This window comes from Camellia sinensis, chromosome 14, assembly GCF_055761805.1.
Source record: "Camellia sinensis isolate YWXY chromosome 14, ASM5576180v1, whole genome shotgun sequence".
Lineage (NCBI taxonomy): Eukaryota > Viridiplantae > Streptophyta > Magnoliopsida > Ericales > Theaceae > Camellia > Camellia sinensis.
The window spans coordinates 12,296,586-12,440,764 of NC_138974.1; the positions used below are offsets into that span (position 1 = coordinate 12,296,586).

General features: G+C 38.7%; 2 protein-coding genes and 1 pseudogene across 11 annotated transcripts; 2 read left to right on the top strand and 1 right to left on the bottom strand.

The window, feature by feature from the left end:
• Nucleotides 1-20,813: 20,813 nt before the first annotated feature.
• On the top strand, nt 20,814-24,777 carry LOC114316861 (uncharacterized; annotated as a pseudogene). Its single transcript, XR_014350258.1, has 6 exons — nt 20,814-20,962; nt 21,174-21,575; nt 21,654-22,210; nt 23,270-23,862; nt 23,972-24,236; nt 24,315-24,777. The product of XR_014350258.1 is annotated as an uncharacterized LOC114316861 (transcript).
• Nucleotides 24,778-25,334: 557 nt separating this feature from the next.
• Nucleotides 25,335-50,066, top strand: LOC114316857 (gamma-tocopherol methyltransferase, chloroplastic). Its single transcript, XM_028263536.2, has 6 exons — nt 25,335-25,780; nt 46,887-47,056; nt 48,680-48,784; nt 48,928-49,131; nt 49,529-49,631; nt 49,722-50,066. The coding sequence occupies exons 1-5, from the start codon at nt 25,369-25,371 to the stop codon at nt 49,625-49,627; spliced, it is 990 nt and encodes a 329-aa protein (XP_028119337.1). The 5' UTR covers nt 25,335-25,368; the 3' UTR covers nt 49,628-49,631; nt 49,722-50,066.
• A 33,027-nt stretch (nt 50,067-83,093) lies between these two features.
• LOC114316858 (RNA cytidine acetyltransferase 1) lies at nt 83,094-113,397 on the bottom strand. Of its 9 annotated transcripts, none has more exons than XR_014351391.1 (28): nt 113,250-113,386; nt 109,742-109,853; nt 109,550-109,641; nt 106,216-106,387; nt 105,990-106,112; nt 104,987-105,160; nt 104,119-104,229; nt 103,872-104,005; nt 103,031-103,124; nt 102,567-102,632; nt 100,988-101,086; nt 100,404-100,540; nt 100,072-100,169; nt 99,335-99,458; nt 99,168-99,255; nt 98,929-99,028; nt 98,796-98,848; nt 98,227-98,403; nt 98,103-98,140; nt 96,918-97,014; nt 96,531-96,710; nt 96,333-96,441; nt 96,161-96,230; nt 95,939-96,086; nt 84,931-85,059; nt 83,947-84,097; nt 83,665-83,730; nt 83,094-83,587 (listed from the first exon to the last, which is right to left on the bottom strand). XR_014351391.1 is itself a non-coding variant. In XM_082907041.1 (28 exons), exons 2-28 carry the CDS (start codon nt 109,844-109,846, stop codon nt 83,363-83,365), a joined length of 3,030 nt encoding a protein of 1,009 aa, XP_082763167.1. In that variant the 5' UTR covers nt 109,847-109,853; nt 113,250-113,386; the 3' UTR covers nt 83,094-83,362. The 9 variants fall into 9 exon arrangements, 7 of the variants coding, with proteins under 7 accessions (XP_082763167.1, XP_082763164.1, XP_082763170.1 ...); XM_082907041.1 differs by having other exon boundaries at nt 83,947-84,072; nt 106,321-106,387; XM_082907038.1 differs by having other exon boundaries at nt 83,947-84,072.
• Between the last annotated feature and the right edge of the window lie 30,782 nt (nt 113,398-144,179).

A 144,179-nucleotide genomic window follows, 5' to 3' on the forward strand; every position in this document is an offset into this window, starting at 1 on the left:
GACGTCAACTTCCCATTCACTCATAAATAGTTTTGACGTTCCGTCTTCACCGTGTGACTTGCCACGCGGCAAGGAACACGTCACCTCTTCGGACCCACCCCAAAAGACGTTTGGGGTCTACTCAATTTTGGGCTAAAAAATATGCCTATATTAAACCATTTTTCCAACAATCCCTCACATGAATGGAATTTGACGGAGAGAAAATGCAACAACATGATCTAATTACAAAGAGTACCGAAATTGGAAATATTCTGCAAAGGATAGGTAACTTTTGGCTTTGAACCTTCCCTTGTGAGACACTATCGGATTTACTAGCTAACCAGTGAACATGATGTCTTGAACTGTTCAGTCGTTTGTGTAAACCTAGATAATAGAACTCACACAGTATATCCCTAGACACAGTTTAGTTCTCACTATTGTGTTCATTTTGGCCCTGAACAACCTAGTCTTCCATGAGTGCTCTAAAGACTTGTAGCCCTTCATAAATCTTATAGAATCGGCCCAGTTCACACTCACATATGTGATTCTCATGAAGAGTATCCTGCCATACTCCACTAGGTTTACCTAGATATAAGAATCATTAAAATTTTACTTAACCTCAAACGCTGCAGACATCACTATTTCATCAAAGAAATTGGTAGGAGTTAGACTCCCTAGTGATCCTTCAGAGTCAATCACAACTCGGTTGTCCCTTTGAACCTAGATCTTGGGATCTCCAGTCAACTAGGTTGGGTTACCGTTGTGGTAACTCTTATTTAATAGGCTTAAGTCCCATTCCCCTCGATGAATTCTCAACTAACTCTCTTGCTAACCCTTTGGTTAGTGGATCCGCTATGTTGTCTTTAGACTTAACATATTCTATGGACATAATTCTATTAGAGAGTAGTTGTCTTACGGTATTATGTCAACGACGAATGTGTCGAGACTTACCGTTATACATATGACTCTGTGCTCTACCAATTACTGATTGACTATCACAATGTATGCATATAGCAGGCACCGGTTTTGGCCATATTGGAATATCTTCAAGGAAGTGGCGAAGCCATTCTGCCTCTTTCCCTGCTTTGTCTAAAGCTATGAATTCAGATTCCATAGTAGACCTAGCAATACAAGTCTGTTTGGAAGATTTCCAAGATACAGCCGCCCCACCAAGAGTAAAGACATACCCACTAGTGGACTTTGAGTCTCTTGTATCCGATATCCAATTTGCATCACAGTATCCTTCAAGTACTGCTGGATATCTAGTATAATTAAGCCCAATGTTACAAGTAAATCGGAGATATCTATGAACCCTTATAATTGCTTTCCAGTGTTCTACTCCCAGATTACTCGTATATCTACTTAATTTACTTACTGCATAAGTTATATTTGGGCGAGTGCAGTTCATCAAGTACATTAAGCTTCCAATAATTTGGGCATACTCTAATTGAAAAATACTTTCTTGTACATTCTTAGAAAGATACAAATTAACATCTACAGGTGTTCTAGCAAGATGATCATCATCTTTGCTAAATTTATCAAGTATTTTCTCAATGTAATGAGATTGTGACAAAGCATATCCTTCTGATGTTTTGGCAATTTTCATACCAAGAATTATATCAGCAATGCTCATGTCCTTCATGTCAAACTGTTTATTCAACATTTTCTTAGTAGTTTTAATCATGTCATTATTACTACCTATGATGAGCATATCATCTACATAAAGACATACAATGACATAACCTTTGTCAGTGTTTTTAATATAAACACATTTGTCGCACTCATTAATTTTAAATCCATTTGACATCATTGCCTTGTCAAATTTCTCATGCCATTGCTTTGGCGCTTGTTTTAAACCATATAATGATTTAACCAATTTACACACTTTCTTTTCTTTTCCTGGAACAGAAAACCCTTCTGGTTGTTCCATATAAATTTTTTCATTTAACTCACCATTTAAGAAAACGGTTTTCACATCTATTTGATGAATTTCTGGATTGTATAGAGATGCAATGGCAATTAACATTCTAATGGATGTTATTCTAGTAACCGGTGAGTATGTGTCAAAGTAATCAAGACCTTCTTTTTGTCTAAATCCTTTGACCAGAAGTCTTGCCTTGTATTTGTCAATTGATCCATCCGCTTCCAATTTTCTTTTGAAAATCCACTTGTACTCAAGAGGTTTACAACCTGGTGGCAAGTCCACTAATTCCCAATTGTGATTTTGCAAGATGGATTCAACTTTACTGTTGACAGCTTCTTTCCATAAAGGAGCTTCAAGACTGGACATAGCCTCTTTAAAAGTTAAAGGCTCATTTTCTAACAAAAATGTTAAGAAATCTGGACCAAAAGATTTTGAGGTTCTAGCACGTTTACTACGCCTAGGTTCCTCTTCCTCATTTTGATCTAACTCTTGTTCTTAATCATGTTCTTGATCCTTACTAGTAATAGCATCATGAGATCTTTTATTGTTACTAGTCTCTTGTCCAGTCTTATTTGGAAATACATGTTCAAAGAAAGATGCATTCCTTGATTCAATAATAGTATTTACATGCATTTCGGAATGTTCTGATTTATAAATCAAAAACTGATATGCACTACTATTCTTGGCATAACCAATGAAAATGCAATCAATGGTCTTAGGACCTATCTTAGTCTTTTTAGGACTAGGAATAGCCACTTTAGCCAAACACCCCCACACTTTTAAGTATTTGTAGGATGATACTCTTTCATGCCACAATTCATAAGGTGTTTGATTCACTTTCTTCTGGGGTACTTTATTTAAAATGTAATTAGCAGAAAGTATTGCTTCCCCCCACAAGTTCTGAGGTAATCCAGAACTTATTAACATGGCATTCATCATTTCTTTTAAAGTCCTATTTCAATTCCATTTTGCTGAGGTGAGTAAGGAGCAGTAGTTTGATGAATTATTCCATGTTCTTTACAAAACTCACCAAAAGGTGATTCATATTCACCACCTCTATCACTTCTAATTTTCTTGATTTTCTTACCAAGTTGATTTTCAACTTCATTCTTATATTGAATGAAAATTTTCAAAGATTCATCCTTGGTTCGAATTAAATAAACATAACTATATCTAGTATATTCATCTATAAAAGTGATAAAGTACTTTTTCCCACCTCTAGTTTGAATTGATTTAAAATCACAAATGTCACTATGAATTAATTCAAGTGGTTCCGTACTTCTTTCAATTGAATGAAAAGGAGTTTCAGATAATTTTTCCTCAACACAAATTTCACATTTATGATTTGAATCAATATCAAATTTAGGTAAACATTCCATATTAATTAGTCTACATATAGATCCATAATTAACATGTCCTAGTCCACCATGCCATAAATTTGAAGACTCAAGCAAGTAAGAAGAAGATGTATTATTATTAATAATTGAAGGTACAACGGTCATTGCATTTAACTTGAAAAGGCCATCAGACATGTAACCTTTTCCTACATACATCCCGTTTTTGGTAAGTACAAACTTGTCACTTTCAAAAACTAGCCTAAACCCATTCTTACTCAACAAAGATCCAGAAATTAAATTCTTGCGAATGTCCGGTACATGCAGTACATTGTTGAGAGTGAGTTCCTTTCCAGATGTCATCTTAAGTACAATCTTTCCTTGTCCTTCAACTTTGAAAGTTGAGGAGTTGCCCATAAAAAGTTGTTCACCATTGTCCACTGTAGAATAAGATGTGAACATCTTTTTGTCGGCACAGATATGGCGAGTAGTACCAGTGTCCACCCACCATTCTTTAGGATTGCCGACAAGATTTGCCTCGGAAACAACTGCAGAAAGATTTATGACATCTACACCATTGGAAATTTTATCCATTTCGGTCATTTTGGCTTTAGCAGCATTCTTACTTGTTCTTTCTTTGCCTTTACGTTTGTAACGGCGATCTTTGGTCCGATGTCCCTCTTTGTTACAAATGTAACACATGCCATTAAACTTGTACTTCTTAGTTTTCCCTCCTTTAGATAGCATTTTCTTCTGCCATCTTTTAAAAACAGTTCCTAAGAACTTTTTGGGTTTTTCACCATGATTCACTGGCATAGTCCCAACATAAGAAGAGGTTGGCATAATGGCAATCACCATACCAGTACTGGTTTGAACATTAGTTTGACCAGTTTTAGTAGCCATAAATTCTAAATTATAAAATAAAATTCTAATTAGAATTTTATACTACATAGAAAATTTAAACAAAAAAACACAGAATTTTAAATTCTGTAAAAATAAAAGAAACAAGAATTGTAACTTTTATTTTCAATTAATTAGAAAATAAAATAAAATTTTATTTAAACAAATTAAACCAAACTACAGAAATAAATTCTGTTAAAATAAAAGAAACAAAACAAAATGTAACTTTTATTTTCAATTAATTTGGAAATAAAATAAAATAAAATTTTATTTAACCAAATTAATTTCACACAGAAAACTAATCCAAATTCACAGAATTAAATTCTGTAAAAATAAAAGAAACAAGAATGTAACTTTTATTTTTCAATTACTTTAGAAAATAAAATAAAATTTTATTTAACCAAATTAATCCCACACAGAAAATTAAATTTTGTAAAATAAAAGAAATAAAAACTATAACTTTTATTTTTCAATTAATTTGGAAATAAAATAAAATTTTATTGAACCAAATTAATTCCACACAAGAAATTAAATTCTGTAAAATAAAAGAAATAAGAATATAACTTTTATTTTTCAATTAATTTAGAAATAAAATAAAATTTTATTTAACCAAATTGATTCCACACAAGAAATTAAATTTCTATAACACTTCAATAATTAAAATACTAAAATAGAATTTTAAGTAATGAAAACTCAGAAAATAATTTCTAAAACCTAAAATTAATTTCTGAAAAATTTTCACAAAAATATATTTTGAATTGTTAATGACACCAGTATCGTACTACTAGTTGTCAAAGAAAAGAGACAGTATATTACTACTATCTGTCAAATAGCATATAATCACTATTTATTTTTCCAACCAGAATATTATTTTGAAAATCCACAGAAAATAATTTTCCTTAAAAGAAGAAAGAGAAAAGGAAACAAACGAAAAATTCTGTAAACAGAATAATTCGAATCTGTCTTAAGATTGTTGGAACAATCTTCTGTGTAAATAAAATAAATTGAAATAAAGCCAAACAAATAAATAAATAATGTGCCGTATTTATTTATCGAACTGAATTAAAAATTCAAAGATCAAGTCGAGTGTGTGACACTCTGTCCTTAAAACAAATTCGCCCCGCTACGGTACTTACGGTTGAGTGGCGTCTATCTCTCAGGATACAATGATCTTCACAAACTGTAGTAGTACTCCAAACAATTTGTTCGGCGAACCAAACCTGTGTTCTATACTCTCTTTAATTTATTCTAAAACTAAATATGAAGAATAAATGCACTAGAGAAAAATTGGACAGCAATTTAGACAATCTGTAGACTGATTTTCGGAACTCTCAAAAAGTATGAAGATTGCTGGAATATAATCTCAATTTATAGGCAACATACTGCGATCCGAACAGGTTCAAAATTGAATGAACAGATGTAACTGTTAAATTCAAACAAATCTGACCGTGTACTTATAACTAATATTCAAACAAAAGAAAAAGTGCCGTTTGGAGACAAAGTTTGAACACTATTTCAATTTATTTGAAAAAGTACCGTTGATTTGTGGAATAGTTTTACTAAACTATTGGAATACTTTTATTAAACTATTTTGAATAGTTTAATCATTTTTAGGAAAGCACTTTAGGAAACCAAAAATAAATTTATATTAAAATTTAAATTCCCACAATAATTTTTATTGAAAAAATTCAAAAGAACTTAGTCTAAAAAATTAATGTTAAACCCGAAAACGACGTCAACTTCCCATTCACTCATAAATGGTTTTGACGTTCCGTCTTCACCGTGTGACTTGCCACCCGGCAAGGAACACGTCACCTCTTCGGACCCACTCCAAAAGATGTTTGGGGTCTACTCAATTTTGGGCTAAAAAATATACCTATATTAAACCATTTTTCCAACAGGGGTTTAGTCTGAAAAACAAAGAATCTGGATCTACAATCAGAGTGCAAAGCAAACAGCAGATCAACCTGTCAATTTCTAGCACATGTAAAGACCTCCTCATTTACCCTAGTGATAATGGGCACTTCCCACTCCAATGGAGAAGGAGATAGCTGATGGAATCAATAGGATAAGAGATGAATGTCTATTATGCAGTTCTAAAATCCAAAATATACATATAAATTGAAATTGTAGCTCATTGTGCTTCGTTGATTTTTAACGAGTCAATCTCGAATGAATTTTTAACGAGTTAAATACGAGTCGAGTTTCAATAACTTAATTTTTTTATAGTACATATATAAATTTATTGATTTGATCTCCAACAAAGTAGTTTGGTTTGTTTAAGAGTCATATCTCTGATGGAATGTTAAATGTGTATTACTAATGGAAAATAAATGATAAAAAATAAGATTTAATTTTATTTGTTACAAGTTTTGTTAATTTATTAAGTGACTAAGTGTTCCAATTAAAATATTAAATTGTTTACAAGTAAGAGTGGGCTGTACTTAGAGTAGGGGTGGGTGAGCATGATCTAACAAACTTTTTAGGAAGCTAGGATTGATAGGTAATATAAATTCGTATGGCTAAGCTAAACTAAACTTAACTTTTAGGTCTCCGTATTAAATGGATTGAGATTGAAAATATTAGTCTTTGAGCCCGGCTAGGCTCGGCGTAATAATTAATATATTTTATATAGTTTATATATTATTAAATCATAAAATTAAACACAAAACACTCACAATGCTATGGGTAACCACTTTTATGATCAGATTAATGTGTTTGTAGAATTAACCTAGATTTATTATTACTTTCACTTAGCTTTGTTATTTGTATTCACTTCATGATTGTTGTGGACTCACCAGATTCTTTTTTTGTGTGTGTTTAAACAGAACTTTAAAAATTATATTGTTTGCCAAAAAAACAAAACAGAACAGAACTTTAGCTCCTGGCCTTAACAAAAATAAAATATAAATATATGATTACCCACTTTTGAAAGAAGATAATAATCAAACATATGTAAATATACATGTAAAAAAAAAAAAGAAGATATTATTCATTGGATGGCAATAGAAGAAAAAAAGGATATAAGGAAATAAATAAATTAAGGAAAGTCAATTCACAAGAGAAATTTAAAAAAATAAAAATAAAAAATCAAAGAAGTATAAACCTAGAAATCAATTGAATGAAAATAGAAAAAAAGAATGATCAAATTGAAGAGGGATACAAATTCATATGACAGCCCAATTTAACTTTAGAAATGTATATACATAAGAATTTCAATTAATGTATATAGGAGTATTTAAATTTAGCATAGTGTGAATCACACGTAATGAATCAAATCTACCCATTTTAAAATTTGAATTTTTTTTTTAAATATTAAGTTTAATTGATAGAGGAAGCTCCCAACAAAAAAACAAACTTCAATACAATTAACATCTAAATCCACTTTGCTAACTAAAAAACTAAATAATTCATGTATAACCACAAGAATAGATCAAAGAATTTCAATCACTACTTAAAAAAAAAAAGATAAAAAAAAAGAAGAAGAAAAGTGAAGAGAACTCGCATATCATCCATGAACTTGACAGAAACCAAGACACTGGTAATGAGCAACCGATGCACATTGAAGGAATTGATCGGCAAAAGTGGTTGGCTGTGCACGAACCAATCAAGATAAATGTAGGCGACAACGAAGCATGATGGGCTACAATTGGCGAACTTGAAGATAAGAGATGAATGTCTTGCCTCGTCACTCGTCGTTCACCCTCGTCACGCGTCGCTGCTGCTCGTCACTCCGGCGAAGGCCGTCGTTCACCCTCGTCACTCTGCGAAGGCTGTCGCGGTCGGAGATTGGGGATTTGGGGGATTTTGGGGTCAATGGATTTTGATTTGGGATTTTAGGGATTTTGGGACACATGACCGCGAATGGGATACTGAAATGAGCGGGATATGAAAAAAAACTTTTTTTGCGACGACAAATTTTAACCGTCGCAAATGGTACATCATTAACAAATGAAACGACGTCATTTTTACCCATAGTATTTGCGATGGGCTTCTGCCGTCACAGATGGTCCACTATTTGCGACGGTAACTTTTTACTGTCGCTAAAGAATACTTTTTGCGACGGTATACCGTGCGTCGCAGCTGTTCCTACATTTTTCTTTTACAATCATTAGTGACGGAAGTCATACCCGTCGCAGAAGTCCCTTTTTATCGACGGTAAATAAACCCCACCACAAAAGAATGGGGACGAAAACTACACTGCGTCGCAAAAAAACCACTTTTTGCGACAGCAGTTACCCCGTCGCAAAAACCTCCGTTTTATTTGCCAGGTTTTCTTGTAGTGAATGTAGTGCCGCACGATGCTCCATATACATTGTGATTGATGAAGGGGGTGAGGTCTACGATTTTGTATTGGGTGATTGGAGAACATGAAAGGATATGGTGATTTGTGATTGCCCAGGGATATAGCCATGTGGTGCTCTTGGACCAACTAATAATTTTTCAAAAGGATGACATAGGAGAGAGGATAGAGAAAAAGTGATTGATTAATTGTATTGGGTGATTGAGGAACATGAAAGGACATGGTGATTTGTGATTGGCTAGGGGTATAGCCATGTGGTGTCCTTGGATCAACTAATAATTTTTCAAAATGATGACATAGGAGAGAGGATAGAGAAAAAATGATAGATTGATTTCTTTAAAAAAAAAAGAGAGAGAGAGAGAATGAGAGATGAAAGAGAAAAAAAAATTTAAATTTTTTTAAAAATTTGTTACCCAAACATATTTTTAATTGTTTGATCTAAATATTAATTTAAAAACTAAACCAAACACTACCTTAATTTTGCCAATTTTCTATAATCAATTAATCAAACTCAATGAGTTAAATACAATCTCGTTTGAGTATGTGAGAAGTATCAGGCTTTCCTCCGATTTATTATGGATTAAATGATGGATAAACCAGCAAGTAGGGTCTTTCCTGTAAATAAGCTTCGTTTGGCCATTCTAATTGGAACTAAAAAAATAAAAAAAAATAAAATAGACTAAATAAATTAATAAGATAAAAAAATATCACATTTAAATTATAATCATTTCAGTCAAAAAAAATTTGTCAAACGAACTTTTTAATTTCAAGTTAAAAAAAATCTCAGTTTCAAAAAGCCAACTATAAAATTTTTGCCAAACGATAACTCATTTACAAGAAAGACCCTATTTGCTGGTTTATCCATCATTAAGGGGATTGACTCATAGATTCTAATAGGTGGATTTATTATTTAATATGTCTTATGATAATTAATGATACTTAATATGTCTTATTTATTTTTTAGCAGTAGTTTGAAAATTTTGTCACATAAAATGTTACTAATTTTAAGTTTTAACGGTAGTTTTAAAAAGTCACAAAGAACATCACAAATTTTTAATTTTTAGTGACAGTTTAAAATTTTCATCATAAAAACATCACTAATTAGTATAAGTTTTTAGCAATAATTTATAAAAATCGTGATAAAAAGTCATTAATTATCAATTTTTAGAGATTAGAGATATATGTAAAAAAAATTGTCATAAAAAAATATTTTTAATGATAATTTTATTAAGACTTATTTTTAATAAGATTTTATTAGATTTAAATCTAAACAGACTTATTGATAGTTTACTCAAAAAATTATTTGATGGAGACAAACATTGCCAGCCACTGGTGGTGTGTTGTAACCCTTTTGGATTTTATTATATGGGCGAGATGGCTCACATTCTTTGAGGCAGACCGACTTGACTGGCGGTATCAAGGCAAGGCAAGGCAAGGCATAGGGGTGTACAAATGGCCCGAGGCTCGTAGGCGGCTTGAAGCTCGCTCGCTGCCCGAGGTAGACCCTGCCTATTTCGACTCGGGCCCCGAGCTCGGACATTGGGCCTAGGCCTTGGCCTTCTATTTGAAGCCGAGTCCGTTAGCTTGGCCCAAAAAAAAAAAATCGAGCCCTTGCTTGACCTGGCCCACCAAATAAAAAAAATAGAAGGCAAATTACAACGGTTAAATAATTAAAATAAATAAATAAATAAGACGGTCATTTCCTTGCAGGGAGGTAGAGCTGACTGCCTCCTGCCAGTGTCGCCTACCCCCTACCCGCTTGTCATGCATCACTCACATCATCATTGCAATTTGCAATGAATTAAAAAAATCAATATATATATATATATATATATATCTGCACCTCTACAGACTTAAAAAAAATTAATAATAAAAATAATTGAATGGTCATATTACTGTTTAAAACAACAGTCATTTTTTTTTTTATTTATAAATTTACTTCAATCTTTTAAAGTTCTATAAATATCCCCTCTTTTCTAAAATAAATCTCACAGACAATTCTCTCTCTTAAACTCTCAATTTCTTTCAACTCTCAATTAATTTTGAAGTGTCATCCCTAAGTAGCAATTGCAATTGTGCAACAAGAAACTTTTATCAGAATAAGCTAATTTTTTAATCGCATTCGCTAGTCGATAACATAAATTAGTTTAACTGAATTTATTAGCTACTCATTTGTTTTCTTAATTATTTCTGAACATATATTAATTATTATTTGTTACTCATTATTTAAATTAATTGTTAGTTCTTATATATTATTTTACTTACATTACTATGGATCATAATATTAATTTTATCTCGATGCTGATACATATACTACACAATATGAATCTGTTGATTCTCCTTCTAATATCCATCTTCCAATAATTAGATCATCATTTAGGGGCACAACTAGTAATGTTTGGGAACATTTTGAAAAAATATCTATAAATAATTCTGATGGTTCAATTATATTTAAAGCAAAATGTAAATATTGTACACATTTACTTAGTGTTGCATAGGCGGAGGGTACTAGTATAGCGATTTCAGTTTTTGACCCATCACTTACTGTATTCCGAACTCGGGTTAGTGTGGTTTAGAACGGTTATTCACATCTTATTTCACTTATTCCCTTTCTATTTTGGTGACCGGGTTGTAATTGTGCGTTAAAGACAGGTTGGTTGCTTGTTTTTCCAAACATGTGATGTCTAGATTTTGGCTCTTCCGCTCGAACGGGCTTCACAAATTTTGTTCCTCTGCTCGAGCGGCCATTCTTGCGCTCGAGCGGAATTTGTCAATTCGCAGCATTTTTACAGATCTGCAAATACTGGGAGAATACATTGGACGCTCGAGCGTCCAGTCTCACGCTTGAGCAGGGTCTTTCATCTGTAAAACTTCTAAAAGAGCGTATCCCACGCTTGGGCGGAACTTTGTGTCAGACGCTCGAGCGTCACTTTCTTCGCTCAAGCGAACAGCGTGTATAACAGTCCGTGAAGATGAACAGTCCGTGAATATGACATTTTGAATCACTTTTTCTTCTCTCTCTCTCTCTCTCTAAAACTTTCCAAACACCTAAATCTACACATTCTCTCTCTAAAACTCACATTCTCTCTAAGATTTCATCTAGATCTATTGGGATTTCCACCCTAGTGCCTTTGGGAAAAATGTAAAGTGCTTCAAGATCTTCATTTTGATCCGAATAAAAGTGGGTTTCGGTATTCTTGATGTTTCACTCTTGCTTGATTCGTCTTCACTCTTTGAGGTAGGGATTTTTCTACACTCTCATATGATTTTTAGCTTAGTTATTTGTTTTTGTGTAATAATTGTGGGATTTGGGAGTAGTTTGATCAAACCTACGGTTTGGGGGTGAAATAAAAAGAGGGGTTTTTGGTGAATATGAAATAAATGAGTTTGGAGGCTAAAAATATGTTCACGCTGTGTCAAAATAGTAGATTTTGGTACTTGGGTTGATATTTAGAAAAAATGGATTTTTGCCTTAATTGCATCAAATTATTATTTTGTATAAATAATTGAAATTGTCATTGAAAATGTGAAATTGGATGATCTTTGATATAAATGGTGGAATTGAATATGTATTATTTCACATCTTTGAAAGTTTTGAATAAATTATCTGTTTGAGATTGGATATCTGTTTAGAGATAACTGTATTGGGCTATCAGTGGAGGATAGCTTTGACTGTTGTAGAAATTGTATGTGGATTAGGTGAATTGAAACTAATCTTTTGATAGTTGTCATTGAATATGGCCGTGTTTAAATACATTGTATATGTATGTTTGTTTAGGAGGAGAAAGGGAATGCACTCCACGTGTGATCGTTTAAATACATTGTATATGCATGTTTGTTTGGAAGGTGAAAGGGGATGTACTCCATGTGTGATTATGCGTTTAAATACATTGTATATGAATGTTTGTTTGGGAGGAGAAAGGGGATGGACTCCATTATAATTAAGTTGGCCAAAGTGTCCTAGTGAAAGTCCTGAAATTATACATTGGTGCCTAGCCCGCGGACGAAATATCCGTAAAATAGCAATTGTAGTGCTTGTGTAGCCTACGTTTACATGGGTCTCGTTTGATGGCTATCTGCGGACGAAATATCCGTGAAATGGAAGTTTGAAGTGTTTATGCATATGTGTTGTATGATTTGAAAATTATTGAGTTATAGCCTCAATTCGGTTGTTGATAAATAACAAAATTGACTCATGAATTGAGACAAATAAGTGAACGGAATATTATTGAAAGTAAATGGATTAAGACTTAAAATTGATATCATATGAGTATATAAAGTTGCGAAAAGTTTTACCACAAGCATTGTTTATGAATTTTGTACTTATATCTCTGCTAAACTTCATATATTGTGTTAGATGATTCCTACTGGGCTGTGACTCACTCTATTTGGGAAAAACATTTTTCAGGTAATGATGGAATGCCTCTACCAAGGCAATAGCGTTAGAGAAATTTTCGGGAGCAAGAGCTTCTTATTTTGATTGTATATTTTTGGTAAAGCTAAGGCCTTAAGATGTAATAAGCGAAGCTCACTTTTATTGTAACCAAGTCAAGACTTAGAAAAGTGTAAGCCAATAGGGCATTTATTTTTGTCAAACTCTTTTGTATCATTAACTTCATGTAATGAAAATGACTATTTACTCTGACTTATGCGCTTATTAATATATGTTTTGGGTTGTATCTATTGTGTATTTTGGGGGCGTGACAACTAGTCATCCAAAAAAGTTTGTTAACAAACATTTACAAAATTAACAACCTGATATTAGAAGTCAAATGCAATTAAGGGTTTTATCAACTGGTAATTTACAAACATTTTCATATGATCCTATACGTGCACAAAATTCTGTAATTGATTATATTATTAAAAAAAAATAACCTTTTACTATTAGTGAATGTCTCGTTCGTTTGGGAAGTGGGTTGTCTTTTTGGCTATTTTAGCCTGGGACTAAAAAGCCTCGTTTGAGATGAGCTTTTTAGTTTTTTTGACTTTTGTGAGAGAAAGAATGTAATGATTATGGGTTGGTTGTGATATTTTGTCGTATTGGACTAAAAAACTTATTTTGTCTTTTTGTGGCTAAAATAGTCTTAAACCCAACCCAACCCAACCCAACCCAACCCAACCCAAGTTGCCAAACGAAGGCGAAATGATTTACGAAAGTTTTGCACCGCAATATCAAAGTTTTCAAGAAATCCTACTAGAAACAAGATTTTGAAGAAATTTGAGGATGTTAAAAGTGAATTATTTGACATCTTTAAAAAATTAAATGAAAGAGTTTGTTTAATATCTGATCTGTGGTCAAATAATAGTTTAAATAATCAATGTATCACTGCACATTTTATTGATAATGATTGAAAATTAAATAAAATAATTATTTCATTTAAATTAGTTAAACTTCCATATACTGGTCATTCGTTTGGTGTATAAACAAGAAATGTATTGTATGAGTGTGCTTTACAAAATAAAATATTTACAATTAGTTTAGATAATGCAGTATATTGTAATCAAATTGTAACTCATTTAAAATCAACTTTACAATTACTTGTTGATGGAAATTTATTTCATGTTCGTTATTGTACTCATATTTTACACTTGATTGTTAAATAAGCTATGTATGTATACGAGACTTTTGTACTTGTAATAAAAAATGTAGTTGTTACTATTATGTATTCTGCTAATCGAATTTCAAAATATAGGAAAATTTGTCAACGAGAAAGTATGCCATTTAAAAAATTAATTTTTGATATAAATTGTAGGTATAATTCAGCGTATAATATGTTAAAAAGAGTTTGTAAACTAAGAAGAGCAATAGGCTTATTTTTTGCAACAATATCAATAAGAGGAGTACTGACTCCCATAGAACTTAACTAGCGTTAAGTAGCTTTGTATAAAGATTTTTTAAAAAGTTTTGATATTTTAACAAAATTATTTTCTTATATATATATATATATATATTCGTACTTCACCATTTGTTTTACATAGGTTAACAGAAATAATTAAAGCTTTCGTAAAATATATAGGTAATGTATATTATGTAACAATTATTACTTCAATGAAAGTAAAATTTGATAAATATTTTGTTCATTTGCCTTAACTTTTAGGTTTAGCCATAATAATTGATCCTAGGTGTAAAGAAATTGGTTTACAAGAATTTTTAGAACATATTTTCGTTGATCAAACATAGTTTGCCCTTATTATGTAAACATGCAACAAATTATTTGAAGAATAAAGGACAACTGCATCTATAAATACATCTATACACACTACACTAGTAGTCACATCTCGAGGCGGGAGATTAAGTGTTTTTTCAGCAATAAAAGTAGAAGAATATCTCAACATACAAGCGTAAGAAGTTCTGAACTACAGTATTATTTGGACAACCCGTCAATGGATGATTTCAATGATTTTGACATTTTGGATTGGTGGAAACAAAATGAAACTATGTGGGCTGTGTTTTCATAGATGGCTCGTGATGTACTAATCATTCCTATTTCTATAGTTACTTTGGAAATTCCTTTTAATGCAGGTGGACGGGTGCTGAGCGATTACCACAGCAGGCTTTTATCCCAAATGGTTGAGGTACTGATGATATCCAGAGATCATATGCATGAGCTTACGAGAAAACAAAGTGGGTGTTTGGAAAGTGGGTTTTTATGTAGGTTTTTTTAGTTGTAGGATATTATTGGATAAAAAATTTTTAGTGTTTGGGAAGATAATTGGGTTTTTTTGTGGTTGGATGTGATGTTTGTGAGAGAAAAAGTGAAATGATTATGGGGTTAGATGTGATATTTTGTTTGTATTTGTTTTTTTTGGTTTTGCAAAACTTTTGTCTTTTAGTGGAAAAAATGAGAAAAAAATTTGGGAACCAAGTTCCCAAACACCACCAAAATTATAGTGAAAATGAGAGAATTCAAAATGATTTGGATGAAATATCATCGAACAACGCAACTGAAATGTCTGTCTCTTCCGATGATTGATAAACAATTTTTCTTTACTATTTCATTTTGTTATTTTTTTTGTATTAGATTATTGAGGTGGAGTATAATGCAAATGATTGGTAGGCCAGTAAGTGCCAACGTAGTTGGATGTAGTTGACCTATAGTGATGCAATTGCTCTACCATCATCAATAATCTATACCTATTTTATTTAATGATATAAATTTTTGTAATATTTTATTTTATTTTAAAATAAAAATTATTTATTCAATAAATGTTATATATTTAATTAAATATTATAATATTAAAAATTTCATTTTTATATATATAAAATTATTCATTTCAAAAGAAAAAAATTATATACTTTTTTTAGTTGTAAGTTCATAATTAAAAAAATATAAGTCATACACAATTAAATTTAAATACCACAATAAAATATAACTAAACAAAACATCTCATTAATTTTAACTAAAATATTTTAATATAATTTTGCTTTTATTTTTTATCTGTAATAAATAATTTACATAAATAATGTATTTATCGTTAATTTTTTCAAAAAAAAAGCCTGCCTAAGCTCGGCCGTGATCCAAGCTTAGATCCTATTCTAAGCCTCCGTTTGGGAAATGGGTTAGCTTTTTGACTTTTTAGTTTTTTTGGCTATTTTAACCTAGGCTAAAAAACTTGGTTTGAGAAGGACTTTTTGGTTTTTTTGAATTTTTTTGTGAGAGAAGAGTGTAATGATTATGGATTTGATGTGATGTTTTATTTTTTATAGCTAAAATAGCCTATTTTATTTTTTGTGACTAAGGGTTGGTTTGGGATGTTCTAAAAAAATGCACTTTTTGACTTATTGGCTTATATGGGTTGGGTTTGATGTGATGTGTTAGAGAGGTGATGTGATTTAAATAAAATGATGTGACTTAAATAGGATAGTGACTTTTTGTATTATTTAGTAGATGCCAAACTTGACCTAAAATAACAAAAAAAAACCTAGAATAGCTCTTCCCAAACAGTGCCTTAGGTAGGCCTGGACTTGGACCTATACCTCACTTTTCGACTCATAAATCAGCCCAAACCGACCCACTAAAAATAAGAATCTGCGAAGCCCACTTAAGTCGGCCTGAGGCTAGGCCTGATAAACCGGGCCGGACATTATTACGCCCCTATCCCTAGCCAGGGCCATTTCCCTAAATAAGCTAAAATAATAAATCAATTCCCAAACTAAGCCTAGTTTTGAAAGAATTCCCAAAATAAGCTAACTCGCGATTCACAATCGCGATTTCAACATATTTGCACCTATCTCACGTGAGGCTTGGTAAATCTTAAATTCGTGGTTACAAAAAGCGCTTTTCATTAAGAAATCGCGGTTACAAAACGCGATTTTAATTATTTTTTTTTCTTATGAACTCGCTATTCTGAACCACGATTTTATGAAAATAAAATTTCTTCTGAACTCGCTATTTCGAATCACGCTTTTAGACCAAAAAATTTTTCTGCTGAAATCGTGGTTGTGAACCACGATTTCAATACTGATTTCCCAACCACGCTTGGACCAACTGATGCCTAAAGTAAAGTAAACACAGTTGGTCTAATAAAGTTATTTCATAAAAAAAAAAAATCTAACAAATAAATTTCTAAAAATAAAAATAAAAATAAAATTCTAAAAATTTATGCTACCTTAGTGTTTAGGGATAAAATTTATTTTTTTTATTTTACTAAAATAAAAATAAATAAATTTTAAGAATTAAACCCTAAACCCTAAAATAAAAAAATAAAATTTATCCGTAAATACTAAGGTAGCGTTTGGTAACGTTTACGTTTTTTATTTATATTTATAAAAATTTTATAAATTAGTTTTTATTTATTTTTAGAAAAACATAAATCACAAACGAGTTTGGTTTAAACAAAATGTTTAAAAAAATTTATAAAATTTAAATGCGTTTAGTTTTAAAATGTTTAAAAAAATTTAAAAACGTAAAATAAAAAATATGTTTGTTCAAGCTTAAAATATTGAAAAAATAATTATTTGAAAAAAAATTAATTGGGAAAAAAAATATTTCAAAAAAATTTAATTGAAAAAAAATATTAATTGAAAAAAAAAACTAAAAGAAACAAAAATTAATTGAAAAAAAATATTTGGTCTTAATTTCAATTATTTGGTCTTATTTTTTTTCAATTATTTGAAATTAAGACCAAATAATCTTTTTTCAATTATTTTTTTCAATTAATTATTTTTTCTATTAATTTTTTTTTCAAATATTTTTTTTCCCAATTAATTTTTTTTTCAAATAATTATTTTTTTCAATTAAATTTTATAAAAAAATTTTAAACAATAATTATTTTATAAAATTTTCTTTCAATTATTTGTTTAGGGATAAATAATTGTTTAGGGATAAAATTTTCAAATAATTATTTTCTTTCAATAATTATTTTATAAATTTTTTTAAACATTTTGTTCAAACCAAACTCGTTTGTAATTTATGTTTTTCTAAAAATAAATAAAAACTAGTTTATAAAATTTTCATAAATATAAACAAAAACCTTAAACGTTACCAAACGCTACCTTAGTGTTTACGGATAAATTTTATTTTTTTATTTTAGGGTTTAGGGTTTAATTCTTAAAATTTATTTATTTTTATTTTAGTAAAATAAAAAAAATAAATTTTATCCCTAAACACTAAGGTAGCATAAATTTTTAGAATTTTATTTTTATTTTTATTTTTAGAAATTTATTTGTTAGATTTTTTTTTTTTTATGAAATAACTTTATTAGACTAGCTGTGTTTACTTTACTTCAGGCATCAGTTGGTCCAAGCGTGGTTGGGAAATCAGTATTGAAATCGTGGTTGTAAGAAGAAATTTTTTTTTCATAAAATCGTGGTTAATAACAGCGAGTTCAGAAAAAAAAATTTTTGGATAAAATCGTGGTTCAGAATAGCGAGCTCATAAGAAAAAAAATTAATTAAAATTGCGTTTTATAACCGCGATTTCTTAATGAAAAGCGCTTTTTGTAACCACGAATTTAAGATTTACTAAGTCTCAAGTGAGATAGGTGCAAATATGTTGAAATCACGATTGTGAATCGCGAGTTAACTTATTTTGGGAGAGGCCAAGTTTGGCATGATTGAAAAAAGACAAAAAGTCAAAAAGTCACTATCCTATTTAAGTCACATCATCTTATTTAAGTCACATCACCTCTCTAACACATCACTTCAAAGCCAATCCAAACCCAACCTATATTTCATAAAAAGTTAAAAAGTATACTTAGTGCCTGTTTGGTAAAAATTAACTTCAGCTTATTTCAACTTATGGCTTAAATTAAGCCATTCTGATCTGTTTGGTAAAAATTAAAGGTGCAAATTATAGCTTAAAAAAATTCATTTTAAGCCATTTTGGCGAAGTTGCTCCGGAGATGCTTCTGATTTCAGATTAAGCGCGCAGCTGTTTGGAGGGGCATGAAATGACTTAAATGCCCCTCCAAAACTTCAACAATTACAGTTATGCCACGATATAAGCCCTCTTTCGTCGTGCCCTAGCCCACTCCTCTCCTTACACTCATCTTCTCAGTTCCTCTTGGCGACGAAGACGTGCCTTCATATCTCTCGAAGATCAGCCGATCGAAGTCGAAATTTCTCGAAGATTTCTCCAAGATCTGCACTACGAAAGGTAAGATCGCATCTTCTTGGCTTTTGTTTGTGATATATATATATATACACACACACACATTTCAGCTAGGGTTTACAGACAGATTGCATCTTCTTCCTTCGATCCAGCCTCTCCGTCTGAAATTTTCTCTTCCATCTTGCCCTTGGCTTGCTTTCTCCCTTATCTGTCATCTCTCTCTCTCTCTCGAAGCACAGTCTGCTCTGTTTATTAATATGTATGCTCTGATTATTAATGAAGATAATATGTATACTTGATCTGAAGATAAACAGAAATTTATGCTCTGTTGTGTTGATTTTATATGTATATATTGATTTTATTTTTCTGTCATTCATCAAAATGCAACTAACTTAGCAAATCAATAAGTTGTGTTGACACAAATTTGGAATCTCTCAGATATGTTTTATTTTTTAACTTTTGAGAAGAAGGGAAAAAAAAAGAAAAAAAGATAGTAGTACAGAAATACTATTATTACTACTATCTTAGTAAATTTGCAAATCTTATTTTCAAAGGATCTTATGGACTTGCAGAATCATATACACAGTTTGGTTCGTATTATGAATAACATTTTGTTTTTACATTGTTCCTTTATACGAATTAGTGATAAATGTATAAATCTGAATATGTTTAATTAACAATTATTAGTTTTTTTTTTTATACATTGTATTAATATGGTTGTTTCCTTACAGGATTTCTATTATTTCATAAGTATTTTGGTAATTTCAAAACACGGGCTGTAAAGGTCACCAATGACTGTTTTCAGAACAATACATCAAGCAGATTGTGGAAACAATTAGGAAGGTAGAAACCAGAATTATACCCTCAATTACAAGTAAAATATCATATAAAATATACACCAAACTCTGGCATCTACCTCATAGGCACCCAATACTACTGATCATACATTAATATCGTCAAATAGGAGATTAAAAATCTATGATGTTCCACATGAAAAATAGAACGAAAATTAAATATTAAAAAAAAATATCTTTGTCCACAAAATTAGACTTAGAATTGAAAAACTGCTGCTGCAAATAATCATTTACAATCTAAATTACAATAATCATTTGCAACTAATGAGCAGTGATAAATTCCCCTTATTGGAAGTTAGTACTAAGTATCTGTAAATAAATCCATCATTTTACGAACACAGAGCCAAAATAAACTTCAACTACACTGTGTTTGGTTGTGAGAAAAAAAACCAGAAACAAACAAAAGATTGAAATTTTAAATTCCTGTGCTTCCGGTTGCATTTTCCCCGGAACATGAACAGCTCAATTACACAAAATTAGATAGTTTACACAAAATTAGGCCAAGGAGTTCTGTAAAGCCTAAAACCATGTAATGACTCTCATTCAATACAGTTCAGTTTTAGAGAATAACCAGAGCTTTTGAAGCTTCTTTCAGATTGCGTGATGCATTCCTAACCCTAAGTGCGATGCCTAGACTTTTTGTCTTCTTTCTTTTACCACTCTTTTCCCCCTTCACTTTTAAATTTACTAGCATAATCATGTATAACATCTTTAAGTTCCCAATCAATTTTAGAGGATGTGGATTCAATTCTTCCTAATTACTGCAGAGGCATGTCATCATCTAGTAACTATGCTTGCAATGCTGAGACCTTGGATTTGAGGTACGAGGCTTTGAAATGTGAGTGTGGTGTAAGAGCTGCCATAAGGGTAACCGAATCCGAGAAGCCATCAAAAGGAAGACTGTATGTAAATTGTGAGAAAAGGAATTGTCAATTTTGGAGGTGGTGTACCCCAAAATCTATGACGATGGTAGAGAGGCTGAGGAACGAGACAAATCTTTATGAAGATCAAAACATCGAGACTGTAGGACTAAAAGTAAAGAACCAAATGCTTGAGCAATCTGTAACATTTATGAAGCAGCTTGTTGTGGGTTTGCTCACAATTTGTATTGTTCTGTCAGTTGCATTACTCTTCAAATGATTGAAGGTGGCTTTTAGATATGTGTGTTTTTGCTCAGTTGTGTACCCAACGATGAGATGTCGATTGTAGTAATCTTATGTTTTATGCTAATCATGCCATGTATGGTTATTTTGTACTAGTCTTATGTTTTAATGCAACCAATGATTAATGAGTATGTGTTAAACAATTTTTTTTTTTGTTTCATAGAATGAGTACCCAACAGGAAACACAATCTCAAAATAGGCAGAATAAGGGAAAATCCTCTCAAGTACCATCTACTAAGGCTCATTGGGATGCAAAATCAAATGAAATCTTTATTAAGCTTTGTGTTGACCAAGTGAAGGTCGGACACAGACCTGGTACACACTTAGATAGGGTCGGGTGGGAAAATGTCATAACTTCGTTTAAAACTATGACTGGAAAAACATACCAACGACTACAAATGAAAAACCATTGGGATGTGTTGAAAAAAGATTGGCTGTTATGGAACAATCTTTTAAGGGGTGAGACCGGCTTAGGCCGTGACACATTGACTGGAGCTATATCTGCATCTGATGAGTGGTGGACCAACAAATTGGAGGTATTTAAATTGCTTAATGTACATATTATGTTTGTTTTTGTTGTTTAAACGCACCAAATTTTGATAATTGTAAATGTTTATTTTTTTTCTTTGTAATTGTTGCAAAGGTATCCTGATGCTGCTAAATTTCGGCGTATGCCGTTGCAATTTAGTGAAGACTTAGACATACTATTCTCAGATGCAGCTGCTACAGGAGAATGGGCATACACTCCTAGCTCAGGGGTTATGCCTGACGTTGATGACAATGTAGAGGAATTTCATACCCCACATGATGCTGAATATGATGATGATGCTTTGGAGGTGATTCATCCCTCTGAGTTAAACAAAAAGCGTTCATCAAACACACCTGCTTCATCAACCAAGAGCAAGAAGACGAAATTTACTGGTGCAGCTCTACTTAACAAGACACTTGCTCGCATAGTAAATGTGGTTGAGTCATCTTCAGGAACTTCAACACAGACCTCATCAAGATATCCTTCAATTGCAGATTGTTTGGCGATGTTGGAAAACATCCCTGGTGTGTCCCCGGATGATGACCTGTATGTATGGGCCGCCCGATTATTCTTACGAGACAAGCGTCGGGAGTGTTTCATGAGTCTTCCTACGGATGAAGTTCGCCTTAAGTTTCTGAAGTTGGAGATTGAGATGGAGAAGGCCACCACAGGTTATCGCGGCTAATTGTGGACTGTCCCGTTGTTATTAATTGTGGAGTGTTCTGTTGGACTTCTTATTTTAGTAATTGTGGACTATTGCAATATTTCCCTAATATTTCCTTTTATGAATATTGACTAGTTGGACTTTTAATTGTGGACTTATTATTTCAAATTTTATTAAATTATGTTGGACTAAATTGTTGAATGGTTGGTGAATGGTTGACATGTTGACTTGTTGACTTGTTGAATGGTTGGGGAATGCAATTAGTTGTTGAATGTTAGTTGAATATGCCTGGTAGGTCAATGGTGAAGGTTATATATATGTATATGTAGTTGAATGGTTTACTCAATTCATTTTTGTGCTTTACATTGTTTTTCCTTTACATTTCAGTCTGTCCAGGTAATAATTTTGTTGAAGTTGAAGGTATAATTTTCTTACTTTACATTTTAATGTTTAACCTATGTCATTTTTGTATGGCCATTATTTGTTCATATAACAGGTTGAAATGTAAAGCATGAAATGTATGACAGGTTGCATGAAATGGATAAATGGATGACATTATTTGTTATTTTTTTTATTTGTTCATATGGCCATTATTTCTTTATTTGGGATAAATGGAAGACAGGTTGCATGAAATGTAGCTATGGAATTTTTGTGATGGAATACTACTTTCTTAGTCCCATAGTCATAACAGTGCTTCTTTCCCAGGGAATTGCTTCTTAAACTGTCATCACAGTGCTGCTTGCTTGAATTGCATTCATGTCCATAGGCTTAATTGACATTTGACTTCTGGGCATAACTTTTAATTCTGAATTTTAAACTACCACATGTAAGGACTTTCTAATAAGCCATGATGTTGGGTAAAACAAGTTTTGGTCTTTTTCCTCAGGCACTTTGTCCGTCCCCTTATTTATTTTTTATTTTTATTTATTTATTTATTTTTTCATCCTCTATCAGAAAAAATAAAAAATAAAAAATAAAAATTCAACATATGAGGAATGCTTCAGGATTTTAGTATATCTGGACAAGTTATGATATTTTATTATCATTTATTGGTTTTTGTTTAAAGTTTTAAATTGCAACATGGTTTATCCAGCACAGTTGACAGTTTTAAAGATGAGTAGCAACGATGAAGACCAATGGAATGATGACCATGATGATGAAGATACTGATGATGAAGGCAGCACATCACAAACCCAACAAAATAATAATATGCTCTTAGTTACGGCGGCTACAGTTGCAGCGACATATGCAACAAATTATTTGATAAAAGAACCATGCAGGACATCTTGTTTAACAGGAGGGATGTGGATGGTGGAATTACAAGAAGGGAATCGGACAAGAATATTTGAAAATTTTCGAATGGAAAGAGAGGTCTTTTACCAATTATGTAATTTGTTACAAACAAATTATGGCCTTCAAACTGGACGACAAGTCTCGGTTGAAGAGCAAGTTGCAATATTTTTGTTTATTGTTGGCGGTGACATTCGAAACAGAAATGTCCAAGAAAGATTTCAACATTCTGGCGAGACTATTTCAAAATATTTTAAGAAGGTGTTAAAGGCTGTTACAAAGATGTCCATTGACTGGGTAAGGCCTCAACCGACTAATGGTGTGCATCCATATATTCGACGTAACCGCAAATATTATCCTCATTTCAAGGTAAATAATTAACTACAAGCGCAACTTGGGTGTTACATATAATTAATGTTGGTAGGATATTTATACTAATCTGTGGCTAAAATGTTTTTTATTCATTATCATGTCATAGGATTGTATTGGAGCAATTGACGGGACACACATCAAAGCATATATATCTCCAGATAAGCAAGCTCGTCTAATAGGTAGAAAGGGATATGCGACTCAAAACATAATGGCTGCATGTGACTTTGATATGTGTTTCACATTTTGCTTACCAGGATGGGAAGGAAGTGCACACGATACTCGGATCTTCTTAGATGCAATTAGGAATCCTAGTTTTAATTTTCCAAAACCACAAGGAGGTAACTGTTTTATATTCGATTGCTACAATAGATGCACCACACTCACATCTTCATATTTCTTTTTACATTTATAATTTCTTACTTATATTTTATTTTGAAATTTTAAAATAGATGAGTTTTACTTGGTGGATGCTGGTTATCCAAACATGAAGGATATCTTGCACCTTACAAAGGAGAGCGATACCATCTAGCTCAATTTGAACATGGTCAACCCCCCCAAAATGCACAAGAAAAATTCAACCAAGCACATTCCTCACTTAGAAGTGTAATAGAAAGAACGTTCGGGGTTTGGAAAGCAAGATGGCCGATGATAAAGGATATCCCACCAAACTACAAGTGGCCGACCCAAGTCAAACTTGTTTGTGCAACAATGGCAATTCATAATTTCATCCGACGAAGTAAGCTCCGCGATATTGCATTTGACTCTTATGATAGATACACGGATTATATGCCTAATGAAGAGGAAGGATCTTCGTCTCAACAAGCACGCCATGGGAATGATGTTGCATGTGATGACACCGAAATGGAAGTGAGAAGACATAACATTTGTATGTCAATTTGCAGACGAAATTAGGAGCTCTATAAATATCTATGAAGAGCCCTTTTTCTTGCCTTAATAGTAATTTATTATATTTTTATTGCAATTAAATTTTTTGTTTTCTTGTCAACTCAATATTTATTACAAAAAAAATAAATACAAAAATAAAAAAAATAGAGGTAAATAAAATGTACCAAATTAGGTACTAATTAATCAATTTCCATTAATGAAATAACTTTTTCAATATTTAAACAGAAGAAAATGACAAAAATTACAAATTTCCTCTTCATAAGGGCAAAATTGACAATTACACAACAAAAAGCTATTTTACAGCTTATTTACCAAACACTACTCTACTGCTTAAATCTATAATCCCACAGCTACACCAAACAGGTTAGCAGCTTATACTCACAGCTATAAGCTATAATCTGTTAAGCTATAATCTATAATCACTTTCCCACAGCTCTACCAAACAGGCCCTTATTTAGTCTTTCCAAACTAGACTTTAGTTTGAGAATTGATTTATTATTTTAGCTTATTTAGGGAAATGGCCCCCTAGCCAGGCAGTACAAACCGTTAAGTTCAGTATTCATTCCATCCTGGAGTACGAAGGAAGTTTTGTTAAACATGATAAGTGGCTCCTACAACTGCACCACATCTCACCTCCCAACTGCCCCCGCAGTGGTCGGTGTGGGTCCTACTCCGCCGCTGTCTCAGGGACCACCGGCGCCATCAATAGGACTCTGGAAGAAGAAGAGGATGAAGCTTTCAGTTTCAAGAGCGAGTGCGTCGACGAAAGGTGCGGTGTACACAGAGGCTGAGGCTGAGGAGGAAGGTAAGCTCCAGCTCCAGAAAGGGATTGCTGAGTTCTACGACGAATCATCGGGGTTGTGGGAGAACATATGGGGAGACCACATGCACCACGGCTTCTACGACCCTAACGCCGCCTCTACCACCACCACCGATTCCCTACTTTCCGATCATCGCTCCGCTCAGATCCGTATGATCGAAGAGGCTCTCCGATTCGCCGGTGTTCCAGGTAATTTATTTCTTATTTGATTTTTTTTTTAAATAAACAGAAATTCTAATCTTTTCAGTGATTGTTTTGTTCAAACCTGGTGTGCCTCTAACTGGACCATTTTACTGCGTTCTAATCACTGATTTTTATCATTAAAGATAAGAGTAATAGTAAAGAGAAATTGACAGCACAAGGATTAGGTGATTTGGGAAGAACCATGTTTTGGATTAGTAACTCAAAATTTCCATGTAAAAATTTGATGGAAAGTTTGATATGATGTGATATGATATGATGCACTCCAATTGGTTTCATCAATTTGGCCAGTCGGTCCGGTAAGAGTAAATTTTTATCCTAATTCGTTCCAAACCCAGTACAAGTAAAAATTTGATGAAAAGCTTGATATGATACGATATGATATGATGCATTCCAACAACAGGTTTCATCAATTTGGCCAGTCATCCGGTAAGAGTAAATTTTTATCCTAATTCGTTCCGAACAAAGTACAAATTTGATAAAAAGATAAGGCACTCCTTGATTTGATGAAAAAAAAGTAACTCTCCCTCATTTCATATGGATTTGATGCTAAGGTTAGAGTAGAAAAGTGGGCATGTTTCATCAAATTTAAATTTGAAGTAAAGTCTGAGTAAGGGTTGGATACCCTCTAAAGAGGGGGAATATGTGATAAAATGGGAAGAAATGTAGAGAATTTTATTATCTTCAAAATGAATCTCTCCATGGAGAGAGATTGAAAAAGACAAAAAAAAAACATTAAATTATTTTTTGTAATACCAAAAGTACCCTTTAAATATGGAAGAAATAAAAATAAAAATAAAATTGTCTTCTATAAAAGTTTTTTTTTTTTTTTTTTTTTTCAAGGTGGGTGAGAAATAATTATGTCTTCTCTTATTTTCTCTCCTATTTATTTATCCAAGCAGAAGGAAGAGAAAATATAATTGTACGGGAAGCAAATATTCAGGCAAGTCCGTATTCCTTTCTTCCAAGCTCCTGTTTGTCCGATCGACCTGCGAGCACAACGGTGGTGAGCTACTCGGCGGTGTGTGGCCGGAATATCCCTCCGACGATCAAGTTAGGCACACATAGGGATAGAGAGACAGAGAGAGGATTGAGTGTTTTGTGTAAGTCTCACCAAATGTTGATCTGCCTCAGCATGGGGGCGCAGACTTGCTTAAATACCTTCTGCGCCCTAAATCTACTCCCATTAGTCTCTTAACACGTGGTGCTGCTATCCCATCTGTCAACACAAATCTTGTTGAACAACACCTAACCATACTGCCAGCCCACTCTACTGGGAGCTCGGCAGCCGGGCTGCAGCTTCTCGGCTATTAACGGCTATACTGCACTTCACACCCAAATGCTCTAATAACCAAGCTCCGTAAAAGCCGAGCTCGGGTGCATTCCGGCAAAGCCGAGCTTGAAGCAGGGCATGCCGGTTAACCAAAGGCCTTCATGCCGAGCCACGGGTGCGTGTCTTCTGACCGAGCAATGCATGAACCGTGGAACCCTGTAAGGCTGTGCACATCTCAGCCGAACCCTCACTTGACCGGCTTTCGTACCAAGTTCGAGTAGCTCGGTTCCACACGCCGTTTGCCATTACCGAGCAAAAATCCCTTCTGGATAGGCCCAGGCCACCGCGGCCCAAATGTGTTCGGCCCACAATTTGTCCGGTCATTACCACGGCCCAATCCAGATCATAAATATCTCTCTCAATTGCCCCTTAATTCCGTCCGCGCAAGCGTGACCGGGATTACCTGTTCTGATCGGGGTAACACTTCCTCGGTTCTCAGTTTGCAAGACGGTGACCGGGTTAGTTGACATACCTATCTTCAAAACTTGCCCGGTCGACGCCTCGATTCACCATCCTGTCTCTTCAATACTGACGCCGCCGTCAATAGGGACACGTGTTGTGCGTTGATTGGCCTCAAGCAACCAACCTTGACGTCCCCTCGTATTCAAAATTTTTGGCGGTTCCTTGGGCCTATAGACATGCCCAATCTGTCTTCATTTCATTCTTACTGACTCTCTTCCATTCTAAGCGTCTTGAAGCTGCAGTGCCCACGCCAAGCCTTCATTCTCGCCCTTCCTCTGTGTTTGTGCTTGAAGGAACTGCATCTGCCTCTACTCTGGTAAGTCCTTCGAGCTCTTTGTTGCTATTTCATTTGTTATTCCACGCTTTAGGGAACATAATCCATAGATTTTAGGGTATAGGCCCCCAAAACCCTCCCATGCCCCTTGCACTCGTTGTTGTTCTTCATCTTCCCTGATGAACACCTGAAGATCTGGGGTGTACTGGGCTCCAGGTCTTCTTTTGATCCCAAAAAATATTAAGACCGAGCAACTTACAAGTTTGCCCAAAACCTTAGTAAAAATCGAGGTAAACAGAGGACTTGGCCGCTCGACTGGGCTAACAACTGGTTCGCTTGAGTGACCGAGCTCCTTGGTTTGCCTTTGCGACCGAGGTGGTCTGGCACTCTTCATGACCGAGCTAAAGTTAAGCTCCTTTTGCGCGACCGCGCTTCCGCTTACACTTACCCTCATTTTCCTGCAGAGTCCAAGGGGACCACAGACCAATATTGAGGCTCTCAAAGACCGAGCAGCCATTAAACACCAGTCTGTGCCAAACCACCTCAGCCGAACTAAATCAGCCGGTTACACTTGGGGCGCTTCCGCTTCCTTGTTGATACTCCGGCTTCCCTGGCCGTATTCCGGGAAGAGTATGGTATCCCGACCGACGTCCACCTAGAGCTCAGCGAGATTGAGACAACCCCTTGTGGTAGATTAGACTAGTGCCCCTTCACCGTGCTATCCATCATTGAAGGAGGCCTCTGCTTCCCGGTCAACCCACTACTGACCGAATTCTTGCGCCGCACCGGGCTAGCACCCACTCAAGTCTCAACAAACACTTACCGAATAATCAACGGGGTCCACGAGTTGAACAACTGGCTAGGAACCAACTTAGGTTTAGCCAAGATACTCCGTCAGTACACCCTTGGGCACACGGGCGATGGCTTCACCTATTACTTAAAAATTTGACCGGGCAAAGAAAAAAATAGTGACCGGCACCCCAGACAAGGACTTACACGATGACGATTTCTTTTGGGTGTCTGGTAACTATGAAACAGCCGACGTACCGGGCTGGTTCATTAGCAAGAACTTCGGCGAGACATGTAAGCCGTGCCAACTGCTCGGTCAATTTATCTTTCTTTAATGTTCTGTACTTAGACACTTTTCTTTTCTTTGCAGCGATCCAAGCCTTGCAAGCCAACTACCACTACCCCAACGAAGCAGCCATAAGGACCGTGCTTCGTTACCGCAACCGGGATTGTAACGAGCTCCTCGGCTACACTCCAACATACCGGTACTCAGCTCCACGCTGGAGTAAGGTCGCAGACTTTCTTCGTGCTCCATCACCTCCTCCAGATCCCACACTGCCAGACGTCCCCTTCATCCGTTTAACCGAGGCAGAAGTAATGGCGAAGAGAAGCCGTATCAAGAACCTACTCACAGCAACCTCCACCGAGATCCCGAGCATCCAAACCTGCTCACCTGCTGCCGGCCAATCCAGTGGGACCGTGGTTGCCTTGGCTTCTCCTGCTGCCGGTCAAGCCAGCAGAGACACACGCCGGGTTGGCAAAAGGCCTCGTGCAGACCCTTCTGTCGAGCTAGTGACCGTGCTCAGCACCGAGCAACCTGCCATCACCGTCGACCCAACACCGGCATGGAGGCCCCAACTCAAACACCGGGGCAAGGATATCCCGGCAACGGCTTCAATCAAAGGCGACAAAGAGCATCTGCTCGCTTTTGACCTCTTCAAGGCCCTTCTCCTACCGAGCGACGTGGTTGGAGCGACCACGTGCCTGACACCCGGTTGGTGAAGTCAGCGGTCAAGTCCATGACTAGGGTAAGAATCTCAAACTTCTGAATCAAATCTTCTACTCAAATTTTCACAAGTGTTTGCACGGTTTCTTCTCTGATCAAGCTTTCTTCTTGCAGGCCATCCAGAAGCAACACTTGGTCATGGAGCGAATTCACCGACTGTGGCAGAAGGCCAATGACTCTGCCAGTCAGGTTACCAGCCTCCAAACCGAGCTCGGGCGGGCCAAGTCTTCTCTTCAAATCGCAAATGCGGACAACGACAAATTGCTCGGCCAGCTCGGTGCCGCCAAGCAGGAAAGAGATACAATAAAGGCCAAGCTGGAGGCATTGAAACAATCAAGGGAGAAGGATTTGGAGGACGCCAATAATGCCAGCTTCAAGGAGGCCGAGGAGAGCTACACAAAGCAGGTTCATGCCACCCAAGATATCTACTTCAAGGCGGGTTGGAAGACTGCTTATGAACAACTCGGCCAAGGACTTGGGACCGACATATTTGCCTCTCCCCCAGCTGTCTTCTTGCTGACTTACCTTGTGCCATATGCCAACGATATCTTCGCTGCATTGCAGGCTGAGGCCAAGGAAGAAGGAGAAAAAGAGGCCGAGGGTAATGCCCAACAAGAGAACCATCCGGAACAGCCCGGTGCCCAAGATCAAACAGCAACAATCAACCTGGAGGTAACCGAGGACGAATTCTCTAACCTTTCCCCCCTAGCTTAGTTTTCTTGGTCTTCTTTTTTGGCTTGCACATGTAACCGGGCTATCCGCCCCTCCTCTTGTAATTACTTTTCACATCAATGAAAAAACTCAATTTCCTTCAAGTGTTTGTACGGTCTTTAAGCGAAATAGGTTCAACCGAACAAAATACCTTGGCAAGACTAACCAACTTGAGTAACCGGAATAAAACATCGCGGTTAAAGTATTACGAAGTTAAATAAATCATCAATTCCTTCGACCGGAATAAAACATCTCGGTTTTAAACTAAAAGTTGAGCAAATCATCAACGCATTCAACCGGAATAAACATCTCGGTTGAGAGTCTCAGAGTTGAGCAGAACTTCAACTCATTCAACCGGAGTAAACATCTCGGTTCAGAGTCTAAGAGTTGAGCAAAACATCAACTCATTCAACCGGAGTAAACATCTCGGTTGAGAGTCTAAGAGTTGAGCAAAACATCAACTCATTCAACCGGAGTAAACATCTCGGTTGAGAGTCTAAGAGTTGAGCAAAACATCAACTCATTCAACCGAAATAAACATCTCGGTTGAGCATCTAAAAGCTGAGCAAAACATCAACTCATTCAACCGGAATAAACATCTCGGTTGAGCATCTAAAAGTTGAGCAAAACATCAACTCATTCAATCGAAATAAACATCACGGTTGAGAATCTGAAAGTTGAGCAAACCATCAACTCATTCAACCGGAGTAAGACATCACGGTTGAGAATCTGAAAGTTGAGCAAAACATCAACTCAATGAACCAGAGTAAATCATCTCGGTTTTAAAATCAAAGTCAACTGGAATAAAACATCTCGGTTGAGAATATCAATCGATAATGAACAATCAGAATGCTAAGACAAAGATGAGACACTTCTATATATTGACAAAAAGAATATTACATTCTGAAGTGTAAGGCAAAAAATTCCTTTGCACAAAAAGAAAACAAAAGCTAAAAATAGTACAGTTTGAGGTTGGCCGCATTCCATGGCCGGGGTATTCCTCTGCCTTCCAGGTCCTCCAAGTGGTATGCCCCCTTGCCTGCCAGACCGATTATCTTGTAGGGTCCTTCCCAGTTTGCCCCTAGTTTGCCTTCACCTGGCACCAGGGTATTGTCCATGACCTTCCTCAAGACCCAGTCACCTACTTTGAACGGTCTGGGGTGCACCGTTTTGTTGTATTTCCTTGAGAGCTCTTGTTGGTAGGCGGCCATATGGATGAGAGCCTTTTCTCGGTGTTCTTCCACGAGGTCCAATTCCAGGGCAATGGCTTCAGCGTTCAGCTCTGGCTCAAAACTTTCACTTTTAAGGGTAGGCATTCCAACTTCCAAAGGTATGACCGCCTCCATGCCATATGCCAAAGCAAAAGGTGTTTCCCCGGTAGATCACCGCGGGATTGTTCGGTATGTCCAAAGGACGTTGGGGAGTTCCTCGGCCCATTTTCCCTTGGCTTTCTCAAGCCTCTTCTTCAACCCATCAAGGATGGTCTTGTTTGATGCTTCGGCTTGACCATTGGACTGTGGGTAAGCCAGGGTAGAGTTGTAGAATTCAATTTTCAAATCTTCACAAAATCCTCTGAATAGGCGACCGTCAAATTGCGTGCCGTTATCGGAGATCAGAATTTTTGGGACGCCAAACCGCGTTACCACGTTCTGCCAGACAAACCGCTTGATGTCTTTCTCTTTGATTGTTGCCAAAGGCTCTGCTTCAACCCATTTGGTGAAGTAGTCTGTGGCAGCGATGAAGAACTTCCGGTTGCCTGGTGCAGTTGGGAGTGGTCCCACTATATCGAGCCCCCATATCGCAAAGGGCCAAGGGCTAGTGAGGGGAAGAAGTTCTCTGGCTGGTTGGTGAATTTGGTGGGCAAACTTCTGGCACTTCTCACACTTGCGAACATACTTCTGTGCGTCGGCTTGCATGCACGGCCACCAGTAGCCTTGCGAAATAGCTCGGTAGGCCAAAGATCTGCCCCCTATGTGACTGCCACAGATGCCTTCGTGAATTTCGTACAGGAAGGCGTCCACGTTGCTTGGGTGCACACACTTTAGATAAGGACCGGTAAAAGACTTCTTGTATAAAGCGCCTGACGGAGAGAGCCAAAATAGCTCTGATTTCACCCGGACTTTATGTGATTCCTTCTTCTCGGCTGGAAGGGTCCGGTCTCTAAGAAAGAGGATAATAGGGTCCATCCATGACGGACCTAGCTCAGCGCAGAGTATGTTTGTCTGCCCGGTCTCCTCAATGCTGGGCCGCGGAAGGAATTCAATCAGGAGACAGTTGGGAGATGTGCTATCGACCATGGAAGCAAGGCCGGCCAATTCATCTGCTCGGCCGTTTTCTTCTCGGCCGATTTGTTGGACCCTTATTGCCTGGAATCGCTTGATGTGGTCTCTGACCAGAGCCTGATACTTCATCATTCTATCATCCTTTGCTTCGTAAACCCTTGAAACTTGGTTAACCATAAGCTGGGAATCACTGTAAACCATCAGCTTGGATGCGTGAATCTGAAGCGCGCTCTTGAGTCCGGCCAAAAGCGTTTCATACTCAGCCTTGTTGTTTGAGGCAGGGAATCCGAAGGTGATGGAATGTTCGATAGTCAGCCCGTCAGGCGAAATCAGAACTATACCTAGCCCGGTACCGTGACGGTTCGAGGCTCCATCAACAAAAAGTTTTCACATTTCGCCAACAAAGAGCTTCCAACAGTCTGAAGGGTCCCGAGAGGCTTGGAGGTTGATGGGATTACGGTTGTTCGGCTGTTCGGCGTCAAGTTCTGTGCTGGGCGGTTCCATTTCAGCCCCCTTCGGCGATTCGGCGCCGGACTCAGCAAGTTGATCCGTAATGCCTAAGTCCGTAGGCGAATCGCCGGGTTGCAGTATTATGCCGGCTACAGGTTCCGTGCTGTATGGTTCCATTTCTTCCCCCTTTGGTGATACGACATCGGTCGGAGCAGGTTGGTCGGTGATACCCGACTCCGTCATCGCATCGCCGGGCTGTGGTACTGTACTAAATGAAGGTTCTTCAGTGGGGCGCGCAAGTTCCGCGTCGCCGTCATCACCTAGCTGTGTTATTGCGGTCTGGCCTGCATTCACCTCCTCATCTGCCGCGGCAATATCCGCCGGGCATACCGGATGAGTTACATGTGAGAATTCGGCAACGAAGTCTGCCAATGTCTGGGCTTTTATGGCAGTGCATGGCTGAAACTTGACGTCAAACTGTCCCAGTTCGACTGCCCACTTGAGAATTCGACCGGAGAAATCCGCCCGTTCGAACAAAGTTTTGAGGGGGAACTCGGTCAAAATGATGATGGTATGAGCATGGAAATAGTACGCCAACTTCCTAGAGGCCATCATCAATGCCAGTGCAAGTTTTTCCAGCGGTAAGTACCTCGACTCTGCCGGTAGCAAGGTTTTGCTGACGTAAAAGATGGGGAGGTGCTTGATTCTTTTTGACCGGACAAGCACCGCACTGACCGCGTGCTGAGAAACGGCCAGATAAAGGTAGAGTTCTTCGCCAGGCTTCGGTGTGACCAACAGGGGCGCTGAAGACAAATACTGCTTGAGTTCGGCCAAAGCCCGGTCACATTCTTCATCCAATGAGAACTTGGATTTCAGAGCTTGAGAGAAAGGACGGCAGCGATCTGATGACCGGCTTATAAATCGGTTAAGCGCGGCCATTCCGGCCAAATGCTGCACGTCCTTAGCCGAGCTAGGCTGCTTTAATTCTTGGATGGCTCTGATTTGTGTGGGGTCTGCCTCGATGCCTCGGTTCGTGACTAGGAAGCCTAAGAATTTTTCGGATCCCACGCCAAAGGCACACTTGGACGCATTCAGGCGTAGCTTGTGTTGTTTGAGAATGGCAAACATCTCGGCCAAGTCGGACAAGCGGTCTGCTTGATGCTGGCTCTTAACCACCATATCATCTATATAAGCCTCCATTGTCCGGCCTAGCAGAGGAGCGAACATCTTGGTCACCATCCTTTGAAAAGTTGCCCCGGGGTTCTTCAAACCAAAAGGCATGACTCGGTAGCAGAAGAGTCCCCTTGGTGTAGTGAAGGAGGTGATCTCGCGGTCGAGGCCATGCATGGCAATCTGATGATAACCGCGGTAGGCATCCAAGAAACTGAGCTTATTATATCCAGCCGTTAAGTCCACGAGTTGGTCTATTCTGGGCAATGGAAAACTGTCTTTAGGGCAAGCTCGGTTGACGGTCTTATAGTCGACACAAACTCGCCACTTCCCATTCTTCTTTGGTACAACAACCGTGTTTGAAATCCACCGAGGGTAGTGCACTTCCTGAATAGCTCGTGCCTCAAGCAAGTTCTTCATTTCCTCTGCAACGACCTCAGCGTGATGCAACGCTGATCTCCTTGTTCGCTGAATGACCGGCTTGGCTCCAGGGAAAACGTTTGGGTGATGGCAAATAAAACTCGGATCGAGGCCAAGCATGTCATAAGGCGACCATGCGAAGACTTCGATATTGGCCATCAAAAACTTAACCATCTCGGTCCTTTCTTGTGCGGTAAGGCTTGAGCCGAGCAAGAAGAACCTGTCCGGACTCTCTGTATCAATTCAAACTTCTACCAATTCTTCAACGGCCTTGTCCTCCGCCTTGGTGCCCACATCGTCAAGGACTCCCCGGTCTTCCGGTCCCTCAATCATTTGGACGAAGCCTTTGGCAGCCCGGCTCCCGTTGACTGCCACGAAGCATTGCTTCGACATGACTTGATCGCCCCAAACTTCCTCGATTGCCCCCATAGCTGAAGAGAATCTCATCACCTAGTGGTAGGTCGACGTTACGGCCTGCATAGCGTGAAGTCATCCTCTTTCAAGGATTAGGTTGTATGTGGACGACACTTGCAATACCCAGAACTCCACTTGCTTGACCACGGATCCCGCTTTGACCGGCAGAATAATCTTTCCCAAAGGCCACTCAGGTTGTGAGTTGAAACCAACTAGTGGCAACGTTGCCGGAGCCAAGTCTGAATCCTGGAGCTTGAGCTGTTTGAACGCGTCGTAATACGTGATCTCGACCGAGCTTCCCTGATCGATCAAGATTCGCTTGACATCGAATTCTTTGACGCGGAGTGTGACCACTAGGGCATCGTTGTGCGGCACCTGAATGCGCTCTAGGTCCCTTATGGAGAAACTGATCACGTCTTTTTCTTCGGTTTTGCCCCTTTTGATTGCGGGCTGGACCGACAGAACTTCCCTCATGTGCTCCGCTTTCTTGATCATACCTCGGAGTTCACATACACGCGTCGGTTCCACAATGCCGTGGATAACATTAACAATGCCCTGTGGGGGTGCCTCCAAGTCATCCGGTCCGCGCGGATCAACCGGGGCTTGATTTGCCTTCACACCCCCGTCAATGTAAAGGTCCAGGTGTTCGGCTGCGACTAACTCTTCCAAGTGTTGCCTCAAAGGCAAACAGTCCTCTGTCCGGTGGCCGCGCTCTCGGTGAAATGTGCAGCGGTACCGTGGATTGAAACCCTTCTGCGCATCGCCTAGCTTAGTAGGAAACTGGACATAATCCTCGTCCCGGATTTCACTAAGTATGCGATAAATTGGAATCTTAAAGACCGTGGTGATGCCTGTCCTGGCTTTCAACCTTCTGTTCGCATCAGCTACGTCGTCGCGAGGGTATTCATCGCGGTCATTTCGTCGACCCCTACCCCGGTTCCGACGATTTGAACCCCGGTCAGATTCCTCAGCGCGATCATTTGAACGGTTGATCTCGTGTCCGACCGCGTGCACCTTGCCAGCCGACCTCTTGTCTATTCCTACCGGAGTTGCCTTCGCGGTAGATGCTGCCGCATCATCTTCTACTCAGATGTGCTCGTTGATGCGTTGCATTAATTGGCCCATGGATGTCAGCTGGTGCATAGTAAGCGAGTCCCGCAGTCTATGTCCGACCGGGAGACCACGCTTATACTGCGTGATTGCAAGGTTGACCAGGCAATCCAAGATCTCGTTGAAGGTTTCCCAGTATCTGGAGTTGTATGCCTTGAGCGTGTTGCTCGACTCCATCTTGACACTGAGAAGGTGGTCAACTTCTTTCGGCGTTTTGGTGTTGGTTTTGAAGCGCGTTACAAAGGCTTCCGCCAACTGATGCCACCTTTCTATGCTCCCCTCCGGCAGCCTCTCAAACCATTTCAAGCCCAGCTCGCCAAAGCTTGACGGGAAGATAAGGCACATAAGGGCATCATTTCGCCAATGTCCGGCCATGACCTGTCGGAAGTGGCTTACATGCATATAAGGATCGGTTTTCCCGTCGTAGAGCGTGAATTTTGGCTGGTGGAACCCTGTCGGAAGCGGTGTTGTTTCTATTTCTAAGGAGAAAGGAGTAGCGCTCAGCCTCGCCAAGTCTGTGTCTAAAAGGAGGGGCGCAGCGAGGCGGGGTGGAGGCATTCCGACCTTTTCACTGGCGTGAACCCCATAGGATAGCCGCTGGAACGCTGGCACCCTCTGAGCCTCCTGCCGGCGAGCCCGTTCCTTCAAGACTACCCGTAAATCCTCTGAATGAGCGGAATAAGAATACCTCGACGTCGTCGGCGGACGTGAGGGTTGATAGGTGCTATCTTGCGCGCTAGACTTCTCTACGTGCGCGTCAAAATCTCCAACCTTGTAACTTCTGGTGATTGAGATGGACGGAGTACGCCGCTGGCTCTGACTGCCTGAACGACATGGTTGGGTGTGCTCACTGTGGTCCTCCACTCTAGCTACACCCTTCCCTTTGAGATTCCGCTTAAGATCCTCCATCTCCGCCGCCATTTGCCGGATGATGGCGTCTTGGTCCCTTAGTTTGTGTTCCAATCGTCTGACGTGCGATTCTCTTCGCCGCCGGTGACCGTCTGGACTCCGTGAATGACCAAAGCTTCTTCCGCGCTTATCCCGCACATCTCTTGAATGTCCTCCTGGGGAAGTCTCCAGGTCCGCCATCGGAGGAATGATGGTGGGATGCCCTTCTCTCCGTCTGCCTGACTCCGGGGTAACTCCGTCGATGGCAGACAACGGAATCTCGTTGTCATTCGCCATGGACGGCGATCAGATGAGCCTGGAAGACAAGGTTTTGTCTGTCAAGTTTCCCACAGACGGCGCCAATTGTACGGGGAGCAAATATTTAGGCAAGCCCGTATTCCTTTCTTCCAAGCTCCTGTCTGTCCGATCGACCTGCAAGCACAACGGCGGTGAGCTACCCGGCGGTGTGTAGCCGGAATACCCCTCCGACGATCAAGTTAGGCACACATAGGGATAGAGAGAGAGAGAGAGGATTGAGTGTTTTGTGTAAGTCTCACCAAATGTTGATCTGCCTCAGCATGGGGGCGCAGACTTGCTTAAATACCTTCTCCGCCCTAAATCTACTCCCATTAGTCTCTCAACACGTAGTGTTGCTATCCCATCTGTCAGCACAAATCTTCATGAACAACACCTAACCATACTGCCAGCCCACTCTACTGGGAGCTCGGCAGCCGGGCTGCAGCTTCTCGGCTATCAACGGCTATACTGCACTTCACACCCAAATGCTCTAATAACCGAGATCCGTAAAAGCCGAGCTTGGGTGCATTCCGGCAAAGCCGAGCTTGAAGTAGGGCATGCCGGTTAACCAAAGGCCTTCATGCCGAGCCACGGGTGCGCGTCTTGCGACCGAGCAACGCACGAACCGTGGAACCCTGTGAGGTTGCGGACATTTCAGCCGAACCCTCACTTGACCGGCTTCCGTACCAAGTCCGAGTAGCTCGGTTCCACACGCCCTTTGCCATTACCGAGCGAAAATCCCTTCTAGATAGGCCCAGGCCACCGCGGCCCAAAATGTGTTCGGCCCACAATTTGTCCGGTCATTACCACGGCCCAATCCAGATCATAAATCTCCCTCTCAATAATCTTTTGTCTTCTTTTCTTTTTCTCTCCAGATTTATATGCTCATTTCATTTCTTTTCCCTCCTTGTTCCTAAACAGAGTGAGTGAAATTATTTCTCTTAAAATTAATATTTCCAAAGTCGATAATTTGGGAGAGAAAAGAAATGGGTAATTGTTAACGTATTATAATTATTGGGTTAGACTTTGAACCTGAGAAAAATTGAGGGGTTCGTGGGCTCACCATTGGTCCATTTTGATAATTTAAATCGTTTATTTTGTAGGCCTCGAGTGTATATCATTTATGAAAAAAATTAAATCGATTTGATAATCGTAATCCATTCATTTTATCACATTTATCTTTGAAAAAATTGACGACGACAAATATGTTTTTCAAATTAAACCATCCAAAAAAACATGGTAAAATAAAAAAAAAGTTATGATGGATTCACTTAATTTTTTTTATGGATGATATTGTCAGTATATATTAGTATATATATTAGCTGTCAAACCTTTAATAATGTACCTTTAATAATGTTGTTTGGTTTGTACTTCTACTTTCAGTTGTAATTGTTCTCCCTCTCCTCTATAAAGGAGAGAGCCCAACATAACATTCAATACAAATTTAATATATCAATTCAATATACAATGCTCTCTATTTGTCTATACAATATTTAACATGGTATCAGAGCTACGTTAAGAACCTAGTAATTTCGCTTCACCGGAGGGCGGCAGCCTCGCCTTAGCCGCCCGCCGGACCTCTGCACATACCTTCACTCCGTTGCCACAAATTCCATAACTGAACTAAACTCTTGTCTCTCTGAAGGAATAATCAACACCTTCACACCAGTGAGGCCGTGGATATGGATCACAGGTCCGTCTATGTTGTAGCTTTTATCTACATTGTCGTCGCCCGCGTTGGAGGTCAATCTCCGGCCACACCTCCTGTGGTGTCCGCTTCGCCGGTTTCAGCTCTACCACCGGCCACTCCCCCTCCGGCTACTCCACCACCAGCTACTCCACCGCCGTGCTCTCCATGCTAGTCTCCGCCACAACATCCGGCTCGTGGCTAACGTGGAATCGGCGGCCCTCGACGATGTTCTGGCGCACGCCGTAGCCGTCTTGAAAGCAGTGACCAAGCTCGCGCAACCCGTCGATGTGGCCGAGAAAGGCGGCGCATGCGCATAGAGCAACTCCAGTGCGAAGGTCCTTGTTGGTCTTAGAACCACCACTGCCGTTCAACTTGTGTTAACCTTTTTCTCTCAAATAATACTTAGCCACTCTATTACCCACTTGTGTTAACTTTTTGTTTAATACTCAGCCACTTTATTTTCCACTTGTGTTCACCTTTTTCTCTCAAATATATCTTTATTACCCATTGCCCCACTTTCTTTATTTTCTTTTACATCCTTGTTTGCACCACAACCCACTCTCTCGCTCAAACAGCTTTTTCTCTCTCCCTTTACTCATCCACCCACCCACTACCCATTCTCATCATCATTCTTTTATTTTATTTTTGTGTGTGCCTCCCTTAGCTCAAAAACCAACACATGCTGTCTCTTCTTTGTCCTCCACCCCGAGGGCCAATACATAAAATATTCATCCAGCTTGTGCCACCCACCTCTCATCATATCTTCATATTTGTTTACCACTTTATTTATTTTCTTTTATCTTTCTTAAAAAAAAATTAAATAAAAATTCTTCACCACCAACTCGTTTTCATTCCACACAAACACCAAAACCACAACAACAACAACAACAAAAAAAAAAAAAAAAAAAGGACAACAACAACACCACCACCAACCCACAACCACCACAAAAAGCCGATCTCACTTCCTCACCTCCGTCCCCGGTCTCTTCCTTTTGCCTTCCTCTTGGGCGACTCTGGCTGGCTCTGCCTCAGTGCTTCCCACGCCGCCGAGCGAGTTGCCTCCCCGCTGCTCCTCAAATGCAGCATATGGCGGCCCTCCGAATCGGAACATAACGGTGGCCTTCCGTTTCAGCTCTTTGTTTTCCACCTTCAGCAGACATATCTCTGCTTGCGCATCCTTATACATGCGCTGGAGCAGAGCCAGTTGGGCATTTAACTGCTGTACCTCACTTGTTCTATTTTGAAGCCGGTGAGACAAGTTCGTGACCGCCGTCATGGTCTCCACACATGACTTCAACGTATAATGGTTAGCCTCAATATCCGATTGAGCTGCCATTATTTGTTCTACTGACAGCATCGGAAAGTTCAACAGAGCAAACACAGGGACGCTTGGTCCAGGGGCGTTTGGTCGCGATTCAAGGGCGGTCAAACCAGTTCTCTCTATTGTGGCCTCATTCAAGTCTGGAAAAAGGGTGAGAGGACCACGGGAAGAAGATGCCATATCAGAGGTAGTACAAGCAGGGGGTTGCTGAGTGTTTCAGTTTCAGAGAAACAGAGTGTTTCAGAGAAGCAGAGATTTCAGACTGGTAATGTCAGAAAAGGTTGGTTGCAGAGTGTTTGAGAATGAAGAAGGGTTGGTTGCAGAGTGTTTGAGAACGAAGAGGTTTTAGCTGGTTTGTTTTGCACAACCTCAGCCTCAGCCTCAGCCTCGGTTATATAGACAATGCAACTTTTGAAACGACAAACTGGGTGCGCAAGCCAAGGCAGACACGCGCATCGCGTGCCGCTCGACATCACAGTGTCAGGCACGCTTTTTGATGTATTGGGCGTGCCTTTTGAGGGCTCGATATATATATATATATATGTATATCTTTAGGCAACCTATATATACATGAACATACAGTGTATTCTCCAACGGTCTGACACGACCACACAGTGTCTCTTACATCGGTCCGGCATGACCCTGTAAATTATCTCGACATTGATTTCGGTTAGCTTTTCCAACGGTCTGACACGACCACACAGTATTTGCTACATCGGTCTAGCATGACCTCATAAACTGTTCCGACATTGATTCTGGTTAGCTCCTGCAACGGTCCGACACGACCACACAGTGTCTTCAACAACGGTCTGACACGACCATACAGTGTCCTCTACAGCAGTCCGACACGACCATACAGTGTCTCCTATCCTCTTTTATCTTTAGTTTATTTTCACGTTTTGTTACTCTCTCCAAACTCAAGTTGGTTAATGTTTATCCTCCTTGAGTTTGAGGGGGGCTGTTAGTATATATTAGTATATATATTAGCTGTCAAACCTTTAATAATGTACCTTTAATAATGTTGTTTGGTTTGTGTTTTTACTTTCGGTTTGTAATTGTTCTCCCTCTCCTCTATAAAGGAGAGAGCTCAACATAACATTCAATACAGATTTAATATATCAATTCAATATACAATGCTCTCTATTTGTCTATACAATATTTAACAGATATAAATTTAAGACCCTACAAAATGAACGTTTCGGATCATCAAATCAAGACCATTGGCGAGTCCCACTGGCCCCTCAAGTTCTAAACTTGAGAGAAGCACAATCTTAATTTATAATATCAAAATTGTATGGAAACTAAAACATAAAAATTTATTTTGGTAATATAACCTGTAGCAGTTTGGTTTCATTTCCTTTATGTGGGCTATCCAAATGAGATAGGAATACCTTTTATTTTATTTTCCCTTCGATAAAACTATTATTTTCTCCTCTTCTCTCTCTCTCTCTCTCTCTCTTAAATCAACAAATAATTTATTATTCCCAAACAGATTGTAAATTAGGTACTACAATCTTTTAAGTACTTGAATATAGAAATTTTAGGCTGATTTGTGGTGGTTCTAATGAAGAAATTTAACCTTGTTCAAAAAAAAAAAAAAAAAAAAAAAAAAGAAAAAATTTAACAACAGTCTGGGTCTTTTTATCTCGATTTGTTCCCAAGTTTCACGTGGTCAATAACTTGCTTATTTCTTCATTACGCATCAGTGAGTCGTCCTTCTGTTTATTAATCCTTTTAGAAAACATTTTTGGCTTTTCTGTTTTAATTGAGTCATGTGAGCACTGGCTGTGCTGCTGGTATTTTCCTTGCCAAAGAGCAGATGGTGGAGTTGTTGACTGCTATGTGCTATGGTAAAGTATTGTTAAGGGCTATGATTGGAAAAATAAATTGAGCGGACAGACAGAAAGATAAAGAGGGAGAGAGATTTTTTACATGCCTTGATGTCACTACAACTGTGGAAGGCAATGAGCTGGTGACTACTTGATCAGGACAATGATGACATGAGAACAAAAGGATAGGGGAGAGGGAGAGGGAGAGAGAGAGAGAGAGAGAGAGAGAATTTTTAGGACATGATTATTTATTTAATTAAAAAGCATAAAAGAGGGGAGCTGGCAAAAAACTGGTTTCTCACTAACCTCCTCATCAAATTTTTGTGTTCCAAACATCTGTTATGCTAGCTGTTGGATTTTTTTTTCCTTCTCTCTGTTCAAATTTTTTTTTGTCTATTCAAAATTTTGTAATGCGCACATGTAATGCACTCTAATAATAGCAAACAAGGTCATAGACAAAGAAGTGGCTGAAGATGGAAGAACTGACTATAGAAGAACCATTTGCAGTAAAAATAATAACAGGAGAAGAGGAAGAAAGATAATTACTTAGAGTGGATAAGTTAGGTGTCTTGTAATGAGAGGAGTCAGAATCTAATATCCATGCAGTGGGTTAGAGACCAGATGCATAGGAACCTTGCAAACCTGGATGTATAGAGGACATTGTAGAAACAAAGGACGAAGTTAAGGAAAAAGATACAAGCATAGGCTGTAACTGCTCAATCATAGGCTGCACTGAGGAAGGTGAAACATTGCTTGAGCTAGGAACTGTAAATTTAAGACATATAATTATTCCAATGTCCTTCCTAACAACACAAACTTCACATGTCAAAAGTGACATGAGGTTTTGACATCCCTGTGACCCGAGTGAGATAAGTAGATGAAGTGGTTAACAGTGGAGTCTGAATGTGTGTCTTGGTGTCCTCATACATGTCTAGATAATAGGAGAAATCCAAGTTAAAGTTCCTTGGGTCGTGTTGAGCCGTGACAAATGTAGTCTGAATTGCCTTCAACTAGTCTGAATTTGAATTGCAGATCCACTGGTGTGTGATTAATGCTGGCCATAGATGGGTTGTATTGGGGCGGGTCAGAGCTTTGATTCAGACAGTTTGTGCGAACAAAGGAGGCTGTGATGTGAACGATGTAACAACCCACATTTATGTCTTAGTCATGTTCATGAACATTGGTATGATTATGACTCGTTAAGCTTGTATTTGCATGTTTATGACTTGTTTTGCCTAGGTAAGATCCATGCCTTGTTTTGATGTCTATGCGATTTGCCTAAGTGTTGTGTGCATGCTTGTTTCCTTCCTTGGTGTCTCAAGCCTAGGTTATGTTAGCCGAAGTCATACCAAGCCTAGGTCATGTTATGCCTAAATCATTCCAAGCCGAGGTCATCTTCAGTCTAGAAGTATCTTGGAACCCCTTCGTTTGACCTCCACCTTCACCCTGACCTATTGACCGAGATGGCATTATCTAGGCCGAGGTGTGAGTCACCAAGGCCGAGATGTGTATCATCTAGGCCGAGATGTTACCTTTGCACCTGAGCGATCTTGTCCTGGAGTGGTATGACCTAGACCGAGGTGTGGCACATCTAGGCCAAGTTGTGGCACAGCTTAGTCAAGTGTCGTCCTCCCTGGCCGAGATCATTGTCACCTTAGTTGCCGAAGCCTTGTCCTTAGCCAATGTCACCACTTGCCGGAGTGCCATACCGAGTAGCTTGTTGGATACACTTTGTCATAGTCTTGTCTTGTCAATCTATTACCTTTTTGAGGAGAACCAACCAGCCGTTGCCACGTGTCCGAGCTGAGAGTTAAGTCAGCCGGCAGAGAGAGAAACCCATCATTTGTTCCTATACTTGTTTTGGAGAGGAGAGAGAAGCTCTAGAAGAGGGAGAAGAGTTCTTGAGAGAGAGTGGATTTCTAAGCTTGATTCCTTGAGATCGAACCGTTAGATCCGTGTTCTAAGGTTAGATTCTTGATCCGCTCATGTTGTTCTTTATGTTTATGTTATTGCATTGCATGATTGAATATGATTTGTAAGCCATGCATTGCTTTGAAGTTCAGTTTTAGAAAGAGAAAATGGCATTCATGTGTTCTTCAAGAAAAGTCATGTTTTGATCCGAAGGCTCATGCCAAGATCCATGATTTTGTGTTTGTTTTCACATGATTTTCAAGCATGGGTACCCAGGTCCATGTTTTCGAACTCATAGCATGAAATCCCAGATTTTTATAATAAAGTTATGATTTTAGCATTCATGTTTTTCATGATCTTCATGTTCATATTCTTCCTGTTCTTTACGGGTGGAAACCCAGATCTCCAGACTCACTTCCCGAAGTGTAGTCGCCGAGATCACTCTTACCTAGACCTCACACTTAGGCTAAGCATCGTATCTCACCTTGGCCTACCTTGCATGATCACTTACACTCTCAGTTTGTTTTGTGCGCACCTCGGCGTGCAGCCGCATGCCGAAGCCTAGGTAGCCACACCTCGGCCAGGAGGTGTGGGGCCTCGGCAAAGACCTGGTTGGTACCCAGCATGTCTTCCTGACATGTAAAACAGTGTTTTGACTGCCAGCATGTTTTCCCGAGATCATTTGCATGCATGTGAGACCTGTTTTGAGAAGTATGTTTAGTATGCTTTGCCATGTGTTTGTAGGACTTGGACCCTTGCCTTGATCCCGACGTCCCAAGAACTAAGTGAGTGGTATTTCTAATAAAGTTATGTTATAACGTTTTGATAAAGCTTTGACTTGTTTTGATAAAAGTATTTGTTAAGCATGAATGATATCCCCATTTTATGTATCATGTATATTTGGATGGCAATGTATCAAGTAAGCTTTGTTTTGATGACAATCTTTGAAAGTCCGCACGTGCTAGGGGACTATAAGCATTAGTAGCACATATGTGAACGTGCCAGGGGACTTTAAGCAATTGTGGCACAAGTCCGTACGTGCTAGGGGACTTTAAGCATTAGTAGCACACATGTGAAGTCCGTACGTGCTAAGGGACTTTAAGCATTAGTAGCACATATGTGAAGTCCGTACGTGCTAGGGGACTATAAGTATTAGTAGCACACATGTGAAGTCCGTACGTGCTAAGAGACTATAAGCATTAGTAGCACACATGTTAAGTATGTAAGTTTTGAAAGACCAAGATTTGGTTGATGAACAAGATTTATCTCATGTTTTATACAAGCTATGATAAGTATGGTTTTGACAATGATGTATTATGTATTGTTTTGACAAAGACCTCGGGAATCATTCATTTAACCCCTTTATTACTTATACCATTCACTGAGTATCCAAGCTCACCCTCCCTATGTATATATGTAGGTATCAAGCAAGAAGTCGGCTACGCCGAGATGTGTGTTTTGTATGCATGTTATGTCGGCAGTGAGGATGTCGGCAATCTTGAAGCTTTCGTATTTGAACATGTCGGCTTGAGAAGCCCTTTTGTTAAGATGTAATATATATTTTTATACTTCATTTCTATATGTATTCAAGTTGTAAAGCTATGTAAAGATGTATGCCATTTCATTTGACTTATGCACTGCTCTTATGGACCACTTGTATTTTAGATTATTGCTTCCGCACTTGTAAGCCCCATAAATTATACTCTGATTGTGTGTGAATTTCGAGAGTTGGCCTTCGGTAATCTCGGATTACCGGCCCTCACGGCACCAAACTACTAGGGGCGGTTTGGGGTCGTGACAAACGATGTAGAGAACAACTTGATGGATTTGATTCAATTCAAGAGAAGAAATTCCCACTGAGGTTGCCACTAGTTTGCGATGGTGATGCACTAGAATGGAAGAAGAACCAGATGATTACCTCGAAGAGAGAGAGAGAGAGAGTAGGTTTGAGATGGTGATCCAACATGGTACGAGAAGAACAAAACCCTAAAGACTGAACTACTGCTATATTAAATACTTCTATCTATAACTTAACCAAAATACATTTCTTGTATCCAATTTACACTAGGTCTTTTATCAAGCTTGTATGGTTTATAGGTGAGCCAATGGAGCAGCCAATTGGGTGGCGGTTTCAGCCAAGTATGGGTTGTTACTTCTTGTCTGGTCTTTCATTTTACCATCCCTGATCATCTGAGAGAGATTTTGGAGCTTGATCTCCCAGGCTGTGAAGTGGGATAGTTTTCTTTTTTAGCGTTGATGTTCCAACTTGCTTTGCTGTTCTGTTTTGGTATTTTCTTTTGTTTTTTTTTCCCCTCACCTGATGTTGCTTGGACCAAAAAAATAGTAAGAATTTATTATATTGTCAAATATAAATAAACTAAGAATTTCTTAGAAAAATCTAATCCAATGTTTGAACTAATTTATGCCGAAATTAGAATTTGGTCATTCTTGATAGGATTCATTTTGTTCTCATTGTATTTTTCTTCGTTTGTTTCTAGTCATTATGTAGCTTTGTGGCGCTCTACATTATCTGAGTTTGTAAATTCCGTAGGGAAAAGGTTTGGTGAAGTTTAGTGGATGGGAAGTGTTGCTTGTCTCATTATTAGAAGCTCTCTCTCTCTCTCTCTCGCCGTGTATGTGTATATGTGTTTCTCTCATATGCCTATTTGTGAATGGAGGTTACCTTCTACATGTTTCTTTTCTTTATATTTTAATGTCTCGATGAATTGGTTTGCAGAGAATCCAATGAAGAGACCTAAGAGTATTGTTGATGTTGGATGTGGAATTGGAGGCAGTTCTAGATATCTAGCTAGGAAATATGAGGCCCAATGCCAAGGCATCACCCTGAGACCCGTCCAAGCCCAAATGGCTGAAGGTCTTGCCACTTCCCAAGGATTAGCCAGCAAGGTTTGTGTGAGCTTTATTATGCTTTCCACTTTCTAGCTGTTTTTTGAAAATGAGCAAGGGAAGGTAATGGAAACCCTTAGTGTACCTAAATTTCAGTTGACCTCAGTCTATGAGATTACGGTATCTCACCTACCTCCATGGAGTATATGTTGTCTGCATCATTTAAATTATTCGTTTTATGAAATCTTACTTACCTCTTGGAGTAGATGTTATCTGCATCATTTAAATTATTCTGTTGAAGTTTGGCTGGTGCATGGGTTTGAAAATTCCATTTGGTCCTAGTTAAGAGTATAGTTTATCATTCTTTCACTTTCTTAGAATAGGAGAAGAAAACTATTGCATGGAATAAGCAATGCTCACCCGAGCCTCAGGGGAGGTTGATATTTTCAAGTATTTCTGTGCGATATCTCTGATTTCCGTGCTACAATTATGACTGAAAATCAACAATCCCATAAGATTTGTCATAGAATGCCGCCTTTGAAAGATAAAATTTAGTTATCTGAACTGTTGTTATCTTGGTGTGGGGGAAAAAATCACTATGACAATTATGATTATTCATTTCATTGCAGGTGCACATATAATCTGTGGTTTAATTGTTCAATCATATTATTATATTGATTTTAGTTTCTCACTGGTTTTTCTTAGACACATCTGATGGAACTCATTGGGCAAATTGTTCCTGTCTCTATTCTATTTTATTTTGGGTGAATTACACTAACAGTCCTTATAGTTTGGAACTTATGTCACTTTGGTCCCTGACTTTTTAATTGTGACACATTTGATCTTAAATTTTGAATCTTATTTCAAATAAAGACAATTGAAGATCCCGTTGCTTAATTTCAAGGGCAAAATCATCAATTTGATAAAATATAAACTAATTTGACAAAAATAAATATCAAAAGTATTTTAAATTTTTAAAAATTATTTTTACCCACTAAAGATAAAATAATGTAAAATTGATAAATCTTTTATATATTTATTTATTTTACCATTTTTTTCTTCCTATTATGTGTTTGGATGATGATCATATAATGGGTGGTCGTTTTTATTTTCATTAAATGAGTTTCCATTTTTCCAAAAGTCAAATATGGCGACAATTTTGATATCATTATTAAACCAATCAATTAAATCAAAAATTTCAAAACTAAAAACATTTCATATATTAAATATATCGATTACACGTTAAAATCCTAACAATCATCCATTACATGATCATCATCCAATCATATAATAAAAATTAATTTGTTAAAATAAATAAATAAATAAATAAATATCTAAAAGATTTATTAATTTTACATAATTTTGTCTTTGGCGGGTAGAAATAATTTTTAAAAATTCAAAAAAAATTTTTTTGACATTTATGTTTGTCAAATTAGTTTATATTTTATCAAATTGATGATTTTACCCTTGAAATTAAGTAATGGTATATTCAATTGTCCTTATTTAGAACAAAATTCAAAATTTAGAATTAAATGTGTCACAATTGAAAAGTGAAGGACCAAAGTGACACGAGCCCCAAACTATAGGGACCGTTAGTGCAATTCGCTAATTTATTTTCTTGACTTTTAGACAATAAATGCTAGCCATGGATGATTTTGTGTGACCAAGGGGAGCGATTTGCAGGTTTCCTTCCAAGTTGCAGATGCTCTAAATCAACCATTTCCTGGTGCACAATTTGATCTGGTATGGTCCATGGAGAGTGGAGAACACATGCCTGACAAAGCAAAGGTTCTTTATCTCTCACTCTTACTCCTCTGTTACTATGATCGATACCTCAAATCCAAGTCATCAAACCTAAGTTCTTGATTTTTGTACTGCTTTTATGGGTATTTGATTTTGTTGTCTCACATTATACTCTCTCATACTGATAGTTCGTTAATGAGTTGGCTCGAGTAGCAGCACCTGGAGGTACGATTATAATAGTAACTTGGTGCCATAGGGACCTCTCCCCTTCTGAGGAATCTTTGCGGCCAGATGAGACGGCTCTATTGAAGAAGATTTGTGATGCTTATTATCTTCCGGCCTGGTGTTCTACTTCTGATTATGTAAAATTACTTCAATCCCTCTCTCTTGAGGTATTAACTTCTTCAGTTGACCAATATTTTATATATATATATATATATATATATTTATCAGCAACAAAAGAAATTTATTAAAAAAGTGAGCAAGTACATGAAGTCCACAAAAATTAAGATAAAAGAAAAACCATGAATCTCATGCTCATAACACTCCGATCTATATAAATTCAAACATGATACTTCTATACATGGTCTTATATATAACTGACTCTCTTATTTTCTGTGTTATCATGTCCTGTCATAATTGGATGTGTTGAAAAATAGTCAACCTAACTCCCTAATAGATTAAATCAATTTGATTTTTTGACTGCACGACTATTGCTTATATATATATATATATATATGTATGTATGTATGCAAGACGACGAATTCGTGACGAACTTTCTCGTTGCAGGATATCAAGGCAGAGGATTGGTCCCAGTATGTTGCCCCATTTTGGCCGGCTGTGATAAGGTCAGCATTGACATGGAACGGCTTCATATCATTGCTGTGAAGTGGTAGGTTGTTTTATGGAATGCATTTGGTATCTTCTTGTTGCCACTTTTTTTGTGCCTTGTTTTACATTCCCGACTGGATAACTTGATCAGGATGGAAAACCATAAAAGGGGCGTTGGTGATGCCATTGATGATCCAAGGATATAGGAAGGGTTTAATCAAGTTCGCTATCATCACATGTCGAAAACCTGAATAATTAGGAAAGAGATAAAGAAAGATGTGCGACAACGAAGAGGCAAGGAGACCAATCATGGATGTTTTGGCTACCGTTACTCGGGTGGTATGTAATAATTGTAGTCCTATCACTTATTTCTATACTCATCTCTTTGGAACCTCGTAGAGGCCCACCAGATTCTGGTAGACATAAGGTCCGGTTTTGTAGTGAATAAAATTAAGACTTGACCGATCAAAATGAAGCATAGGTGTATTTTTGTTCTTGTTGTGCTAGTAGTTATCTCTCTTCTTGCTGCTCGATTGATCCACTAAGAGATCAACATCTCTCATTTATAAGTTTTATTTGGTGGTTCCGGAGCACTATGTGATCGTGTCCTAAGCAATAGGGGATATGTTACTATTTTTTTAGAAAAAATAAGAACAAAATTAACATTTGAACATTTTAATTTTATAATTTTTTGCACAGCCATATACGCTATTTTCTTCTTTCTTAAGCCCATATATATTAAATTCACATATATATATATATATATATATTTGTAACCAAGCCCTAAGCTTTCATTGCAACACCTCCAAATCAACCTCTTTCTTAGGAATTATTGAAATAGCTTCGTTAAATATATTAATCAATCAATGCCATGGCAAATCATGTGAACAGGATGAATGCCTCACAATCAATTGAGAATGGTTGTATTAATTTCATTACCACAGCCTCCAGCTGAATACTAGGGCTCATTGCCATAAAAAGAAAGAGCCTTTAAATTAAGTTACGAATCATTAGACAAGTCACAACAATAAAGCTTTTGTTCCGAAGATGTAATTACCAAGACGACCCTCTCTTCCCTTTTGTTTTATCTTTAGCCTTTTATTTTAGCTTTGAAAAATTAAAATTAGAGCCGTGGTAACTTCGCATGTTCTTGCCGTGTCCCATGAAAAAAAAAAAAAAAAAATAGACGCGTCACATGGTATGTCTCGAATTCTTGTTCTAGCATGTCTCTGCCATCTCTGTATCCCAAACGTGTCTGACATGACTACGGTACCTATGTTGAAGTGTCGGTGCTTCATAGTCGACGACAAAGAAAATGAAAAGAACCGAAGAAAAAGCCAAAGAGAAATGGACTGAGTAGAAAAGAGGAATAGATGTAATAGAGAAACCCAACAAGAATGTGTGACCAAAGGAGAATCAGTCGCCATTTCCTTTCTACAAAAAGTAAATTCAGATATATTAGTCTTTTATTGTCCTATTTATAGTAAGGGGAGAATTCTTCCCAATCCACTGTGTGAGTTGGAGGCTTTGTGGGGGTGTAGATATACCATAAAATTATTTAATTTGTTTATTTGTTATTTGTAAATTATTCATAAACAGAATTATATTAATTTAGTAATTATAATTATGTGATTTTATATATAAAAAAAATTGTGGATTATTTTTAAAATTATACTTATCGTCTATTTTTTTAAGATAAATATATATGATGAAATAATGTAGTTATAATTATCTTATCAATCTAATTTTTCTCATAACTAATTTGTACATAGGATTTGAAAAAATGAACAATTCAAATTATCATAATAACGGACTAAAATAATATTAAGATTTGAATTGTTCATTTTTTTAATCAACATTTGAGTCTTAGATCACAGTTTTTGAGTCTTTCTCATTACTCAAATTTTAAAATCACTAAATGATTCACCTAATGATCATTGTTCGAGTTTAGAAAAAATAAATATAAAAATGAAAACAAAAGCAACAATTGTCACATTTTTTTTTCAAATACTCCCCCACAAAAATGCATAGTCAGTCTATACATGCGTAATAAAATCTTCAATAGATTTCATTGTGTACTCACCTTAAACTGGGGGTATGACTCATGAGAGCAGAGGCATTATTCATTCTTCATAGCAGCCGGTTTTAATTAAACGATATTCAAAATATTTTTACAAACATAGTGTACATGAATTTACAGACATAGTTTACATGAATTTACAGAGAATTACCGAACTTCGCATCACAATCAAAAATCGTCAAAACCACAAACAATTAACTAAATTTTCAGCAATTAAAGCAACAATAGGATGAACAAACTATTTCAATGCAAATAACCATAGAGAATTCACAACAATTGGGATTCTTTGTGCTATATAGTATAAATCTGTTGATCAACATTTGATATGTTAAAAAATAAAATCTAATGATTTTAGTTTCCACTTGAAATTTCAGATTTTGGCTTGAAAGGCTTGCGAAGAAAGCAGAAAGTTTTCAAGTGAGATTCTAATTGCGAACATATTGAGTTTGCTTTGAAATCCTTGACTTGGATTCATTTCTGTTTATCATCATTTCTGATCAACATTTGATATGTTATAAAATAAAATCTGCACATATCAAATTTTATCAAACAAAATTTCTTTGTATCAATAAATTTTATTCATATCATCTTTGGGAATTGCACAGTGTGCTTGCCACCCCACAAAACCACCCTTGAGAAACTCAGAGATAGACTGTTTGAGATTTTCTTCCAAGATGATCCTCTTCACAGGTTCAAGAACCAAGCATGCTGTCAAAAATTGCTACTGGGTCTTCAATTTTTCTTCCTTGTTTTTCAATGGGGACCCAATTATAGTCTAAATCTTCTAAGGTCTGATGTCATCTCTGGTCTCACCATTGCAAGCCTTGCAATCCCACAGGTATATATGTATATACATAAGATACCAATTATGAAAACTTTAGTTAGGCCTGTTTCAATTAGATATATGTATATATGTATATATATAAGATACCAATTTGATTGGCAGCAATAGCACTAACTGGTGTGCATTTTAGTTTTAATTTCTTTTAAATTGCAGAGCACTGGCTGGTGTGTATTATTTGATATTTAATTTTTTTTATATTTGATTTTTTTGGAATTATAGAGTACAGTCTGTTAAATATATTTTTATAACTGCATTTTAATCTTAATATTATTTACACCGTGCCTTTAGGTACGGGCATACGCTAGATTATTATTTACACCGTGCCTTTAGGCACTGGCTAGTGACAAACAAATATGATTATAATAAATTAAAATTTTGATTGGATGGGTTAAAGTCAATTTTTTTTTTTCTTCTTCCCTTTACCACTGTGACTCAACTCAATATATTTTAGTTTCGTTGGGTGCAAATCATCCCTTATTTTGTACAAGAGCTGAACCTATTCTTTCCTTTATTTATTTGTTTTCTTTCTTTCTTGATTATCAGGTTATCCTTTATGTTTACTTAACTTTCATTAGCTGTTAATGGATGCAGTTATATTGAATTTATTGACAGTATATTCTGTGTCATTTAGCAGGTTCATGTATAGTCCAGTGTATAAATTGTTTTCTTCTTAGTTTCATGAAACCCCATATTTCACCTCATTTCATTTCATATATGTCTATCGGGTTATAATTTCTACTGGGTTTTGTTTGTTTTGATGTTTTTGTGAAGTTTAAGGTGTCATTCATGGGTATTTTGTTTCATGAAATTAACTGTTCTGTTTTCATATCCCTATTATATAAAAAATGGGTATAGGCTGATATGTTGCATTCACTTTCCTAAGATTTGAATCGGAGAAAGAAAGAGAAACTTGTGTTGTAGAGAATAAACAGAAGATATTTGTAGTTTCAATTATATTTTTAGCAATAAAATTTGATGTTATCTGCCACTTTAACAACAAATTTAGTACATCACTAAATTTGTCTTTCTTGGGTTAATAAAAATCCCGGTGGTATAATTCCAAAGGGAATGGTTACCTTATGCATATGATTTTTTGTTTCTTTTTTTTTCTATAATTTTTAAAAAAATAAAATAAAAATTCTATTAGTAGCCATGCATATGTAAAGGCTATTCGCGCTGCTCAGCATTTCATCTATATTGAAAATCAATATATCATAGGGTCTTCATACAATTGGAGCTCCCATAAAGACATAGGTAAGGAACTATTCCCTCACATGCAAAAATCATGATGTTTATATTTCTTTTTCTAAAAGCACAAATGATAGAATCTTCTATAGACCGAAAACTACCCAACCAAAACTTAAAAAAAATTTATCTGGCATTTTTGTTTATGTTATGCAATATTAGATATTATGGTGTGAAAAAATTGATGCAATTTAAGAGTACCTGGTGGACTTGAGCATGGTTAATGATTATCTCAAAACTAGATAGTTGAAGTCACTTTTGGCATGAAATTTGGTTTGCAGAAGTGGCTTACAGACTCCACTAAGTATATATACACTCCTATTTGACGATTTCATTGCATAATTGAATCTCAATCTCTCTTTCTCTCCGAAGAAATATGGAACAAGAAACTACAATGGAGGAGGCATTGCCCTCAGGTAAAATTCTAGTTTCATAGGCTTTCAATTTTGGTTTCCCCAATGTTTTGATTTCTAAATTTGGGTTCTGATTGACAGAGAAAAGCGATGTAGTAGAAGAAAAATAGAGCTTCGAGAGATGGAGTTCGTATCAGTACGTGGAAAGGGCTGGTTCTATAATTCCAACAGCTTCCTTGGCTGGAACTGAAGTCAGCGTCGACGAAATTCGATTTGCTACTGCTTTTTCTGATCGATATTACCCTCCTTCTCTTCACGCCCCTTTGATCAGCTCACCTGAACCAGATCCTAATGGTAATCCAATTCAATAATATCCCCAATTGATTCACTCACTCACAGACACACACACAAACAGTTGTAGTTCAGAATTTGTGAATTTTGTTGCTGCATACTAGGAAAGTTATGTTTCGTTGGATTCACGCATATATATGCATATGAACAATCACAGAAACAGTACAGATTAATGTTACATTGAAATCTCAGCAACCTAGCAAAGGGTTTTGTTTTAATAATTGGTTACTACAATACCCAGAAGAAAGTTTTGATATTTTTTGCTTTTAAATATTTTGGGTGGTGTTTTGTGGTTCATAATTTGTGAATTTTGTTGCTGCATTTTAGGAAAGGAAAGTTGTGTTGGTAGGATTCACTAAACAGTGAAACATGTTCAGTTTAAGTGTTGAATTTGGTGTTTCTACAAAATCACTGGTTGAGGAAGTTTTATGGTTCAAATTGGATTTTGATCTCATCCCTATGTTTAACATTGCCAGAGATATGATATTTACTGTTAGCTTTGGCCTCCCCGAATTTGCATTTTCTTAGCCTAGCAAAAGAAAAGAAAAGAAAAGAAAAAGCAAGGGGATTAGAAAGGAATTTTGCAACTCACATGTGAGTTAAATCTCTCAGTAATGTAGCATCACTTTGCTAAATTTTAATCCAAATCAAGAAAAAACTAAAGAAAACAAATTGGCAGTAATCTACAAATCTGACCTATTAGAGGTGTTTTAAATTATTTGTTTTCTTGAGCTACATTCACCAAGGATTAGTAAAACAATGGAGTCACGAATGAAGTGTTTAGGCATATAGACAATTACTTGAAGTGATTATGGGCACCGTATAGTCAATTAGGCTACTGGGTTTTATTTACATGGACTATTCGATTTGAATTAATTAGATTCACTGCTTAATTTAAAAAGGCCAGCTTTATATAGTTTCAATACATGTTTCTGTTTAGAACACATTATGATGTACTGAACGCTAATATGGCAACATAGCTTCATCAATTGCTTCCCTGCAAGTACTAGACTATAGCATATTATTTTGGATGCTAAACTATGAGCCAATTTTTGCAGAGCAAGCTCTCATTTATCAAGGTGGATATGGAGGAGATTATGGTGGAATGTCTAATGAATTTCAGAGGTGAGGTTCAATAATGACTTACAGAATATTGATTTTCTAAGGACCTATTCAATAATTAATTGGGGTGATAACTTCATATTTTTTTAATAATTGTGGGTTCAATTGCCCTTGCATTGGGGCTTTACTGTTTTAGCTAAGAATGAAAGAAAAAAGGCTGATTGGGATGCCATGGGAGGAGAATATGTTACTATGCTTCTTTTTTTTCAACACTATTTATTGAGTGTTAACATACATTATTGGGCTCATCTATTGACAATTTAAGCTTTTGGGATAACTGGTGTTCTATCTGTTAAGGAATGAGAGTATGGTCACATGTGAGTGGGAGTGTTAAGGATACATATAATGAAGTTACCCATACATCTTGATGAAGTTACTCCATTCTCTAACAGCATAAGCTTTCAATGTGATGGTAGTGAAACTTGCTTGGTTGTAGCAAACAAGGAGATTGGTTGAGGATTTTTTTTGTGTCTTTACTTACGGTAGACGGTTTAATAAGATTAGGTAGTTCTTTTGAGTTGCTACATCGTGTTTTAGTTGAGAGTCAAATGGCCTTTGATATGACAATAAACAAATGCTTTCCTAAGCTTTTATGCCTGAAATTCCTTTACTGAATACTTATTGTGAGCATATTTTCTTGCTGTAGATGCGAACAATTTGATTCCCATGGAAATTACACTTAAAATTGCTGAGAAAATCAGAGCACGTGAGAGGTTTGCTGCTTATATTGTTATTCCAATGTGGCCAGAAGGCAATCCAACAGGTGTTGCTACACAAAGGATTTTATTTTGGCAAGTAGGAACCAATTAAGACTTCAATGCATAGCATTGTGCTTCTGCATTTTAAAGGCAGCTTCAGAGATGGATAACTTTGTTGCCTTTTTTTTCATTAGATTAATATGGGAAATCAAAAAATTCTATTAATCTGCCCATCAGTGTACATACTTCAGAAGGATCAATTTTTGATTTTGAAATTATCTCTCATTTATTGCACAAAACAAAATAATGCAAATGATGTATGAGACCATTTACAAGGCTTTAGTGGAGGTTGGGCTTCAGAATGAATACACCCCACAAGACTATTTGAATTTACGTTCATATTTGGAAAGCACCGGTGTGCATTTTGTTGTTTGTTGTTTGGTCTTAAATTACAGATGATTGGTTGGTGTGCATTGTTTGTTGTTTTGTTTTAATTAAATTATTTTAGAATTGCAGAGCACTGGCATGCATTGTTTGGCATCCAATTTTAATTTTGTAGAATTGTAGAATATTAGCTAGTGTGCATTGTTTGGTTAATTTTATTTTATTATAATTGCAGAACATTAGTTTACCATTTTAATTTTAATGAACATTATAAATTTTATATGTTTATTCCTTAATTTGCATTAAGACTAGAGAGAGTTGTTATTTTTAATTGAATTCTGTAAAGGGTATGGTACAAGCAAAATTATTAAAAGTTCTTTAAGAAGAAAAAATGTTACAGCCTTCACATGTTTTAACATGATACGTATATAAGTTATAAATATATTTCGATCTCAATATTATTTACACCGTGCCTTTAGGCACGGGCATACACTAGTAAATAAATAAAATACTAAACCTTGTTTAAAAATTCTAATACAGTCACACACAAGCACACGCGCACACACAGAGAGGTGGGTTCTTTTTTTTTCCTTTCTATTAAAAAAAATAATAGTTAAGGGTTACTTTACACATTCCAGATCAATTATTCATTTTTTAGAAACACATTTTAGAAATAAGGAATATTAATAAGATTTTTTTTTTCTTCTTCTCTTTGTGGTTTTTGCTTTTTGGGTTGGAGGGGAGGGGGCATATGAAAATGACTATCATCAATATTATGTAGATTGCAAATATATATATACACATATCGTTTGATTAGTGGATTGCAAAATATGTGTACACATATAATGTGATGATAGTTAAACAATTGTCAAATTGTTTAAATTCAAAATTCTGTCAACACAGGTAAAATAATTAGCAATAGGATGACAATTTAACAATTGTCAAATTATTTGAATTCAACATGATATTCTATGCACTAAAGTAAACGTTGAGAAATGTATGTTATCATAAAATTAACTACTATCTAATTGAATCATAGCATTGCAATATTCAAATTATATTGGATATTGAGTACGGGCATGCGTCTATCAATTTTGACAAAAGACCAAGCACAAAAACAAGTTTAAAAACTAAACAAACACAAGAACTCCACATTTATCCAAGGGATTTCAGAATTTGATGGTATTAACACAACTTCATAGAGTAGGAAGAAATTTATTTAGAGGCAAGAGTCATAAAGCCTCCACAAAGCTCGTGATTTGGTCCAAAGCAGCCGAGGCATATCTGTGGGAGCTAGAAAAAAATATATATCAGTTTATTGGGATTAACCCAAACAAGGCCTACAATGGGTCTAACCCAAACAAAACATCACACCCCCTATCTATATTGGGGGGAGGGGAGGATCCCAGAAGAGAGGGTATGTCATTTCTCTCTACACTAGACACCAACACTCTTTATTTCTATATCTTCATTTTGTCAATCAAGTAATTAACTTCACCATCGGAGTTACTCCGGCCGGCAATCCCAGTTGGGTGACGCCGATCATGCTCATCTTTGCAGATCTACAGGGACAAAGTTCATCTCTTCGTTAGATCTCTACAATCCATGTAAGAGGATTTTCATGGTCTCACAATTGGCGCTGTCTATGGAAACGACTGAATGAGATCAACGAAAAACACAACAAACAAAATACTGTAAGTAAACATGTACTGGTTTGCTGGTGATAATTACTAATAAAATACTAAAAAATACAAATAATAAAAATTACAATAACTATTGAAAGGGCTGAGGGGCGGAAAATTCGCTCTCTTTAAGGAGATTCAAGCTCTTTGTAGTTAGGCAAAGCCTCACACCGGTGTAACAGAAAAAACCTTGACTTGTCCCTCCCAGGATACAATAGCCCGACTAAGTTGTATGGTTCACCAATACTACACAATTGGTTGAATCCAAAACTTCATCACATACACTCTTTATTTATTTGCTTGATAATCTCTCAAATACGAAACTAGCGAACACTTTTTTTTTTTTTTTTTAAACTCCAAATTTCTCTTTCTCTTGAGCTAGTTTTTTTTTTTTTTTTTTGGGTGAGCTACAAATAAGAGAGCTGAAAGGCTCAATTTATAAGCAAGGATACTTGGAGAGAAAGAAAAAGACTTGACTTAGAGGCAAAGACTTGGAGAGAAAGAAAAGATTTAACTTAACTTAGAGGCAAAGACTTGGAGAGAGAAAATACTTGACTTAAAGGCAAAGACTTGGAGAGAAAGAAAAGAAGACTTGAAGGGAAAGAAAGGTAGCTTAGAGAACAAGCACACAATATAATTTATAATATATTATAATATTAAAATATCTGCTAACATTCCCCCACCTATTTTAATAATATAGGTAACAAAATCTAGAATTATTAGGCAAAGAAGAATATAATGCATCATGGTAAGTGTGCTCTGCATTGAACCTCCATTAGTGAAATAGTAATATCTACTCCAGAGTCAATAGTATGCTCAGCATTGAACTATGACTGCTTAAGGGAAATAAATAATTATCGCACACACATAATATTCCAGGTGTTCACATAAGCTTTAATAGCCACTACGGCCTTGTGCGATCCCAGGATTCATGAGTGTGTTTGAGAATTAGCCCAAATCTCAGAGGTAGCGACTCCATTAACATACTCACATAGGTGAATTCTATCAAGAGTGCTCCTTTAACTATGACACCCCACTCAATAAGAGCTACAAAAATTCATTAAGAGTTTTTTGTTTTTTTTAATTACTCAACCTCTACAACGTTACAAGATAAATGTACTTACATCATAGGGATGGGTAAAAATTAATTTAGTGTATTTCTTACGGCCATCATATGATCGTTATTCTTATTGAACCCAGTTACAGGATCTCTGGTCCCTAGGTTGTGTATCCTCATACATGGCTCCTGCTACATTCAATGGGCTTCAACCCTATCCTCCTCGGTGTATTACAGACTTTATCTCTTGCTAAAGCCTTAGTTAATGGACCTACAAGATTATCACCAGATTTAATATAATCCACATTTGTGATGTCATTAGTTATATAAGATCTCACAGTACTGTATTTTCTTCTGATAGATCTGGATTTACCGTTATAATAACGGTTATTAACTCGACCAATTACTACGATGCTATCACAATGAATCAATATAGGTGGAATTAGTTTTTCCCAACAAGAGATTTCATTTAACAAATCTCTTAACCAATTTGCTTCTTCACTAGTTGTAGCTAAAGTAATAAGCTTAGCCTCCATTGTTGAATTAGCAATAATGGTTTATTTTTTCGATTTCCAACTTATAGCACCACCTCCCAAGGTAAATAAGTAACCAATGGTCGATAATAAATCACCTGACAAGATATTCTAATTGGTATCACTATAACCTTTAAATACTGTAGGATACTTACTATAAAACAAGCCATATTTTATGGTACCAGATAAATATTTCATAATCCACTCAATGGCTAGCCAGTGATCACTGCCAGGCTTGCTAGTAAACCTGCTAAGTACTCCAACTGCATAGGCAATGTCAGGTCTAGTACAGTCAGTCGCATAACGCAAGCTACCAATCATACTAGCATATTCCTTTTGATTAATTACATCCTTATCACTTTCAACGGGAAATAAATATACATGAGGATCAAAAGAAGTAAGAACATGCTTGCACTTATAAAAATTATATTTTTTCAAAATTTTCTTAACATAATGCGACTGATCAAGAAATATACCATCACAGGTTTTGATAATTTTCATTCCCAAAATATAATTAGTCTCGCTAAGATCTTTCATATCAAAATGGCTACTAAGCATATTTTTAATTTCCACGATGATATGCAAATTAGAGCCAAATATAAGTAAATCATCCACATAGAGGCTAATAATGACATGAGAATTTTCTTCAGATTTATAGTAGATGCATTTATCACATTTATTAGTTTTATAACCATTCTCAATCATGCACGAATCAAATTTCTCATGCCACTGTTTAGGGGCCTGTTTTAAGCCATATAGGGATTTAACTAGCTTGCACACTTTGCTTTCTTGACCGGGTTCCACAGAACCCTCAAGTTGATTCATATAGATTTCTTCATCCAGGTCTCCATTTAAAAAGGCTATTTTAACATCCATTTGATGAATTTTTAGATTATGAATTGCAACCAATGCAATTAATAATCTAATGGATGTAACTCTAGTAACCGAAGAAAATATATCAAAAAATTCAAGATTTGCTTGTTGTTTAAAACCTTTTGCAACAAGTCTTGCTTTATATTTATCAATAGTTTCATCCGGTTTAAGTTTTTTTTTTCTCAAAACCCTTTTACAGCCAATAGTTTTACATCCTGGTGGTAAATCTACTAATACCCAAGTTTTATTGGATAATAATGATTCCACCTCATTATTTACAGCCTCGTTCCAAAGAACAGAGTCAGCAGATGCCAAAGCTTCTTGTAAAGTTAATGGAGTTTCCTCCACATTAAAAACATGATAATCAGGGCCAAAATCTTTTTCGAATCTGGCTCTTTTACTCCTTCTAAGTTCAAAAACTACAGTGTTTTGGTTTTGTAAAAGAGGAGTAGAGGAACCGGTATTAGATAAAATATTTTCTTGATAATTTTGACCCCCACCATTTTTAAATTTAAAAGGAAATTTTTCTTCATGAAAAATTGCATCATCTGATTAAAAAATTATTTTGTTTTCAATATCAAAAAATCTATAGGCTGTACTATTTGTTGCGTATCCAAGAAAAGCACAAGTGGCAGCTTTCACACCTAATTTAAGTCTTTTAGGGTCCACAAGTCTAACAAAGGTTAGACAACCCCAAACTCTCAAATATCTCAAATTTGGTTTATGCCCTTTCCACAACTCAAAAGGTGTAACTTTTGTTTTTTTTTTTTATGTGGCACTCTATTCATAACATAACATGCAATTAAAATTGCTTCTCCCCACAAATTTGAAAGAGTACCTACTTCAATTAGTATAACATTTGTTAAATCAATTAAAGTTATATTTTTCTTTTCTGCTACACCATTAGATGTAGGTGAATATGGTGGAATAGTTTCATGGATTATTCCCAAAGACTGAGCAAATGAGTTAAATCCAAAAGATTCATACTCCCAGCCTCTATCACTTCTATATATTTTAATCTTTTTACCGAATTGATTTTTCACTTCAAGAAGGAATTCTTTAAATTTTTCAAAAGCATCACTTTTATTTTTCAACAAGTATACATAAGTGTATTTTGAAAAATCATCAATAAAAGTGATAAAATATCTATTTCCACCACGTGTTAAAATTCCTTCAAATTCACATAAATCAGTGTGAATTAATTCTAGCAATTCAATATTTCTCATCACACTTTTATGAGGCCTTTTAGTTATTTTTGCTTGACTGCAAACTTCACATTTCTCAAAATTATTTGTTAGTTTGGAAATTAATTCTAAACTACTCACGACTCCTATATATCGGCTATTAATATGACACAGACTTGCATGTCAAAAATTCATAGAAGACAGCATGTAAACAAAAACACGTGCTTTCTTATTCTCAACATTTAATTTAAACATTCCATCACATACATATCATTTTTCTTCAAATATGCCTTTTTTAGTGATTACATATTGGTCAGATTCAATAGTCTGCTTGAAACCAGCTTTGTTGAGCAAATAACTCGACATTAAATTTTTCCTCATGGATGGTGTATACAACACATCTTTTAAAACAAGCACATGTCCAGAGGTAAATTTCAGCTCAACATCCCCACACCTGAGTATCTTGGTTAAACTGGAGTTACCAAGTATAACAGTCATCTCCTCATTAAAAGGAGTAAAATCTTTGAACTAATCTTTATCATAGCAGACATGCCTATTGGCACCAGAGTCTGTCCACCACCCTTCCACAGATTGAACCATAAAAATATCTGTAATCATAGCCACAAATAGGTCATCGGTAACATTAGCATGTGGTTGAGACATTTGTTTCTGAAAATTGCAAGTTCGAGCAATATGCCCACTTTTGATACACACAAAACATGTCACATTTGTCAGATCTTATGAAGGGGGTTCTTGGTTCCATTTCTTTTGCCTTGGGTAATTTTTATTTTATGGCCTTCCAGTATTTTTCCATATTTTCTTAGCTAGCTTCAAGTGACTATATTTATGAAATCTACCTTTAAGTAAAGTATTTCTAGAAGTTAAATTTACCTTTGTAGTGGAGTGCTCTTGTGTCATAGCACATCTTGTCCTCATGCTTCCTCCTCCACCCGAATCTGTGTGATTAGAGTCTCAAAGGATGTCTCTTTTTGCTTGTGACACATTGACTTTTGAAACTCCCTCCAAGATGATGGTAGTTTGTCAATAATATCTGCTACGACAAGATTGTCTCCAATTTTGATGCCTTTGGATCTAACTTTAGCCACTGGCATCTAAAAATCTTGAACTTGTTCCATCATTAATTTTCCATCTATCATTTGATGTCCGAAAAAACAGCTTGCAGCATATTTTTTAGCGTCTGCCTCTTCAGTGTCATATTTATTTTACAAGGCTTTTCAAATTTTCTCGGCAATGGTGTAAGTAGTATCATAGTAATTATAAAATTGATCCGAAAGACAATTCAAAAGATAATATCGACATTTATACTCATCTGTGTTGTATTTCTCGATTTTTTCAATATAAGTGGCATACTCCTCGTCGGTCATCTCTTCAGTGGAGACTTTGTTCGGATTTTTCTAGGTTAGGATATAGGCTACCTTGAGGAGACTGAGGTAGAAAAATACATTGCCTTTCTATCTCTTGAAATGGGCTCCTGTAACATGCCCAGGGAGTACCCGCACGCGTTAAATAGTTCGGACTCCCGAGATCTCTTTGATCTAGTCTCATGAGTGCAATGTGAAACATAGATGAGAGTCTAGATTTGACAACTTTATAGAAAATTCATTTTATTACAAAATTATTGCCACAAATGGATTGCGTCATTAGATCTCAGAGTCGCCACCTAATATTTTGGAAAATCAGAAAACCCATGACTTGTGCCAAGGCTACTGTTCGCCATAACCAACGTTGTCTCAGTTTGAAATCTTAGGTATGAGAGGGAAAGGTCATTAAATGAGCACCCCCACTCACCCGATTAAAAGATCGGCATTTACTAACCATGATATAAATTTTATTTTCTTTATATGTTCATATTCTGATTATTTAATAAATCCTAAAATTTACTACGTGAAGCATACAAGTATAGACTATGTCACCCACTTTGGAATAACTTGATTTCATGTAGTTTTGAAAGAGTTTTGAAGATGTGTAATCCAAATAAATTGAGTTTACAAATATGAAAATCAACATCATTACAAATTGAGCGATACAACCTCCATCCACTGGCATTCATACAATTATATCACATAAGCAAATAGCCACGTGGTAAGATGCTAAACATAATAAAAAAATTATGTACAAACGGGATGCTAAAGCATAACAACTTATATATTTACTGGCATCCTGCGAACAGCAACAAAACAAAGTTAGTAAAATATGCATAATCCTATATACAAAATCCTTATGCAATACATGCATAAGAATGCTTCTAAAGATCCAGCTTCTAAAACATGACATGTGAAACATTGCAAAACATGCGATAGCGTACAAAATCATGTAATAATCAATTAAAGCACAAACATGCAAATTTAGCCGGATCTAGGCATGAATCATGTATATAAAAGCATGGATGACATTTAAGATATATACATATGTGTGGGGATATATTTCTTAGGTACCAACACGTGGCATAACGACGCCGACGTGTTTGGCCGAGGTACCACGCATCATGGAAATTACGCCGAGGTGATCTCGGAGTTGCCGAGGTTGTCTCCGAAGATATCGGAATCCGAGATAAGCGGATAAGGGACAAGAGTCCTAGGACAAAGAGGGGACTTAGCCAAGATAAGGATAAAGCTCTTAGGAAGTTTATCTTTATCTCTTGAGAAATCCTAAGTAATCACTAAATTAAAGTCTATAGAAGTCATGCTTCTAGTAGGACTTGGATTGAGTTAACTATAAGAGAGAGGCACCCCCATGGGTCTAAGGTACGTAGTTTTATACTCAAGCTTGTGAGTTTAGCACTTGATTATCTTTGAGAGATATACTGACTTGATCGTCAGAGTGCCCCTGGGTGGAGGAGCCACCGCCGGAGCCCTTTCTTTCTGTTACAGGTTACTGGAGCCATCTATTCTGCCGGTCTTCTCCAGCTGATTACTAGGCGGGCAGTGTGGAAAGAAAATTACTCACACAATTTGGCGCCGTCTGTGGGAATCTTAGAAGAATAGATGGCCAGTGACGGACAAGGGGAAAACATTAGGGGCGAAACTCCTGCTGGGAGTGGTAGCCCAATCGACCTTGACGTTGAAGGAGACAACCACAGTACAGAGAATCATGACCAGGGCCACGGAGAAAAAGACGTCGGCCAAGAGGGCGACGCTACAAAAAGGACAAACCAAAGCAAGTACTACAACGAAGATAACCTTCAGGTCTGGAGGGATAGGTGCTTACGAAGGGACGAGGAAGTAAAAGACTTGGCGAACAAGCTGGCAAACCTACAGTCAGTGGTCAACTTCATGATGCAAAACAATGTTATGCAGCCACCGTACCCGCTGCAAGATACACCGATGCCAGCAATTAATACCCAGAAGGGAGGAAGAAAAGCAATTCCCGAAGCCCCACAGCACACCAGGAGTGCAAGCCACTCTCACCGACGTTCCAGGGAAGTCGGACGAGAGGAACCAAGGCAAGAAGAGTCCCGAAGGGCACATCGCATGAAGGATCCAGGGCCCAAAGAACATCGGCATGTTCCAGGGCAAGCGCTCTGCTTTGACACAACCCATGGAGAAAGATCGAAACGGGTCCACTACGAGGCCGAAAGTAGTGTGCCGAAAAGATTGAAGTCCAGAGATAGCCGAGCTCTAGGTAGGAGTAAAGAAGACTTGAGGGACTACTTCAAAAGGAGACAGCAGAATGTTGAAACCGAGGTGACTTCTAAAGTTAAGCCGAGAACGCCATTCTTGGTGGAACTGGATAAATTTGAAGCACTAAAAAGATTCAGCATGCCGAGGTTCCAAATTTATGATGGTAAGTCGGACCCCAACTTTCATGTTGGACTATACCTGAATTCAATGGCATTATACAGTGGGAACGAGCCATTGCTCTGCAAAGTATTTCCCTCATCCTTTGGGGAAATTGCATTCGATTGGTTCCACAAGCTGCCAAAGGGAAGCGTAAAGACATGGGAAGGCCTGGCCGAGATGTTTGTAGCCAGGTTTGTGACGAACAAACTACAGCCCTTAAGGGTCGACGCCCTGATGGCTTTAAGAATCACCAAGGAAGAAGGCTTTAGGGCCTACGCGAAGAGATACTACGAGGTGTTCAATCGAATACCCGAATGCAACCAAGAAGTGGTGGTCGTATCTTTCAAGAACGGCCTGAAAGATGACTGCCCACTACGGAAGTCTTTGGCAAAAACACTGCCAAAAAGCATGGAAGAGCTCATGGCAAGAATTGAGAAATATGCCAGAGCCGAGGAAGACACATCGGGAAACAAAGAGATAAAGCAGGAGAAAGCAAACGGCTCGCCGAAGCGAAGCTGAGGTAACAACGGACCACCCAAACAAGAAACAGAATTGAAGGGCAAACAGGCAGTGACAACGGTGTTCCGAATCCCCATCCATAAAGTCCTGGATCAAATACGAAACCAACCCTATTTCAGACCTCCAGCAAGAGCACCAGGGGAATTCATGGGAAGAAACATGGGTAGGCGTTGTGCTTACCACAATGAAGAAGGGCACCCAGCCCAGGGTTGCAGGGCCCTAAAAGCACACTTAGAAGACTTGGTAAGGCAAGGTCATCTAAGGGACCTTGTTGATGAGGCCAGGACCAGAGAAGAACAGGCAAGATTGCCTCAAGCACCAGCAGCTCCACCACCTCCAGCACAGCAACCACAGGCAGGAGGACCAAGGGTGGTTAATGTGATCCACTCAAGGGTCAACGAGAACGAAGTCAGAGGAGAAACCCAGTGGGTAAGGCATTTACAGCATGTCTACCAAATCGGGGAAAAAAGACCTCGGCCTGAAGAAAGCCAAGGACCAATGATAACCTTCACTGAAGCCGACCTAGAGATGGTCCAGCATCCGCATAATGATGCCTTGGTAGTATCCCTCCAGGTTGGGGAATGCCAAGTAAAACGCATCCTAATAGATCAAGGCAGCTCTTGTGACATAATATATATCAGATGTTATAAGGAGCTAGGCCTTCATCCTGACGACCTGGAGGAATCCAACAACCCTATGGTCGGCTTCAATGGAACGCCAACACGGCCACTAGGTGCAGCAAGCGTAGAAGTACAAGCCGGTACTAAGAAGATCAAAATAGAATTTATGGTAATTGACACACCCTCACCATATAACATCATCTTGGGAAGACCATGGTTGCATGCAATGGGGGCAGTTCCCTCGACATTACATCAACTACTACGGTTCCCCACAGAGCATGGAATTGAAGAAATCAGAGGAGATCAACTGCAAGCAAAAAGTTGCTCCATGGCAGCAATAAAGTCCACTTGCAACATTCGAGAGCCAAAAGAGGCAGAGATTGAAGACGAGGACATAGAGGTCCTAGATGATGTCGGCAAGGAGCTAACCGAAAAGAGTGAAGAGACACTAAAGAAAATCCTACTCCAGGAGGGCAACGAAGAACGTTTCTTTCTTTTCGGTTCAGGTTTAGCTAAAGAAGAAGAAAAAGAACTGGAAGATTTTTTGAGAGCCAACATTGAAGTGTTCGCCTGGACACCTTATGAAATGCCTGGGATTGACCCTGAGGTCACTTGCCACAGACTGAATGTCGACAGGTCGGCCAAACCTGTGATTCACTGAGCCAGAAGACCAATGTTGACGCACGTCGAAGCAGTAGAAGAAGAAGTAGACAGACTTCTGGAGGCCAGGGCCATCCGCGAAGTTCACTATCCGACATGGTTGTCCAACACAGTAGTAGTGAAAAAGAAGAATGGTAAATGGAGAGTCTGTGTAGACTTTACCAGCCTCAACAAAGCCTGCCCCAAAGACAGCTTTCCTCTGCCCAAGATTGACCAGTTAGTAGATGCAACTTCAGGGCACGAAAGGATGAGTTTTTTGGATGCATACAGGGGATACCACCAGATTGCCATGTACCCTCTAGACGAGGAGAAGACTGCGTTCATCACCCCTAAAGGCTTGTACTGTTACAAGGTAATGCCTTTTGGGCTGAAAAACGCAGGAGCAACTTACCAAAGGTTAGTAACAAAAATGTTCAAGCACCTAATTGGCAAAACGGTAGAAGTCTACATCGATGACATGGTCGTGAAGACCAAAGAATCTAAGGGACATCTTGCTGACCTAAAAGAGATTTTTGATATACTCAAAACATACCGGCTCCAACTCAACGCATCAAAGTGCGCGTTTGGAGTTGGATCAAATAAGTTTCTAGGATATCTGGTAACAAGAAACGGCATAGAGGCCAGCCCAGACCAAATCAAGGCCATCCTAGAGCTGCAGAGCCTGACGTCGGCGAAACAGGTTCAGATGCTTACTGGAAGGGCCGCAGCCCTAAACAGATTCATCAGCAGAAGCTCAGATAAATGCAGACCCTTCTTCAACTTGGTGAAAAAAGCCACAGACTTTCTGTGGACAGAAGAATGCGAAACCGCTCTAGCCGACCTAAAGAAGTACTTGACCACAACTCCGGTTCTTTCCAATCCAGAACCAGGGGAAGAACTGTTTTTGTACTTGGCAGTTTCAGAACACGCAGTAAGTGCAGTACTCATCCGAGAAGAAAAAGGGGAGCAAAAAGCGGTTTATTATGTAAGTAAAACCTTGGCCAGTGCAGAAACAAGGTATCTGTCGCTAGAAAAATTAATGCTGGCCTTAGTAATGGCTTCAAAGAAGTTGAACCATTATTTTCAGGCACACAAGATTGTGGTCCTAACAGAGCACCCACTGAAGTCCTTGTTACAACAAGGAGACTTAACAGGAAGGATAGCAAGATGGGCAGTGGCCCTGGGCCAATATGACCTGGAGTTCAGGTCGAGAACAGCAATAAAGGGCCAAGTTTTGGCCGACTTCGTGGCAGAATTCACCCCAGAAACCATGGAACATCGGGCTCCGTTGAGCCGAGATGAGCAGCATCCCAGCAAGCAAGGAGAAACATAGCCAAAGGCAAAAGAACAAAGGAAGGAAAAACTCAGACCCTGCAGCATCTACATCGGCGACTCATTCAGACTTTTCGTCGATGGAAGTTCAAACCGTCAAGGAGCAGGGGCAGGAGTACTGCTGATATCTCCTGATGGAGAAATAATAGAACAGTCCATCCGTTTGGGGTTCAAGGCCTCAAGCAATGAAGCAGAGTACGAAGTATTAATTGCAGGGCTAAAACTGGCAGCAGCAGCAAAAGCAGATGAGGTAATAGTTTTTTGTGATTCACAACTTATTGTTAACTAGTCAACAGGTGAATTCGCAGCTAGGGACGAAAGGATGTCGGCATATGCAAAAGAGGTCATTAGATTAGCAACTCTATTTCAGAACTGCCGACTACTCCAGGTTAGCCGAGATGACAACACCCACGCCGACGCGTTGGCTTACCTGGCAAGTTCAATTCAGACTGGAAAAACAAGAACAATTATGATCGACTATATGTCGGGCCCGAGCATAGGACCAGAGAGCACAAAGCAGCAAGCAATGTGTGTGGACATGGGGCCAAGCTGGATGGATGCAATTATCGCATTCCTGAAAGAAGGAAAATTGCCAGAAGATCGTAAGGAAGCACACAAAATCAGATTGAAATCTGCAAGATTCTGTCTGATAGAAGATGGACATCTTTACAGAAGATCCTTCACTGGACCCCTTTTAAGGTGCGTACACCCTTTGCAGGTTGAAGATTTCCTCTATGAAATCCATGAAGGAATTTGTGGAAGCCACGCTGGGGGCAGATCATTAGCCCACAGGGCCATTACCCAGGGGTATTGGCGGCCCTACATGCAAAAGGATGCTGAAGCCTACGTGAAGAAGTGTGAACAATGCCAAAGGTTTGCACCTTTGATACATCAGCCAGCTGCTGACCTGAACCCAGTATCCAGCCCTTAGCCGTTCGCCCAATGGGGCATGGATCTGGTTGGGCAACTTCCCCAGGCAACTGGGCAAAGAAAATACTTGCTGGTAGCAACAGACTACTTTACAAAGTGGATAGAGGCAGAACCTCTTGTCAAAATCCGAGATGTGGACGTCAAGAACTTTATATGGAGAAACATCATCACCAAATTTGGCATTCCAAGAGCAATCGTTGCCGACAACGGAACACAGTTTGACAGCAAACTCATCAAGAACTTTTGTGCCAAATTCAAGATCAAGAACTACTTTTCAACACCAAGCTTTCCCCAAAGTAATGGTCAAGCAGAAGCATCCAACAAAGTAATTTTGGATGGAATAAAGAAGAGGCTGCAGGCAGCAAAAGGGAAGTGGGTAGACGAGTTGCCCAACGTACTTTGGGCATATCGAACTATGCCGAGAAGATCAACAGGGGAATCCCCCTTTGCTATGGCTTATGGCACAGAAGCTGTCATCCCATTGGAGATCGGCATCCCAGGGATCAGAACCCAGGGAGTAGAGAATGGCACTAACGACATAGTCTTAGCCCGAGATCTAGACCTCTTGGAAGAACGAAGAGAAAAGGCTGCAATTCAGTTAGCAATATACCAGCAGCAGCTTGCTAGAACTTACAACAAAAAGGTCAATCCAAGAGATTTTCAAGTCGGCGACCTAGTCTTGAGAAAAGTCGTCGGCAACAAAAAAGATCCTAGAGAGGGCAAGCTTGGCCCAAACTGGGAAGGACCCTACAGAATTACTTCAGTATTAGGCAATGGAGCTTATCGGCTTGAGGACAATGAGGGCAAAGCATTGCCCAGACCTTGGAATACTTGTAATTTGAAATTTTTTTATCATTAGATGTGCATCATTTTTTTGTCGATATCATCAATAAAGTCTTTTTCAAAAATTCTTTCAAACACATATGACTGATAAAATTACAAACTGATGTTTTCTGGAGACATGAATAATGAGAACCCAAGTAGAACTCAGGTTCACATTGGGGGCAGAAAGAAGAAGAATACGTTTACCACTTGTTAAAATTTGTAGCAATTTACAAGTTGGTTAAACCAAGATAATGTTTAAAACTGAAATTAGACCGAGATGATGCTTAACCGAAGTTAAGCCGAGATAATTCCTTGTCTTCACTTGTTGAAATTTGTAGCAATTTACAAGTTGGAGTCAAGCTAATTCCTTGTCTTCACTTGTTGAAATTTGTAGCAATTTACAAGTTGGAGTCAAGCTGATTCCTTGTCTTTACTTGTTGAAATTTGTAGCAATTTACAAGTTGGAGTCAAGCTGATTCCTTGTCTTCACTTGTTGAAATTTGTAGCAATTTACAAGTTGGAGTCAAGCTGATTCCTTGCCTTCACTTGTTGAAATTTGTAGCAATTTACAAGTTGAAGTCAGGCTGATTCCTTAATTCACTTGTTGAAATTTGTAACAATTTACAAGTTGGAATTAAGCTGATTCCTTGTCTTCACTTGTTGAAATTTGTAGCAATTTACAAGTTGGAGTCAAGCTGATTCCTTATCTTCACTTGTTGAAATTTGTAGCAATTTATAAGTCGAAGTTAAGCCGAGATTACTGTTTCTCTTCACTTGTTGAAATTTCTAGCAATTTACAAGACGAAGTAAAGACGAGGTTATAGTTTGCACACTTATAGCAATCTACAGGATGATCCAACCAAAGAAGATGCTTAACACTTGTTGAAATTTATACCAATTTAGAAGATAATGTTAAGCCGACATGTGATCATCTGTTGAAATTTGCAGCAATTTACAGGTTGAGGTAAAAGCTTAGTATATTGTTTAAACACTTGTTGAAATTCGTAGCAATTTACAAGTAGATCATTGTTATAACTTGAAGAAAACATTACAGTCTATATTAACACTTGTTGAAATTTGCAGCAATTTACAAGTAGGTTAAACCGAAATTACTGTTTACATACTTATTGAAACTTAAGAAGAAACTTACAGTAAACATTGAATTGTATATGTTAAACACTTGTTGGAATTTTTTTTCAAAAGTTTTTCAGGACTGAATCTTGCCAAAATAAAGTTTGATGTTATTATACCCGAGGTATGTAACCCTGAGGAGATTGCACAAAGGTAGCAAAAGGCAGAAGCAAATCAAAAAGACATTAAAAGATTGAGGCATCCATAAGAAAAATTGTTCAGAAAAAGGCACATCGGCCATACAAAGAAACTTATATTGCCAAACAAACAAAAAAAAAGTACAAAAAACATGGAAGTTATGATTCTTCTGCTTCAGAAGCAATTTGGATCTGAACCTCGGCAGATTCCTGTGGAACTACTTCAGCGGCCTTCTCTGCTGCCAGCTCGGCATCAATCTCTGCAAGCGTTTTGTTAAGACTTCTTTCAGCTAATAGGAGGTCGGACGATAATACCCCTGTAACAGCTTCCCTAGGCGCCTCCCCGACCTCATCACCCTCTTCATCCAAAGTTAAGTCCAGGATGGGCTCAATTTGAGAAGGAGACTTGACCCCAGCGTCACCCTTGGGTTTCTTCATCAAGGCCTCAGCATCCTGATCATCTCCATCCTCAGGCTCTGACCTAGATTCTTCTTCGGCTTGGCTTGGTGGAAATGGGAGAGGAATAGCGTCGACATTACGGAAAGGCGAGTCAGCAGAGAGGTCAAGTCTTTTTAGCAGAGACATCCAACCAAGGGAAAATCCCCTGTTGCATGCTTCCCTGACTTGAAGCTTGTACTCCTCAGCGAAGTCGGCCATGCCCTGCGCATAAGCCTTTCCATCAGTTTCTTTGATTTCAGTCTTTTTCGTGGCCAAGGCCTCCTGAAGCTCCTTCTCGGCTTGGGTGGCCTTGTCCTCGGCTTCATTTTTCTGCGCTTCGGCAACTTTCTTTATAGCTTCAGCAGCCTCGGCCTTTTCTTTGGCTAAAGTTTGGGCTTTAGTGGCAGCCTCGGCCTGGTCTTCCAATTTCTTCATTTTTGCTTGAAGACCCTTGTTGATCTTCTGGAGTGCGGAATACTCCTTCCGCAAGTCAGTTAACTTCTCCCTGTTCTCAAAAGATTGCATGGAGAAGGAGTGGGCATGCTGAACAGCTTGAAAGAACACAAAAGCAAGAAGTTATTACAGAAGTTTTATAAACAAATAAGGAAAAGACAGGTCACCAAGTGAAGACACTTACTTGAACACAGTGTTGAAGCATGAAAGCATAATTTTCATACTCACTCATTTCAGCATTCTTTTCCAGATCATCTGGGAGAAGAAGAGCTGTAATAAGGGCAACGCCGACATTAATGTCGTCGGCGCTGTCAGTAGCCATGACCGGCTTGTCCTCCAGGGTAATCTCGGGCGTCCAAGGGACGTTTGGCACCTTGGATTTTGAAGTCGTTGCAGAGGAGGACCTCGGCTTCTTTGATTGGGTAGATTCGGAGGGCTGGGTCTCGGCAGACCTTTTCGCAGGAGCAGAAGAAGTCTTCTTACTTTCAGCCAGCTTTGAGATAGGCAAACTATCTTCAACCTCAATAGCCTTGGCCTTAGGCTAGGCCTTCTTGATTTTTTTCGGCTTCGGTGGGGGCATTGGTTGGGTTGGTACAACATCAGCATCACTCGGAAGGTCGGCTAAGAGATTTTGAGCAATTGGCTTTGCGCGACCCATTTCGGCAGTTTTGACAAGGCGGCGCCGACGTTTTCTTTCTGGTATTGGGATCAATATGGGGTTGAAGAAGATGGCAGATCGACTGGGTCAGAAGTGGATCCTTCATCCGCTCGTGGTATGGAAGCAATGGAAGGAGTTGTGGCAAAAGGTGGAGAAAGACTATTTTTCTTCCTTTTTGGGACGTCGGGCAGTGTGGATTTGTATGTTGGGATAAAATTTAGTAGCAGGGGAGCCTTGCGCTTGTGGATTGGAAGGTCAAGGAGCTTCTTTAAATCTTTTCCTGGGAAGAATGATTGGCGAAAGTTTTTTGGTGGTTGATGAAGATCTGCAGGACAAGCAAACAGTCATTAGAAACAGACAAAGTTTTGAAGACTTGAAAAAGGAATAACTAAGTATTGGCACTGGGCTCTTACCCTTGCCCTCTTTAACTGTTCGAGGAAGAGGGTAGAGGTGAACATCTTCGTTTGGGCTAAATTCCCAATTTCCCGAAGCAATGACAAAATCATCCCCGGCTCCCTTGTTGGAATCCGGGAGGTCGGCTACAATTTTGAACTCGGTAGACCTCGGCTTAAGGTAGTAGACATAACCTCTTTCCTTCAGGTTAAGGGGGCACATGGTATAATAAAATTGGATATCAGTAAGGGTGATCCTAACGTTCTCTTGCCTAGCCAGGGCTATGATACCATTAATCACTCGATAAGAGTTGATGGTAAGTTGCATAGGGTTCAACTTATAGAAGTGGAGAACCTCGCGAAAGAGGGGATTGAGTGGAAGCCGGAGTCCATATTCAGTAAAGGCTACAATAGGAAATGGCATCGTATGATCTGTGGGCATGATGGAATCACTATCCCCAGCAAGCCTAAGGTGAACATCGGCTGGGATGGAGAACTCCTGCCTAAAGTATTCAAGTTTTGTTGGGGAATTCACTCGATGTCTCCACATACCCATAACGTCGGCCTAAGTTCAGAAAGCTGTGTTTCAGAAAATAAGTGTTTCGAAAGGGTTGCTAGAACCTCGGTTTCAAAACCTGGGAAAGGGCTGGTAAAGTTTGTTTCAGTTTTTCCTAAAGATTGAAGGCTCTACAGACAAATCCCAAACCTAAAATTATAAAGATGAAGATCGGGGGCATAGATCTGGTAAAAAAAACAAAAAAACAGAGAACAAAAGCGAACAGGGATGGGCTATCAAGAACACGAAGAATACAAAGGGTTAAGGGTCAAGAACAGTAGTGAAACAGTGCAAGTGTTCATGAAATCATGAAATAAGACGCATTCAGGTGAATGACTCACGAATAGTACTTAAACAGAACAGTAATAGCAAGAAACTTCAGAAACAATCAAGAATTAGAAAAAGAGGGTAAGGGGGCCAGTTGCTTACCGGATAAACTGAAGCCGAAGCAATATTCGCCGAGACCAAACGACAGTTGTAACAGTAGCGAAAGCTTCGCGGAAATGGAAGAATAAAGATGATCACAGAATTTGGGACTTAAAACAATGGCGGATTCGAAGAATGCTAGAGCTTTTAGAGAGAGAGAAAACAAGAAATTAGAATGCAAAAAGTGAAGAAAAGAAAAAGGAAAGAAAAGGTTTGTAAAAAACTTAAAACGGCGGCAAAACAGGGCATTTATTGCGCCTGGAGCACCGAATACGTCAGACGGCGCAGACGAATAAAAGACAGCTTGTAGGCGCGTCACAGACACGGGCCAATAAAGACAAAGCACGTGAAACGAACGGTTAGATGTGCATGACAGCTCATGCGCGTGATAAAGTACATTTGAATTCTTATTCTCCGAAGAGAATACATCGGCTTACAAATAAAATATTTCGGCCAAACAGTTTTTGAGCCACTATGCAGAAAGAAATATCGATGTAGGTTCCATCACCTTAGGATGCCGAGGTAATAGAACTTAGGGGGCAGTTGTGGGGATATATTTCTTAGGTACCAACACGTGGCATGACGACGCCGACGTGTTTGGCTGAGGTACCACGCATCATGGAAATTACGCCGAGGTGATCTCGGAGTTGCCGAGGTTGTCTCCGAAGATATCGGAATCCGAGATAAGCGGATAAGGGACAAGAGTCCTAGGACAAAGAGGGGACTTAGCCAAGATAAGGATAAAGCTCTTAGGAAGTTTATCTTTATCTCTTGAGAAATCCTAAATAATCACTAAATTAAAGTCTATAGAAGTCATGCTTCTAGTAGGACTTGGATTGAGTTAACTATAAAAGAGAGGCACCCCTATGGGTCTAAGGTACGTAGTTTTATACTCAAGCTTGTGAGTTTAGCACTTGATTATCTTTGAGAGATATACTGACTTGATCGTCGAAGTGCCCCCGGTTGGAGGAGCCACCGCTGGAGCCCTTTCTTTCTGTTACAGGTTACTGGAGCCATCTATTCTGCCGGTCTTCTCCAGCTGATTACTAGGCGGGCAGTGTGGAAAGAAAATTACTCACACAATATGCATAGTTATGGAAAGCGATTAAAGAATGGGATAGATAAGAAATGGGGATGGGGAATTATTACAATACTTAAAATAATAACTACAAACCAAATTAGAGAGGAATGAGGAGAATATTAGATCAAAATAAAAACCTCGCAAAACACTCAAAATAAAAATAAATAAAATAAAAGCTTCATGTTCCTTGGAATCGTTAGCTGAAATTGGTCAACATTAAGAGATTACGCCATCTTGTCTGAAAGAAGCTAACCGACCTGCCAAATAGGCTAGCCGGTCAACTAGGCCTAGCAAAACCTGCCTTATTGCTAAACCAAGAAAAGGAACAAACAAGGAATATGTAGGTGGCTCAACTAACCACTACCGGTTAGATTAAAAATAAGAAAACAAATATAAAATAAAAAAAAAATGCAAACTTATAACAAAACTAACATGAACCTAAAATAAGAAAGCAAATACAAGATAGAACATGCAAGATTACAACAAAACTAATATGAAATTAAAACAAGTGAATAAAAAAATAAATAAATAATTATGAGCTAAACAAACCACTTAGATTACAACAACACACTATGAAATATAAAGTAAGAAAATAACTATGAGATAAACAAACCACTTGGATTATAACAAAACACTATGAAATAAGAAGCAAGAAAATAAATATGAGATAGAAAATATAAGAAAATAAAAGACTGAAAATTCACCTTCCAAAGAAAAATTGAATTTCTTGATTTCCAAACTTCCTCTTGATTCAAGTTCAGGAAGTGTGTTCTCAATCCTTAATTTGAAACTCGAATGGAACTCTGGGTATGTATGGTAGAAAAGTGGCTAACTCTCTTATTTTTTCTCACTTTCAACAACTAAACACTCTTCCTTATGATCAAGGCAATTGATCTTTGGCTATATCAGAATTTTGGAGTGGTTTTGGTGTATGGAAATGAGGAATTTCAATAGCTATGGAAGGTATGGGGTGTATATGGAAGATAAGAGTATTTTTGGCTCAAAAACTCAATTTTCTCTCTTTTTTTACCATTTTCTCACTCTTTTCTCTTTAATTTCGTGGTCCTCTCACCCTCTTACAATATGATCATTCTATATAGACAATGAGGGAGAGTGAAGGTCAAAGAGAAGGTGGGAGATAAGAATGTGATAGGAGGGCAAATTTTCAAGGTGGTTGCATGGGATACTCCTTTATGGATGCAAACAAAACTTCTTTTTGACAATGGGGGGTGAGTGAAGATAATGGAGGATGAGTGGGTACACTTGAATGGATCAGAAAATGGCTCAATTGGGTGTTCCTACCGAGCCAAAACCAAAAAAAAAGGGCCTGCTGCTGTTTTGGGCCGAGTCAATAAAATCTGCTATTAAGTTCAACTTCAAACGGGCATATCTCCCTTATATGGACTTGGTTTTAGGTGGTTCTTAGGTCTAAATTGAAGCTCTAGAAGTCTAATTTTCAATGGTGGTGGCCTCACATTTAAATTCCAAGTGTATAAAGAGATATGCCTAATTTAGTGAAGGCTGTTCATTTCCCTCGGGTCAGGTAACAAAATCTGCTCTTAAGCCCAACTTCAAATGGGCATATCTCTCTTATCCAGACTTGGTTTTAGGTGGTTCTTAGGTCTAAATTGAAGCCCTAGAAGTCTAATTTTCAATGGTGATAGCCTCATGTCTAAATTCTAAGTGTAAAAAGAGATATGCCTAATTTAGTAAAGGCTGTTCATTTCCTTCTTAATGATTTAATGCCCATTCTTTTCCTAAATCAGTTTTCTTTCATCCCCTCCTGTTTCCTTCAAATCCAAACCTATAAAGAAGATGTTTTTAATATTTTTTCAAAGAGTTCACCTTCTTTCCATTTATTTCCACTTTGTCTTTACTCGGTTTACTGAAAAGTGCAATATTTTAATTGAATTGGAAGCCTCAGAACATCGTAGAAACATTTGGAAAAATATTTTGAAAAGAGGGTTTTAAGGTTTAAAATAGTTTGGCCAAAATTGTGTGAAGGTTGGGATTAAAGCTCAAATTTCATTTTTCTTGTTGAGGACTATTGGGGAACACATTCTGATTGTCATCATCGGGTAATCAACAGATAGGGCCCAAGTTTTAGGGCTGGTCAAAATGGGGTGTCTACAGCTCCCTTGAACTGGAAGGGCTTATTGAGATCGCCGGTATTCTCGTTGGGCATCTCCAATACTGGCTTCATAAATTTTACTGTTTGAATCTCCTTAAAATTGTTGGTGATAATTACAAATAAAACACTAAAAAATACAAATAATAAAAATTTCAATAACTATTGAAAGGTCTGAGGCATGGGAAATTCGCTCTCTTTAAGGAGATTCAAGCCCTCTGTGGTTATGCAAAGCCTCATACCAGTGCAACAGAAAAAACCTTGACTTGTCCTCCCCAGGATACAGCAGTCCGACTAAGTCATATGGTTCACCAATATTGCACAATTGGTTGAACCCAAAGCTTCATCACATAACCCTTTATTACTTTGTTTGAAAACTTCTCAAATAAGAAATTAGCAAATACTTTTTTTTTTTTTTTAAACTCCAGATTTCTCTCTCACTTGAGTTTTTTTTTTTTTTTTTTTTTTTTTGAGCTACAAATAAGAGAGGTGAAAGACTCAATTTATAGGCAAGGATACTTGGAGAGAAAGAAAAAGACTTGACTTAGAGGCAAAGACTTGGAGAGAAAGAAAAGATTGGACTTAGAGGCAAAGACTTGGAGAGAAAGAAAAGAAAACTTAGAGGGAAAGAAAGGTAGCTTAGAGAACAAGCACACAATATAATCTATAACACATTATAATATTAAAATATCTGCTAACATAGTTGAATTGAGGTTAGTGTACTTTCTACAAAATCAAAATCAATCCCAAGTAATATGGCCCACGGCTAGGTCTCTTACTTTTATTTTGATTCAACTTGATTTTGTACATATAGTATCTATGATACCAGTTGTGGTGGGTTGTTGTTTGAATATCAATTTTTGCCTGCTACAACCAAAAAAAAAAAAAAGAAAGTATTCTTGATCAATAAAGCCATTCAGGTGTATGAATGACGTACCACAAAGTATTGTTGATCAATAAATGATTAATGGTTGATAGTCGACTATGTATGTATACAAAGCCATTTTATAGCCTTTTTCTGCTTTAAACAGCTGCTTTATTCCCCAAGATCCTTTACGAAGTTGTTTAAACAAGGTCGTTTTATGGCCGAGTATGTATGCATATTCTTAATCAATTTTTGCCCCAATTATAGATTTTTTATACATTTAGATACATTTTTAATTAATCAATCATTTACAAAGCAGTGCTCCTAAATCTACTTGAACAGTTTCACTTTCTCTCTCTCAAACTGAGTTTCACACTTTTGTTTGTAAGAGCTTCTTTTTGGCATCATACAAACAGTTGCTCGGCCGAACCCACTTCTAGAATTGTTTGTTTATTTATTTATTTTTTCACAGGAGTTTATTTTAAAATTGCTAGATATACATGTTAGTGAATTAAGGAATTACGTTTTGTGGCTCTCCAACTAAAAGAAACAGATAGCTCACGTCTTTCCTTAATAATTTAAGATTTGTATCTATGTTGTTTCGACAACCATACCCGCTATTAGCATTATTTGGCACATTATTGGCAACCAAAATTTGAGCCAAAGTAACCATTATTCGGCACAACATTAGGCACATTATTGCAACTTATTTGGCTTATTCGGTAACTTAATCGGCATATTATCAACTTTTATTCGCATATTATCAACAAGGAGCTTCGGCAACTTATTGACTTACTCGGCAATTTTTATTTGCATATCAACTGCATATTAACTCTGCATGTTATCAACTCGGCTTCAACAACTTATTCGGCTTATTCGGAAACTTACTCGACATATTAATTCACAACTTATTCGATATATTACCATTACAATTCGATATATCATTTGGCATATTATCAAGAGCATATTAATATCAACTTTGCATTTTATCTAGCATCGGCAACTTATTTGGCACTAACTTCTCGGCAACAATATTTTGCACTGATATCTTGGCTTCGACAACAATATTCCTCGACACTAATCTCGGTATCAGCATAGAACTAGCATCTTAGCTTGCCAAAACCCACATCTAACAATACCAGAGGATTCGCGTCGACTCAAAGAGTCCAAAGCCACTAACTGAAGGAGCCAAAAATTAACCGACACTTGCCAATAGGTGCACAACAACCCATATTTTCAACAAACTGCAATTTTCAACTTTGTCGAAATCAAGTTTGGATTATACCAGTGTGAAGTACTCATTGAGACTAGTCCAATGCAACAAACCCCATCAAAATCGGAGCTCAAACGTAGCCGTACAAGCCGGTCGAAGTTTGCTCAGACATTCATCCATTTTTGTCGGGGAAGAAGATGAGCAGAGTTGGCAATGACAAACATAGGAAATTATCATGTGCTTCGCGGTTGAATTGCAACCTGTTGATCTGAGTCCTCCGATCTATTTTGGTTACAACGATGCCGTCATGCGTTCGATTACAACGAGCAAATAGTCGTTTCCAACTATTTGGAGGCTCCTGAACACATTTGTGCAATCTGATTTTGCCAATTCCATACCCAAAATTTATTCTTTATCAAGAAGCTTAACATTTATTTGAACAGCGTAACTCATCAATCAAAACTCTCATTCCTTCTACTGCAGACAATGAAAGTTTTGAGACAATTGTGGGAGTAAAAAAATATATATATATATCAGCTTATTGGGGTTAACCCAAACAAGGTCTACAATGGGTCTAACTCAAACAAATATCACACCCCTAAGGGGGCATTCCAGAAGAGGGGGTATGTCATCTCTCTCTACACTAGACACTAATACTCTTCATTTCTATACCTTCATTCTGTCAATCAAGTGACTAATTTCACTATCGGAGTGTCTCCGGCCAACAATCCCGATTGGATAGCGAGGATTTTCATGGTCTCACAATATCCGTGCAAAAACATAGAAAGTGCAGTCATTAATCAATTGGCTTAGACATTGTATTTTGCAATGGTAAAAAGCGCAAGGATTGATCGTTACCCCAAGTATGTATGGGTGCACAACTATTCTTACAAATGGGTAGCTGAGAGGGTTGGAAAATCTGTCTTCATACACTCCACAAAATTTCCATGCTAGTTGATCCCCTAATGGTTGATGACGCATAAGTAAGCTTTGCAGTGCAGAATCACGATAAATCTGTCCTTCAAGGCAGACCTGTTTGGTTGACGATTGGCTGACCCATACGTAGACTTTCCCCTTTGTTTGTTGTACTAAATATGCAGGTGACTGCAAGGGGAGAAGAAGGTATGACACTCTTCTTTGTTTGCTACAACGCTAGCTGTTTCCATTGTTGGAGAGATTAAGATTGATCTCCTTATGATTAATCCGGTACTGAAGCTTAGTCTAAATGCAACTGATCACTAGCCCTTGTTATCGTGCACTTCCATTATCTTCCGGTGAAAGAAATGAACTCAGTAATGACTTGTTATTGTGCACTTCCTGAATCTCAAATCTAATTGTTATCGAAGTTTTAACATTCTAAAATGTCAGCCTATATGGGCTTTTTAACTCTGGTTAGAGCTACTTGACTTGGTATGATTCTGGGATTGCAGTTGCAAGCAGATCATTATAAAAACAGCTACAAAATCACATGTAAATGACAGTGCGCCGACAATTTATGCTATTTGGCTGACTAGGTTACTGGCATTTTCAAATCAACTGATGCTTGTGGTTTAATCCTTTACAGACACCATTTATTTGTGCTACCTAAAAAGGGTGATGGGTTTATGTATTGTTTTGAGGGTGAATTACACTAACATTCCCTATAGTTTGCGGCGCGTGTCACTTTGGTTCTTGACTTTTTAACTGTGACACATTTGATAATGAATTTTGAATCTTATTCCAAATAAGAACAATTGAAGATACCATTGTTCAATTTCAAGGGCAAAAATTTGATAAAATATAAACTAATTTGATAAAAATAAATGTCAAAAAAATATTTTTAAATTTTTAAAAATAATTTCTACCTACTAAAAATAAAATATGTAATATTTATTTTTATTTTTTTTACCAAATTAATTTTTATTATGTGTTTGGATAATGATCATGTAATGGAGGGTTGTTAGGTCTTTAATGTGTAATCGATATATTTAATATATGAAATATTTTGAATTTTGAATTTTTTGATTTAATAGATCGCTTTAATAATGATATCAAAGTTGTCGCCATATTTGACTTTTGAAAAAATAGAAACTAATTTAATGAAAGTAAAAACAACCACCCAAGCATAAAATAAAAATTAGTTTGATGAAAAAAAATAAATGTCTAAAAGATTTATTAATTTTACATAATTTTATCTTTAGTGAGTAGAAATAATTTTTAAGAATTAAAAAAAAAAAAAATTGATATTTATTTTCATCAAATTAGTTTATATTTTTATCAAATTGATAACTTTACCCTTGAAATTGAGCAATAATATCTTCAATTGTTCTTATTTGGAACAAGATTCAAAATTTAAGATCAAATGTGTCACAATTAAAAAGTTAAGGACCAAAATGACACAAGACCCAAACTATAAGAACTATTGATGTAATTAGCCCTTGTTTTGATTGCCAAGTCAGAAGGTAAATTTTAGAAGGGAAATTACAAGACCCTGAGAAGTAGGGAAACTATTTCCCAAAAGGTGGTGATACGACTTTTAATGTGGGATCTGTGAAGTTGCACTTCATGTATTTGTAACTCCTTTTGCTCTTCTACATTGATTTGTAATTCTTTCAATTTTAAATCTTCAAAGTGCAAATTTGTTTGCGCTCTTGCAGTGTGAGCATTACACTTCAATGTGATTGATTCTTTAGGGAAGGTAAATGTGAGACCACCACATTCAACCACCAATGGAATAGTGTATTGTTCACCTTGGGGCAATTTTGCACTCCATTTTCATGTTTGGCCGAGTAAAAATGAAATCTATATTAAAAATATCATTCACCAATCTAAGTAGTGACCATTCCATTAGGAAGCCAAGGAATATTCATTCCATTCCTGCCTAAAATTCTAGCAAACCAAACACTGGCTCAAGTCTCGATCATTAAGTTCAACCACAAGAACTGAACCTATGCCCCAAATGTCTCTTCTTCAATTGAAGCAAATGCTACCACTTGTGTGAGCAGGAATGAAAACTTCACTCAATTAAATATCATGTGCGCTTACACATAAATAACACTAACTAGGTATGCACTCCCCATAATTGTTGTGCTGTTAAAATGAAAGAAATTACAAAATTTTAATAATATAGGAATAGAAAAAAATGAGACAATGTGTTCATACCAAATCACGTATACACTTTATATAATAGTATAAATAGTATATTCAGTAATAATCTATTAAATATGGAAGTACTCAATCAGTAACTTCTTGATTGGAAGCAATTCATAGTTTGCTTTTCCTTTTCCTCTTTTTACTTTCAGCAGTTTTGCTGTTTTTACCAACTTTTTCCTTTTTCCTACTGTTGGACTTCACGCTTACAAGGCCGCTGCGAGATATTGTTGTGCAACTTCGAAGAGCTTGTTCAAATCCTGCTTCCCGATCTGCAATAGAATATTGTTGCAGCGACTCCAAATCTAACAGCCCCGCATTCTCAATTTTCATCTTTTCCTGAATGTCAAGTGTATATTACATGATTAGTCTGAGCATATGCCACCACCAAGTTTGTTTTACAAAACATGACTCACCATTACTTGCTTTGCACCATCATTAAGATCATCATCCACTGATATGCTATGAGGCATCAATGAAACCTATTGTAAAATCCAAAGAAAGAGTATGTGAAATAGTGATGAACCAACCTCGCAGAAAGAAACTTCCAGAAGCGTCTAAAAATTACATGAAGCTCCCGTAAGACAGCAGGAAACAATGTAAAAAACATTTTCTTTAAAGTAAGTCACGTCTCACAAAGAGGTGGTTTTAATCAAAGCATTGGGATTTCATAAGATCATAAATTAATACTTGCTTACCTCCCTTTCTTGAGGGAAACTTGAGTCAAAATCTTTGGTTAGAACATCATATAAATACTTGTAGATTTTTGTCATAATTTTCCGGAACAATGACAATGCTTGCTCCCTTTCTATCTTCATCATTCCCTGTTATGTAATGAAAGCAATTGAACTACAACTTCCGGTCAACCACAAAAAGAAAAGAAAAGAAAAGAAAAAAAAAATGTAAACTAAGCTCAGCCTTGTCCCAACTAAAAAAGCAAAAGAAAGAAAAAGCGCACACCCCAATGTAACAATATATGTATGCAGTTCAATCCAACAAAATGCATGCAGCATCAAGTTCTCAGAAAAAACAGGGGCACAACCATGTTCGCAGCAAAAACAGTATCACATGCTCCCAAAGATTTGAACATTCCCTTTACACATCATATTTATAAAAATAAAAAAGACAAAAAGGTCGCGCTTAGTGCACAAAGCTTCTGCTTACAGCAAGGTTGGGAGAGGTAGTAGGGGCGGACTTACCCTCATTCTTTTCTTTCATTTATTTATTTATTACTATTGTATAAAAGTAGTCCTATAAGAGAGGCATGAACACACTGCAGGGCCCGATCTGATTGGTGCTTCAAATGAGTGCTGTGTTGTCTGCTCTGGTTTTGGTGCTATAGTACCTTTCCTATCTGGTTTTCCTTGTTATCTTTTTCCTCTGTTTTGTTGGCTTGTTGGTTTCTCAACAACTTGGAGGTTGGAGCTTGTTTTTAGCTCCAAGCTCCTCTTTATTGATGTAATTTTTCTTTTTTCATCAATAAAGTCTTCATTTTGCCGATCAAAAAAAAAAAAGAGAGGCACGAACACAAAGAAAATAATAACATTTTTTTTTGGTTTTTTGTTGTTGATTGACAAGGACTCTCATGCTACAAGATCTGGATAACTTGAATTTAAATATTGCAATCAAATTTTGTAAAGCAATTAAAAGAAGAATTCGCCTAATTTTCACCGTGTTCAGACCTTAATATCCGTTATATCCTGGACCTGCAAGCCCATGCACAGTAAAACAGAAGCCTGGAGATATGACAAGGTAATTGGAAGCTTCTCCTGAAAATAGCATTGAGCAAGGATTGGCACCAGAGGCCTGACCTGCAAGATGGAAGAAATATCAAATTCTAATCTGTTTTCAAATATCTGCTGATGGCATCTCTACATGAGATTCAAATGGCCAAGGAGAAAATACACAAAATGCACAGATGCACTAGCATGCTTCAAAAGATCAATCAAAAAAATTTCAAAACAGTTTTAATATCTTAACATAGTTAAACTCTTTAAAATTTTCAGAAGCAGCAACCAACTATAGTACATTTACTTGCTCTTTAAACAGAAATTAACAGGTTTACTCAAGAATGATTAAGTTGGCATGTGATATAATCCAGCAAACTCTGTATATAGTAGCCAAACCACTGCAGGGTTTGGGAACAGTGAGATGTATAGAGCCTTTCCCTCATATGTGGAAAGGATGTTTCCATTTTTCAAACACATGATACACAGGTCATAATAGAGCAAGTTTTCCATTGCAACACGGCCCGCTTTTGGTTGTATAATTTCAATATCAAAGAAAATCCTTTCTTTGAAATAACTATGCCGATAACTATTGCATTTCTATAATATTGCATTAACATCTCAAATGGCATCCTTTTCAACTTTTCTCATAGCCCTTATAAATCAATCAATTTAACTGAAGCCAAAAATAACCAATATACAAAGACCAAACCATCGTAAATGACTAAGTACCATTTAAAAACTATTTGGTTTCCCAAAGTCATCCATATTAATTTATTGATCCTTGTTTCAATTAATCCATCTAACTATGTATTTTAACAATTCATATCAAAGGTTGAAGCTTGAGTAACCAGCTTAGGTTTTGATAGAATATTATTCCCTATTTATAAATGAAGATTAGGGTTTACAAGATGAGACAATTACAAGTCGAGCCCTGAGAGCATAGAGTAATTACAAACCACAAAAGCTCAGATAATAATATAATATGCTAACACTTCCCATCAAGCTGGTGCGAAGATATCTCTCATGCCCAGCTTGCCTAATATGTCATGAAATAGTTTATTCCCAACCCCCTTGGTGAGAATGTCAGCAAGTTGTTCACCAGACTGGACAAAAGGAGTACAAATGGTACCACTAGTGAGTTTCTCCTTAATGAAGTGGCGATCAATCTCAACATGTTTTGTCCTGTCATGTTGAACTGGATTGTGAGCGATGTTGATGGGCCTTATTATCACAGTCTAACCGCATGGAGTCCGTCTGATCAACACCTAGATCACTCAACAATAACTTGATCCATAAAAGTTCACACACACTTTGTGCCATACCTCTAAACTCAGCTTCTGCACTTGACCTGGCAACCACATTCTGTTTCTTACTCTTCCAAGTAACTAGGTTGCCTCCAACAAAAGTGCAATACCCTGAAGTCGATCTCCTATCAGTTACTGATCTAGCCCAGTCAACATCTATATAGGCTTCTACATGAAGATGATCATACTTTGAAAAATAAAGACCCTTACCAGGAGCAGACTTCAAGTACCTCAAGATTCTCATGACAACCTCAAAGTGAGTCTGATGAGGAGCATGCATAAACTGACTAACCATACTGATAGCAACAGCAATATCAGGACGGGAATGAGATAGGTAAATGAGCTTACCCACTAATCGCTGATAGCTCCCCCTATCAACAGCTTCTCCTCCTTCATCATCCCCCAATTTCTGATTGGGTTCCAGTGGGGTGGCACATGCCTTGTAGCCAAGCATCCCAGTTTCCTTCAACCGGTCAAGCACATATTTTCTCTGTGAGATAAATATCACATCCTTAGAGCGAGCAACTTCAATTTTCAGAAAATACTTCAAGCTTCCCAAGTCTTTGATTTCAAACTCACTAGTTAAATATTTCTTCAACAGAGGTATTTCCCCACTATCATTGCCCGTAAAAACTATGTCATCTACATAAACAATAAGTGCTGTAGTCTTACCACGTGAGAAATGTTTCACAAACAAGGTGTGATCTGCCTGACTCTGTTTGAAGCCATATTTAAACATAGCCCGAGTAAATCTCTCAAACCAAGCCCTTGGAGACTGTTTAAGACCATATAATGACTTCCGAAGCTTGCATACTTTGCCTTCTGTCTGATGATCCTCAAAACCAGGAGAAATGTCCATATATACCTCGTCTTTGAGGTCACCATGGAGAAAGGCATTCTTGACATCAAACTGATAAAGCAGCCAATCTAGATTAGCTGTTAAAGAGAGAAGTAATTCATCTTAGCCACGAGTGCGAAGGTCTCCTGATAATCAATGCCATATGTCTGAGTAAACCCTTTTGCCACAAGTCTTGCCCTGTAACGCTCAATAGACCCATCTGCTTTGTGTTTCACAGTATATACCCATTTACATTCCACAGGTCGTTTGCTCGTAGGTAACTCAGTCAATTCCCAAGTGTCATTCTTCCTAAGTGCTTTCATTTCCTCAATCATGGCTAGTTTCCACTCAGAGGTAGAAAGAGCATCCTGAAAATGGGTAAGAATGCTAACAGAGGAAATATTGGACACAAACGCTCTATATGAGGATGACAAATGAGAGTAGGACACAAAATGTGAGATAGGATGTTGAGTACAAGATCTCACACCCTTCCTCTTGGCAATAAGAACATCAAGATCAATGGACTCAAGAGATTCAAAGTTACCCAGACTCTCATCAGAAGCAGGAGATGGCAGTGGAGGAGCAGAAGTGGTTCCTTGTATCCAGTTGTTGTCTATCTATGTCCCGGACATAAACATGTCCGTCCTTATCCTTGGTGACATTGGGTTCTATAGTCCCAGTAGAAGAGGGTGGTGCAAGAACAAATGGTTCCACCATAGGAAGCAGAGTAGAAGAGGGTGGTGCAAGAACCACTGGGTCCACCATAGGAAGCACAAGACTCACTTCACACCAAGGCTCCCCCGGAAATGAGGACGGTGACACCGGAGAGGACAAGAAATAGGACTGGGACTTAAAGAAAGTAACATCCATGGACACAAACCACTTACGAGAAGAAGGGTGGTAACATTTATACTCCTTTTGAGTAGGAGAGTAACCAAGGAAAACACACTTAAGGGAGAGAGGGTCCAACTTACCATGAGAAGAAGAGTGATTATGAACAAAACAGACACAACCAAATATTTTGGGAGGAATAGAAAACAAGGACTGGGAACCTAGGAGGACGTGAAGAGGAGCTTGTTTTTGCAAGACCTAGGTAGGGAGACGATTAATAAGATAGGTAGCGATGAGAACAGCGTCGGCCCAATAGGGCTGAGGCGCGCTCATAGAAAAACACATGCACCGAGCCATGTCAAGAAGATGCTGATTCTTGCGTTCCGCCACCCCATTTTGTTGAGGGGTATTGGTGCAAGAGATCTGATGGATAATGCCATGAGTAGAAAAATATTGTCTTAACCCAGAATCTATGTATTTCCCGCCATTATCAGAACAAAATAATTTGACAGCAGCCCCAAACTGAGTACAAATCATCTTATGAAAATTGCAAAACACAGAGAAAACCCCACTCCTATCTTTCATGAGATACACCCAAGTAGCACGAGAAAAATCATCAATAAATGTAACAAACCATCGATGACCTTTCACAGACATAACACGAGAGGGACCCCATACATCAGAATGTATTAATGAAAAAGGAACTAAACTTTTATTCAAACTAGGAGCAAAAGAAGCTTTGTGTTGTTTTCCAAGTTGACAAGACTCACAAAGAAAGTCAGACACATGATGATTTGCGAAACCAGATGGAAATAAATGCTTAAGTAAATAAAAGGAAGGATGCCCAAGACGACGATGCCACAGCCATAAATTGGCGGGGTTAGTAGAAGACGTAGTGGAAGAATAAGCAAGTTTGTCCGGTTGATCCAGGAAGTAGAGACCATTTTCTGCACTACCACTGCCAATTGTCCTCCTCGTGACAAGGTCCTGAAAAAGACAATGATCAGGAAAAAACGTCACACTACAATTCAAATCCTAGGTGAGATGACTCAAGGATAACAGATTAACAGAAAAATTGGGAACAGGGAGAACAGAAGATAGATGTATGGTAGGAGTGACTTGGACTAAACCTTTTCCAGAAATGGAAGAAACAGTACCATCTGTAATCCTAACTTTGTCTTGACCTGAAGAGGGCTTATAGGCGGAGAAAAGATCAGAGGAGCCAGACATATGATCTGAGACATCAGAATCAATAATCCAAGGCAAAGACTTATGACACAGAAAAACACAAGGAGAAGAGGCTAAGTTACCTGAGCGGGCAAAGGACGAGGAAGCTGTACTGAGAGCAGTAGAAGACCGGCGGTCCAACAATTGGCGCAAAGCATCCTCCAGCTCAGCATCAGAAGCTTGGCCAACAGAAGCAGAATTAGAATCAAGTGTATCAACGGCACTAGACTGATGAGCCCGGGAATAGGAACCACGTCCTCTAGACTGGCCTGACCGACCTCCTCGAGAACCAGACCGATCACCTCGACCCCCGGATGGAGTCCCATAAAGCTTCCAACACGTCTCACGAGTATGCTGCGGCTTCTTGCAATAATCACAGAATACAAAATACAGAATCCTTAGCAGCAGACGAAGGGATGGGAGTCAGGCTGAGGCCATCTCGAGGAGCAGACAGTAATACTGAGCGGTCAGTAGAGACAAGAGACATCATAGCAGACCGACGACTCTCCTCATTCTGTACCAGTGTTATCAGAGGCGAGCCTAAGCGCTAAGCGAGGCGAGGCGAGGCGAGGCGAGGCGAGGCGCTTCACACACCTTGAGGCGAGGCGAGGTGAAATGGTGAGGCGATGGAGACGCGAGGCTTAGGCGATGAAGCGCGAGGCGAAGAGAAGCGACGCTTCATCAGATTTTGGCCTGATTTCAGTTCGAATCATCTGGGCCCTTCATCGACTTCGTTCGAATCATCTGGGCCCTTCATCGACAAAGTTAATTACTAAATAAGAAGTCCAAACCCTAGATCGACTTCATTCGTCGACGTCTGGGTCTTTTGGGTCTTCTTCTTCCGAAGTCGAAGCATCTGGGTCTTCGTTCGTCGACTTCGTTCCTTCTTCGGACGTCGTTCCGAGGTGAGTTCCTACTTCTTCCTTTCTTCTTCTTCTTCCTTTCTCCTTTGTTCATTGTCGACTTCACCTGTTCTTCCCTTCGACTTCACAGTGTTCTTCTTTGAACACTGTCGAACCTGTTAAAATTAATTCAATTAATTTTTAAAATTAATTTTTAATTCGCAAAAATTAATTCGTAAAAATTAATTTTTTAAATTAATTCAATTATTTTAAAATTAATTTTTTTTCAATTAATTCAATTATTTTTTTTCTTATGTGTTAAAATTTCAATTAATTCAATTAATTTCCTGGTTATTCAATTAATTATTTTAATTCAATTAATTTGTTTAATTCAATTAATTTGTTTATTTTAATTTAATTAATTTAATTCAATAAAATTAATTTTCTGGTTATTCAATTAATTATTTTAATTCAATTAATTTGTTTAATTCAATTAATTCAATTAATTTGTTTATTTTAATTCAATTAATTGAATTCAATTAATTTCCTGGTTATTCAATTAATTATTTTAATTCAATTAATTTCAACTATTTTAATTTCTTTATGTTCTTTAATGTTGTTAAAATATGTTCTTTAATTTCTTTATGTTGAAACATTGAATTGCTTGTTGGATAGAATTAATTTTTGTCTATACCATTTATTTAAAAAAAATATCTTTTCTGGTCGTCTCGATTCGATGAAGCCCTCGCCTCGCCTCATCGCCTCGCGCTTAGGCATTAGGAGACCTTTTCGCCTCGGTTCACTTTTCACCTTAAAAAACACTGTTCTGTACATAGGCAAATGCCGCCTGAAGTGAAGGAAGAGTGTCCGTACCCAGAACTCAACCCCTAACTGGATCATACTCCACATTTAAACTTGCCAGAAATGTAAAGACCCGTTCCTATGAGATGAACTTCTTGTACCCGACAGAATCAACAGCGCAAACAGGCTTATAGTCTTGCAGGTGGTCAAGGCGTTTCCCGCCGTTGGTGAGGAAAGTGAAATACTGAAGGACAATCTGCTCCCCCTGAAGTGAGCGTTCAATAGAGCGGCGCAATTCAAATGCCTGTGAGAAATTCCCTTTGCGGGAATAGGTGGCAGCCACAGCATCCCAAATATCCTGGGTAGTCTCCATAGACAAGTAGCCCTCACCAAGTTCAGGAACCATCGAATGAATAAGCCAACCCATAATCAAAGAGTTGGTAATCTCCCATTGGTCATAACCCAAGTCAGTGGTACTAGGTGTCTGTATCCTGCCATCAACATACCCCATCTTCCCTCTACTCTTCAAAAATATAGTCAAACTTTGAGACCATGCTAGGTAGTTCTAACCATTAAATAGAGAGGTGGTGATTTTCATACTAGGGTTGGGTTTTTAGTCATGGTAGTAGGTATAATGGAACTCTCACTCCTCGGTGTTTGAGAAGTAGGGGACACACTGGTGGAATCTGCCATGGATACTATACTACCGAACCCGCAACAAAACTAGTGGCAATCACAAACCCGGAAGATAGTGGTGAAAGAACAGGCACAATGACCACTATAAAGGTATAACAAAATTAAGAAATCATTATTTATTTTTATTTTTTTTATATAGTCATTTATTTATTTATTTATATATGGATTGGTACGGTGTTTATACACGACTTTATACATGATGAAGGAGAGAGTATACACAACATAGGAGATGAGAGTATACCAGAGAGTAGATCAACGAACTGATGAAGGAGATCGACGGTCGACTGAGGAAGACGAAGGCGAGCGACGAACTGACGAGCTGAGAAGATAGACGAGCGACGAAGGCGATAGAGGAAGGCGACAGTTGGCTGAGAGACGAAGGCGACAGAGGAGACGACGGTCGGCTGAGAAACAAAGGCGACAGAGATCGACGGTCGATTGGGGAAGATGAAGGCGACAAATGATCAACCAGGTAAGTTTCGAACCCTAGAGGATCGTTGGTGCAAAGGTCGACCAACCCTAGATGAGCTGAAACCCTAGAGTTTCTGCTCTGATACCATGAAGCTTGAGTAACCAGCTTAGGGTTTGATAAAATATCATTCCCTATTTATAAATGAAGATTAGGATTTACAAGATAAGACAATTACAAGTCGAGCCCTGAGGGCATAGAGTAATTACAAACCACAAAAGCTCAGATAATAATATAATATGCCAACAAAGGTTACATTTCTCAAGTTCAAAGGAGAGCATCAGGTATAGTTACTTAGTATGTTAGTTCTGTAGGAAGACATGTCGCTATCTGTGGGAAATTGAACCCAGAGAGGAGAGAAATGTTATCCTTATTTTACTACAGGGCCAGACACCATGTTCTAGGTTTCCTTGTATCACCAACAATGCATATCAATATTTTGGCCATCTCAAGTGTCATGCAAATAAAGGTCTCTCAATAACAGTATCACCCCAGCGTGTTCGATATTTTCTTCAATGTGTCTAAATTAAATATATAAATTCCTAATATCAAACACTTTATAGACACTTCGGTGACACTTCTCGAACTCTCCAAACACAACTATGTGATGAATCTTTTCATAGTAACAATGTTTTTTTTTTTTTTTTATGTGATAAATAACCAAACTTTATTAGGAAAGCATCAAGATGATGCAAATAATACAGAACTAGAAGCCACAAAGACCCAACGTATTAACAAATCAAATCCTCCACAAAATCTGCAAAGGCCATAACATTAGGATCAACCGAACTGGTCACCCAACTATGCAGAACCGTGAGCATCCATCGTTCCAACCAAGAAACCAAATGAGACACCCCCTAGAAAACACGCCTATTATGCTCCAACCAAACCAACCAAACAAGATGATGAGAAGCAACCACGCTTTCCGACGCCACCTCCCAACTCGACCCCCCATCCAACTCTGCAAAACTGCCTTAATTGAAGCCGGCTGCACCAAAGCCAATCCAAAAGTCGCTACAACAAGCATCCAAATGCAATAAGTAACTAGGCAATGAACTAGCAAATGGTCTACTAACTCCGCATCGCCACAACATAAACAACACCAATTGACCAATATATAGCCATGGCGGATTAGCTTATGCAACGTCAAGATACGCCCCAACATAGCTGTCCACACAAAAAAGGCCACCTTGGATGGCGACCCTGACACCCAGGCACATTTCCACGGAAAAATAGCAGCCTCCGCATGAGCTAGCACTACATAATACGAGGAATCAGAAAACTTCCCCTTAGCCCCAGGACAATTCCATACCAAAGAATTCTGTCCATCTTTCCCAACTCGCAACTCATAAAAAAACCCAATAGCTCCACCAGTTGATCCTGCTCCCAATCCTGAACATCACGGCGCAAAGGCACATTCCAAACAATCGAGTCCCCGTGCCCACACCTCACATCACCCACCGTTACCTCACTATCAACGGCAAGACCATAAATCAAAGGAAGCCGCTTCTAATGGAATGACACCACACCACCTCTCTCCCTAAAACCGAACTCTATCCCCTACCCTTACCTTCAGCTTAACCCTCCTCCAAAACTCCTCCCACCCCAACCAAATCCCTTTCCAAAGACCATGGCCATGCGATTGCCTCACCTTACCTAAACACTAGCCTCTCCGCCCCACACCAAACTTCGCAACCACCACCCTCCTCCAAAGGCGGTCCCTCTCCTCCACAAACTGCCACTACCACTGTCCCAACAAAGCTACATTAAACATGACCAACCTCCAAACCCCCAAACCCCCATGAACCTTAGGACTACAAATCCTATCCCAAGCCACCAAATGATAAGAACCCTCCCCCCAATTTCCCTATAGAAAATTCCTTTGCAACTTCTCAATCCGCTTAGCTACAGACACCGTAATCACGTAAATGGACATAAAGTAAGTCGGAATGTTAGACAGGACACTCTTAATCAACGTGAGTCTGCCACCTTTTGATAAATACTGCCTTTTCCACCCTGCCAGTCACCGCTGCACACGGGCCACCACCCCATTCCATACCCCCGTCGCCTTAAACGATGCCCCCAGAGGTAAACCCAGATATGAAACTGGCAGAGGCACCACCTTACACCCTAGAATAGTTGCCAACACCGGAGTCCGCACCACCTCACCCATTGGAATCAGTTCCGACTTTGCCAGGTTCACTCGAAAGCCTGACACTGCCTCAAAACAAAACAACACACATCTCAAATGTCCAATCTGAGCAACATCTGCATCACAAAAAATAAGCGCATTATCCGCATAAAACAAATGGGAAACCGTCAAAACTATTGGATCCATGTTTCAAGTAGTGGTGACGGTAGGGAACCGGAGGGAACAGATTTTCATTCCAACATCAGAATTCGGAGGAGGGTGGAGGGATGTGGCTCTAGTCATTGAAGGCTTTGGGTTAGGGGATAGATGGGTGAGGCGACTTGGTGGCATGCAAAGGACAGTGTTGTCCACATTTGGGCCAGTGTCATTGCCGGCTCGTGGTGCGTTTGGAGGGGTCAGGGCAGCTCACATGTCGGTGGAAGCAAACTGGTTCCGATTATTGGATTGCTCACTGGTGGGTCAATTTCGGGAGATGGGTGGCAAAGGAATCAGCTTTGCGGCTATTTCTGATTGGGTTATACGGTAGTGGAAGCTCTCGGACAAGGTAGAGGTGTGCCCGCTTGGCAATCAGGCTTTTTTGTTTGTTTAACCAACACGAAGTGAGGCGGAGCCATTCATATGTCGGCGTTGGACCATCGGTGGCTGTGATATGGAGTTGGAATGTGGAATCCTCTGGCCCTTTGTGCATCGGGCAAGACATCACCATCGGAATAGAGGGTATGGGTCCAAGTGGTGGGTTTGCCAATCCATCTTCATGGGAAGGAGGTTCATCGGAAAATCGGCGATCAGTGTGGCGGCTTTGTGGCGATGGATGCATTACCAGTGGATATGGGTTCCGTTCGGCTGTGTGTTAGGTGCTCTAAGAACATACCGTCGCAAGTTTCCATCCAGTGGGGTTCGTGGAACTTTTCACTGCCAATTTGGGTAGAGGCAGGGCCGACGATGGAACCAGCAGTGCTGTTAGCCATTGCGGGTGCCGATCTTCGACTAGAAAAAAAAGGGCGCGATTTACGCCGTATGAATCGAAGGAAATCGAAGATCTTGGGGGTGAAGGATTGTATGCAATCAACACTACGACCCTTCAGAGCCCCTGTCCCCTTTCCACAATCAATATGCTACACTGCCCAATCAAATCCACCGACGCTTCTTCTAATTTGAAAGACCGGCCACCGAGAAAAAGAATACACCGGCGGGGTCCAACCTCAAACGGCCCAGGTAACAATGTTTTGTATTCTTTGTAATTCAATTTATTTACTCTAAATATGTTTTAAAGCATTTATAAGATGAATACATCATGTGTATTTCTATATTCTATAATTTTTTGACATTCTTTAGATTATAATTATTACGTGAATGATATTTTGATGTTTTAAGTTATGGAATATATGGCTTTTAAAATTTAATTAGTGCTATGTTGTTTTTTTCATTACCTTTGAATAAACTATTTATATATTTCAGGTGCAATAAATTTATAAAAATATAAATTTGTAATGTATCCAAGGCATGCCGTGTCCTGCATTTTTTTTCAAATTGACGTGTCGTCCTGTCAGTGTCAATGTCAATGTCATATTGTATCTGTGTCGTGTAACATGCCCGAGATACTTCAATCAGAGATACTTCACACACTATTCCTACAACTTATGCAACAATATAATAACATAAACAATTACTGCTCACTTTTTTTTTAGCAGCTTTACCATTAATACTAAGAAGAAATGTAAACAGTTACTATTAGGCTAGGATGCATCCATAGCAACCAAGTTTCAAAACCCACTCACAAGAAAAGTTCAAACATCTCACCTGTCCATAATCTTTACGATTATTGGTGTAAGCTTCCAACAGCTTTATATCATCTGGCGAAATAATTAACTTCATCAACATTGCACTTTCATCTTTTGATGATACCGAAGGTTCACCTTCAGAGAAGTTAATCTTTGGGTCCAAGATGCTACAAGAGAGAAGATAGGTTCATGAGTGAGCTAGCATGCAGCACGTGAAAGAAGAAGTCTATTGAAATTTTACCTCATGGCAAGCTTGTAATCCAATTCCCTAAAGAACAAAGGCAACCGTCTCACAAAACACCGTTTGAAACCTGTGAAAGGCATAGAACTTAGCTGTACCATTTTGAAACATGAAAAACAGGAAGAATGAAAAAGAAAAAACCATAAATGCTATGCAAAGAAAAATGACTTACGCTGATGAAATGGACCAAGAAAACCCACTGGACCATTTCCACTGTCTTTAATCTCATCAGTATTTAAAGGCTTAAGGACCATGCAACTGTGCTCGCCAGTCACATTATTCTGAAGCAACAAGATTATGAGTCATTAAACTAAAAAGTAAAGGTTATATGGATCTGAAACAAAACATAAAAAGCTGTTTATATAATTACTGGATGGTCACAAATGTAGAAAGGAGAAAACTTGTGCTTCTTCCAGAAACGAAAAAGATCAGCAGTAAGCCCAAACGAAGCACCAATATAATGAAGACTTTCAGGCAAGCGCTCACGAAGAGGAATAAGCATAGCAGGTAAATTCTTCCTCGGAGTTACTGTTTCTTCTAGCAATGAAACCTGCAATTTTGATCAATTCTAAATAGATGCAACAGAAGAGAGAGAGCGAGAGAGAGAGAGAGAGAGAGACAAACAAAACAAAGCACTCACAACTAGAAAAATCAAAGGGTGGGGGGAGAGATGGGATGGGAAATGAAATTTCTCACTCTATAAACAACACACCACCCAAGTGCGTTCATATTAAACTAACTTCAGCAAAAGCCAAACCTTTTCCGAAGCTTCTGTCACACTGACTGGGACATTCATATCATCAGGTTTCTTGATGTCCGATTCACTATTAGCAGTTAACTGGCCTTCATAATACCTGTAAAGAATTGGAAATATCTTCGTTAAATATATTAATCAATCAATGCCATGACAAATCATGTGAACAGGATGAACACTTCACAATCAATTGAGAACAGTTGTAATGTCGGTGCTTCATAGCCGACGACAAAGAAAATGAGAAAAACAGAAGAAAAAGCCAAATAGAAATGGACTACGTAGAAAAGAGGAATAGATGGAATAGAGAAGCCCAACAAAAATGTGTGGCCAAAGGAGAATCAGTCGCCATTTCCTTTCTACAAAAAGTAAGTTCAGATGTATTATCTATCCCCTTTGTTGTCACAAACCAAAAATCTATAAAAATAATAAATAAAAAAATACTAAACCTTCCCAACCAAAATAGTGGCAAATATTATGATTAAAATTTCTAATGCGGTCACACACGCGCGCACACACACACACAAAGGTGGATTCTTTTTTCCTTTCTGTGAAAAAAAAAATAACTAAGGGTTACTTTACACATTCCAGATGGATTATTCAATTTTAGAAATAAAAAAATTAATAATTTTTTTTTTTCCCTCTTTGGGGTTTTTGATTTTTGGGTTGGAGGGGGGAGAGGGCATATGAAAATGACTAATCAATATTATATAGATTGCAAATATATATAAATGTACATATCGTTTGATAAGTGGATTGCAATATATGTGTACACACATATAACGTGATGACAGTTAAACAATTGTCAAAATGTTTAAATTCAACATTCTATCAACACAGGTCAAATAATTAGCAACACAACGGCAATTTAACAATTGCCAAATTATTCGAATTCTACATGATATTCTATACACTAAGGTAAACTAAGTTCAGGAATGTATGTTATCAAAAAATTAACTACTAACTAACTGAATCATAGCATTGCAATATTCAAATTGTATTGGATATTCAGCACGGGCATACATCTATCAATTTTGACAAAAGACCAAGCACAAAAACAAGTTTAAAAACTAAACAAACACAAGAACTCCACATATGTCCAAGGGCTTTCAGAATTTGATGGTATTAACACAACTTCATAGAGTATGACAAAATGAATTTAGAGGCAAGAGGCATAAAGTCTCCACAAACCTCGTGAGTTGGTCCAAAGCTGCCGAGCCATATCCATGCTATAAACACACAAAGTGCAATCATTAATCAATTGGCTTAGACATTGTATTTTGCAAAGGTAAAAAGTGCAAGGATTGAACTTTACCCCAAGTGCGTATGGGTGCACAGCTATTCTTACAATACGAGCACCTGAGAGGGTTGGAAAATCTGTGTCTTCAAACACTTCACAAAATTTCCATGCTAGTTGATCCCCTGAAGGTTGACGACCAATACGCAAGCTTTGCAGTGCAGAATCACGAGAAATCTGTCCTTCAAGGCAGACCTGTTTGGTTGATGATTAGTACCAAATTATTATTAAGATTTTTTTTAATGAAAAGTTGGGAACAAAAAATAAAAAATAAAGATATCAATGAAGTAAAGAGCATGTAATATCTAAGTTTCAAAAAGTCAACTGTATTAGGAAGTCATTGCAATTGTAACAAACTTCGTAAAGAACATTCGTAGGAGGGAGAACTTTAATATCACTAACACTTCCACTTAAATTTAAGATATGAACCTCAATATCAACTTTAATATCACAAAGAATATTTGGAAGTGAACAAAACAAGAAGGAAAGAAAAATCATCTAATAATTGATGGATGCAAAAGGCTGAGCAATGAGAAAAATTAAGAATAAATAAAAACTATATAAAAATTGTGTACAAAGCTACTCACTTGAATAACACACAGAATATCGGGAAGGATGTTCTTAGATTCATCAACAGGACCTGCATAAAAGCTTGCCACTGAATTCTGCTGCCTAAAAGAGAATGGAATCACATTTGGATTGTGTATAGAAGAAATATACCAAGTAACACAAATAGGTGGTGTGCTGGAGCATCAGCCATCAATTGTAAGTCATTTGGAGAATTTTTGTAGTGAGATGCAACATAAAGAGCCACCATCCGCTGTTAAAAAAATAAAAATAAAACAAAAAACAAAAAAGAAGCAACAAACCACCCAAAAAAAAAAAAAAAAAATTGCATGTCAGTGATTATGAAAGCAAAGTAGATTAACTTGTTTTAAAATCTAAAATGTTTCAGGTACCTGCAGAAATGCTTCACTTTCTCTGTGGAAGGAGAACAGAGTATCTCTATTAACATAGTACAAATTGCATTCACTGGGATGGGGGAACCTAATAGTTCAAAAGACAAACTTGTCACCATTGGAGGAACAACTAATTCTTATATGCTTTTAAACAGACCGATTCTAACCTGCTGATTGGAGGGATCGAATTTGTAATATCCAAGCAAAGTAAACTGTTGAGCCAAGTCTCTATAGGATCCCCAGAAGCATATCTGATGGATTCCTTAAGTTCTAATTTCTGGAAAAACCCAACTGTAACAAGAAGGTAAAAGTATATGATCTCTCCGTCTCCACATCAAGGAGCAAAAAAAATGAAGAACCTTCATTATTGCTACCAATTTTATCATACTGGATAGTGACAAGCGTAAGGCATATCAACTTTTATGAACTAGACCGAGAACAGTTAATGAAGGTATTAACTATTTAATGATCTAATCTCATGCAGCCAAACAAGAAAGCAAAGCAGCACTGAAGCTAAGGACTTCCTCAGAGTATCATATGACAGAACTAAGCCTTTTACCAATTAATTGTCCCAACAATGGATGTCAAATTCCTCCACATTACATATCCCATATATTTTTTCTCACTGTAACAGAAACTATTTATCATACAAATCATACTTTTAGCTTTTGAAGGCAAAAGCATGAGACATCTTTACTACCTAAATAGACATAGTGTAGAAGGGTAAGTGACCCTAATTATGTCATAATCTACAAGCATCACACTGACCCCTCCCCACCATGGCCATCAAGGCACAATGAATTGGGCAGAATTCAAACATTCAGCAACGAATAAGCCTCAAAAGCCAACGATGTAAGGAAACTATAAATGCCGCCATAAATAGAAGCTAGAAATTAATTCGTACCATTGTGACTGTCATTAGTGCTTGAAACCTTTGTCTGACTTTGCTTTTCCAAATGACTAAGAAGCTTCAATGACAAAGAACGACCAGTGCCTTCATATCTGTAAAAGAAAGAAAATTCATAAATATTCCATGTAACACAATCAAACTAAAAACCAAAAAACAAAAACCAATGAGGTTGCTATAATGTAGACATAATGGGAGAAAAGGGGGGGAAAAGATATATGTGCCAAACAAAATGCCATTTATAGCACAAAGAAGTCATGAGGAAGAGACTTAGACAAACACAGACAGAAAGACAAGCACAGAGATGGAGACAGGGATGCACATCATACCCGTTCACCGTAGATGACAGAAAAACTAAGTACGGCCCGAGCAAGGTCCTAACCATAGGTAGAGGAATGGCAGCTGCTTCATCAATAACCAAAAGTTCAACTTGAGAGAGTTTTACATGGTCATGAGGCTTGATATACTGCATCAAAAGCACATTCAGATTAATGAGACAAAATAAACGGAGATATAATTTCAAATATCAATATACAATGGCAGATCCAGAAATCAAGCTTAGAAGGGGCCAACAATTGCACAAGTTGGTTCAAGTTGAGTTAAAATCGAACCCACCAACTGGACAAAATGAACACCAAACGCAAAATTCTAACTTCCACGTTCATGACAGGCCAAAAGAAACTTCAAAAGGAATGAATAACAAAAGAGAAAAATAGCAAAGGGCAATGCACCAAGAAATGGTACACCTCTTTCAATTTACTCATGCACATTGCACAATCTTAAAAGGATAAAATATCGTATGCAGTTGTGTTGCAAGTTAACTTCAGAAAAGAGAAAAAAAAAAAAATCGACTCACAATATATAAGATCACAAATAACATATTGTTACAGAAGAGAGAAACAAGTCTATTTACCTGAACTGTTTGTCTATGCTGCTTGAATATGTTTATTTGTGTAATTGCTTTCTCATAATCAGGATTACTACTCCTCAGCAAATCATAATGCAAATGCTCCTAAAAGGAATTATGAAAAACAAATCAAATAAAATTAAAGAGTGATAGAGCGTAGTAATAAGGTCTTCAGAGCATAGGACAAAAAGCAAAAAACAACTATATAATTAAATTCATGACAGGATGCCAGTGACACATGACTTTTTTAAGGGAAAATGGTGCACTTTTACAGCCAAGGTAGTTATTGTGCATGTAGTCCTTCCCCATTCTTTCAATTACATGACAATGATTATTTGCAGCCAAATTTATCAAATAATTAGTGCATCTGGGCTCATTTTGTTTAGAAACAATTTACCAGCAACAATTTCCCGCTCTACCGTGATAATAAGAGTGCAGTCTAGATTGCTCAAAACCGTCTTCCTTGAGCGAACATGGCACATAAAGAGTGATTGTCATTTTGTTTATCAGAGTCTTCAGTTGGGTACCACTGATCGATCTCTTCTCTTCCTTGCAACTAGCAGACTTCTTCATTACAATTTAGTCCTTAGTTTTTATTATGGTTTGTTTTGTGTTTATATGGGAAAACTAGGTAATTATGTGTAAGGATGTTATTAGCAATAATACAACACACAATTTCCCATCACATCTACCATGAGAAAATTTAATCTACGGGAGTCACACAAAAGTATTTCAGGGACTTGTTATAGTTAGTCTCTTTCAAGATGCCTGCTAGAAACTAGGATCTCTCTGTATAGAGGTGGCATACCAAGGGCTGAAACTCAGGCAAGCTGGCTTTGGAGGTCAGCTAGAGAGGAATGAAACACAAAGCCCAAGGCCCATCATAACAAACCTCCTATTAGTTCTATCCAATTAGTTCCATTTCAAATTCGAATTCTCCTTAGATGGGGTTACGTTAGCACCAATTGAAGATAAGTTGAGAGAGAACGGGCTAAAATGGTTTGGTCATGTATAACAAAGACCTGTAGATGCAATGCAACAGTAAGGAAGAGTAATATGATCACCATAAATGGAAATGTTAGAAGGAGACGAAGATCTAAACTAACATAGGATGCGGCAGTAAAAAAATATATGAATTTATTTAATTTAAATGAGCATAGACCCCTTAACAAAGCAGAATGGCAAAAAAAATTGATGTAGCCAACCCCATTTGATTCGGACACAAGGCATAATTTGGTTTGGTTTGGTTTGGTTCGGTTTGGTACTTATGCCATAGTTCTACAATTATAATATTTTCTTCCATAAGAAAACCATGCTTAATTTAAAAGAACCTTATCATCTTAGATTTTCCTCCTCTTCTTACAAACAACTAAAAAATAAGAAGGAAGAGAAAGGGAAATTTGACGTTTTAGGGTGTATTCATCCTTTATTGGGAGTGACAAACATTATTGTGGCCAATTATCCAATCTCGTGCAAGAATATTTTTGGTAAGTTCATAAGGGAATGATGGACCCTTCTTCAAAGCCCTCCACTGCACTTGTTTCAATAGTTAGAACCAAAATATGCCGTAGATTTTCATACTTACAATAAATGATTGTATCACACTCCAGTGATCCACATTCCAAATAGCAACAATATGGTACATGTACTCCTGAAATCAAGAGCATCAAAATTGGACTGCTAAAGAACGTTCAGGATGTTATATTGCATTAGTCAATGATATATTCCAATTAACTCAGTTATCGATTATTTAAATTGTCCTTGTTCTTTCCAGAATTCATTACCCCTTTTTCTTCATAAAATTATCATTTAGCACAGGAACCATAAAAAATTTGTACATGTAAAAAATAAAATCCTGAGAACACATAAATTAGATATAAATGTAAATAACATATACCGTCTAAAATCTAATAATAATGAAATGGATGAATCAATTTATTGAAAAGAAAATGAAAACATGAATTTCACAAAAGCCTATAATACGCTACAATAGACACAACATGCTCGTTGCCACAAGTATCATTAATGACTCAAGGAGATACCACAAACCTTGTATTCCAGCACATGCAATCCCCTACAAATGAACTCAAACAGAGACTTCAAATTTTGCGGTGTAGGAGCAGTAACAAAGATATTTGAGTACCTACATAAAACCGTAAGCTCTTCAGAGAAGAATATGACAACAGAAATCAGTGGCGGAGCTAGTAAGAGACTTCATTTTTTTTTGAAATCTATTAAACACTTACAGCAACAGCAACAGCAACAGCAGCCCCCCACACCACGTGCGGCAGGGCCCACCCAATTTCCAAAGTCTCCTAAAACATTTACAGGAGAGTTTGGTTTTCATACCTTGCTGACAGTGCTTCATTTTATTTATTTATTTTGTTATTTGTGCTAAAATTAGGGATTTGATTTGTGTTAAAATTAAAAATATTGATTTGTAGTGATTTATATTTAAATTAGGGATTTTGATTTGTTATAATTTGTGTTAAAATTAGAGATTTTGATTTGTTGTGATTTGTGCTAAATTTAAGAATTTTGGTTTGTGTTGAAATTGGAGATTTCTATAGCTTGGTTGTCTACATAGAGAGATGTTTTTTTATAACATTGATAATGATACTATCATGGAAAACTTTCAAAAGATGAAAACTTGTCGGGGTCAATTGTAAAAGTTTACAATCAAAACCTTTTTGTAATGAATATTTAAGTTTTTTTGTTTAATACTAGCTTCAAAAATTATTATTATGCTGTTTTTGTTGATTAGGGAAGAAAAATTTTGAGATTGTAATTAATAGGTGCCACCCCCCATATTAAATCCTTGGCTCCGCCACTAACAGATATCTGAAATAGATAGGCTACTCAAATAGTAGTGTCATAGTGTCTAACGCACCCTGAGGCAATAGCCCCTGCAATTCCTAAGCCAAGAGCCGCTGATTTGCCTCGCCCACGTGGGGCAGTAAGTGCAGTAGTGTTCTGGGGTCTCTTGTCCAACACAGCATCAAGAAATGTAGAAACTGCTTTACCCTAATTGACAAGAACAAGCAGAGCTAAGCATGGCTAGTCCCTTCAAAGATTTTGGCAATGAAACCCAGTAGACTTGCTCAGATCAGATGATAACTAATAACAGTGATATTTACCTGGTCAAATGTTGCACACATCCCAACCAATGGACCAACAGGGAAAACATCATGAAGCTGCTCCTTCAAATACAATAACTCTTGCTCTGCTCCCGGTTGAGAATCACATCCCTTCATTAAATAAAAGTAGAGAAGAAATGGAAATCAAATTAAATGTCACCAGGAGAACCTAAATACAAACTAAAAGCAAACAAATGAAGTAACCATTATGCAGTTACTCAAAAATTTAAAATTTGATGCCAACTAGTATATCTTCTTAAAGTCATCTTCAAAATATAGAACAAGAAATGAAATTATGCTACTTAGTATACCCACTAGGAGCCAACACAAGATCCCAAACGGCTAAAAAATTTGTTGCCAAGTCCTATACCTATTATCAAATTGAATATCTTTCCTGCCATTCGAAACCTGGAACGTATCATTAATAACATACAAGAAAAATTCTTAGCTTTGATGACCACTAAAAGTTAACCTAAATATTTAAGGGTTGCCTCTTCACAGTTTTTCAGTCTTCTAAACAATTCCAATACAAACAGAATGCAAAGTCAAGTAAATAAATTTTTAACAAAAAGGATTAATAACAAACAAGATGAAAATAACCAAAAGAATTAAATGTCAAAACATTACTTTACGGTTTGCCTCTTCACAGTTTTCAGTTCATTTTGTACACTTATATTTACTGAAATAAAATAAATTCAATGTAATGACATATTGCAAAATAAAAAGGATGGCATAGGTTTTAGCTAAAGTTTGCCAAAAGATACTTTTCAAGAGCACAAAATAAATAAGGAAAAAAAATAAAATAAGAAACAAGTAAAACATTAAGCAACCTTCTACAGTACACAACAAAACAAAACAAAAAACTTGCCTCAATGATGGATGACACGGTCGTTGACATCACATGAGAAGAGATTGGCAAAATGTTAAGCTCATCATCCACAACCAGGCATGTTGTGCATGATGCAAGAGAAAGCAAAAACCGTTCATTGAAACGAGGAACTATCTCAGAATGTGATTCTGTTCGAAACCTTTCATGAATATCCTGAAAATAGCAAATAATAATATTGCAAAAAGATTATACATGAACGTTAATATGAAAAACTAAATGAGAAATGCTTCCGTTGAAAATCACTAGAACAAGTATCGGCGATTTCATTTTAACTTATTGCGAATCAAATGAAAACATATTAAATATATATATATATATATGTGAAAAAGGATTGATGATAGAGAACATTGTCAAAATGCCATAAAGAATCCCCCATGCAAACTTTCGATGTGAGACTTAGCACGCACCAAAGCAGTCAAGGATGTTATAACTCCGCCTTATCATGAAGGGCACAATTCAATTAGAATCAGAATCGATCACAAGTACCATGACTGGCTCATGATCAACCCCAAAAAAGAGCTACCCCCCATGATTGGCTTGTGATCACAAATACCACTATTGGCTTTGATACCATAAGTAAGAACCTCAGGAACTCACTCAAAAGGGCTAGGGATGTCATTAGGGTTCATTACTCTTTTTTATATACCCCAAGATTCCCCACACAAACTTATGAAGTAGGAGGGGAGAACGCATGCACATAAAGGGGGCAAATGGATCATTACAAACAACTTTGTCAGGTTTCCAACATATAAAAATGACATCAGCCCTCATATGCTTTTAAGTGAAATCAGCATTATATGCTATCTTCAACCATCTTCCTTTATGACATTAAGTGGCCTAGGAAAGGGCCAACCAAAAGACAAGTACTACCAAACATGAAATTTAAGGTATGCTTCTAAAGTACCAATTGAACATGCAAACCCTCAAGGTGTGCATGTGTGTGTGTGTGTGTGAGAGAGAGAGAGAGAGAGTAGTAACAAACCATAACCATGGTACAGAGACTGCTTAGTGAAGAAAGTGAACGAAGAAGCAACACCACCAAACCACCACCTTCCACTGTCTCAATGGTTCTTGCAAGAATATTAGGTGTCAAAGCCTCAAAGTCCTAAATCCATTTAAGCAGATAAACGGGTCAACCAATTTCTAGCATCACAAACATTAAGTAAAGTTTATATTAGCATATACAAATACTTGGTTAAAGACTGAACCTGTAAAATGCACATGCCATATGTGTTTTCAAGGATTCTATCAGATTCTCCGTAGAAGCAATAGGAAACATCCCTACTTTCAAGAAAAAGTGAAAATGCATCAACCTTTTCAGGATCAAGAAGACCTCTTTGCATTAACTTCTTGAGCTGCTTCGTACGTTTTCTCTTGTGGCTGATAATAAAAGAAAGAATTAGAAAATTAAACAACATACACCACGCCATCACTATAAAAAGAACAAAAATTAATGCTATAAAGGCCAGTAAAATTATGTGTGTAAGTGTAAAGATATGAAACATAAAAAATTGGCAAGCAAAAGATCTTCAATTTGTATGCAGACAATACAGATTATAACAGCCTTAAGCGAAATTTGTGAACCCAAAATGTGAACCACAGCAGACAACAAAAGTCTTAACTCGGTCTCAGCCCATTGCAAGAGTAGTGATTGAGGTAGGCTGGGATGACAAAATGTTAAAAATATTGATAGAGAGAGAAAGAGAATAAATTGTATTATTGATGGATATCTTGATGTATTACAAGATTGATAAATTACAATTCCTATACAATCTATATATAGAAGAAAATGTGGTAGTAGGTGTAGTGGAGGTGATAGTGGGTTAGGTGAAGTGGAGTGTGTGGTGAAGTGGAGTGTGTAGTGGAGTAGGTGTAGTGGAGGTGATAGTGGGTTAGGTGAAGTGGAGTGTGTGGTGAAGTGGAGGTAGGTGAAGTGGAGTGTGTAGTGGAGTAGGTGAAGGTAAAGATGGGAAATTCTAACAGCCCCCCGCAAACTCAAGGAGGAGAGAAACTAACCAACTTGAGTTTGGAGAGAGTAACAAAACAAGAAAATACATAAAAATAAAAAAGGATAGGTGACACTGTATGGTCGTGTCGGACCGTTGTAGCAGACAGTTTACGGGGTCATGTCGGACCGTTGTAGAAGACAGTTTATGGGGTCATGTCGGACCGTTGTAGAAGACAATGTTGTGACAGTTTACGGAGTCTTGCTGGACCCTTGTAGAAACTAACCGGAATCAATGTCGGGACAGTTTACAGAGTCTTGTCGGACCCATAAAGGAGCTAACCGGAATCAATGTCGGGACAGTTTACAGAGTCTTGTCGGACCCTTGTAAAGTTGCACCCTCAAAAGGTGTGCCCAATTTTGTCAAAAAGGCGTGCCATCAAAAGGCGTGCCCAATTCATCAAAAGGCGTGCCATCAAAAGGCGTGCCATCAAAAGGCGTGTCCACTTTGTCAAAAGATGTGCCATGAAAAGGCGTGCCAGTTTGTCGGGCGGCAAGAGGCGCGCGATACGCGTGGCTGCCTCGGCTATTTAACCAAGACGAAGGCTGAGGCTGAGGCATACCATTCTGAAACCTCTGAAACCAACCCTTCGCTGAAAAAACTCTGCCTCTGCGGAGAGAGAAACTGTGGAACACTTTGTTGCCATTCTGTCACCAACCCTTCCGAACATTACCAGTCTGAAATTGCTATTTCGCTGAAACACTTAGCAACCCAAAAACATGGCCTCTTCTTCCCGTCCAGCTACCCAGAACCTGCTCACGCTCTTTCCAGAACTGAACGAGCCCACAAGAGAAATAACTGATGCGGTGGCCAGTGAACCTCAACCAAACACCTCTGGTTTTGCTCCATTGAACTTTCCGATGCGGTCGGTGGAGCAAAAAATGGCGGTGCAAACTGATATTGAGGCTAATCAATATACTCTGAAGTCATGCGTGGAAACCATGACGGCGGTCACAAATTTGTCAAACCGGCTGCAGAGTAGGACAAATGAGGTGCAGCATTTAAACGCCCAACTGGCTCTGCTCCAACGCATGTATAAGGATGCGCGAGCAGAGATAAGTGTGCTGAAAGCAGAAAATAAGGAGCTGAAGCGGAAGGCCACCGTGATGTTCCGATTTGGAGGTCCACCATATGCTGCAGTGGAGGAGCAGGGAGTAGTGATCATGCCCAGTGGAGTGGGAAACACGGAGGCAGCACCGTCAAGGGCCGCCCAGGACGGAGGCAAGAAGAAGAGACCGGCTGCAGAGTAGAGAAGAAAAAAATCCGCCAGTGGATGTGGTTGTTTTGTTTGTTTGTTTTTTTTTTTTTTTTTTTTTTTTTTTTTTTTTTGTGTGTGTAACAATGTGATCGGGGTTGATCCCTGAGATGAATAAAATATGGGTGTTGTGCAAACTCGAATGGTAGGTGTGGTAATGCAGAAAAATCAACAGAAAAATTGTTGCTCCTTAAGTTGCTTGGCCACATCTTTAGCAGAAGATCCAGAAACCTCAATCCAAGTTTTTTGAGAACAGTGCACAGGCTGACAGCATGAACTCTAAATAGAAGAGAGCATGAAAGGGATTGGCTGCCATGTCTGCCAAGTTTGATGGTGCAGTGACATAGTAAGCAAGACCACCAACTGGGATAGACTGGCCTGAGGAACAAACATCAATGACTGGAATGGGCTTATTCTCTCCAAATTTGTTGGAATCACTTGGCAAGTCTGGTACACCACCCTTTTTATGCCCAGGATCTCAAGAACCTTCAATGGGCTCATCCCTTTTTTCTCCCTATTATTGTTGGTGCCCTCCTATGGCATCAATTTTTCAATACACAGTAAAACCTCCACAACTGCCTATGTCATTCACTGAATCACTATCTTTACCTCCACTTTCTTCTTTACTACCAGCTACAAGGTCTTCTAGTGTGTTGACACCAATATCACCTCTTAATGTGTCTGATCTCCCCCCTCTGGATTTTCCTACTTTGCTGCCTGAGCCACTGGTCAGGTTGCCACTATCTAGATCAAGTTCACCCCAGATCCTACCATTCACACCTCTAATGTGTGAAATTCTAACACAAAAAATGATAAGTCCACCACAAAATTATCCATTATAATAGAGCATATTGACAAAAGATAGAGAGCTTGACTGAAAAACTTGTAACGTATGCAAATAAAATAACAGCAGAATTTAGATTATCTGTGGGTGAATCTCAGAGGTATTAGTACAAAATTCAGACAGTCAAACTCAGAACCAAGCCCAAGCCAGGCATGGTTCGGCATGTGGGAGGCAACATGATGGTCTGGTCCCGACAATCTGTTGTCAATAGCCACACCCTTCATCTACAAGGATTAGAAATTTGAACACATTCCATCAAACCCATGCTTCCGATTGTTTAAATTTTCTGGAAAATGCTTCTCTAGATGGATAATTTAAAGTACGCATTTGGCTTGTGAATAGACTTAAACAAATTAACTTATCAAAAACGAGAGACTAGATTCAAACAAATTAATATCACAAATTCATTTATATTTATTAAAATTGTTTTAAAGTACCTGCTAAGTTCAAGTTTCTCCTTGTAACACCATAAGACAGTTGGGCGGGATTTGATGTCTGCCTTACTTAACAGGTAGTGGAGATTTACAATCTGGAACAGGCATGTATTTATCATACACAGAAAACTGATAAAGTGAACATATATAGTAGATGAACAAAAGACATTAATCACATTAAAATGAGAATTGAACCTGATCACGAGATTTATCACCAATAATGACAAACATGGACCTATGCCTTGTCTTTACTCCATTTTCAATCAAAGTCCTGATACGCTCATCAACCTTCTTCCTCATGCTGGACCTGAAAATAAGATTGGTAAGAACTAAAATCCCTAATTTGGTGAGTCTACTGTCATAGAAGTAATTCCAAACCCAATCCATAACAACCTAATAAATTCATTACTTTTGTGTCTTGAAGTCATTACTTTTCTTTATCCTTCCATTCCTTCTTCTTCAATTACACTGAATTGTAATTGGAACAGTTTGAGATCCCAGACTTACCCACCCAATTCTGGATGGGTGATTGTGTGATAGAAATCAAATTTGTATAGTGTAAGGTTCATGCATAGAATAAATTTGAACGACAAGATGATAATTCTAGATAATTTCTGAGTAATTAAGTATGGGTTTATAGTAATTGGAAAAGTTTGAGATCCCAGACTTACCCACCCAATTCTGGATGGGTGATTGTGTGATAGAAATCAAATTTGTATAGTGTAAGGTTCATGCATAGAATAAATTTGAACGACAAGATGATAATTCTAGATAATTTCTGAGTAATTAAGTATGGGTTTATAGTATCACTTATTCTAATTACATATCTGAAAGTTGTAGATTTTGAAACACACCCATCTGGTATGCAGGGGCCTATGAATTTATGTATAAGATAGACAAAGTTGGTATTGTCTAATTGCACTTGGCCCCCCAATTTTTTTTTATATATTTACCTATATATTATATTTAAATACACACAACACTTGATTTTTTTTTTTTTCATAAAAGTAATTAACTTTTTCCTCTTTTCCTCCTCGAGCCGACAAACTATTTTGGTTATATTACAAAGATAAAACCAAGCTAAACCAAACCAAGCCAAGCCTTAAGTCCCATCAAATGGGGTTGGCTACATAAATCCTTCTTCTCCACACGGCCCTATTAAAGGTCATTTCGTTAGTCAAATTAAGTAAAACCATATCTCTATTTGCAACACTAACCAACGTTAATCTAGGCTTACCTCATCCCCTAACACTTCCATCTACCGTTACAGTATCGCATCTCTTCACTACTGCCTCTGTTGATCTCCGTTGAATATGACCACACCATCTCAATCGATTCTCTCTCAGCTTATCTTCTATCGGTGCTACTCCTACCCATTCCCGAATACATTCATTCCTAATTCTGTCTTGTCTAGTCTTGCCACACATCCACCTTAGCATTCTCATCCCAGCCATACTCATCTTATCTACATGTTGTTTCTTGGTTGCCCAACACTCCGTCCCATACAACATCGCTAGTCTAATAGCCGTTCTATAGAACTTACATTTAAGTCTAGTAGGTATTCGTTTATTGCACAGTACCCCAGACACACTTCTCCACTTGCACCATCTCACCTTAATCTTATGGGCCACATCCGCATCAATCTCCTCTGCTATTGTGATAATCGATCCTAAATAACGAAAATGCTCACTCTTAGGCAGTTCTTGATTCTCAATCTTCACTTCTCCTCTGTTTTCATTGTTACTGTTACTAAATTTACATTCCATATACTCTGTCTTAGTTCTGTTTATCTGGAATCCTTTAGATTCAAGAACTTTTCTCCAAATCACCAACTTTGTATTAACTCTTTCTTTAGTCTCATCCACTGGCATTATATCGTCTGCAAAAAGCATACACCATGACATGTCATCCTGGATATTTCTCGTCAACTCATCCATAACTAGAGCAAAAGGATAAGGATTTAAGGTAAATCTTTGGTGTAGCCCTACAGTGATAGGAAATTCATTTATCTTTCCAGCAGACGATCTAATAGTGGTCACCACCCCTTCATACATGTCCCTAATCACATCAATATAACCTTTTGTCACCCCTTTCTTCGCTAACACCCGCTATATTATATCCCGGGGCACTCTATCATATGTTTTCTCAAGGTCGATAAATACCATATGAATGTCTCTTTTCTTTTCTCTATACTTTTCTATTACTCTCCTCAAAAAATAGATTGCTTCCATTGTTGACCTGCCAGGCATAAACCTAAATTGATTCTCTAACACCTCTGTTATATCTCGCAATTGGCGTTCTATCACCCTTTGCCACACTTTCATTATATGACACATTAGTTTGATTCCTCTATAGTTGTTGCAATTCTGTACATCTCCTTTATTTTTATAGATTGACACTAAAATACTCTTCCTCCACTCATTTGGCATGTTCTTAGTCAACAAAATTTTGCTAAACAATCTAGTCAACCAAGCAACCCCTTTTTTCCCAAACACTTCCAAGCTTCAATAGAGATATCATCTGGTCCTAAAGCGTTATTCGATTTCATCTTCTTAAGTGCAATCTCCACTTCAAAATTCCTAATCCTGCGATAGAGCTTATAGTCTTAGTTTATCGTATTACTAGCTATTTCTTCCCCTATTGACGTACCTCCATGTTCCTCATTTAATAATTTCTCAAAATAGTTCTTTCATCTTTCCTTAATCTCTTCATCTCTCACCAATACCTTAGAATCCTCACTCTTAATGCACTTAACTTGACTAAAATCTCTTGTTTTCCTCTCCTGTATCTTAGCAAGTTTGTATACCCTCTTCTCTCCCTCCTTACTATCTAGTCTAGCATATAGGTCATCAAAAGCTTTCAACTTAGCCTCTCTCACTACTTTTTTCACCTCCTTATTAGCCAATTTATAGCTCTTAAGGTTTTCCTCAGTTCTATCATTTTGCCACTTTTTAAAGCACTCTTTTTTTGTCTTAACTGCCGCTTGAACATCTTCCCTCCACCATCAAGTTTCCCTAGAGCTGAGTCTCGTTCCTTTCGACTCTCCAAGCACTTCCGTTGAGATTCTCCTCATACAATCGGCCATCCAGTTCCACATAGTGTTAGCATCATCTTCCAAATTTCAAGTACCTTTCTTATCCATTCTTAAATATTTCTAATTTATCCATTTTTAGGTCCCACCATCTTGTCTTACAACACCCACCATCCTTCCTAGCTTTGTATTACTCTCTAAAACATAAATCTATTACCAAAATCCTATGTTGAGAGGTCAGGTTCTTTCCAGGAATCACCTTACAATCATTGTAAGAAGTAATCTATCTGGCTCTTGACTGACCCACTTTTAAAGATTATCAAATGCTCCTCCCTCTTCTTATATATAGTATTGACCACTACCAGGTCAGAAGCCAACACAAAATCTCAGTTACAAAAGGACATAAAATATACACCTTTCGCTATATGTACTATAATTTTTTACTTCCCTTAATTATTTTTCTCATTAGTATGAGAAAAATTAGATACAGCATAATATACATTTATGTATTTGATGAATTATGTGATATTATTCTAATGACATATTTAAAATATTCTCATTATACAAAATATAATCACCAGACAATATATAATCATAGGTATTCTATAGACTCGATTTTGTCAACGAACACATACAAAGAGGCAGAGAGAGAGAGAGAGTCTGTATATCGACCTATACGGCTACGCCTCGCCTCGCCTCGCCTCGTCGAGAAACGGCGTCCTCTCTTCGCTGTTGTGTCTTCTGTGACAGTACGTGTAATTCGCACTAAGAGAATAGTGCGTGAGAGTTTGCGGAGTAATTCTATTTTCACATTAATTTCTATCCACACGCATCCTTAGCCAAGTTTGACAAGTTGTCAAAAAAAATCAAAAAATTATTTAAAAAGTTAAAAAGTTGAGAATTGATGGAGATCCCTTCCAATCATCACCCTCACCACCCCACACACATGTGGCAAGTGATGATTGGAGGACAAGAGAAAAAAAAAATAAAAAAATCAACCAATGAGAGAGAGAGAGGGAGGGGGTCAAAGGGGGTGAAAAAAAAAGGATCTTAAATATTTTCGTAAAAAGTTATCACTATTTATCAAAAGTCAAAAATTACGGTTACACAACTCCCAATTATAATTTTCCCCTACACACTAATTTATACAATTTTTTAATACACATTTTTTCTATAAAAAGTCAAAAAGTTAACTCAAATAACCATATTTTTTTCTTCAATTTTTTAGTCTAAAAAGTCAAAAAGTACACTTATTTAGGACATCTTAAACAAGCCCTTAATGAATATTTTTTTTATACATACCTTATAAATATATAAATTCTTAATAAATATCTCTATATTTCAGTATATATATATATTTATATTTTTATATTACTCTTATTTTTAATCTTAACACCCTTAGATTATATTTGGTTTCAATTTTTGAATAAATTTTTTATGGGAAAAATATAAATTAATTTGATAAAAATAAATATTAAAAAAATATTTTTTAATTTTTAATTTTTTTTGCCCCTAAAAAGATCGAACCATATTGAAATAAGAATTTTTTTTTTTTTTTTTTTTTTTTTTTTTTTGAAGACATATTCTAACACTATACTTATAAACAGAATCCTTTTTTTTTTCATTCATCCACTCATCATTTATAGTCGTTACCGCCACTTTCAATCCTCAATCACCACCACCATTGCCATTTCTAACTCATTTCCCTCCATTTTAAACCTTCACAGTCAACATTGAGTAATTCGTGGTAAGAGACTTGTGGAAGTGTATGATTCATGGCAGAAAGTGATCGCAAGAGGATAAAAAAAGAGGCAACGAGAGGGGATGGTGGATAAGAGAGGTGGTGCTGGCGATAGAGGATGGTTGTGGCGTTTTAGAAATAGGGTTTGGGTAGAAGAAGATGAGGGTATTATGGTATTTTTATTTTAGGACAAAATTGTATTAATGAAAATTTTCATTAAGTTTGTGAATTGAGTGGAATTAATGTGTGGAAATAGAATTACTTGAGTTTGCGTGGTGTCAAATACCATTTTTGCCCCAAACAGTGCCAAATACCATATTTGCCCAATCATGTCGTTACCCTTCCCTAATAACTCACACTTTCGCATTCTCATTCATCTACCTCTACCTTTACACTCTCACCCAACCTCTACTTCCTTTGCATTCATTCTTGTTTAGGATTATTTTGTGTGTGTGCTGATTTCTGACCACACTGCCAAACAGGTACTCAGCTAGAGAGCACCGGCAAAATAGATTTTACCCGAACAACCTGTCACAGAAAGATAAGACTCCGGCGGTGGTTCGTCCACTCAGGGGTACTCCAACGATCAAGTCAGTATTCAATTATCTCTCAAAAATAGTAAGCAGTACTTAACTCACTAGCCATAATACAAAAAGCGTACCTCAGACCCACGAGGGTGCCTTACTTTTATAGCCAGCACTAACCTAATCCCTGTAGAAGTCTAGTTTCAATGGACTTCGGCTCAATGCTCATCTTGGACTCTCAGCCAGATAGAGATACACTCCCCAAGAGTTTTATCTTTATCCAGATTGAGGTCCTCCCCCACTTTAGGACTCTTATCCTTTATCCGTTTATCTTGGATTCCGGTATCTCAGCAGATAACCTCGACCTAGCCGAGATAACCTCGGTGCCATGACCAAGACACGTGGACCTCGGCTGGCACTTCAGTGTTGTCTTGGCTACGTGTTGTCATTCACAAAAATATGTCCCCACAGCTACCCCTTAGGTTTTATTACCTCGGCATCCTGAGGTGATGTAACCTATATTGCTGTCCGTATAACACATCAGCTAGGACTTACTCCATCATTCATTACTGAAATCACCACATATCGGCTTCTCATAACTAAGACTCTACAGTCTACTTTATTAATGACCAAGAACCAAGGACCAAATTTTTTAACTTCCTTAACCGAGATCGTCCCTCTAGCCGAGGTTCTCGCCCACATTAACCAAGAACTCCAAGAGTTCTATCTGCGCATGAGCTATCACGCATGGTTTTCCTAACCGTTTTATCCACGCGTCATTTTCTCATTGAATCGTACTCGACACGCGCCATCAAGTTGCGTTGTATCTGCGCACACCACTTGACAAACACGTCGTCCAAGGCACATTATTATGATTTGCCGCCCTTTTCGTGTTTTAACAAACTATCCTTCTCTCTCCGTCTCTTCCCTTTGCATCTCTCCACTCCCACCAAAATTTTCTCTCTGTGCAAAAAACCTACGTTTTGCTCTTTCAAAGCTTTCTACAACTTGCATCAACCACCTCCTTCGGCGAATTTTTCACCGTCCATTTGAGACCACTCACATCATCTGACTCCGGCGATATTCATTCAGCATCATTCTTCTCGGTAAGTCACTATTTTCCCTCTTTTCAGTTCTTGATTTATTTCAAACTCTGTTGCATTTGTGTGTTGCCATTGTGAATCCATTCGCGTTCTTCAATCTTTGCTTGTGTTTTAAACTTTATCATTTGTGTGTTGAGCATGTTTGCTTGCGATTTCGTGTTTGTCAAACCTGTATTTGGGTCTACATATACACGCACATATTGCTCATACATTTTCTTTTGTAATTCGCCACTCTCCTTGGCTTTTGCACGTCTGCACACACTTTATTCAATGTTCTTGAATTTCTTTTTGCTTTCTTGAGTCTGAACCATTGTTCTTTTCTGTTTTTCTTGCTTTATTTCCAGATTATTGCCTTTCATTCCTGTATCTGCGTAGATTTAGGTTTGGGATTTGATCTAGAACTCTGTTCTTTAGGAAAACCGAACCAAAACCCCCTTAGATTCTCAGAAACCTTTACTCCAATGCTCTCTAGGATTTAGCCGAGGTCTTCAAACCCACACCAAATCCATCATGCCTGATGGGGACTCTATGCCTTTCCCCATTGTGGCCTTCATAGAGTGTAGACTTAGGTTTCCCTTTAATATCCTTTTTTGACAAGTCCTTCATTATTACAAACTTAACCCAATGCAGCTGGCTATTAACTCTTATAAAGTCATTGACGGTATAATTGCCCTAGCTAGCCGAGAAAACGTTAGGATAATACTAGCCAACATCCAATACTGTTATACTATGTGTGGCCTGAAATCCGAAAAAGGCTATGTCTATTACCTCAAGCCGAGATCCACTGAGTACAAACTCATAGCCGACCTCCCAGGCTCCAACAAAGGTGCTGGAGATGATTATTTCATTGTCTCGGACAACTGGGAGTTCTCACCTGATGACGACCTCCACCTCTATCCTTATAGTCGAATAGTGTTTAAAGAGGGTAATGGTAAAAACCAAGTGTTATTTTACATGTTTTTAAGTCTTTATTACTATATTCCTTTATATGTTCTAATGTCTGATTTTTGTACTTGCAGCTCTTCCTCAGCCACCAAAAGACTTCCGCAAAACCTTCTACCCCAGCAAGGACTTTAAGAAACTGCTGGGCTTGCCAGTTGATCAGCGCAAAGCCCCTCTGCTGCTTAACTACATTCCAACCTACAAATTCGCCTTGCCCAACGTCCCCAAGAAAAACAAATCTCCACCTTCAGCAACAACTCCCCCTGACACTGCATCACCACGGACTGACCAAGCCTCAACCTTCGATCCAGCGAAGCAACCATCAACATCTGCTCCACAATTGATTCCTCTTGCCCAACACCAACGCTGACGCCGAGTTCCAATTTCTGCCCTTGTCGATAGAACACATAGCCGAAAACGCCGACTTTCTGAGTCATCGGCCTACGACCCAATAAACCCACATATTGCACTTAAAGCTATCTACCTTGGCACCAAAGTAACTGTAGCCGCCACTACTAAAGAGATGGGGCACAAACCAGCATTTATTGAAGACCTGCTCGTTAATATCCCCGAGGTGGTGACAGTTCAATCCTCATCCTCTCATTCCCAACCAAATCCAAAGCCAAAACGAATGAAGAAGGCCAAAGCAAAGGCCACAGTGACTCAGATCGATTCTAAGGACACTATGCCTATCTCAAAACTAGCCGAGGTCGAGAAGAGTGCCCCTCTCGCTGAAAAACGTCTAGCCAAGGCCCCAGCATCCGATGCCCCATCGGCCAAAAAGTCGAGGTTCGACTACCAAGAAGGCAGCAGCTACTCCCAAAGCATGACCTGGCCGCCCGAGATCATGCTTGACGACAGACCTCTTACTGCCGATGACAGTAAGAGGTCAGCGCAGCCCTATCCACGACAGTTCTTCTGCTTGAAGACATGAACTGCATGGCCGAGTTGCATGAGTATGAGAATTTTGCTCTCATGATGCAACACTCGGTTTTGGTAATCCTCTTATACTCATCTCTTCATAGTTCTTTCTACACTTAGAAAAAATCTTACTAATCTGTTTTACTTTTTGCAGGCTATTTAGCATGCCCATTCGTATGTTGTAAAAACCGAGATGATGAGGAAAGAGTTAGCGAAAAAGACCAAAGAAGCAGCCAAATTCCTCTCTTCACTTAACAAGACCGAGGCCAGTAATCGCGCTCTAATGGACCAGGCCAAGGAGCCAAAGCTGTTCAATGTCTGGCTGAGGAAAAGGCCAAAACAGCCAATGACGAAGCCGAGGAAGCAAGAGCCGACCTTGAAGCTGCCAAGGCCAAGGCAGCTGACATGGAGGCCAAGCTTCAGGAGGCCCTTGCCACTAAGGAGGCCGAGGTAAATGCGGCTGACGAAAAAGCCTTCGAAAAGGGACAGGCCGCCATCCGTGATCAATACAAACAACAAGTCAACTTGGCTTGTCATCGAGGTTACTACCTCTGTTGGACAACAGCCCTCAACAAGTTGGCTGTTTCCATGGACTCTGATCTTCGAGATATCAGTCAACTTCAAGTGCTTTTCCCACCAGAGCCCAAGGACTCTGGCGATGAAGCTGAAGATGATGCCGACGATAGTGAAGCCGATGAAGGAGAATGATAGGTTACCACTGATCCCAAGTCTCCTACCGTCAACGAGAAAAAAGACTTAATTCAGGATAAGGAGGATGACTTGGTTTCCAAGGGCGTCTCTCCCAATCCAACTACTTCTGAGGTTGAGATCCAGTGCGCCGAGAAGAGTCTGAATCAGACTTTGCTGGAGATAGACGCCGAGATAGCAACCGACAAGAGTGCAACACCACCAACCGATCAAGCCAATCCTAGCACTTAGGATATTTCATATTTTCCCTGTATTCTTTATCTTTCTTTGTTTGTATTTTGTTTTGCCTAAACAATGTTTTAGTTTTATATTTGGCTGATGTGCCACTTTTGTAATCTGAACAAGTAATCTTTCTCTGAAAGCAAGTTTCCTCATTTCTTTTAAGTGTTTGAATGTCTTCTTTTCTCTTATGTATGTTTACCACTTTCATACTTAGAATAATTTGGCATGTCTTCAATTTATACCTTTAACTGTATAATCTCCTCGGAGTAAAATACCTCAGACATAACTTCTAATTGTTTATCTCGGCCTTGGCTTAACACTTGAAAATATTGTAAAAATACTTTCACGAGTGTTGTTTTAAACTTGCCATTTCACTCTCAGTTATCAAGACTTCTATCTTCTATATTTCCCAAGTTTGGCAACCTAGTCATCTCGGCAAGTACGTATATACTTCATGCAATATTACCTCGGCCTAACTTCAACTTGTAAATTTTTTAGAAAATTTCAACAAGTGTTAAGCCAACTCTAGCTTGTAAATTTATCTATAAATTCCAACTCCCAAGCACTTTAACTTTAAACTTTTACTTATCATTCTCCAACTCCTTGCCCCCTAATATGAACTTAAGTTTCACTTATGTCCACATTAAGTACGTATAGTTTTTGCCGAAGTCAGGTTCAAACAAAGACTAGCCGAGGTTCTAACCCTTGGTTTATTTGTTTAATCTAACTGAAATGCATTTAGTTTCATTCTAAGCTTAATTCTGCCGACATGGTAAGGCTATGCTAAACCAACTTAGTTCAACTCCATTATATGCAAGTCCAGTTTTATGTCTGCCATATAATGAGTCTAAGTTATTCGTCATGTTTCAATCAAAAATATCGCCAACTTAGTTTAACTCTATTATATGCAAGTCTAATTCAACTCTGCCATATAATAAGTCTAAGTTATTTGTCATATTTCAATCAGAAACATTGCCAACTTAGTTCAGCTCTATTATATGCAAGTATAATTCAACTTTGCCATATAATAAGTCTAAGTTATTCGTCATGTTTCAATCGGAAACATCGCCAAAGGACTAGTCAGTCCAATCACACAAATTTTCAAATTCTTAAAAAATCAAGCTAAAAATTTTTATTACTAACTCGGCTAAGAAAATCATGACATAAATTTTGAAAAACAAAACAGTCTAATTATAAAAAAAAACTTTAAGTTGCAAGTGTTCCAGGAGCTTGTCAACTCTTTGCCTTCACTGTCTTCAAGTTGATATGCCCCATTGCCAGCGACCGAAATGATTCTATAAGGCCTCTCCTAATTTGGGCCCAACTTTCCCTCTATAGGATCCTTCTTGTTGTCGACAACCTTTCTTAGGACGAGGTCCCCAACTTGAAACTCTCTTGGGTTGACCTTCTTGTTGTAAGCCCTAGCAAGCTGCTGCTGGTATGCCCTCAGCCGAATTGTTGCTCTCTCATTTCTTTCTTCCAATAGGTCCAGATCTCGGCCAGGAAAGCCTCGTTAGTCCCATTCTCTACTCCTTGGATTCTAATCCCAGGGATGCCGACTTCTAGTGGGATAACTACTTCTGTGCCATAAGCCATGGCAAATGGGGATTCCCTAGTTGATCTTCTCGACGTAGTCCGATTTGCCCAGAGTACATTGGTCAATTCTTCCACCCATTTTCCTTTGGCTGCTTCCAGCCTCCTCTTGATCCCATCGAAGATAGTCTTGTTGGATGCTTCTGTCTAACCATTACTCTGAGGGAAACTTGAAGTGGAGTAATAGTTCTTAATATTGTACTTTGTATAGAAGTTGTTGATTAGTTTACTGTCAAATTGTGTACCATTGTCTGCTAGTATTGTCCTTGGGACCCTAAACCTGGTGATGATGTTCTTCCATATGAAGTTCTTCACATCAATGTGTCGAATCTTCACGAGGGGTTCAACTTCTACCTATTTTGGGAACTAGTCAGTTGCTACCAGCTGGAACTTCCTTTATCCAATCGCTTGAGGTAGTTATCTAACAAGATCCATGCTCCATTGGGCAATTGGCCAAGGGTTAGACACTGGGTTTAAATCTGCTACTGGTTGATGTATCAAAGGTGCAAACCTTTGGCACTTCTCACACTTTCTGACATAAGCTTCAGCATCTTTCTGTATGTAGGGCCACCAGTACCCGTGAGTAATAGCCTTATGAGCAAGTGACCTACTCGTAGCGTGGCTTCCACATACTTCTTCATGTATTTCATACAAGAAGTCTTCAGCTTGTGAATGATGCACATATCTCAAAAGGGGACTAGTAAAAGACCTTCTGTAGAGATGTCATTCTGCTGTTAGACTGAACCTCGCCGACTTCAGTCTGATCTTATGTGCTTCCTTGCGATCATCTGGCAGTTTCCCATCTCTAAGGAATATTACTATTGCATCCATCCAACTTGGTCCCATCTCTATACACATTGCTTCGTACTCTGTGATCAGTGGTTCCACACTTGGGCCTGACAAATAGTCAACCATTATTGTCCTTACCTCTCCTAATTTCATTGTACTAGCCAGGTTAGCCAAGGCATCGGTATGGTTGTTGTCATCTCGGCTAACCTACTGTAGTCGACAGTCTTAAAACAAGGCTAGTAGTCTAACAACCTCTTTGACATAGGTTATCATTCTTTCATCTTGGACTGCATACTCGCCTGTTGCTTGGTTTACAATAAGCTGGGAGTCACAAAAAACCACCACCTCGTTGGCTTCCATTGCTACTGCCACCTTCAATCTTGCAATCAGTGCTTTATATTCTGCTCCATTGTTTGAGGCTTTAAACCCTAGTCGAATAGATTGTTCTAGCATCCGCCTAACTGACGATACTAGCACTACTCCTACCCCTGCTCATTGTCGGTTTAAACTCCTATCAATAAACAAGCGGAAGGAGTCGCCGATGTAAATATCGCAGGGCTTGAGTTTCTCTTCTTTCTTCTACTCTGTTGTGGGGTTTTTCATTTCCAGTTGGGTCTCTTCTTGTTCTCCTGGACATCCTAAGCCGCGGCTCATCGGAGCCCAACGTGGGATGGCACTAGGAGTGAACTCGACCATGAAGTCAGCTAGAACTTGGCCTTTGATTGTTGTTCTGGGCCTAAATTCCAGGTCGTATTGGCCTCATACTATTGCCCATCTGACTACCTTGCCTATCAGATTTCCTTGTTGTAGCAGGGACTTCAAGGGATGCTCAGTCAATACCACAATCTTGTAGGCTTGGAAGTAATGATTCAACTTCTTAGAAGCCATCATTAAAGCTAGTGTCAATTTCTCCAGGGGCAAGTACCTGGTCTCTGCGCCTGTTAGGGTTTTACTTACATAGTAAACTGCCATCTGTTTCCCCTTCTCTTCTCTAATTACCACTGCACTCACTGCATGTTTCAAAACTACCAAGTATAAGAAAAGTTCCTCTCCAGGTACAGGATTTGAGAGAACTGGAGCTGTGGTCAGATATTTTTTCAAGTCGGCCAAGGCGACTTCGCACTCTTCTATCCACAAAAAATCTGTGGCCTTCTTCACTAAATGAAAAAATGGTTTGCATTTGTCAGAACTTTTGCTTATAAACCTATTTAGGGCTACGGCCCTTTTAGTCAACATCTGTACTTGCTTTGCCGATGTTGGGCTCTTCAAGTCCAAGATGGCCTTGATTTGATCTGGGCTTGCCTCAATGTCCCTTCTGGTAACCAAGTATTCCAAAAACTTACCAGACCCAACTCTAAATGCACATTTTGAAGCATTGAGTCGGAGCCGATATGTTTTTAGGATGTCAAAGATTGCCTTCAAGTTGGCCAGATGATCCTCAGGTTCCTTGGTCTTCATGACCATGTCGTCGATGTATACCTCCACTGTTTTGCTGATCTAATGTCTGAACATCTTGGTCACTGTAGACACTCCATTTTTGACCGACCTTAAGACTCAGACGTCACCAATTGAGTGCATGGTGATGTTGCATGTTGTGCTTGTTCAGAAGTCTCAGAGTCGCGGCTGCGAGCCCTGCCTCCGGACTTCCGAACCCTCTTCTGTGCCTTGCCTCGGTTTGCGAACCAGGCTCGGTTTTCTTTGTTTCTTTTCTTGAGGGGAGGGAGAGGTCCAGTAGACCATCTCTCAATGTCCGTAGGCTACATTTTGTGGTCGTAGGCCATTTTGCCCATTTCGGAGTCCGGTTTCCAGTTTTCGGAGCCGTCAGGCCGTGTGCCTCGGTTCGGGACCGCTTAACCATCTCCTATTGCTCCGGTTTTCGGCATACATCTTATTTTCTCCCTTTTGAGGGACACTGGGGTCCGAGAAACCCACTTCGTGGCCGAACGCCACTTTCGGTGCTTAACAGCCCGTTTTCGGGACCCCGAACTGCGTGTTTTGGCCCCCGAGCATTCTTTTTGCAATGATTTTCGTTCATTTTTGGCAGGTACCTCTGTTTTATCACTGGGGAGGTCACTGAAGGGTGGGAAGCCAGTAATTGTTGCAGCAACCAGTTATACGCCCTCCGGCGCCCGTTTTTCACACTTCCGGGCTAATGTTGAACACCTTGGACCCATTTTCTTGAACTTTGAACCACATATTTGTGATGTACACACTTGGGAGGACCCTAAAAAGAGGTGGCCGGCCAGTAATTCAAATTGACCCTTTTGACCCCCTCTTTCCGGGCTAATGTTGAACACCTTGGACCCATTTTCTTGAACTTTGAACCACATATTTGTGATGTACACACTTGGGAGGACCCTAAAAAGAGGTGGCCGGCCAGTAATTCAAATTGACCCTTTTGACCCCCTCTTTTCGAGCTAATGTTGAACCCCTTGGACCCACTTTCTTGGACTTTGAACCACATATTTGTTATGTACACAGATAGGAGGACACCACCAGTTGGTGGCCGGCCAGAAAATCTGATTGACCTTTTTGACCCCTAGCCGGCCGGCTAGGGGGTGTGGCCGGCCGGCCACCTGGAGCAAAAGTAACAGGCCGGCCGTATTCCTTGCACTGTGCACTTTACAGCTGTGAAGCTTTATCCCCCAGAAAAGATCTTTATCCGGGGGATATTTTGTGGGGGAAAGTTGCCCTCCTTTCCCCCCACCTTTACACCCTCTTCTTGGCCTTTATAACAAGCAAGCTAGATCCTTTGTTGGGGTTAGAAAACTTCACCTTCAAGCCTCCATACACAACTCCATCTCCATACCTCTCATTTCCTTAAAAATCTCTAAGTCCCTAAGCACCATTTCTTCTACACCACCAAGCTCTACCATCACCACCTCTTTTCCAGCAACAAGGAAGGCTTCTCAAAGGCAAAAGGAGCTGCAAATTGGTCCAAGAGGCAACAAAAGTCTTAGTCTTCAAGGGTGAGTAACTTTTCTTCACTTTGACCCTTTTTCTTGATCTATTTGTAAGCCCCACTTGCTTTTTGTTTCAAGCTCCGGACCTAACTGAAAAGGGCCCTCTTTTGAGCTCATTTTCATGTCTCATTAAGGGCTCAACCCTGTTTGAGCCCTCCATGATACACTTGCTTCATTGACCCTCTTATATGTCAAAATTTTGCATGCTATTTTTGGCCCATGATTAATCTTTTTTCGAGCATGTTGTAAACTGATATTAGGCTTATTTTGAGCCCCTCTTCAACATTGAAGAAGGGCTCAACACCATTTGGGACTTCCATGTTATACCTACCTTTATACTCCTCTTTTATTCCCCATTCTTGCATGCAATGGCAGCCTACCATGCTTTTGTTTTTGGCCATTTTATAGTTCTGAAAAAGTGCTTATTTTGGTTCATTCTTCATGTTTCATTTAGGTCCTTTCATGGTTTGGGACCTCCATATGCCACTTCATGTTATATCTCCCTTTTATTTCCCATTCTTGCATGTTTTGTTAGCCTACCATGCTTTCGTTTTTGGCCATTTTACAGGCCTAGAGATAGTCTTATTTTGACCTATACTTCATGTTTTATAAAGGTTCTGATTATATCTTAGTAAGTTGAGTTGCTTAGTTTGTTGCGTCGGTTCACTACCTGACTTGGTGATTACACAATGCGCATTCCCATTCACTTTCATTTTTGTGCAAAATAAATGATGCGATACGATGCTAAAAGTTCAAAATACAAACACCTTTTCAAAATCTATTTCATTTCATCATGCTTTACAACAAACAAAGGTACAAGTTTTACAAAAAATAAAACTGCCTAACAATGTGCAAAGTGCTACAAACTACTAGCAAAAAGAAAAATAAAGCAGGAAATAACAACATCAATATCCTCGGGAGCGGGAACGAGAAGCACTCCTCATCCTCTTCTGCGGGACAACCTCCACACCATCATCATCATCTGAGTCGGAGCTGTCATCCTCAGGATCCCCCTCAGCCTCGCCTCTATTCCCCGAACCAAAACCGGAGCCCCCCTCCTCAGCAGATGTCTCTGACTGACGATCGGTAGCCTCCTCCTCCTCCTCAACATCCTCCTCCTCCTCATCAGGCTCCACCTCCACAACGTGAGCCCTGCGTCTGCGGACAGGCCCTCCTCGGGCTCCTCGGGAAGGCCGAGATGACCCCGCCCCGTGAAATGGCCCAGATGGCTCAGCTCCCCAAGGAGGCCCAGATGGCCTGGCCTGCGGCTGACCGGACCATGAAGGCATCTGAAAACAAAGAGTTCAATTCAAATACATCAGTCCAAATATATATATCAGATGCAGATACAAGCAAAGGCTACATGAAGTGGGTGCATGTAAATACAGTGTACAAGTGGGGTGTGTGACAGATGTGCTCTACACAAGTAGTCTATTGGTGCAGTAGAAATCAACATGTCATCAGAAGTATGATAAATGCCAGAAAACTGAAGGGTACCTGAATGCCCGCGACAGACAACTGTGCCTCCCTACGCAAGACCATGCCCTCGAGTGTGGCCACCAGCCCAACCACCTCTTCCATGTACCCTCGCGGTAGCTGCAAAAATGAGTTCATAATCATCAGTGAACAAAAGAATGTCTAAACATCTGAATGATGAATGAAAAATAGTGGAGCATACCAGCGGTGAGTCAGGATCAATGGCGTATCGATCACTGGGCATCGGAGGCTCTAGCGGGATCGGGGTTGGAGAGATAGCCCCATACTGCCACGCCATCAACTCAGTAGGCATATCTGGCCATCCAGGATGAGGATAAGTCGACGGAGTCGGAGGAACCGGTCTACTCCCACCTCTAGATGTACCAGCCCAGCTAGTAGAAGGGGCGTCTGCAGCCCGAGCTCGAGCCTGGCCCGAGGATGACATACCGGCAGGCCTCATCATCGGGGTACGAGCTCCCGTCAATGGAGGCATCAAATATATGTGACGGTAAGTGGCGTAGTCCCCCTCCTCAACATATAGTAAAGCATCACTACCTAGCATGGCGCCGACTACCTCCGAGTAAGAGAACCTGTCAGCAGTCCGCATACTGACTGGGGGTACTGCGGAAGGATCCTGAGAAAGATATCCCCATACCTGGCGCAGAAAGCGTTCCCCCAGGAACCATGCCCTGCCAACCGGCCCTTCAAGCAGGACCCTGTACTGGGAGATGTCCGACCCTCCGGTATACTGAAGTCGGAGACCATCACCCAGGGACGCCCAAGGCTGCCATGTGATCTACGGATGATAAATGCATAAACCAATCAGAAATCGAGAATATACAGAACAAACCAAAGATGAAAATGAAAGGAACTGAAAGTTCTGAGGTACCTCTGAATGTCGCACAGTGTCAAAGTACTGTCGCAGGTAAATGAGGGTCTCTCGAGGTCTCAGCCGGTGCGGGCCCTCGAACACCAATGCATACGGGGTCATGGGAGGGGCTGCCACCTCCAACCCTGGGGCTAATGATGGGAAGTATACATAGACCCATAGCTGAGAAAAGCAGTGCAGAATGTAAGTACGAAATGCTGAGAGTAAAATACAGACTGTAAAAGTGCGCTGTGTGTGCAATATACAAGTAATGAAGAGCAGAAATGTAAATCAAGAGGACAGAAAAGTACCTCCCAGGCTCTCCAATAACCGCCTAGTAAGTCGCCCCGCCCGCGGGAGGTCGCGCTCATATAAAAGTAAAGGGTAGCCAGACCGGCGCCACCCCAGTCATATCTACTGACCTGTGATAGGTCAACCAGAGCGCTCAGTAGGTATAGCCCGACTGTGTTCCCTCTATCGGCGAACAGAGTAGTCCCGAAGAGGAACATAAGGAAACCACGGGCGTACTGCTCCGTCTCCTCGGGAGTCTCAGGCACCATCTCCGCCCGCCGGGAGTGGGAAGAGAACCAAGTGTATCGGACTCTCCCAGAAACCCTATCAACGGGCGGGCGAGCCCCCAATAGATACATCCAAGCGGCCTCCCACTCGCCCATATCCTCATCATAGGGGATGGCCCAACCTCCTATGTCTAAGCCAGTCAACACAGCGAAGTCTAGGGGCATCATGGTCATATCCCCGGTAGCAGAGAAATGAAAGGAGTTGGTGGTGTCCTACCATCTCTCTACCAAGGCTGCCATCAAAGTCCTCCTGGCGGAGCAACGAGACAACCCGACGCAGAAGGGCCCGAACCCTGCCAAGTCTACCAAATCCCGGACACCCTCCGGGAGCTCGGCGTACCAATCCCGCGCGGCAGTGGAGCCATACCCCCGTACGCTGCGAGAACTAACCTGCATTCAAAATGAATATATGTGTCAGTACAAAATGAATGAGCTGTGTGCCAATGGAATGAAATAGGCTGTATGCCGATGAAGTGAAATAAGCTACATGCAAATTTAATCTGGGCTGCGTGTTCAGAAAATTTGAAGTTTGGGCTGCGTGTTCAACTTTCTATCAGTGTGGGCTGCGTGTTCACTATTTAATCTGGGCTGCGTGTTCAGAAAATTTGAAGTTTGGGCTGCGTGTTCAACTTTCTATCAGTGTGGGCTGCGTGTTCACTATTTAATCTGGGCTGCGTGTTCAGAAAATTTGAAGTTTGGGCTGCGTGTTCAACTTTCTATCAGTGTGGGCTGCGTGTTCACTATTTAATCTGGGCTGCGTGTTCAGAAAATTTGAAGTTTGGGCTGCGTGTTCAACTTTCTATCAGTGTGGGCTGCGTGTTCACTATTTAATCTGGGTTGCGTGTTCAGAAAATTTGAAGTTCGGGCTGCGTGTTCAACTTTCTATCAGTGTGGGCTGCGTGTTCACTATTTAATCTGGGCTGCGTGTTCAGAAAATTTGAAGTTTGGGCTGCGTGTTCAACTTTCTATCAGTGTGGGCTGCGTGTTCACTATTCTAATCTGGGCTGCGTGTTCAGAAAATTTGAAGTTTGGGCTGCGTGTTCAACCTTCTATCAGTGTGGGCTGCGTGTTCAACCTTCTATCAGTGTGGGCTGCGTGTTCACTATTTAATCTGGGTTGCGTGTTCAGAAAATTTGAAGTTTGGGCTGCGTGTTCAACCTTCTATCTGTGTGGGCTGCGTGTTCACTATTTAATCTGGGCTGCGTGTTCAGAAAATTTAAAGTTTGGGCTGCATGTTCAACTTTCTATCAGTGTGGGCTGCGTGTTCACTATTTAATCTGGGCTGCGTGTTCAGAAAATTTGAAGTTTGGGCTGCGTGTTCAACTTTCTATCAGTGTGGGCTGCGTGTTCACTATTCTAATCTGGGTTGCGTGTTCAGAAAATTTGAAGTTTGGGCTGCGTGTTCAAATTTCAAACTAGCATGGGCTGCGTGTTCACTATTTAATCTGGGCTGCGTGTTCAGAAGATTTAAAGTTTGGGCTGCGTGTTCAACTTTCTATCAGTGTGGGCTGCGTGTTCACTATTTAATCTGGGCTGCGTGTTCAGAAAATTTGAAGTTTGGGCTGCGTGTTCAACTTTCTATCAGTGTGGGCTGCGTGTTCACTATTCTAATCTGGGCTGCGTGTTCAGAAAATTTGAAGTTTGGGCTGCGTGTTCAAATTTCAAACTAGCATGGGCTACGTGTTCACTATCTAATCTGGGCTGCGTGTTCAGAAAATCTAAAGTTTGGACTGCGTGTTCAAATTTCAACTAGCATGGGCTGTGTGTTCACTATTCTAATCTGGGCTGTGTGTTCAGAAAATTTAAAGTATGGGCTGTGTGTTCACTTTCGAATTCGGGCTGTGTGTTCGACAAATCAGTGTTTGAGCTGTGTGTTCTAATATGGGCTGTGTGTTCGCAATTAATTAATAAGCCGAGTGTTCAGATTTTCGAGTGTTTAAACTACATGTTCAGGATGCAAGCAAAGTACTATGTCATAAGCTAAAATGCATGTTCAAGCATGGCAAAGGTGCGAAATGTATGAAAAATACAGAAAATGAAGTAAATACCTCTCGGGCCTCATGAGAGAGGTGATGCTCCGGCTCTCGGAGAAGCAGATCCCCGGGTGCTCGCTCATCAATGCTAGTAAAGTGACGAAAAACAGCACGAGGGAGGACATGTGCTGGCGGACGGTACCTCCCGGGAATAAAAGGTCGGGTCCTCGGAGGTAGAGTCGTGGGATCAAAATCATCTCCGGCACCTGGAAAACCTCCGCCATGGGGAGAATTACCCGCCATTTTCAGAAGATCTGCAAAAGGAGCAAAAATGAGCGAAAATGAGCCAAAATTGGAAAAAGTCAACAAAAATCAACTCTCGGGAAATAAAAAGTCAACAAAAGTCAACTCCCGAGAAAATCTTCCAAATATTGAGACAAACTTACCTCAAGTGGCGAAAATGCAAAAAGAAGCTCCGAAGCCGGAATTTTATCGCTTCAAAGTGCTTGAAATCGAATGTTTTTGCGGAAACAATTTGCACGGGGCGTTGGAAAACGCATGTGAAACTCAGATCTGGAGAAGAAAGTGGTATAGGAGGCAAGAAAGGAAGGGGCCTCGGCTGCCTTATATAGGCCCCAAGTCTTGGATTGAAGGAACATCAAAAAGGAGGTGAAAATACCAAAATACCCCCGGATCTGGGCATATGGCCGGCCGGCCCCCTTTTCTAGCCGGCCAGCTATCTGCTTTTTGGAAAGCTGGCCGGCCAGCCATTAGCTTTATGGGAAATCGGTTGGCCACCTCCCCTTGGGAAGATAAACGGCCGGCCATGTTCCCCACATGCCCACCTAGCTCTCTGCAAATTTTGAGGAAGATCGGAGTTCCCGGGACCTGAAAAAAATTCAAGAAAAGTACACTTCCGGTCGCGAAATAGCTCCGCCGGGACTTCAGCTTCAAGTTCTAACATATGTCTCATCATCATTCATCGAAATCAAACTGTATCCTTTTTGAATGAGTTGTAACCTTTCCAGGAAGCGGATCGGAGGCCGCGATTCGAATTGCTTTCGCCGAAACACGCGTTTCCGTACTCGTCATTTCGTGACAAACGGGCACCCTGATTCACGCTTGTGTCACGTTATCTTGCATTCTCATGAGCATACCTGCATTAACATGCACATTTCTTGATATTGGCATACCTCTATGTTTGAGCATACGTTGTCACGCATGTTCCATTCTTGCATTGCGATGCATACACTCACCGGCACTGCACGTGTCGAACTTTCGACATCACATTAAATATATGTTGTTAGCATATTGTGCTCGTTGAGTTTCTCTCTTTTGCAGGCACGATATTGTATGTACGGTTCAATTGAGGCTGGTGCGACCAGACGAATCGCGCAGGTATCGTATCTTCTCCGTGTGAGACGTGGCGGGGATTGAATAATCCTCCGCATTCTTAACTGCATGAAATGTAGTTGTTGCTTTGCATTCTTGCTTAAAACTGTTGCATCTATTTGCGAATACTTGCTTCATTACAGCTTGCTGCATTTGCATTTTGCCCCCTGCCTGCGGGCATGCCTGCGGGCGCATCTCTGTTTATTCTGTCTGTTTGTCTAAGTCTTCAGCCTTGTCAAAAATGAGTCGTCTCTGGGCTTTGACATTCACTCCCGTCACTTGTGACTTCCGAGTTCTGTCAAAGAGGGGCAACTGTAGACACCCCATTTTTGACCGACCTTAAGACTCAAACGTCACCAATTGAGTGCTTGGTGATGTTGCATGTTGTGCTTGTTCAGAAGTCTCAGAGTCGCGGCTGCGAGCCCTGCCTCCGGACTTCCGAACCCTCTTCTGTGCCTTGCCTCGGTTTGCGAACCAGGCTCGGTTTTCTTTGTTTCTTTTCCTGAGGGGAGGGAGAGGTCCAGTAGACCATCTCTCAATGTCCGTAGGCTACATTTTGTGGTCGTAGGCCATTTTGCCCATTTCGGAGTCCGGTTTCCAGTTTTCGGAGCCGTCAGGCCGTGTGCCTCGGTTCGGGACCGCTTAACCATCTCCTATTGCTCCGATTTTCGGCATACATCTTATTTTCTCCCTTTTGAGGGACACTGGGGTCCGAGAAACCCACTTCGTGGCCGAACGCCACTTTCGGTGCTTAATAGCCCGTTTTCGGGACCCCGAACTGCGTATTTTGGCCCCCGAGCATTCTTTTTGCAACGATTTTCGTTCATTTTTGGCAGGTACCTCTGTTTTATCACTGGGGAGGTCACTGAAGGGTGGGAAGCCAGTAATTGTTGCAGCAACCAGTTATACGCCCTCCGACGCCCGTTTTTCACACTTTCGGGCTAATGCTGAACACCTTGGACCCATTTTCTTGAACTTTGAACCACATATTTGTGATGTACACACTTGGAAGGACCCTAAAAAGAGGTGGCCGGCCAGTAATTCAAATTGACCCTTTTGACCCCCTCTTTCCGGGCTAATGTTGAACACCTTGGACCCATTTTCTTGAACTTTGAACCACATATTTGTAATGTACACACTTGGGAGGACCCTAAAAAGAGGTGGCCGGCCAGTAATTCAAATTGACCCTTTTGACCCCCTCTTTCCGAGCTAATGTTGAACCCCTTGGACCCACTTTCTTGGACTTTGAACCACATATTTGTGATATACACAGATAGGAGGACACCACCAGTTGGTGGCCGGCCAGAAAATCTGATTGACCTTTTTGACCCCTAGCCGGCCGGCTAGGGGGTGTGGCCGGCCGGCCACCTGGAGCAAAAGTAACGGGCCGGCCGTATTCCTTGCACTGTGCACTTTACAGCTGTGAAGCTTTATCCCCCAGAAAAGATCTTTATCCGGGGGATATTTTGTGGGGGAAAGTTGCCCTCCTTTCCCCCCACCTTTACACCCTCTTCTTGGCCTTTATAACAAGCAAGCTAGATCCTTTGTTGGGGTTAGAAAACTTCACCTTCAAGCCTCCATACACAACTCCATCTCCATACCTCTCATTTCCTTAAAAATCTCTAAGTCCCTAAGCACCATTTCTTCTACACCACCAAGCTCTACCATCACCACCTCTTTTCCAGCAACAAGGAAGGCTTCTCAAAGGCAAAAGGAGCTGCAAATTGGTCCAAGAGGCAACAAAAGTCTTAGTCTTCAAGGGTGAGTAACTTTTCTTCACTTTGACCCTTTTTCTTGATCTATTTGTAAGCCCCACTTGCTTTTTGTTTCAAGCTCCGGCCCTAACTGAAAAGGGCCCTCTTTTGAGCTCATTTTCATGTCTCATTAAGGGCTCAACCCTGTTTGAGCCCTCCATGATACACTTGCTTCATTGACCCTCTTATATGTCAAAATTTTGCATGCTATTTTTGGCCCATGAGTAATCTTTTTTCGAGCATGTTGTAAACTGATATTAGGCTTATTTTGAGCCCCTCTTCAACATTGAAGAAGGGCTCAACACCATTTGGGACTTCCATGTTATACCTACCTTTATACTCCTCTTTTATTCCCCATTCTTGCATGCAATGGCAGCCTACCATGCTTTCGTTTTTGGCTATTTTACAGTTCTGAAAAAGTGCTTATTTTGGTCCATTATTCATGTTTCATTTAGGTCCTTTCATGGTTTGGGACCTCCATATGCCACTTCATGTTATATCTCCCTTTTATTCCCCATTCTTGCATGTTTTGTTAGCCTACCATGCTTTCGTTTTTGGCCATTTTACATGCCTAGAGATAGTCTTATTTTGACCTATACTTCATGTTTTATTAAGGGTCCTTGGCTTTTTGGTGAATATTTCGCATACCTCATGTTATAGCCACTTTTGAGCCTTATTTTGCATCACATTTTTATCATGTTTGTATACTGATTTTGAGGCTGCCATATACTGTAAATGTGCATATTTTTGGTCCCTCTTCAATGTTGTAGAAGGGAATTTTTCAGTTTGGATTTTTCTTATATCACTTGCTTCATTACCCCTCTTTTGGCCCCTATTCTTGCATGCCATTTTTGTCATACCTATGCTTGCTGTTTGGCCATGTTTATAACTGTGAAAGTGCCTTTTTTGGGACTGCCTAGCTTCTGTCTTTGCATTGCATGTCCATATTGTGCATGTTTGGCATAGCTATAGGCCATTTCGGGTGCCTAAATTCGCATTTCGGGACTATTTCATACATTTGGTGTCATTTTGCCTCATTTCGGGACTGTTTTCCCCCATATTTTCTTGCTGAAATTCTATTAGAATGATTTCTTTTCATTCCATGTCATTTACATCGCATTTTGCCATCGTCTCGGTTTGCGTGCCCGTGTGCACGCATTTCGAGGCACCCCATTTTTATCCGTCGGCATCCTATGTGAGTGTGGCTGAGGCTCTCTCATGTTAGTGTAAGTCCACATCATCATTCCATGTCATTTACATCGCATTTTGCCATCGCCTCGGTTTGCATGCCCGTGTGCACGCATTTCGAGGCACCCCATTTTTATCCGTCGGCATCCTATGTGAGTGTGGCTGAGGCTCTCTCATGTTAGTGTAAGTCCACATCATCATTCCATGTCATTTGCATTGCATTCTGCCATCGCCTCGGTTTGCGTGCCCGTGTGCACGCATTTCGAGGCACCCCATTTTTATCCGTTGGCATCCTATGTGAGTGTGCCTGAGGCTCTCTCATGTTAGTGTAAGTCCACATCATCATTCCATGTCATTACATCGCATTCTGCCATCGCCTCGGTTTGCGTGCCCGTGTGCACGCATTTCGAGACACTTCATTTTCATCAACCAGCTTCTTATGTGAGTGTGGCTAAGGCTCTCTCATGTTAGTGTAAGTCCATGTTGCATTCTGTATGCCATCTCTGCCATATTGCATTGCGTATGCCATTGCCTCGGTTTGCGTGCCCGTGTGCACGCATTTCGAGGCACTTCATTTTCAATCATCGACATCTTATGTGAGTGTGGCTGAGGCTCTCTCATGTTAGTATAAGTCCATGGTACCTTGTCCATGCCATTTTAGTCACTTGCTTTGCAAATACCATCGCCTCGGTTTGCGTGCCTGTGTGCACGCATTTCGAGACATCTCATTCCCATAGCATTGTGCATATTAGGATTGTATCTTAGTTGCATTTCATGCATATCATGCATATTGCATCATGTTCGGAATAGGAGTTAGCCCGGGCACGGGAAACGAGGTACATTTCGTACTCCGAGTGACGGAATGTGTCTCAATTCCCCAGTCACCGACACTCCGGATTATCCATGATGGAGTTAGGTTTTAGCTGTAGTTTCATGTGCATTCATTTTATATTAAGTTGTGCATTTCGACTCCTCGGCCATCATGCCTCGGTATGCGTGATTGGTGACACGAGGATCGAGACATGCATATATCTGTGCAAATACATTGCTATGCCCCTTTCCTGCTCTCTGTTGCAGCAAAACGAAGAATCAGCAACTTTTTGGGGCTTGGCACGCATTTCAAGAACAAGTGTAAACAGAGGCTAATTGGGGCATTCCGGTGAATTTCTGCGCAAGACAACCCGGACATGCATCATCCATCAGAAGCAAGGCAGTCCCTGGCTTGCATGCCAGTTTTATTTATTTTCTTAGTTAATTTGTTAATTAATTAGGATTTTGTAATATTTTGGACTGTAATATTCTTTTATTCGGGACTGTAATATCTGGGCTGTATTATTTATTCGGACCCTCTGCGCGAGGGCACAACTGTAATAAGTGTGTGTGAGTGTGATGTATGTCTTCCAACCCCACGTCTTTCCCCCTTTTATTTATCCGTTTATGATGGTTAGATTAGGGCATATTTCAATTAGCATACAGTATGACAGCATGCTTGCATCATTTATCTGTATTGCATGCACCGGGCTCGGCGCATCATACTAACTGCATTGTACTTTCAATTCCAAAATTGAATACATGATAATTGTAACATTTCATATGCCATCTTAGAATAGCCGAGCCTGCTATAATTGCATTTTGCATGTGTTGCATTAGGCATTTTTTTGTATAGTTAGGATCATGCATGATTTCTAACGAAATTTCTATTTTGGCTTGGAGTACTCGGTAAGCTTTATACTTTAGCATCCTTGCATGCGTGTGAATGATGCCATGAATAGCATGCTTACCATGAGGCTATGTGCTTATATGATATATCTGCCTGAATGCCTGTGGGTGAAGGTTGGGTTATCTGAATTGGAATAATTCATCAAATGTTTTGTTCCAATTCAGGCGGCCCAGTCTATACTTGTATGCTGTGCGCATCACATAGTAACCTAGACTAATAACCGGGATAAGAACATACAATGTTTTCAAAAACTGATATCATGGTTAGTAGAGGCCGGTCTATGACCGGGCGAGCGGGGGTGCTCACGAAGTGACTTTCCCCAATCGTATCCAAGTTCCCGAGCCAAGGCAACTTTGGTGATGACGGACACGTGGCCTTTTGGCACCGAGTCAGGGTTTCCTAAATTTCCCAAAATAAAATATTTAGGTGGCGACTCTGTATCTAGCAAAGCAGTCCATGTTTGGCACTTCTTTCAAAAATCAGTTTTCTCAAAAACGATTTGCCGGATTTGGACTCTTTGGTTCAGACTTAGAACCGTGACTGACAAAAGTCGAGTTCGAGCTGTGGCGAGGTCCCCCGCGGGCTTGCTACAGTCACCAACCTCTGGTACGTTGCTTCTGCATTTTTCAACCCGAATGGCATCACTTTGTAGTAATACAGTCTTTTTGGGGTGATAAATGCAGTCTTCTCTTCATCAAGGGGTACATTGTTATCTAATGGTACCCCTTGTATGCGTCCAAGAAGCTCATCATTCCATGCCCTAAAGTGGCATCCACCAGTTGATCGATTTTGGAGAGTGGAAAACTGTCTTTGGGACAAGTCTTATTTAGGCTAGTAAAGTCCACGTAGATCCTCTATTTCCCATTCTTCTTATTCACAACAACTGTGTTTGACCACCAAGTTGGGTAGCTTACCTCCCGAATGGCTCTGACCTCCAGCAATTTATCCACCTCCTCTTCTACTGCCTCAACATGCATCAACGTTGGCCTTCTTACTCGTTGGATGACAGGTCTAGCCATCCTGTCCATATTCAGTCTATAGCAAGTGACCTCGGGGTCAATGCTAGGCATTTCGTATGGCGTCCAAGCAAACACCTCAATGTTTGCTCATAAGAAGGCTTCTAACTCTCTTTCTTCTTCCTCGGCCAGTCCTGAGCCGAGAAGGACGAAACGCTCTTCATCCCTTGGTTGGACTAGAATCTTCTTTAAGGCTTTCTCACTCTTCTCAGCTGGTTCTTTGCCAACGTCATCCAAGACCTCTATGTCCTTGTCCTCAATCTCGGTTGTGTCTACTTCTCATACGTTTCAGGTGGTTTTCATTGGTGCTATGGAGTAATTCTTCGCCTGCACCTGATCTCCTTAATTCCCTGCTCTGTTGGGAACCGCAATAGTTGGTGTAATATTGAAGGAACAACCCTCATTGTGTGCAACCACGACTTTCCCAAGATAACGCTATAAGGTGAGGGGGTGTTAATGATTGTAAACTCTATGCTCACCTTCCTGGTGCTTGCCTGTACCTCCAAATTTATTGCCTCCAAGGGCTATGTCGGTGTTCCATTGAACCCGACCATTGGACTGTTGGACTATTCCAGATCATCTTGGTGAAGGCCGAGCTCCTTGTAACATCTGGCATACATGATGTCACAAAAGCTGCCTTGGTCAATTAGAATGCACCTTACCTGGCACTCTCCAATCTTCAGGGATATCACCAGAGCATCGTTGTGTGGATGCTGCACCATGTCTAGGTTGGCTTCAGTAAAGGACACCATTGGTCCCTAGTACTCGTCTGCTTTAGGCCTCTTTTGTTGGACCCGATACACATATTGTAAGTGTTTCACCCTTTGAGTCTTCCCACGTACCTTGTTCTTATTGACCTTCGAGTGAATCACATTAATCGCTCGAGGTCCGTCTGCTTGTGGTTGTAGTGCCGGGGGAGGTGGTACTGCCAGTGCCTGGGGCAACCTTGTTTGCTCTTCCCTTGTTCTGGACTCATCTATTAGGTCCCTTAAGTGACATTATCTTACCAGGTCTTCTAGATGTGTCTTTAAGGCTCTGCACCCCTGAGTCAGATGCCCATCCTCATTGTGGTAGGCATAGTGTTTTCCAAGGCTTCTTCCCATAAATTCGTCAGGAATCTACTTTGGTGCTCTATAGTAAGGCTGATTCCTAATCCTTTCCAAGACTTTGTAAACCAGGATCCGGAACACTGTGATAACTGCTTGTGCAGCCCTTAGTCCTGTTTCTTGTCTATTAAAATTTGGATTACCTTGGCCTCGTTTTGGCGAGCCGTTCTTCTTCTCTTGTTTTGACGCCTTTGTCCCTGGTGTATCTTCCTTTGCTTTCACATATTTCTTGATCCTGGCCATAAGTTCCTCCATACTTTTTGACAATGTCTTTTCCAGTGACTTTCGAAGCAGACAGTCATCATTCAGGCCATTCTTAAAAGATACGACCGCCACCTCTTGGTTACACCCTGGTATTCGGTTAAAAATCTCATAGTACCTTTTGGCATAAGCCCTGAGGCTCTCATACTCACCAATTCTCAAAGCCATTAGGGAATCTACCCTCAATGGCTACAGTTTGTTTGTAACAAACCTGGCCACAAACATCATGGCCAGGCCTTCCTAACTTTTCACAATTCCTTTCGACAACTTGTGAAACCAGTCTAATGCGATTTTCCCAAAAAATGAGGTAGACACCTTGCAGAGAAACGGATCGTTCTCGGTATATAGTGCCATTGAGTTCAAATACAAGCTAACGTGAAAATTAGGATCAGACTTACCGTCATATATCTAGAATCTCGGCATGCGGAACCTTTTCGGGGCCTCAAACTTGTCCAATTCTACCGAGAACAGTGTTCTCGGCTTGACCGGGGATGTGACCTCGGCATCTTGTCGCTTCCCCTGGAGGTAGTCTCTCAAATCCTCCTTAGTCCGCCCTGGAGCTCGACTGTCTACGGATTTCAGTCTTTTTGATGTGCTACTCCCAGTGTCGTTATGAGTCCTCTTGGACCTCCCTCCATTTATCGTGTCAAAACAAAGCTCCTTTCCTTGAACCTGCCGATGTTCTTTGGTGTAGGCTTCTTTGGCACAATGTGTCTTATGAGACTCTCCTCTCATCGATTCTCCTCGTCCGATCTCCCATGAAGGCCGATGTGAATGCTCCCTTGCCCTGTCATGCTGAGGGACTGCAGGGATTGCTTTTTGCCCTCCTTTCTGGGCATCGTTCTTGGCCGCTAGAATTGGCATGTCCTCCAATGGAAATGGTGGTTGCATGACGTTGTTCTGCATCATGAAATTGACAACCAATTGCAGGTCTATCAATTTGTTTGCTATCTCCTTCATCTCGCCGTCCCTCCTCAGGCATCTATCTTTCCATACCTAAAGGTCACTTTCATTGTAATACCCGCCCTAACATGCTTTCTTCGGTACGTCTCCCTCTTGGTCGACGTCTTTTTCTCTGAGATTCTTATCCCGAGGTTTTTCATTACAGTTATCCTCCTCTACGTTAGGTTCGGCGTTTTTACCACTTCCACTAGGGATGTCGCCCCCAATTCTTTTTTTCTGTCCGTCGTTGGCCATCTATTCTTCTTATGTTTCCCACAGATGGCACCAAATTGTATGTGTTGATTTCTGACCACACTGCCAAATAGGTACTTAGCTGGAGAGCACCGGCAGAATAGATTTTGCCCGAACAACCTGTCACAGAAAGATAAGACTCCGGCAGTGGTTCATCCACCCGGGGACACTCCAACGATCAAGTCAATACTCAGCTATCTCTCAAAGATAGTAAGCAGTACTTAACTCACTAGCCAGAATACAAAAAGCTTACCTTAGACCTACGAGGGTGCCTTACTTTTATAGCCAACACTAACCTAATCCCTGTAGAAGCCTAGCTTCAATAGACTCTGACTCAATGCTCATTTTGGACTCTCAGCTAGATAGAAATAAACTTCCCAAGAGTTTTATCTTTATCCAGACGGAGGTCCTCCCCCACTCTAAGAGTTTTGTCCTTTATCCGTTCATCTCGGATTCCGGTATCTCCGTAGATAATGTCGGCCTAGCCGAGATAACCTCAGCACCATGACCAAGACACGTGGCACCTCGGCTGGCACTTCGATGTCGTCTTGGCCACGTGTTGTAATTCACAAAAATATGCCCCCACATTTTGGAAACTAGGTTAAAAGTTGATTATTTTTTTAAATATTATTTTTAAAAATATACAAAATAAAAATAAAGAGATAATGTGACTTAAAAAAGTCAAAAAATTAACTTTAACTAATTTTTCAAAGTAGGCTTACTCCTAGCTACTCTTCTCCACATCTTACTTATACTTTCCCATCCAACGACTAAATAAATGAGATACGTGAAACGCTAGTTGTGGCAATTGCAACTGTTGATTAACTAAATGAGAGAGAAAGCACTGGAATGATTCTTTAATTTTTTGAAATGAGGAGGCCAAATTAGATGGAAATGAAGAGAAGAGAAGAGATGGGGGTATCGAAGGGTGACAAAAATGGGTTGGATTGGAGGTAGCAAAAAGCAAGGGTTGAATGGGTATAGTGATAGTTTTGGAAAGTTAGGGCTGAGATAATTTTGAGAAAATTCTATTTTCACACACCATTTACTCTCTGTCAATACACTTAATGAATTTTTTATTTTTTTATTTTTTACATTTTTGTCCTAAAATGAAACTACCAAAATGCCTCTTTCTCCTTCAATCAAAACCCTAGCCACTACTTACTACCAATAACCATCGTCGACCACCACCCGCCACCACTCACCACCACCTCTAAACCCTAACCCTAAACATAGTAATATATTTATCCCGTTGCCGCCTTACCATCACACCACCCTTATGCAACCTTCTCCACCATCACAAGCATCGTGGAACCTAGATCTGGAAAGAAGACTCATTTTCTTACCATTCAGACTACTAGTATTGAAAGAATCGCCTCCATTTGGAAATCAACCATCAAACTAATGAATTTGGTTTGACCATCAACATTAGAACAAAACATATTGGTTCGACCTTCAGCATCCGAACACATTGGTTCGACAGTGTATTTTCGAACCTTACATATTAGCTCGATATTGTACTTCCGAATGAAATAGAAAAATGTATGTTTATTAATTTTTTGCAAGAAACAGAAAAAACCAGTGACGATTTTCAAAATGGAGGTCTTCTATGGAGGTCCTTCAATGGAAGTTTACTGGAATTTCAAAATTTGAAACACAATTTCAATGGAGTTTCAAATTTGATGTACACGTTGGCTGAGTTTGTAAGTGGGGATGGCGACTGGAAGTGAAAGGGAGGTGGTAACGATGGTGTTGCGTCACCAGCGGCGAGGTGGTTGCTGGTTAGGGTTAGAGTTTGGAAGATGAAGAAGATAATGGTGTGCACACATTTTTTATTAAATGGGTATATTTGGAATGTGGGGTGTGTGGACTGAGATAAATACCTAGAAATCAAGTTATTAAGTGAGTGGAGTGAGAAAGGATATGTATAGAGACAATGTGACGTGTGGAAATAGAACGTTCCATAATTTTGATATCATGGTTGGTGGACATACAAATTTAAAATGTATTGGGTATTACTTGGACTACAAGTGTATTCATAAATTTTATGGGTGCAAATAACAACATCCCATTTTTATTCATAGTTATTTAAACTAATTTTTAAGGGGAAAAAAAAGATAACATTTATTTGGTCAAAATTCTTTTTTATTTTTATTATCGGCAAATGGTAGTTGTTAGATTAGCACTTATGGGAGAAAATTTTTTCAACATTAGCAAAGCATCTAAGTGTTTGTACTCTCTTAATTTAACCCTCTTAAGGGAGAATTAAACCTATGACCTTCTTGAGTTGTTTGGGGTATTCTAAATAAGTGCACTTTTTGACTTTTTATGAAATATGGGTTGGGTATAGGTTGGGTTTGAAGTGATGTGATAGAGAGGTGATGTAACTTAAATAAGATGATGCGACTTGAATAGGATAGTGACTTTTTGACTTTTTAAATTTTTTTAAAGATGCCAAACTTGACATTAGTCTTAAGGAAGGTATAGTGATCAACTAGGCTAGGCCTAATTGGTTATGGTCAAAACTCTCTTGACATAGATTTATAATTAAAAATGTCAATTTAATAGTGTTTTTTTTTTTTTTTTTTTTTGTGTGATCGATTTTGTATTTTGGTATTATTTAAGAATTGATAATGTGAACTAAGCAAAAAAAATTTAAAAATCAAATTAATTGTGATGTTAACTTAGAAGATGATTCTATTGTATTAAGGTATATGATGGTGAATATTCCTCAATGCACACAAGTCATAAATTAAAAACGTTACTATTATTGAACTTATTTAATTTTTTGTATAAATAATATATATAAAAATATCTATAAAATAAACTATTCAAATTATCAAATTAGGACTTAAATATGCCTCACGGATCAGGACAACATTCTGAAGGGAAGTCCAATCCTTATTTATAAATCATCACTCATTATTTTACTTGGTTATATATGTGCTCCCAATTATTGTTTTTCAAGGCACTTCGTAGGCGTATTAATCATGGTGAATGTCATATATAAAAAGTTATTCGGTAATTTTGTAGAATACAATGGCGGTGGATTGGGCGGGTGTCGTTGTCTAGATGGAAGATGTTCCAGGATCGATATCGTCTTTGGTTGGCAGTGAAATTTTGGCTGCCTCTGTTTACTTTTACTTTTTACCATTGTGCTATCTAAAAAATAGAAAATTAAAAAAAAAAAATTAAAACAACTCTTGGTGGTTTTTGATAAAGTTAAAAGCTGAAACTGGAAACTAAAAACTGAAAATTAAGTATTAAAAATTGAATGTTAAATTTTTTAAGTTAAAAAACTGTCTAATAAACAATTAAGTATTGAACTAAAAATAAGTTGTTTGATAGGTACAAAATTAAATTTTAAATTTATTGTTTTTAAATTTTATATTGTAATGGTGGTAGTAATGATAGCGGTAACAATGATAATAATAAAAAAATAATAATGACGCTTATGACCAAGGACGGATCTATTTGTAGACAATGAGGGCCATGCCCCCTGTTCAAAGGAAACAATGCTATTGAGATGATATGCTATGTTATCCAAAACTTTATTGCTATTAGAAATGGCCCCTGTTGCTCTACCTTAGGAATATTGAAAACTACCTTAGGAATATTGAAAACTTAATGTGTCTTAATAAAACAAGTTTATCTGTACTAAAGAATTGAAACACCAAAAAAATAGAATTATTATCTTTTTTAATTTATTTAATAAAAGCATAATTTAACTGTAATAATACATTTATTTTATTTTATTTATTATTAATTTTTTTTTATCACAACTTGTCCATCACCACATGAAGCATACTTATAATGCTAATATCATATTAATGAGTGTATGCTAATATCATATTAATGAGATTCACGTGAGACCTAGTAAAACTTTTGAAATTTGAAAAAAAAAAAAAAAATTAATTTCACTTTAATAGATAATTGAGTTACCATATACAAAGAATCAATTAATTTATGATTTCTCTTTTATTTATATATTAAAGTTAAGTAAATATGACTTCTTTTTTGATCATGTGAAGAGTAAATTGATAATAAATTTTATGTATAATTTAAGGGAGTCGTTATTCTTACTCCACTTTACTCCAAATACACTCTCTTATTTGTCCATATTATATATAGTTACTATTCTCACTCCCCTTTACTCCAAATACACTCCCTTCTATGTATAATAAAGATAAAAAAGGAAGTATATTTGGAACAAAGTTGAGTCGGAAAAGCGACTCCCTTATTTTAATATTAAACCTTAGTTATTTCTGATTTTTGAATTGAAATATGATAGTAGATAACAATTATATAAAAGATTTATTTTTTATTTTTTCATATCTCAACCCCTCAATAATTGAAATTCTGGTTTCGTCCTTACTTATTACAACAATAACAGTGATGATGAAGATGGTGGTGGTCGTTGTGGTGAAGGTGGTGGCATGATAGTGGTGGCAACGGCGGCAATGGTGGCGGTGACATGATGGTGGTGGTGGTGGTGATAATAAATTTATAATAGTATATATCAATATTTATATTTAGTATTTGTAAATTCAGTCAGAATTAAATAAGTTTCATATGACTTAAATTTTTAAGTGATATTAATTATGATTATCAAACGAGTTTAATTAATTATCACCTAATATATTCAATTTTAAGTGCTAAATCAAATTATCAAACAATTCTTTATTATTATGACACTTATTTTGTAATTTTTTAAAAACAGACAATAATGCAGAAGTTATTCTATGAATTTGGCATTTCACGTTGTCAGTGCCCCTGGCTAATGAGAACAATATATGAAAGAAAAAAATCACAATATATAAAGAAATTTTATTAATTCAAAAATCACAATACCTTTATTAATTAAAAAAAAAAATGCAACATTCATTAAAATTTTATTAATTTTGCACATCACAACAACATAATGACGTGGTGTAACGGAGTAGGGAGGGTGTTGTCACAGCACTCCACTATGATAGTCCCGTTGAGATTTGTATTGATTTTATTTAAATGATCTGAATCATTTATATTAGAGAGTTCGTCAAGTATTTTATTCATATAAAAAGTGAGATTAATCGGATATGCGTAATTCCATAATCATAACATAATTATTTTAAAAAAAATTATCACAATTTCACTAATCGTTTATTTTTTTTTATAAATATTAATGTGATTAGGGATATATATGAAGGTATAGTGACTACTATTAGATCGCCTACTGAAAAAATAAGTGAATTTTTAATTACTGTAGGGTTACACCAAAGATCAACCTTAAGGTCTTATCATTTTGCTTTAGCTACGGATGAGTTGATGAAGAATATTCAAAATGATGTGTCATGGAGTATATTTTTTGCAGATGATATCGTATTAATGGATGAGACTAGGGAAGAAATTAATTGTAAAAGTTAAAAACTTAGAGAGAAACACTTGAATCTAAAAGATTTAGGATAAGCAGAACTAAAACAGAGTACGTGGAGTGTAATTTTAGTAACAGTAACAATAGAAGCAGATGAGAAGTAAAGATTGAGGATTAAGAACCTAAAAGTGAATATTTTCGTTATTTAGAATCGATT

Coding starts and splice junctions, on each gene's coding strand:
- LOC114316857 (XM_028263536.2), top strand. CDS start 25,369: ATGATAAGTGGCTCCTACAACTGCACCACATCTCACCTCCCAACTGCC. Junction 25,781..46,886: donor CCGATTCGCCGGTGTTCCAG/GTAATTTATTTC, acceptor ATTGGTTTGCAG/AGAATCCAATGAAGAGACCT. Junction 47,057..48,679: donor CCCAAGGATTAGCCAGCAAG/GTTTGTGTGAGC, acceptor AGCGATTTGCAG/GTTTCCTTCCAAGTTGCAGA.
- LOC114316858 (XM_082907038.1), bottom strand. CDS start 109,846: ATGAGGAAGAAGGTTGATGAGCGTATCAGGACTTTGATTGAAAATGGA. Junction 98,404..98,795: donor ATATTCTGTGTGTTATTCAA/GTGAGTAGCTTT, acceptor TCAACCAAACAG/GTCTGCCTTGAAGGACAGAT. Junction 83,731..83,946: donor GTTTCCCTCAAGAAAGGGAG/GTAAGCAAGTAT, acceptor ATTTTACAATAG/GTTTCATTGATGCCTCATAG.